The 144179-nt window shown below is 43.8% G+C and overlaps 1 pseudogene; it reads left to right on the forward strand.

Annotated features, from left to right (window-relative positions):
- Positions 1 to 12534: 12534 nt before the first annotated feature.
- On the forward strand, positions 12535 to 109630 carry LOC144256019 (autism susceptibility gene 2 protein-like; annotated as a pseudogene).
- Positions 109631 to 144179: the final 34549 nt, after the last annotated feature.

Here is a 144179-nt window from a genome sequence, read left to right on the forward strand (position 1 = left end):
AAGACACCCCACTCTCCCCAACCCCGTGCTCAATGGGTCCACGCCCCAGTCCGCTCTGGGCTCACTGTAGGCTGGGCTCCTCTAGAGGGGCCTCCGCTGAGGACACACTGCAGTGATGGGGGGCGGGGCTCCCACACTGAGAAGCGAGTCATACCGCTGTGAACTCTTTGGAGGCCCTGAAGCAAGGTGACCCCAGGAGACTGCTGGGGTGGGTCAGGGTGAAGGTGACCAGGGCTTCGGGCATGAAACACTTAATAGATGACTCTTTCTAGGAGGGAAGGTGTGTCTGCTTCCATCTCTCCATGGTCCCTGAGACAGTAGACACATGAAGACACAGGGTTGGCCAGAGATAACAGGACCCACCCACTCTGTTTCAGGTCCCCTACCCACAAGTCAGGTGGTGTGCCAGCCAGGGACCTGCTTTGTTGGGGTTGATCCAGAAACCTCTCAGTGATAGTCGGCCAGGAAATGCAAGTGGGAAATCACCAGGAAGCACAAAACCCAGGTTCCCGGGACTGGAGTTCTGACCAGGGCTGGGGTGAATCCTGGGCCGCTGGGTTTAAAAACCTCAGCAACGAGGCCATCTCACCTGGTTTGAAGGGAACTTATGGAGGTAGGTTTTCACCTGGGGCCCCACTGTTGGATCATCCCTTCTGTTCTTTTAATCTTAAAGCAGAAAGGATTTTGTTACAAGTGAGTCATATTTTTAAAATCTTTTTGTTTGGTTTATTTATTTATTTATTTATTTTTAGTTGTTGATAGATATTTATTTTGTTTATTTACACGCTGTTCTGAGAATCAAACCCAATACCTCACACATGCCTGGCAAGTGCACTACCACTGAGCCCCAGCCCTGTTTTATTTATTTTTTATGTAGTTCTGGGGATTGAACTCAGGGCTTCATGCAGGCTAGGCAAGTGCTTTACCACTGAGCCACCTCCCCAGCCTGACACATGTAAGTGTGACTAGAGTTTTTATAATCAATTGTGGGGTGACTTTCACATCTTTCCCTGTTCCCCAAGCTTATGAGACATAAGATGCAGGAGCACCAGTACTTTGTAGAAGGAAAGTGGAGATGAGAGAATGGAGAGAAAGATGGCCCAGCCTGGGGCTCAGGCTCAGCTTCCCCAATCCTGCACCCATGAAAGGAAGGAATTTCAAGGGTTGCTTCTGAAGGGTAGGCCACCTAGCTTCTGTGAAGCATCTTGTGTAGAAGAGAATGCCCACACCATGTCAGCTGGCTCCACTGGAATCAAGACTGGGGATGGCCTCACCTCTTACCCCACTTCAGTGGAAGCTGGATGTGGCTGCACTGTGGCTGTGCTACTCCCCGTCTTCCTGGTGGCAGGAACATCCCTGGAGGTGCAGCCACAGTCATGGGAGAGGGACACCTGCCCTCGTCCTTGGAGGTTTGAATGTCCCTAGCTGACCACAGACTTCAGGGTTTCGTTGGATGAGCAGGAGCCTCCTGCACTTCCTCACTTGGCCAGGGCCTGGTAAGACTAACCCAGCTTCCATTACGGCTTCAGGAACCCCTGTGCGCTTCCTCAGATATCAGCCAGCAAGATTCAGAACTAAGGAAAAAAGTGGGACTTGGGTTCTTCTTACTTATGTCCTGAGGATTTGTTACTTATCTAAAAGTTTATCCCCCTGTGCATGACCAAATGAGGTATCAGAAGTGTTGGCCAGTGCTGGAGACGCTACTGACATATCCCCCAAAAGGACCAGATGAGACCCAGAAATTGGCCCAAGGTCAGAAGTCTTCTGGATTTTTTTTTTTTGGTTGTAAATAAACAGAGCACCTTTCTTCCTTCCTCTCTCTCTCTCTCTCCACTGAGTTGTTTAGCACATCGATTTTGCTGAGGCTGGCTTGGAACACATGATCCTCCTGCCTCAGCCTCCCCAGCCACTGGAATTACAGGTGTGTGCCACCGAGCCCGCTACATTTATTTATTTATTTATTTATTTATTTATTTATGGTGCTGAAGTTTGAACTCAATGCATCACACATGTTAGGCAAGCAGTCCACCACTGAGCCACAGCCCAGTGCATCTTCTGACTTCTTCCTCTTTTTTTGTTTTGTTGTTGTAGATGAACAAGTTCATTCGTTCGTTCGTTCCTTCCTTCCTTCCTTCCTTCCTTCCTTCCTTCCTTCCTTCCTTCCTTCCTTCCTTTCTCTTTCTTTCTTTCTTTCTTTCTTTCTCTTTCTCTCTCTCTCTCTCTCTCTCTCTCTCTCTCTCTCTGTCTTTCTTTCTTGTACGGGGGATTGAACTCAGGGGCACTCAACCACTGACTGCATCCCCAGCCCTGTTTTGTATTTTATTTGAGACAGAGTCTCCCTGAGTTGCTTAGTGCCTGGCTAAATTGCTGAGGCTGGCTTTCAACTAGTGATCCTCCTGCCTCTGCCTCCTGAGCTGCTGGGATTACAGACGTGTGCTACCACATCTGGCCTGTCTTCTGACTTCTTAATTGTGGGTTTGCACCAAGAAATATTTCAATCTTGTAGAGTGGGAGGCTGAGAGTGACTTTTTTTCTTTGTGGTACTGAGGATTGAACCCAAGTTCTTGTGCATGCTAGGCAAGGGCTCTACCCCTGAGCTACATCCCTATTTTTGTTTTTTATTTTGAGATGGGGTCTTGATAAATTGCCCAGGCTTGTCTTAAACTTGTGATCCTCCTTCCTTAGCCTCCTGAGTGGCCACCATGCTCAGCTCTGAGAGTGACTTTTAAGCCGATGATCAGAACTGAAGAGTAAATCTACTGAAAACCAGAGTAATTGGCCCATGGCTCCAACAACTAGATGCAACTGTTATGTCCTGTGGTGAGCTCTCGATACCTTGATGAGTTCCACAGTTAGTCTCTGAAGTCAAAGTTAGCCATTTTCTCCAGCTGGGAGAAGCACTAGAGCTAAAATATTCATTTTTGCCCATCAAGAAAGAAACACAGGATCTCAGAATCAAAGAAATATCAGTTCTTCCATAACTTTTACTTGCCATCTGGATTTTAGAAATAAATCAGTTTATTTCCAGCTATTAAATAGAGATTGGGGATGGGCACATGGCACATGCCTGTAATCCCGGCAGCTCAGGAGGCTGAAGCAGGAGGATCATGAGTTCAAAGCCAGCCTCAACAAATTAGCAAGGCCCTAAGTGCCCCTGAATTCACTCCCCAGTACTGAGAGAGAGAGAGAGAGAGAGAGAGAGAGAGAGAGAGAGAGAGAGAGAGAGACTGGGGCTGGGGCTCCGTGGTAGAGTGCTTGCCTAGGCACTGGGTTCGATCCTCAGCACCACATAAAAATAAATAAATAAGTAAAATGAAGCGTTGTGCCTTTTTTTTTTCCGAGAGAGAGAATTTTAATATTTATTTTTTATTTATTGGCAGACACAGCATCTTTGTTTTGTATGTGGTGCTGAGGATCGAACCCGGGCCACACACATGCCAAGTGAGCGCGCTAATGCTTGAGCCACATCCCCAGCCCACGTTGTGTCTTTCTACAACTAAAAATATATTTAAAAAAAAGTCAGGACTGAGCTGGGTGCACTGGCACATAGATGGAATCCTAGCACCCCCAGTGACTGAAGCAAGAGGGTTGCAAGCAAGGCCAGCCTGGGCAACTTGTGAGACTTTGTCTCAAAATCAAAACTAACAAGAGTTGGTGTGTGGGGCTGGGACTGTGGCTCAGCGGTAACCCACTTGCCTGGCATGTGTGAGCCACTGGGTTCAATTCTCAGCACCACATATAAACAAATAAAATAAAGATCTATCGACAACTAAGGGAAAAAATTAAAAAATAAAAATAAAAAGAGTTAAAGAGTTGGTATGTAGCTCAGTAGTAAAGCTCCCTGCTCAAGCCCCAGTACAAAAAAAAAAAAAAAAAAAAAAGGTTAACTGAGAGTATAATAAAAATTGGTGTAGGTCAATCATTAACCCAACTTGGAAAGCTATTCCTATATTTATAGGGTCACTTGTAGCTTACTTCATTTCCAGTAAATTAGAAAATAGGGTGGTATCCATGACTCTGCCTGGGGACACACTAGAATCCCTTAGTGCTTGGAACTGGATCATCACTTTGCTGAGTTTCTTATTTGCAAATACACTCCCAAAATAGTCACCTTTGGTGTGAGCTGTTCTGCTCACACTGTTCACAGCACCAGGTACCCCGGAAAGCCTGGAGAAAGAGCTGTGAAAGGCCCACCTCTGTTCCTGGGGGGGGGGCACCATGGGAAGCAGACCCAGTGCTGGACACGAGCTTGGAGCACCCCGTTGGTTGCCTTTTTTGCATGCTCTACACAGAGCTTCGAGAAGATACTACACGTCTTCTCCAAGGAAACTGTCAATCTTGGCCCCTGGGGGGCATTGCCAGGGGAGGGCTATGAGCTGACCACTGTGCCAGCACAGGTTGGAAAGCTCTGGGGATTTTCCTATAAGCATCTTCACAGATGTAGAGGCTGGAGGCCAAAAGGTGATGTGGGGACTGGGTCCCCAGGTGTTCTGTGGCTACAAGTAGAGACAGTTCTGGGGCACTGAATTCAGGAGTGTAAGACTCCTGGTGTAGCAAGAACACCCGAAGTGCCTGGGCACAAATGTCAGAGTGAGCCAGGCAGACCACAATTCCAGAGCAAAGACCTTATGCACCAGCCCAGGGATTCTGTGTACACCATGCAGTGAACAGCCAAGCTTTTGCCAGGGCTCAGAGGACCTGAATGCATTCTTTGTCATGCTCCCTGCAGCCAGGCAGGGCCAGAGTTCAGGGGTCTGAGAGGAAAAGCTGAAATGTGAGAAGCTGCGGTTTTGTGCTGTAGGTTTATTTTGGGATAATGATAAAAGCTGCGAATCCCAAGGGAGGCCAGGTAGAGCCAGGCTGTGCTTGGTTTCTGGAAGGAAACCCAGGACAGCTGGGAGGAAGGGCTGTGGGAGCCAGGACTGCAGGGTTTCTGCGCTGAGCAGAGGGAAGAGCCAGATAAGAGGACGAACTGTTGCCACTAAGAGGGTCCAGGGCAGAGCCAAGATGAAGGTGGAACAGTGGACACACTTCGGATGGGGGTGGAGGGTCTTCTGCCTCCATTCCTGGCATCTCCACCCTCCCTGCAGCTCAGGATCAAAACTCTCAGCTTGGGATCCTGGCAACTCTGGGGGTTGAGGCAGGTGGATCTCAAGTTCAAGGCCAGCCTGGAATACTTAGTGAGACACTGTCTCAGTGTAAAATAAAATAAAAATGGCAAAAGAAAAAAACTCCCAGACTCTCTCATCTAGTAAGATCAACCTCCAAAACAAACAGCTTCTGAGAATTGGCAGACCCTGGTTGTCCCCTGCTCCTGCTGGTCGCCCTCAGCCAGTGGTTGACATGCGAGCCTAGAGAAATGCAGGGCACCTGGGATCCCAGGTGGCCCCTGCCCTCCACCCCAGCTCTCAGCACCTGCAGTTCTCAGTCCCCCATGGCACTGGCCGCCTACTGCACATGGCACACGTCCTACTTGTGTGTCTGCTCCCAGGAGCCTGGTCACTTCAGGAGGGCAGAGCTGTGGCCTGTTTTGCTTTTATTGCGGCAGCATCCTCAGGCCTGGAACATGCTGGTGCTGGGAAGGGTCCAGGGGAGGTGTGGATGGGATGCCAGGGAGGGGCGTGCCAACTGGAGCAAAGGGAGCGTCTCTCCTGCCCGGGTGCGTGTGCGCAGCCCTCTACTGCCTGGTGAGCACTCTGCTGCTCTCACTTTATTCATCCTCACAGAATCCCACCAGGGAGGTAGAACAGGCACCATGATCTTTCTTCCCAGATGAGAAATGAGGTATAGATTGACCTTTTGGCTACCTGTGAGTTCACAGGCGAGGCCAGCTTTCCTCATTCTCAATACAGGGATCTCTCTGGAGGCTATGCCCACAGGCCACACTGGCCCACTCTGTTTTGGTAAATAAAGTGTGATGGTCACAAAGGCCTCTCCAGCTGTGACCTGTCATCTGTGGTTGCTGACATGCTGCTGTGCTGGAGCTGAGAGGCTGTGATGGAGACTATGTGCCTCAGAGCTGAAGTACTTGCTCTCTCTGCCCTTTGCACGGGAGTACACAGACTGTACGGGCGGCAGTGGACCTCCAAATTGCTGCTCAGGTGCTCAGAGGTCCCAGGCGCCCTCTGTCAAGGTTCCTATGGTGACACCGGGTGCATTCTCCCCTTCATACCATGCTAACACAACAAGGGTGCAGAAACAGTGGGGGTTATGTGGGTTCCTGGGGCTCCCAGCACAGACAAGCAGCAGTGTCGCAGTTTCCTGCAGTTCTGGGGGCCGAGGCCAGTGTCTGCAGAGCCAGCTCCTCAGGGGATCTGGGGTGCTCTGTGCCTGGGGCTGTCTTCACCTCTCACTGCTTCTTCTCTGTGTCACCTTTTATTCTGGCCCTTATTTGGACATTGTCACTAGACTTGGCTGGTTGTTGTTGTTGTTGTTTTAGGGTTTTTTGGGACTGGGGACTGAGCCCTCCTGCACAAGCTCTAAGCCTATTTAAAAAAAACCTTAGAGGCAGGGTCTCAAACTGTCCAGGCTGTCCTCAGACTAGTGGTCCTCCTGCCTCTCCCTCATGAGTAGCTGGGATGACGGTCATGGCCACCACCACTCCTGGCAGGAGACAGGATCCTGCTGCAAGCACCGGAGGCTAGGCCCCTGAACTTCCACAGAGGGAGAGGCGCATGGCCAAGCAGTCAAGGCCAGGAGGGTGTGCGTGGTCTTGACCCAGGCATGGGATACTTGGAACACATCGCCTGCTGAGAAGAGCCTTCAGACCTCCAGTAGTGCCTGCACTCTAAGATTGCCTTGCTAAAAGAAGATGAGGGAATGACGCTCAGCAGTAGGGTTGTTAGACAACTGCGGATGCTGCATAGGCCAGGAGCCATCAGAGTGAACTGAAGGAAAGGCTGCTTGTGGGGAAAACACAAAGGTTATTTATTTGAAGCAGGATCACAAACTCCTGGACTCAAGTAATTCTCCTGCCTCAGCCTCCTGAGGAGCTGGGTCCACGGCTTGGTGAAAGTGCTGATTATAAAGCTGCAATTAAAACTAATTGTGCTAGGGATGGTGGTGCACCCCTGTAATCCCAGAGACTCAGAGGCTAAATCAGGAGGACTGTAAGCTGGACCCTGGCTGGGCAACCTAGCAAGACTGTAGAAAGAAAGAAGGAAGGAAGGAAGGAAGGAAGGAAGGAAGGAAGGAAGGAAGGAAGGAAGGAAGGAAGGAAGGAGAAAAAGAAAAAAAGTATTTGCAAAAAAGAAAGCCTGGGCTGAGTGCTTTCTGTAATCCCAACAGCTCAGGAAGCTGAGGCAGGAGGATCAAAAGTTCAAGGCCAGCCTCAGCAACTTAATGAGGCCCTAATCAAATTAGGAAGACCCTGTCTCAAAAAATAAAAAGGTCTGGGGATGTGGCTCAGTGGCAAAGTGCCTCAGAGTTCAATTCCCAGTAGAAAAAAAAAAAAAGAAAGAAAGAAAGAAAAAAGAAAAAAAAAGAAAGTCTGAAAGAGAGACACACAATGAAACATTAGTCTCTATTGTGATTTTATTTTATTTTATTTTCTGGTATTAATGCTGGTAAATATGGCACTTCTCTTCTGGGACCTGAGGTCCATGATGCACTGAATGGCACGAAGAACCATCTCCTCCAATCCCTGTAAATGGTGCAAACTTTAAATGGCGCACCTCCAATCCCTGAAGTGGCTCCATCTCTCAGCCATTGAAGAAGTAACAGCCCACTGGCCCTGCTCCTCCTCATCCTGTGTTGAGCCCATAAATATCAACACCCTGTTCACTCTCTTACTCTCTTGCTCTCCTCCCTCCCTCCCCCCTCCCCTCCCCCTCCCCCTCCCCCACTTCTCTTCTCTGACTGCCTGCTACAGTCCCACCAATAAAATCTCCGACAGGTAAACAGTTGTTTTGGCTCCTTGAGTTTATGGAGCTTTTCCTCCGCCATTCCTACATTAGGGATTGAACTCAGAGGTGCTTTACCACTGGGCCACATCCCCAGACCTTTTTAGTTTTATTTGTTTTATTCAGAGACAGGGTCTCACTAAGTTGATGAGGCTGGCCCCGAGCTTGTGATCTCCTGCCTCAGCCTCCAGAGTCACTGGGATCATAGACATGTGCCACTGTGCCCAGCTTCTTTTGTGATTTGAGTGGATTAATATTTTGTGTACCTTTAGATTTATTTGTCAATAAACACATATTGACACTTTACTACTGAGCTGTATCCCAGCCCTTTTTATTTTTTATTTTGCTAAGTTGCCCAGTCTGGGCTGGAACCTGCACCTTCCTGCCTTAGCCTCTGGATTCTCTGGGATTGTAGACCCAATATATATCAACTCTTCCATAATGGAGGAAAAGTCATTTTCAAAATGGAAGAAAAGAGGGTTGTGGCTCAGCAGTAGAGCACTCGCCTAACAGGAGGTAGGCACTGGCTTCAATCCTCAGCACCACATATAAATAAATAAGTAAATAAAATAAAGTTATTTAAAAAAATGGAAAAGTTTTCACTTCTCATTCTGAGATGATGAACACAAAGCAGAAAAAGGATATAGAGGTGTGGACTTGTGTTGAGTGGGTAGTGTCCCAACCAGGCAGTGACTGAGGCCAGACTTTCCTGTCACCTGAGTTTCCTGTGGCATTTGAGATGATGGGCAGCGGAAACCTTCACCCCCACTGAACCCACAACACACGGTGCCTGGCCACAGTGCTGGGTTTTATTGAATGTTCTCTTCTGCTGCCCTGGGACCCTTAGGGGTCAGGCTTTCCAGTGTTCTTTTTGAGGTGCAAGCTGTGCTTCAGCCCTCTGCCTGGCTGTGCTGCCTCCTGGCAGGTCCTGTCCGGCTCTGGCTCCTCCTCCCGGCTGCTGCACTCTGAGCTGCTGCTCTGTGTGCTGGCTTCCTCCTGGGCGAGCTTTAGCAGAGCAAGGCAGCGATGGCCGTCTCAAGCCTGTCCTGAGGGCTTGCTCATGTAGACACTGTCCACACCTCTGCCTCTCAGATGGCTCAATTCTGGGAACCCACCGATTTTATGTTACTGGGTGGCTGAGAGTCCCCCCCCCGCCCCCCGCATCCTCTTTCCTACTATTGATAAATAGTGTTGCTGAGAAGGAAGCAAGTTATAGAATTTAGTTGAAATGCTGTGTGTGCACACATGTACCATGTCTGCCCATTCACATGGGGTGTGTGTGCATGTCTGAAGTGTGCACATGGTGTGTTTGTGGGGGGGGCACTGTGTGCCCCAGTGGGGGTGAGTGGCAGCTACAACAGGTTTCCCCACAGACTCTCCTCACCCCTGCCTTCTCTTACCTGCCTCCACTTCCCTCATCACCTGCTGTCCTTTTTCCCTCTTAGAATCTCAGGACCAATTAACAAAACCAAGCATTGGTAAAGCAACCAAGAGGTTTTATTCTAGCCCAAAGAATAGGCGACATGGGACGCATTACCCTCAGATCCCCTCCTTGGATTCTCCATTCTCCATCAAGGCTGAGAAGGGCACACACAGGTCAGCAGAGTAGTGGAGGGCAGCTGAGGGAGGGGCGGAGGGTCATGTGGTTTCCAGGGAGAGGTAAAGTTTCTAAGAATTTGTGGGCTGCTCTTTTAGCTCCTTTGATGGTCTCTTTTGGTCATCCTGGTGACGTTAACTGTCACAGCAGGAGAAGACAGGAGGCTGTAATCAGCCTAAAAGTGAGTGTAGGTCAATGCTCTTTATACCCCTTTCAGAGCCTGGAATGAAGGACCTGGACAGTAGGCCTCAGGGAACTTCCCTTATCCACGACTGTCTCCACCCATCCCCCCCTCCCCACCCATCACTGTCTAGGCCCACCCGGCGCCGAGCGTGGAGACATCTGCGGTGGTACCCACAATGTCCCCAGTGCAGGTGGAGATTTGTCATTGCAGCCCAGAGGGAAGGCAGGAAGGGAAAATGGGGAGAGCACGGAAGGAACCTGGCCCCACCCACAGCACACGCAACCCCCCCCCCCCCCCGCTGTCCAGTGGCCCCAAGGAGCTTCCCTTATCTATAGCTGTTCCCTACCCACCCTCCTGCCCCCCCCCCCCAATGAGGCCACCTCCAAATTTCCTCCCATGACCTAACCATGCTAAACCTATAAAACCTTGATGCCTTGAAAATGGGCCCCTCTGTTGTTAATAAAGCAGTGCTGATCTGCCGAGTCTGTCTTCATTTCTTTTATTTGGTGCTGGAGATTGAACTCAGGATCACTCGACCACTAAGCCACATCCCAGCCCTGATTTGTATTTTATTTAGAGACAGACGGGGTCTCGATAACTTGCTTCGTGCCTTGCTTTTTGCTGAGGTTGACGTTGAACTTGTGTTCCTCCTGCCTCAGACTCCCAAGCGGCTGGGATTACAGGTGTGGCCACTATTTCTTTTTGTATTCTCTTTCATTTGCTTTCAAACATGGCTGCTCTTGCTGCTGAAGCTGGCCAGGTCCAGATTTTTCTGTGCTATTGTAGTGGCATCCCCTCCTCCACAGAAAATCTTGATTGTCACGTTCCTCATGACTAAAACACCCAGGGTCACTGCAGGGGGACTGTGCTGCATGAAATAACCAGAGACAGAGATACCTTTTTCTTTGGGTCCGGTGATGGCTCCTCTGACCTTCGTGGTCCATGGGAAAGAAGAAAGAGCAGATGCTGAACCCTTTTTACCGGAGAGAAGCCATCAAATGAGGCCAGGGGTCAGGTTTCAGGGGCTGAGTCTAGCTTGTGATGTCTGCTGTCAGGTTGACTGACATCTAGGAAGGCCACACCCAAAGGCAGAGCAAGAGAAGGGGACACACAAAGGGAGCTTCCATGGAACATTCTATCCCAAACAGAGCAAAGGGGTGGGATTACAAAGGAACAGGTGAGCATAGCTCTACCCCAGGGTGTGCCTATCAGAAGACTGGCTTTGCTATCTGGGTGGGGTGGGGTGGGGGACTGAGTCACAAGTCCTGCACTCAGTGTCAGACTACAGTGGTCTTTCAGATCCCCGGGTTGCATCAGGACTGGAAGGCATGGTACCTCAATGTGGCGCCCCACAATTAAGCTTCTCCAGAAATCTTCGCCATAATCGATCTTCGGACTATCAGCAAAAGAACCTCTACGAAGGACTTCAGAGTGGTTAAGCCTCCTGTTTCCTGTTGCTCTGACTTGTTTGGTCTTAGACCTGAAAGAGATGGGCACTCCAGTGCTGAACACCCCTTTGCTAGTTTTTCATCAACATTATGGACTCTCTAGTGTAGTAATGATGTAGATAATACTTTGTAGAAGTGTGATTGCAAATGCAAAGTGTGAGAGGAAAGACAGATCCTTTCACAAGACCTCCCCAGCGCTGAGCTCCACAGAGGTGTTTACATTTCAAAGAGAAGAGGTTACCATCTGGGCTCCCTGGTAACAGCTGGCTGGGAGCGAAGGGGAGGAGCAGCTCTCCACTTCTCAGGTGCTGTCCTTAAGGGCTAACCTGCCCAGAACAGTGAAAGGAAAAGAAGGAAGCTGCTTTTGTGTGAACTTCTTCAGAGTGAGAGCTTCTGAGCCCCTCCCCTGACACGCTGGGTATCAAGTTCTGGAACTGCCGGAACGTGGGGTTCAGGGGCGCTAGAAAGCTGCTCTGAGTGTGGACAGCCGCTGCTCTCCACGGGGGGACAGCCTGGTCAGTTACCTCATGTTACTGACAGTAAGTCTCTTGCATGAGATTCGGGGCGTGGCGTGGTTTTTGGACTTTGCGTGGACTCTGCAAGTGTCCTTTCACTGAAGCCAGTGACTCATATTAGGCTCTCCCATTGACCTTGATCTCTCTTTGGGGATCTGAGCTGCTCTGGGATCCTATACTCCGTCCTAGACCATCCTCACCTTGAACTCACCTTCCATCTCACTAAGTGCCGGCTAATTCAGATAAGTTCCCCTGCCTTTGATCAACTCAAATGACCTGCCAGTTCTGGAAGTGACCGTTGAACGTCCAGCACTCCTAGGGTTCCCATTCACAGGCACCCCCAACCATTGATTGAGTCCATGGGCCCAGAAGCCCCCCCCCCAGCAAAAGATCTCTCTCTGGGTCTCAGTTCTGTAAAGGATGATGGAAAAGCTCAACAAGCCAAAACAACCATTTACCTGTCTGAGATTTTATTAGCAGGATCATAGCAGTCAGTCGCAGAAGAGGAGGAAGGAGAGAGAGAGGGAGGAGAGAGAGAGAGAGAGAGAGAGAGAGAGAGAGAGAGAGAAAGAGAGAGAGAGTAAGGGAGGCAGAGGAGAGGGGAGAGGGAAGAGAGGGGAGAGGTAGCAGAGGGGAGGGGGGAGGGGGGGAGAGAGGGGAGAATAAGAGAGAGAGGGAGAGTAAGACTGTAAGAGTAAGAGAGCGAACACGAACAGGGTGTTGATATTTATGGGCTTAACGCAGGATGAGGAGGAGCAGGGCGAGTGGGCTGTTACTTCTTCATTGGCTGAGAGTTCACACCAATTCAGGGATTGGAGGTGCACCATTCAAAGTTTGCAGCGCCATTTACAGGGATTGGAGGTGATGGTTCACGCACCTTCAGTGCGTCATGGACCTGAGCTCCCGGAAGAGAAGCACTCTGGGCGCCATCTTTACCAACAAGTTCCTCCTTTGGCTCAAAGCCCTGGTGCTGAGAACCTCTTGGGCCTTAGCCCCAGCTGAAGCCCTGAGGCAGTGAGGACTCCCAGAGTGGTTAGCTCTTCCTCCTTCAGTGTGAGAAGACACAGAGGGATGCCTGCACTGCTCCCTACCAACTCTCTCTTGCCATGGGCGCAGCCTCCTCTGCCATCCCTTTGGACACCCCTTGGGTTGCCTTTTAGCAAATTTAGACTCACTCCGCTTTACCCCTGACTTAAAGGTGTGAAAACTAATTCACTCTGCAACCTGATTGGGCCTCTAGACCTTAGACAATGGTTCCAAATGGTCACTTAAGGCACTCTAGATCCCAACATTTTGAGGGACCTTTTTAACTTTTGTGAGGGCTTGGGAGATGAAAAGAAATACCCCTCTACTCCTCTTGTTCTCCAGCCCAGGTTCGGCTGACTCTGGATACTCTCCCTTCTCAACCTCAGGACCCTCCCGAAACCCCAGATTTTGACCCCGCTGACGAGCCCCTCCCTACCACCCTCCACCTTCTCTGACCCCTCCCAGCCTCCCTCACCTACTTTCAGTCACCCTTTCCTTGCTCTGGCTCTGGCACGGACCCCTCTACCCAGCTCACCCCTCTGCTTCCCCTCTGTGAAGTAGCAGGGTCACAGGGAGTTGTTCAGGTACCCGTCCATTCTCCCTTAGTGAACTCTCCCAAGTCAAAAGAAGGCTAGGGTCCTTCACCTCTCACCCTTCAGGGTACATTCAGGAATTCCAAGACCTAACCCAGTCACATGCTTTCCTTTCCACGATGTTCCTAGGATCCCATCCGACACTCTCCTCCCTGAAGAACACAGGCGCATTCAGGAGCAGGCCAGAAACTATGCCAGGAAAGTCCACCAAACCTCCCCGTCTCACCCAATTGGCACTGAGGTAGTCCCTGATCGTGACTCCAACTGGGACTATAATTTGGCTGGAGGGATCACTGGTAGGAACCAATTCATTACCTGCCTCATGGCAGGACTAAGAAAATCAGCCCATAAAGCTATGAGGAACTCCAAGAGGTTATTCAGGTCAAAAATGAATACCCCTCAGTATTCTTGGTCTGCATTACAAAGGCCCTTTTACAGTTCACCTACCCAACCCTGAAACCCCAGACAAGAGACAACTACTAATGACCCATTTATTCTCCCAGAACTTCCCTGACATGAAGGCTAAACTCAAACACCTAGAGAGGGCACCCCTAACTCCTCAAGCAGAGCTTCTGGAAGTGGCTTTTAAGGTCTATAATGGGAGAGATGAGAAGAAATACCAGATGCTGGCCAAGGCCTTTCAAACTGCCCCAACCACTGGCACTTTGGCATCCCCACTCCCTAAAAGGCAGCCAGGGGGACCCCCTGACCCCTCCTTCAAATGTGGTCAAATGGGTCATTGGGTCAGATTATGTCTGGATCTCCGAAAGCCTCCTGGGGCATGTTCCAAATGCCATCAGGAAGGCCACTTGCACCAAGAGGTGCAAGGCCACCCGGCTCTGATATCTTTCCAGTGGATCTTCTAGGTCTGGCAATGGATGACTGAGGAGGCCCAGGTCCCCTCACCCAACCACCACTTCTCAGGAGCCCAGGGTAACCATGGTGGGGGCAGGTAGTCCCGTCTGTTTCCTTTTGGACACTGGAGCCACATAAGTCCTAAAGGAGTTTTGGGGACCTACTTATGTGGGGAGCCACTCCAAATGCACACCCCTTTAAGTCCTGATGCACCACGGGGATCTGAAAAAACCCTGTAGTCTGGCACGGTAGAGCCCTGACTTGTGACTCTTCCCTTGGTCAGATAACAAGGCATGGCCCTAGGAGTAGGCAGCACCCAGAGGTGTGGAGCTATACTCTCCTAATCCTTTGTAATCCTATCCCTTGCCTCATTTAAATGGCTTCTTCCCAATAAAAGTATTCAGCACGTCCTCCTCCTCACTCTTTTTCCACAGACCCTAAGTTCAGAGGAACCATCACAAGACCCAAATAAAAAGATATTTCTCTGTCTCTGTGTGATTATTTTGGGCCGCCCAGTTCACTTGGAGTGATCCTGAGTGTTTAGTCGTGCGGTGTGACATACTTCTCTTTCTTGTTCTTCTATTGTCGTGCTGAATGACTAGCATTTTCTTCCCATGATTGGTAGAGGCTCTGTCGGTCACTTTTGTAGTGATTTGGTCACTTTCGTAGTGGCCCTAGATGCTGCCCCAATCCTCAAAGTAGCAGAATGTGTCTTCATGCTAGGTGTGCCTTCCTACAGCCCCATGGATCAACTATGCTCACCTGTTCCGTTGTGCTATTACCCCTTTGCCCTGTTTGGGATGGAAGGTTTCATAGAAATGCCCTTTGTGTGCTGTGTGCCCACTTCTCTTGCTCTGCCTTTGGGCATGGCCTTCCTAGATGTCAATCAACCTGCTGGCAGCAGACATTACAAGCTAGACTCAGCCCCCTGAAACCTGACCCCTGGCCTCATTTGAATGGCTTCTCCTCAATAAAAGGGTCAGCATGTGCTCCTCTCTATTTTCTGTGGACTCTTAAAGTCAGAGGAGTTGTCAAAGAACCCCCCCCAAAAAAGGCATCTCTGTCTCCTGTGTGGTTATTTCGTGCAGCCCAGATCACCTGGAATGACCCTGAGTGTTTTTGTCATGAGGAACTCGACAGAGGACCATTGACCAGCCCCTACAAAGACCTTGGCTTCTCTGCATGCTCCAGGGCATTGCCCTCTCCCACTCCTTCCTGATTCATTTAACTGACTCAGCCTGGGATTCTCCAAGACTCCTAAATATTCTTTTAGATTTTCATTTCTCCCCAATTTATATAAAAACATATATTTCTTATTTAACATTTATTGAGCACTTCTGTATACTACATGCTACAAACTGGGGCAAGATTAGCAAATAAGCCAGAGTTTATACCCCTGTGGGTTTTTATAGACTGTTGGATCAATGTATTTTGATAGTGACAAATCAGATGAGAACAAATGAGTTAGTTATTTTATCCTGTGCTTGCTTTGGTAGGCAATTTTACATGTGAGTTTTAATTAATAAAGACATATTTGTAATTTTAAGTTCTGATTAAAAGTACTGGTAGCTCTTATTCATTTTTTCCTACTGCTGAAGGTCAATATAAAAATCTATATTTTAATTGGGTCCTGGAGACTGACTTTTAGTTTTAGGACTTTGTCAATGTTTTCCTGCCAATCTCTCCTATGAAGTAGAATTTGCTATGACTAGAAGCAGTGTTCTTGGGGAAGACCATTTCCCAATTCAGTTTTGAGTAAACTGCTAAGTACATTTGGGGCTGACATTCTCAGGCATATTTGGGCATTTCACATGGTCAGTGATATCATTAGGAGTCACTCCAGCTTCTGATAGTGATCAGAGAAATATATATACACAATGGAAGTTAGGCTTAATTTTGGGAAGATGCCAATTCAAGAGTGCAATTCCATTCTGCTAATCAGTCAGGTTACACCCAGGTCTCCCTAAGGCTGACAATAGCTACTGCTGTTACTCCAGAACAGTTTCCCCCTTCCAGCTATATTGATATCTTGCCTACTTATCTTCACTATCAAACTCATTTTCCTTCTCCTTTAAATCCTGTATCTGGGAAAAGCATTATCATGCCTCAAGGAATTGCTGATTCCTTGATCTACTTTTCCTCTTTCATCTAAGCAGTTACCAATCTCAGTGTCCAAGCCCATCTTTTCTGTATTCCCACAGCTTCTGTCTGAGTTCTTCCCAGTTCAGGAAACAAATTCTGATTTCCATTTCCCCTGCCTCTATACATGTTGCTGTGTGTCTGGAATAGCTTTAAAACTGTAAATGTGAGAAATTTCCTCTTCTGCACCTGATTAAATTAATGGTTTTGTCCTTCAATTCTTACCCTAGTTGTTAGGTTCTTCTTGGAAGCCTTCCCTGATCACCTGTGGGCTGAGATTTGACTCACAGTCCCTCAGTTGTGAATCTACAACACTCTGCTTGTCATATTGGATCTTAATTCTCTTTACTTGTTTCTCTTTATCCTTCAAATCCTTGCACAGGATCTGGCCAATGGTAAATATTTACTGGTTGATGGGTTGGTTGGGCTTGTTAATATCTCTTAGTCTTTTCTGGTCCCAATTTCTTCCCTTGGTTTTCAGTTCCTTTTTTGTGTTTTGTTTCTTTATTGATTTATATTTATATCTTGCTTCAAAACATATCTTTCAAAGCACTTGCTCAGTCCCATCCTTCTTCCATTCACAACATTTACTCTATTCCTCTTATTCTTGCCAGAACATATACAGTGAGTTTAACATTACAACAAATTCAACAAAAGCTATATTGGACGTAATAGTTACTTTCTTTTAAACAGCCACCAGGGAACTACACATCTATTTTAATAATGTTGTTAGACATATAGTAATTTTTGGAGCTGCTCTTCAGGGATAAGTACCCTTACCTTTTTCTCAATGTATTTTGATAGTGACAAATCTGATCTTTGCAGGAGAATTTTAAAATTTGAATATAGCAAACTCACTGTGAAATATCTGTAGTGAGTAAAGAGGATGATCAGACTGTGAGGGTCAAGAACTAAATAGTAATGTTATTATCTTTTTAAAAACATATGCATAAGAGAAATTTCAAAAGTATTTTGACAAATGTTATTTTTGAAATAATATGTTTCTAGCATCCAAGGTAACTACTTTCAGTAATAGTACTTGCTTATCTGTTCTAAAATACTTAGTAAAGTACAGTTTTTGTAACATCATGGGAGTACCCTCATACTGAGGTGACTTACACTTGTTTAGTACTGTTTCATATTCTAGTTCAACATCTATAATGTGATAGACACTGTGGGTGAATAAGGCCATGGTCATTGCTCATGAAGACTTCCTAATCTAGTTGAGAAGATAGAAATACAAAACTCCTGTGTGAAAAATAGATATCAGTGTAAGATAAAGGAAGCAGTACAGTGGAGAGACTGTCTGTTAGAGGTAGAAACTCGTTACAGTGTCGGCAAACCCTCTTAGGAGTGAAGGATGAATGATGATTAGAAGTTCTTCAAGAGGAGGAGGGAAGGGGACCATAAGACTCACTCCAAGCCAAAGGAACAGAGGGTACAGAGTCTGAAACAGCAAGATATATTTGGGGAATCTGAAGTCATTCTATACTGTTACTGTGTAAAGTTCACAATGGGGGCAGGGATATCAGGAGATGGGACCAATGAGAAAAAGCAATTGTATGTACCATTATTAGAAGTTTGACTTTGTTCTGTAGGAGTCAGGGAGAGGTTCTATGGGGAGACTTTCCCATCCCATAGAATTATAAACTCCCACATCCAATTAACTACAAAAGTCTTGTCCCATCACACCCCGCCATTTTTTTTCAAGATTCTTTCAGAACCAACAATTCCTTTCCACTCTGCCATGTATCTCATTAGTTCAGGGCTTCACTTCCCTATGCTTGGACTGTTTCACAAACTCCTGACTGGTCCTGGAGCTCCAGTTCCACTCTTGCTCTTGACAATCAATAATCACAGCAACCTTCCTTTTCCAAGTCTCAAAAACCTTCAATGTTCTTCTATGATCTGAGAGATAACACTCTTGTTTCCACTTTCCAGTTGTCATTCAAAGTCTGTATGATCTGATCCCAACCCCATATTCTTCTTTGTCTCCCTTAACTACTAAAAGTGCCAGAAGTTATTTATTATTCCCCTCCTTTACTTTTTCTTTTATGTGGGTTCTTCCTTGAAATGACAGGCCCACACAATTTGTTGTCTGTTGTTAATTTCAGTTCTTACAAACCCTCATGTACCCAGGCCAGATCACATCTCCCATTGTCCTGCCAGGAAGCATTCAGTATTCTGGTTATTTTCTTTTACTGTATACATATGCATCCACAAATAACATACAGAATCATTTTGAAAAAAATTAGATATTCATAAATGGCACATTTTATGTTTCCCTCTGCAATGTTTTTTTCACTATCATTTAGTTTTCAAGGTTTATCCCTATCTTCATATATGAAGATAATATTTTCAATTGCATTTCAATTTGTAAATATATTATACATTATTCATCTGGCACCCTGTGAATGGGCATTTAGGTTGTTCCCAATTTTTGGCTTTTACAATATCCTCAGCTGGTCTACTCATACACATTTTACTGACCTTTTAATATCTTGCTCTCACCCCAGATACTTTATGAAAATCTTCTCTGAATCCCCTAGCCCACAGTAGCAGAGTCTTAGGTATCATTACTAATGCATCTTAGGTATCATTACTCTGTCTCAGGCACACTCCTACGCAAAGCAAGCTGTTTAAGAAATATCTAACCTGAACTAAAGAAACAGCCCAGGGGATGATCCTGTTCCTTCTAAATGGACTTTGGCGCCTTAGCCCCCATTTCCTTATTTGTTGTCCCTTCACTGCCAGACTTCGTTTTGCCAAAGGGAAGCACGCAGTCTGGGGTGTGTGGGTTTGGTTGGGATGAGGACAGGGTTTTGTGGCACGCCGGAGTTTTGACGCTCTGACCAGATTGGCGGTCTGGATGAGTTGGGTGTGTTGATGAGTTGGGCGTGTAGCTCTGTCTTTGAAAGGTGGAGGCAGGAGCAGCGGAGAAACTGGTGTGGCTGCATGCTGAGCCACATGATTTAAAAATTTCAACTGCTGTTATTTTTTCACAGGAGCGGAGTTCTGCTGCTGTTTCAGACTGTGTCCAGGAATGTGGTGTGAGGATCATCAACTCCTCCAACCTGGCAGCCGCTTTTGCTGTTCTTTTGGCACGGTTGGGGGTGGGGCGGGGCGAGCGAGGAAAAGTGGATAGTTGATTCAAAGTGATTCGGTAGAAAAAGCCTCTTTATGGTTGGATATTCCCAACAGTCTAACAGGGTTGGAGCAAGGAAAGAATCGTATTTTACCCATCCCACCCACTCTTTAAATTCTGAATTTCTTTAGATTTTTTTTTTTTTTTTTTTAGTGGAAAGAGCTTGGATTTGAGGGGCTCTGCTTTGTAATTCTGGATTCAAAACTGCTATATTAACTCACCAATAGAACAGGAATGAAATTATCCAGCTAATAGGATTAATTAAAAGGATGTATTTTAAACTCATGGCTCTTAATAGGTGTTCAGAAAGTCCTTTCAGGACAGGAGCTGAGTTTATTCTTTCATAATCCTGTGCTTCTAGTGGGGTGGTGGTGTCTTGTGCATGTTTGTTGAATTGAAAGTGCTCCTTCTTTTCCTGAGCCTAATCTGAAGGAAGATTTTACTTTTACCAAAAAACTAGTGCTTGAACAATGTCTCTTTTCAAAGAAAAGGAGAAGATGAACTTCAGAAAAATATGGTCTTTGTTCATTGTTAACAGGCTGCCAACATGCCAATCACAGATGTTCAAAAGAGAACAAGGTTATTTATCACCTGAAAACAGTACTGGGTTGTTCAGCACCAAACAGATACTTCTTGGAAAGTTCAAATTTCATACACTATTAGGTCCCTAAGAATTTCCGAAGTGGATCTGGAGGCTATGTGATGATGAGGCAAAACTGTTGTTTCTGATATATGTAATAAAAATGATGTAATGTTATTTTTACCTTTCCTTTTTCTTTGAGTGGAAGATTTAGTATAAGTGTAGATTTAGGATAAAGAAGCATATAATCAATGGAATATTCTGAGGGTTCCAGTCCTTGGCCTCCCATTAACTTATTTTGTTTAGTAAATAATGTAGTCTTCATGATCTATAGTCTCTCCACCTATGAAATGGGACTAAAGACATAACCTTTTGAGGTTGTAGGAAATAATCAATACAACTGTAAGGTTATTACAAACAAGTATTAAGTGATAAGACTGATGTCATAAAGAGAATTACTCTGCCACATAGTGCTTCTTTCATTCTAGGACCCTAGTGCACAGATCTATATCCCCTTTTATGCTTCTGATCTGGTGAGGTACTGCTATAACTACTTAGTTTATAGAGAGTCAACTTGAAAGTATTACTCAAGTTGGCTCAAAGGGTAGGATTTAGTCATTTTGGTTTTTAGACAGGTGTTCTTTAGGTGCTAAACTACTATAATAGAAGAGATTAAAAACCTTGTTTCTTAGTACAAATCTTAAATCTCACAGTCTAGCAGTAAAGGCTTCTTGAATCCTATTATGATTGTGTTTTGTCAAGGTACCAATTAAATATAAGACACCCTTCCAAACTTTTGAGTGTTCCTGTGTTTGGCTTATGGCCAGTAGTTAATTTAAACATCACCAAATTCCTAAAGCAAGGAGCTGTCTGCCCATCTGTCTGATTGTCTAAATACAAATCTAGGACCACCCTTTGTTCCTTGTTTTATTTTGTTTTGCATTGGGAAGTGACTCCCTGGTTTTGCTGCTTGCTAGATAATTTCTCAGCTGAATTCTATTGCTTTTAAAAACATTTCAGGGGCTGGGGTTGTGGCTTAGCGGCAGAGCACTTGCCTAGCATGAATGAGGCACTGGGTTCAATCCTCAGCACCACATAAAAATAAAATAAAATTATTATGTCCACCTACAACTAAAACAAATATTTAAAAAATCCCAACATTACAAAGAGCAATTGTTTTTTTTTTCATGTAGAGATGAAATTTACCCTAAAACTATTTCTCTTTGTCTTTCTATATTATTTATCCTCTTTTTTGAGGTGTGAATCTATTGGGGAGAGAGTGGTTATTTGTAGTGTGTCTTCTTTTCCTTATGTTTTGATTTTTTAAAAAGTTGATACATGTTGACAAATCTCCACTCCCTTCCCACTCTACTGCCTTTTTTTGGTAGGCTTCTCTTGGCATAAAGGAACAACTTTTGGTTCACCTGGATTGTAGTTGCTGACTTCAGGATGTTTAAAGAATGTCTAAATTCAGTGGGATATGCTTGGATGCTTCAGAGCAGTCTTACAATACATTTTAAAAATATTACACCCACAAAAAATCTATTTTGCCCACAAAATTTGCATTGATCTAGTTCCCACTCTCTGATGCCATTCATAGTGATCCTCCTCCGTGACCCTTCCATTGTGCTTGAACAAAGCTTTGTGTCCTGGCAGCATCAGAGTCAGCTGGAGTGATTCTTGGACTCAATGCTCAGGAATTCCCATACAGTATGTTTAATAATCTCCATGTTTTTTAAAGTTTATAAAATGAGTTTGACACAGGAACCTGGTTGAAACTCATTGATCAACTCCACTTTTTCTGCCTTTAGGTGGTGTATGGGATCTTTATAAATTTAATAATTCCTACAATGAACCTAATCTTAGCCAGCCAATCTAGTGTTTAACCCTTCTGACTCCCGAATTCAGAAATTGCTAACATTAGAGCTATAGAATATAATGTAATTACTTCTTGTTCATCTGGGTGCAAAGTATCTCCATTGTTTCTGTAGAAGTTTTCTTATATTTGAATGATATTATAAATTCTTCTTCCTCCTTCTTTGTTGTCTCTTTTTCCTTGAGGATCATTTACATATTTAATTTTTGGAGTCTTTATCTTTTTGTCCAAAATGATTTAGAGTAAAAAATTCCAACATGGTTTGAATGAGATTTTATTTCGTTATCTTTATGTTGTGTTGATGGTTCATATTTAAGTGTTTCATTTCCTTTCTGGATATCTTTAGTGGATGTCTCAACTTGACTCATTCATTTTCCTTCCATCCTTTCCTGATTCTTCTTTTGTCTTCTACCCTTTCTCTGCAAATGATTTGAAACCAAAAGGTTTTCTGCTCTATGTGTAGCATTTTGGAAGGCTCACGGAACTAGGAGCCAGAAGAAGAATTTTCCATTGGTCTATTGCTAATTGGTCTATTCCTAACTTTGTAGGAAAGGTACTGTTTTGCTCCTTAATTTTCTCATATACTTTGTCTGTGGTCACAGAGCCATTATAGAGTGTAGAATAGAATTCCTTTCTTCTAGTCCACAGGTCCTGGGTCTTTCTGACTCTCCATACTGCATGCGTTTTGTGTACAAATGGGTTTACATACACAAAAATACCTAATACATCTTCAAGTGCTTTATTTGGTGGGGGGGGGGTACTGGGGATTGAACTCAGGGGCATAACCACTGAGTCATATCCCCAGCTCTATTTTGTATTTTATTTAGAGACAGAGTCTCACTGAGTTGCTTAGTGCCTCACTTTTGCTGAGACTGGCTTTGAACTCGTGATCCTCCTGTCTCAGCCTCCCAAGCCTCTGTGATTACAGCATGTGCTTGGCTTCAAGTACTTATTTTAATGTGTGCTGGAGGAAAAGAATTGTGTCTTTTATGTGTTTCTTCTAATACTCATATCCGTATTCCTCTACCTCGCATGGTGCCTTGGCAACTAATAGGCACTCAGTAAGTAAATATTTGTTCAGTTGAACAATTATTTTTAGTCATTTTCTTATTTTGGACTACTGTGGTACTCCGGGACAAATTTTAAGTAGCATTTGCAAGAGTCACTGCTTACTTTATACTTAGGGAAGAGCCAAATTTCCCCCTTCCCCATGTGTTTTATTTAAACTTGCCATTTTGAGTGTGTGTGTGAGTGCGTTTTCTTTCTCTCTTTTTTTCTGATCACTTCTGGTATTTATAAAGGTCACTTTGACTTTGGAATCTTAACTTCAAAGGCACTGGCATCCGCCCCCTGCCTCTCTCTGTCTCTCTACTGCTTCCTGTATTACTACTATAGGTCAGCAGTTTTCTATTATTTTTTTCAGAATTGTCATTCCATATTGTAATTTTGTCGTCTTGAGGACCAGTCATTTTCTAAAATAGTATTTTTTACACATTACAGCTAATGTTTTAATGACATTTTGATTTCTTTTTCATCTTAAGTTGGTTATTATAAACTTCTATTAGACTAGGAGGATATGTGCATATTTCCTGAACACCACTGGAGGGAGGACCTCTAAAGGTGAGACATGATAAATAAATATTTGTGAGAACCACATGATAAGTGAGTTTTCTCTGGAACAAGATTTTGTTCCTTGAGGGCAGGGACTCTACTACACATATCCCTTCTCTGTCCTACAGAAGAGGAGAACTTGTCTGGCACACACCCAACATGCAGAGTCACTTGAGCAGCAGGTGATGGTTGAGCACCTGTGGCTCCTGCTTTGCCACTTTGGGGCACACTTGAGATAGATGGTGAGTCAGTGGCTTGTCCCTCTTGCTTCCTCTTTTGAAGACAGCATCAGTTGAGATTTGACCCTACCTAGACTTTTGTGCCATCCCTTTTTTGTTACTTAGCAATGACTGAAATTTTCATATTTGTAAGCTTATGTGTTGACAGGAGCTTCACAATTCATCTAGTCCTTCTATCAACTCCATGCTTGATAAGATTCTCTCATAACATCCTGGACAAGTGGTAGCATACCTTCTTTCTGTTTGACCACCTCTGGTGAAAGTCTGCTCCCTGTCTCCTGAGGCAGTTTAGTCAATCTTTGACCAGCTATAAGTCTTAGATCTCATATTCAGCTGTAATCTGCCTCTTTATGATTTGCACCCATTGGCATTGTCTCAGGAATTTTTCTCAGGGTCTTGAGCACTGACTGGGTACAGGGATCCAAATGGGGTGGTTATATAACCTTTGCTGAACCCACCTGTCAGTAAAAGGAATGAAACCCAATGAGGAACATGAAGTTGATCTTATCTGAGATGGGTGCTTACATGTTGCATACCTTCTATCCTGGTGGGCCCTGGTGGGAGAAAAAAAATTGTCTAGCAATGTTTCACTGACCCCTCTTTTGATCATAATACTAAGTGTTCTGGAGATTCTGATTCAGTGGGTCCGGAGTGGTATTTGGGAATTTGTGTGTTCAAGAAATAGCCAAATTGATTCTAATGTTACAGAAAATTGGAATCAAGACAGAGTGAATCTGGAAAATCAAGGTTTTGTTTTGCTTTGTACTTTTGTTTGCTTTTTTGGAGAATGCCATAGAGAGGTTGCCTTGTCTGGGTCCCATGGTCATTTTTTTTCCCTTTGACTATGCCTGTGTATTCCTGAATGCCTAATTTACTAGGGAAAAGAAAGCTCCTTTGATTCTCCCTTAAGGCAAATAAAGTTGTTTGTTTTATCTTTAAAACATAATAATCTGGGGCTGCGGATGAGGCTCAAGTGGTAGCGCGCTCACCTGGCATGCATGCGGCCCGGGTTAGATCCTTAGCACCACATACCAACAAAGATGTTGTGTCTGCCGAGAACTAAAAAATAAATATTAAAAATTCTCTCTCTCTCTCTCTCTCTCTCTCTCTCTCTCTCTCTCTCTCCTCTCTCACTCTCTCTTAAAAAAAAAAACATAATAATCTGCTAACTCTCCCTGTCTTAAGACATGCTTGTATATGGATAACTTTGGAGGAAGACCTCTTTTCCCTTCACCAGAATGGTACTTGAGGTGTCAGAATGCATAGGGGTTCCATGGCCTGTTTGGTGTCCATTAAGGAATTCTGTCTTCAAATCTTGTGAAGGATGTCTCCTTTGAGAGTGCAGTTTTGTGAACCTGTAAATGCATACCCAATGATAGGTACTTCTCTCAGATGGATTATTGTGAAGACATATCAGGTCACTCATTTCAGGCAGTCTCGATTTTGAAGTGTCTAGGTTATACCGGCAAATAGAGTGAGAAAAGGAGAATAAAGGGGACTCTAGGGGCGTGAGCAGAACTGAACAGTCTGCAAGGGGCCCAAAATTTTCTCTCTTATAAAGACGTTTGATGCCACTGTCCTTGATGGGGAGAAGGAAGTGGTTTCTGATTGGAAAGGATGTCCTCACGGGCTCTGGCTGGGATAAACCATGGAGTATCCCTTGGTAGTGGTGGAAGGCTTGCTTGCTGTCTTTTTTTCTTCTCTCCTTTTTGAGGGGGAATATTAGTTATGTGATAGAAAACACATCATGGCCTTAAAAATAAGAGTGAAAACAAGAAATAACCTAAGAAAGAGGGTTAATTGAGTCATGGGGAGTAAAGCAATTATTGTATTAGTTTGTTATGTAAATATGTACATTTCTTTGTATTTTCTGATAGGATCCTTAACTATTAGTTTTAAGATTTTTAATTTTTGCAACTCTGCTGAGTTAGTGGTATGTGAGGGGGGGATTTTAGTGTGTTGCCACATTAATTTGTATGTGTTCCTTTGGCATCACGTGGTGCAGAGTTCAGGGTATTCTAGTTTTTAGATGTGTGGGAATCATTGACCAAGTAAGAGTTATGATCCTTCCTCCAAGAGCTGACATCATCATTGGAGACAAGATGGTTGGGCATAGAAATATTAAATATAACCATTTATTCACTTATCTACACCCTCCTATAGTTTGGGTAACTGACTAAGAGCTGTAGAACCTGGGGAAGTAAAGCCAAATCCTGATACCATTAGCAGTCCCAGCTCACCTTCTGGACTTCTATGCTATTGCATACTTTCTGCCATTTTTCTGTTTCCCTATTGTAATTTAAAAGTATAAAAATTTAACTTGGGGAAAAGATAAGGACCCTTTTGTTGGCATGGGTATACATATAAATTTACCACATGTTGTGGTGTCTATTATGTCTGTTAATGGATTTGTTGTGAGAGAGAATGAGCGAGCTATGTCCTCAGTCTTGGATGCCAGGCCTGATCTAGGACAGGTTAAAGTTAAATATCTTCTTTGAACGATCCAGTTCTTTTTTTTTTTTAATTGTACTTGTTAGTTATACAAGATAATAGAATTAATTCTGACATACATATATGGAGTATAATTTCTTATTCTTCTGGTTGTCATGATGTAGAATTACATAGGCCATATAACCATATATGCTCATAGGACAGTAATGTCCAATTCATTCTACTCTTTATTGATTCTTGATTTTACTTCTTGTGCTTTAGGAGTCTTGTTAAGGAAATCAGTTCCTAAGCCAACATGATGTAGATTTGGGCCTACTTTATCTTCTATTAGGGTTAGGGTCTCTGGTCTAAAGCCTAAGTCCTTGTGGAAGATCCTGAAGAAATTTCTCATCATAGTCAGGCAATGACTGAGGTGCGGTGTGGGCACACCCAGAGCTGCTGCTGCAGGTGGCATTGATGAATCACACCAAGATCTCCCTTACCCTTTTGTACTTGTCTTGGCAAAACCCTGTTCTACCAGCTTCTCAAACGTGTGTATTAGTAGATGTGATTGAACAAGCTCTTGGGGGATCATTTTGCTGTCTCTTACCCCTCTTGAACTGCAGGCCAGTGACCTTGACTCAGCTGTGCTGCCTTTGCTATTCTGGCAAGGCAGTGTGGGGCCTGAGTCTCTCTTCCCATTGGATGGGGGCACCTTTCCCCAGAAGCCTGCCTGGGGCAGTTTCTGGTCTTCAAGTCAGTTCCTTGTCTTCAAGTCAGTTCTTTCTTCAGGTTATTGGCAGCTGTACAGTAACTTTGGGTTTTTTGAATGCATCAGCCAATCATCATGCCAAGATGGACTCATCCTCGCAGAAAGACAGGTTGGGTCTGTGGTGTTGCAGAACCTGTTTCTGGGTTAAGAGTTGCTCTCCCACCCATACACATGTTTATTCATATTAAGTGTGTGTGTGTGTGTGTGTGTGTGTGTGTGTGTGCTTTCTGAGGTCAGGGAAACATGATGATAATATTTTGATTGGAGTCAGATGTTGTCTCCTTAATAATGTGTTTCCATTAAACAAATAGCCTCCCCTCAAAATACTATTTTAATTGCTGAATAAGGTTTTGAATCAGGAGCTGTGGTTATATTCTAAAGTATACTGCCTTGTTTGGAGGCAGGTGCATTTTTAAATTGTGTGATTTGTTTTTTTTGTTCATCTCTTTTTATCTCATCCTCCCCCCACCCCGCCCTTATGGAAGGCTTTTAAGTCAGAAACATTTTCAGTAGTCTATTTTACCTGGTACATAGCAGGGAAAGATTTCTATGTTGGCATACTTATCCAACATTAAATAAGAATAATTGAATACTGCCTTTTAATAATCTATTCTGTTGCATTTCTTATATGAATAGCCTCAAAGGTAGATAGTGCTAGTTGTTTACTTTCTCAAAATGGTAAGTATAATAAGTTGAACAGATACTTTTGCTTAATTCTTGGTTTTCATATGCATTTGTGCAGAAAGTGTCACAACTCATTGAAGTTTTGAGGAGATGTGTGTGTGTGTGTGTGCGTGTGTGTGTGTCTGTGTGTGTTTATTTCTTTTTTGAATTGAGGATTGAAACCAGGGGCCCTTTACCACCGAACTACATTCCCTTCTCTTTTTATTTTTTGAGACAGGGTCTTGCTAAGTTGCTGAGGCTGGCCTCAGACTTGTAATCCTCCTGCCTTACCCTCCTGAGTAGCTGGGATTACAAGCATGTGTCATCATGCCTGGAAAAGGACATGTATATTTTGATTATTAATTAGTTTTTATATGTTTTTCTTTGCTATTAATAAGACTTTTAATTTGCTAGCTCTTCTTTAATTGGAAGCATTAAGCATATTTACTTTATTATATTATTTAAAGCACTTCCTAATTTTTATGAGGATTTTTAGGAAAAAGAACATATCCTAAGACATGCATGTCATTGCTATTATTTCAAGTAAGTGACAATTTGACTCCCAGTGACACATATTTTCTAAGAGATTTAAAGAAAATAGTTATAACTAAAGCAATAATTGTAACAATTTCAGGTAGGTTTACATAGCAACAAAATTAGCCCTTGTATTTATACATAATGAACTCATATTTATACTTTGATTTTCTCTGGCACCTGTACAAAATTTTGTGTGTGTGTGTGTGTGTGTGTGTGTGTGTATTTGTTGGGGGAGAGATATGGAAGTAGATACATTTAGAAGTAGTTGAGGATGTCTGGAAAATCTAGAAAAGTATTAAAAAAATCTATAGTCACACCACTGTTAGTATTTTAGTATACATATTTGGTCTTTTATTCCCTATGCTTAAATTTGAAAAATTCATTGATTGACAATACATTTTTAATGCATAAGGCAATTTTCTGTTCTGCTTTTTTTGGTAATTACAAATATTTTAATATTTGAAAGCATTTTTAATAAATTTAATGCTAATGATTAGATACACTAATGATGAATTTATTGTGTTTACCCTCCTTTGGTTGCATATTTGATTTATTTCCATTCTTCTGTTTTTAGATTTTCATATATACATATGAAAATCTATATATAAATATAAATATAAATAGATTTTCATGTGTGTGTATGTGTGTGTACATATATATATATATATATATATATATATATATATAAATTGATCTTCTTCATACAGAAAGTTACCTTTCTAAGATTTTTTTTCCAATAAGCTAGGTTTCCAAAAGACAGATTACTAAATTTACCCAAGAGAGTGAAGTTTAAAAATAAGGAATAAGGGTTTTTGAGAAATAAGATTTCCTATCACTTCTAACCCAATATCATGGTTAACATTTCAATGCATTCCTAATAGTTTTTATTTTTGGTGTCTGTTATTATAATTGGGATTTTAATGTAGATTCTTTTATCCTCTGCTTCTGTACCACTTAAAATAATATAAACATTTTTCAAATATGTAAATATTATTTGAGAGTATGATTCCACGGTTGGGGATGTGGCTCAAGCGGTAGCGCGCTCTCCTGGCATGCATGCGGCCCGGGTTTGATCCTCAGCACCACATACAAACAAAGATGTTGTGTCCGCCGAGAACTAAAAAATAAATATTAAAATTCTCTCTCCCTCTCTCTCTCTCACTCTCTCTTTAAAAAAAAAAAAAAAGTATGATTCCAAAGGCTGCTTACTGTTTTCTTAAGTCTAGTATACTTCATTTAAAATGAAATTCATTCTTAGTTTCCAGTATTTCTAACTGTAAATAATGCTATGGTGAATAATTTTTTGTTCATAAATCTTAGTGGAAACATTTATTTCCTAATATAGACACCCAGAAGTGAAATTATTTTATCTAAGAATCTAAATCTTTTTGTGGCTTTTAATACACAGTGCCACATTCCTTTTTATATAGTTTGATCAAATTATACTTTTATTGGCAGAATATGAAACTGTAAATGTTCTCAGCCATTGTCAATACTAGATTCTATTTTTAAAATTTCACCATTTGATAAGAGGTAAATGCTACTACCACGTTTTAGTTTGCCTCTCAGATTACAGTAATGCTGCCTATTTTTTTAAGGTGATTTGTGGCCATTTGTATTGCCTTTTGTTTTTTTGTGTATTTATTTGGCAAATTGTGTCCTTTACCCATTGAAGTGTTCATTTTTCTTGTTCTTTTCTTTTCTTTTCTTTTTCTTTCTTTCTTTCTTTTTTTTTTTTTTTTTTGGTACCAGGGATTGAACTAAGGGGCACTCAACCATTGAGCAATATCCCCAACCCTTTTTCTTTTTTTGTATTTTATTTAGAGACAGGATCTTACTGAGTTGCTTAGGACTCAGTTTAAGTTGCTGAGGCTGGCTTTGAACTCAGGATCCTCCTGCCTCAGCCTCCTGAGGTGCTGGGATTATAGGTTTGCTCCAGTGTGCCCGGCCATGTTCAATTTTTCTGATTTGAAAAAACTCCTTAAATATTAAAAGTATTAGTCATTTATCTTAAATATGTCACAATATACATGACAGCAGTTAACAGTATATAATATTACATAATATTAAATTGCTATCAACTTCGATACAAAAGTTATTCATTTGAGAGGCTGATCGTTTTTATTCTTTGATTTCTAGTGGACATGATAAATTTTTTTATGTATTTGTTAACTGGAACTTTCTGTAGCTATTTTAAAATTCTAATCTGACTGTATCATAAAACAATATACTGCTGGGCATGGTGGTGCATGCCTGTAATCCCAGCACCTTTCGGGGCTGAGGCAGGATGATTATGAGTTCAAAGCCAGCCTCAACAATTTAGTGAGGCTCTCTCTATGTATGGCTGGGACTATGGCTCAGTGGTTGAATGCCCCTGGGTTTAATCCCCAGTACCAAAAAATACCCCCAAACCCAATATACTATTGCTTATATATGCCTAAGAAATACATATTTATTTCAGTTCCAAATAAAAAAGATGTTGTCGGGAAGCAGCATATTCTGGAACCAAGTTTGTGATTTCCATGGGTTGGGGGTAATCTAATGTCCTGTCTTCCCAGACATCCATGAGCTTTGAGGTTTATAACACCCCTGAAAAGCATGACTGTACGATGTCTACCACACAATGCTAATTCTGACACTTTGACCTGATTGATAACCCTGTACGGTGGTCTAGCCAGTCAGTTTGGTCAGTCAACAGATGACTAAGATTCCCCCTTACCCTCCCCAAATTGATTAGTTGTGGGACAGAACTGACTGAAGCAGCTTGTTGTTTTGGCACCCCAGGGATACCACCTGTTTCTCCCTCTAGCCTCCGACTATCCTGGTGCAGTGCTGTGTGCACAGTGGGTAGGAGATCAATGTTGTTGCTAAAGAATGTTGCAATAAAGAAGAGTAGATTGCGTTTTTCCAAGCTTGTGTGTTCTTAGTGCACCCCACTGCTTTTGACATTCAGTGATCTAGCTGAAAACTGCTGTATGTAGAAGCCCTGCAGATCAAGTGTTTGGTTCAGAGTAATTTCAGGCAATATGAATGCTGTCTTAAGTATCACTGGAATTTACTGGGCTGGTCATTTGCCAGCTATTCCCATATTTAGTGTGAGGAGACCTGGGGAATGAGGACATTTCTGACCAACCAAAGAAGGAAACTTTTCTCAAGGATGGCATTTATTTGTTTTTATTAAATTAAGTAGTTAAGAGAATGCCAGTTAGACTTAGCCGGTTAGACTAGTTTGTGTCCATTGGTCCTTCTTTCTGTGATCCTTCCATATAATTAATCTGTGAATGGAGAAAGAGATTCAATAGTGAAGTTCTTTCTCACCCTGAAGTCTAATACTGTTTCTGGGAGGAAGTTAGAGAATCATTATGCTCAATTGTGCACTGAAAGGCTTAACCAGCAGGTGAAACTGCTGATTAAAAATGTAGGTTGATAAGTATTTGTTTTCATTTTTCTCTTGACAGTTTCTGTTCTGTCATGGTCTGAATGTATTTTGACTCTGTCGTTATCTTCACCCTACTTTTGGGATCATCTGTCTTCCTGCTATGACTTAATATCTATCTGCCTGTGTTCTTCCATGTTACAGATGAAGATTCTAAATACTTGGAAGGACCAGTAAATACAGTTAGCATAAAAGATATTTTATAAAGTAGCCCCCAAAATTTATATAGCAATTTATAGTTTACAGAAGGCACTCACATAGTGCCTCCTTTAAAACTTTGGTGGAAACTGAACCTCAGAGGGGTAGGGGTCTTGTTTACTCCTAGATTTACACCTAGACCGTAAGTGACGGAGCTGGGACTTAAACTTGTGACTTGAATTTTTAAAAATATGGCAGATTTTTTCCTTTAATAAAAAACATTGAAGTTTTATTGCGTCTATCATTCTGCTAGGGGCTTTATGTGTGTGCCTCATATCATTCACATGGTTATCCTTTGGGGTAGATAGTATTCATCTATAGTACTGATAAGGAATTTGGAGCTTGGTTTATAGTTAGGATGTTGGAGTGAGTCACTGTGAGGGAAGCAGCTCAGATTCAAACCCCTGTTCAGCTCCTAGGCCTCTGTAGTTAGTCATAATTTCACTTGTCAATAACCCTATGAGAAAGAGGTAGGGAAGTGTGGAAACAGGTTTGTCACATGCTCAGGCTAATGCAGGTAGTAAGTGGCTTAGTTGAAATTTAGAGCTGGTTCTGTCCTCATAACTGTTACTTACTCTCCTACCTTGCAGTTGCATACTTTAATGATTTGAATAACTAAAAATTAATTCACCAAACTACCTTCTTTGAAGAGCCAACCTGTTAGGAATCTTTTGTATCTTCTGAATAAGAGAGAAATGAATGTATGTTAGTTGACTGCCTTCTCAGTTGATTTCTAGTCCCAAGACAAGCAAACAGAATTCAGAGGGAGAAGGAGGGGACTTGACATTAAGAATGAGTCTTTAGGCCAAAATGGACCACAGCAATGAAGCAGCACTTTGGAGGACCGCTCTCCAGAGCACTGGCCTAGACTCCTGTGGGCTCTGCTTGGGGACACTACTTTTTGTGTTTAGGAAAACTTCTCTTTGAGAAGGAGTTGTCAGCTTTTGGGAATAGAAAGGTGGGGATACTTACAAGTCTGCCTCTACACTTACTAGTGCTGTATCATTGGGCAAGTTTCTTAAGCACCCTGTGCCTTGGTTTTGTTATTCATAAAAAGAGGACAATAGTAGTATATGAGTGTTGTGTTTGCTCTGAGGATTAAATAAGTTAATAGGTATTAGATCCATAGGATAGGGTCTGCAGGGTCTGGCACGTAGTATGTACTTATTGTTGTTAGTGGCGTTTTTTTTTTTTCCAGTACTGGGATTGTACTGTATTGTACTGGGATTGATCTGTATCTATATCTCCAGCTCTTTTTTATTTTGATACAAGGTCTTGCTAAGTTACTAAGGATGATGGTCTTGAGCTTGTGAACTTCTTGCCTCCGCTCCCCCAGTAGCTGGGATTATAGGCGTCTACCACTGTGCTTGGCTGTTAGTGGTGTTCTTTTATAATAGATAGAATGTCATCTTTGCAGCATGCAGATTGTTCACTGGTTTCCTGTGACCTTATAAAGTTCCCTTAATGGGGTATACTTCCCATTTTAAGAATTTTTTCTTTTGTGCAAATTGCATTGATAGATGTTAAATCATTCCCCTATTTCTTATTAACCATAAAGTGTGTCTAGATGTCACATTTAGTGATATTTCTGAGGTTAAACTTAAAGAACACTATTAGGTCCAATACTTTCATTCTCAAATTTCCTATGACCTAGCAAAGTTTATCACATGCCATTCAGTGCCACCATGAGGAATACTACTCTAAGGCTACAAACTTGATGTTTCTATTAGCTTAAAAGCAGCCATTGAATGATCTCTGTTAGACATTTGAAACACTACAAATACCTCATCTCTCATTATAACCTCAGAGGGATCTGGAGATTTGGGATCTTAGGCTGAGAATCACCCATCCTAATATATTGCTCTTTTAAAAATAAGGAAACAAAAGTCCACAGAAGTGGAGTGACTGGCCAAAGGGATTGGTGCCAGGTCAGGGTTGGGGTGAGAACCCATGCTCTTGATTTCTGGTCATATGTTTTTTCTTCTGTGCTCACTACTCAGATGATATATTAGTATGTTGACTTTCTGGTTTTTGAGGCCTGGAAAACAACAGTGAAGGAGTAGGAGGGGTGGGAGAGGGCAAAGGTGTGGCTATATTGAAAATGTCAATGATAGCAGAGAAAACATTTGCTTGTGAGCCCCCACCTGTCCCTTTGGACTTTGTTGTAGTGTTATGACAACCCAGCAGGTCTGATGTCACTAGTGATTCAGAATTGGATTAGCCAGGACTGGTGTAGTTACTTTCTCAGAAAAGGGTTTCATATTTTAACATTTGTTTCCCATGACAGTTTGCTTATCTTAAGTTTTGGCAGCCTTGAACAAATGGTTGTCGAGGTTTTTGTTTTGTTTTGTTTTAAGACAACATTCCAAATTTCATTTTGCTGAATTTTGTAAACTGTCTTCTACCTGCCACTCCCTTTTTCTCCCTCTATAATTATTTCTAATATTTTGTTTTTCCATTGTGGGAGTACTGTGAAAGGTTTTCTTTTATAGTCTGAGATATTTATAATTATGTGTAAGCACAGTTTACAGAAAAGTAAGTGGTGCACAAGTTATCTCAAATACCCTTGAAACACTTAAAATATTTTCCTATAATTTAAATCTTTCTGAAAAAGCAGCTTAAGCTGCTTATGGTAAAAAAAAAATAGTTATACACTAAGGATACCTGAATTTGGATGTGATGTAGATAAATGTGAATGTCACTTTGGAGGAACTGAGAGTGTTTGCGTGAAAGCTGATCCTTGTATTAGAGTGAACCAAACAGACACAACTCTGTATTCATGGAGCTTCTTCAAGTATCAGTAGGTTCCATATACTGAGGGTTTGTTATGTGACAGATGATTGGAAGGACAGAATTTTACCTGTTTCTTTTAGTCCTCATAGTTGGTATTATGATTCCTACTTACAGAAACATTAAGGAATGATCATACAAGTCACCCTCCTAGTTAGTGGAAGAGGGTAGTTAGTGAAACTCCCCTTGCCTAACTAACTACAAAGCTAACATACTTAACCATAGTAAATAATGCCATTGTCTATCTTGTAGAATCCTCTAGTTCCACAGATAATGCAGTTTTGGTTTAATGATATCTTGTGTTCTAAATTGACTTTTAGTTTACTTTTCTGAATAATAACTTTGAATGAGCACTTACATAATATGGGAATTATTTAAACTGCAACCTCCCATATTAAGGAATTATAGTTCCTTCTAAATCTTTTTATAATTAGGAAGAAAGGATTTATAATGGATTTATGTTGTAATACAGGTAACTTTTTTAGAAATTCTTTTTCTGTTACTTCTTGATCCACCCCGCGCCAAAGAATTCTTTAGTAGATTAAGACCAGGGATGAATACATAGTTTTTTTTTTCCTTTAAAGTAATTTCAGAAAGATTGAAAATAGTAGTCTAGAGTCATATTTGTGCTTGGAAATATTTTATGCCAGCCTTTTTAATTACAAATAGCTTTCTCTGGATGGTGCAGCTATAGTCTTAACTGTACCATTCTAAAAGGGATGTGAGAGACCACATAAATGATTGGATTATCTCCACATCTGAACAATGGGCTTAATCAATTACTAAAACTACCTAGTGCTAACATATCTTGATCAAGAATTTTGGAATTAACTGTGTGTAATGTTTCTGCACATATTCATTACAGAACAAGAATGAGGACAGCTTTACTTTTTCTTCTTTTCTGTGAATTTTTTTTTTGTAGTTGTAGATGAACAGCATGCCTTTATTTTATTTGTTTATATGTGGTGCTAAGGATCGAACCTAGTGCTGCACACTTGCCAGGCAAGTACTCTGCCACTAAGCTACAGCCCCAGCCCTGAACATTTTTTTAAATTTTTTATTACTGTGTTCTTCATTACTGAAAACTGGTGGTCATCTGTACTAATATATAAGAGAAGTATGCTTGACACCAGTGGAAAATCCCAGAGTGCCCCTGCTCTTTCAAAATGTAGTCTTTTTCTGCATGCTCAAACATGTGGGTCCTTTCAAATATTCCTAACTTTCTCCTTAGATTTTGGTTGTTTATCATCAGTTGAATGATGAAACAGAGACTTCCCAGAGATACTAAGGATAAAAAAGATAAATGACTATCAGTGTTTATTGAACATTTTAAAATATCTTTCAGAACAACTTTATATACCCTCCCTCATTAGGTTTTGATTTTGACTTTAACATAGATGATGAGTTTGGAATCAGATAGACTTGGCTTTGATTCTTACTAGCCAAGAATATTGGATAAACCATTAAACTTCTCTAAGTCTCAATTTCCTCATTTATATAAATGTGAATAATGTTAATATATAACTTGCAGGATTGTTTGTAAAGACTGGAAACAGCATATTTAATTGTGCTTGCATAGTTCTGGGCACAAAATAGGTACCCAAGTGTGGGGCCCTGAACTTTAAACTTCATTAGTTTCATGGTAATTCCCCCTTTGGAAGAAAGAGTCTGGGAATACATGTCTCTGGACCTCTTTGTTTCCATTTCTTTTAATAACTCCCTTTAAGCTCTGCTTCATTGCCAAGGCAAGATTATGGATTACCTAAAGAACAGACTAAAAGCACTATTGTCTAGTAATTTCAAGTTTGTAGATTAACCCAGTATGAATTAAAAGCCGTTCTAACTCCTTTGTCTGTTCATAGTTTGCAGCCTCCTTCACCTCTCACCTCAGAAGCAGTTGATTCACAGAAAAACATTATTTAGGATTTCTAATCCTAAGGACTGCAGGACTCTTTTAATAAGGAGGAACCTAGTTGGTTGGATTATTTGTTTCCATCTTTCACACCCCCCAAGTCTTCATGGAAATCAGGTTTGAAATGTTAGAAGCAGTTGGTTTTCAGCATTGGGAAAGCTTATCTAATCAGGCATGTGAAGTGGCCTATGTTGGATTTTTGTGCCAGAGAAGGCCAGGGGAGGTGGAGGAGATTATTGCTTTTGCTTGTACATTTCTGACATTGGTTGAGGCACTAGGAGAACAGTGGGGAAATTGTTCTAAAAGAGTTGTTGAAGTTATTTTCACTAGTCTAACCTATGTATACTTGCCATCCATATGGGCTAGAGGAATGGGTCTATAATCACAGATAAGTGTATGTGACCTAACTTGAACTATATAATCATTTATTATTTTAGGCTAGATGCTGAGAGTTTTCTGTTTCACAGGATTTTGGACTAGGAATTTTACTGTTATAAAACAATATTTTATATTAAACAATGCCCTCCAGTTTATAATAACTTTTATAGACTGTTCTTATTTGAGCCCCAAATGAACTCTGTTAAGGATAGAAGGCTAATTATATTATTAGTTTTATAGATGAGAATAGCAAGTCTCAAATAAGCTTAAGGGAGTTCTTCCAGATCATGTGGTTAGTATCAGGGCTAGAACCCAAGTTCTGATATGTAGGATAGTTTTGTTTTATGATATCCTACCACCTTGCCGTTCCATAATACCCCTAAATCTGTGTTCTGTTTCCCATGACATGGAATAATTCTTTTCTGATTAACTGTGTCAGAACATGACAATAGTGAACTAGAATTTAAGGATTCTTTTCCCAGATGGGTCAGTTAGCCATTCTTTCCTTTTTTTTCTGTTTCTTTGGTACTGGATATGGAACCCAGGACCTTGTGCACATTAGGCAAGTGCTGTACCAGTGAGCTATAACTCCCAACCCAAGTCAGGTTTTCTTAAAACTATTCTGTGCCTGGAATGTTAACCACTTGTCCCCATTATCTAATTAGGATTTTGAACTGAAGTGAAATAGCTAGGGGAACGTGGCAAACTCAGTTCAACACAGCCCAACTTACATATGCTTTTCTATTTGGCCCAGGATGTCATGTTCACTTAGTGGCATTTTGTATTCTGTGATGTCTGTTTCTGAGTATTGTTACTCAGCCATTTGTAACCGTTCCAAGCCTTGTCTCTTCCTGCGTGGCCTTGAGTGAATTTGCTGTTCCTTAAAGTTTCTTAAGTTTCTCAAGAGCGTACATCTTTAATGTAATTTTATGTCACAGCTCTTGGCATTTCTCTCCTTAATCAGTGTAACTTTAAATTTAAACAGAGTACCCATTGCGTATGCAGAAGGATGTGTCAGTATTGCAAGCACACTGCAGCATTTCTTCTTTTAATCAAAATGAGGAAACAGAAAATATGTTGTTATGGTAATTTTACACATAAACCAACAAGGAAGTATGTATCTAGGCTCTGTGGGAACTGTAACTGATACATTTCAGGAAAGAAAATGCAGACTAGCTAAAATTTTAACTGCTAAGTGTTCATGGGGAAAGAAAAAAAAATTAGCAACCTCTCATATTATACTTCAGGTCGGCCAATGAATTCTAAGGTTAATGGCACATATGAGAGCTCCTGCCTTGTTTACATCCCTTAGCATATGGAACTGTGCTTGCCTTACCACAACAACATATTTTACCAGTATTTGACAGCTGACCACAAGAAACTAGTTCAAGATTTGACTCCTCAATATCATTAAGATGCCACATGGAACATTTTGACTCCCACAGTGATCCAGCTGGACATTTCTCCTCACCCTGAAGTCAGCTGAGAGTTTCCTCTATAAAGACCTCTGTTATATAGCTACACTAGGACCATGCATCTCACTAGGAAGAATTTGGCACTGGTATATTGTGAAAGGTGAAATTCCCTATTCCCCATCCTCTCAAGAAGGGGCTGCTCCCGAGGCATGAAGGCTATCCACAATGCATTTAAATTTTCATCAAAGTTTGATGATTAGTTGTATTTTTCATTCAAGTCAGGTTGAAGTTATTAGACTTTTACATTCCCCACTGTAAAGGAATATTTGTGATTTGGGTAAAGTTTTAATTTCAAATCTGAAAATTTGAATATCTGAATGATAAATTAAACTTTTATGATGGGAGAGGGAGAGAGAGAGAGAGAGAGAGAGAGTGTGTGTGTGTATGTGTAGGGAGGAAGAGTAGACCTTGGGCTGTTTCTTCAACACATTTTTTTTTATAGTAGTACCTATTTTCAGTTGGTAGAGAAAAGCTATCCAGAATGTTGCTCAGGTCTAGTGAAAAGATTTAGGGAAGTTGTAACTAGTTTAATAACCATTTGTGGAGTGACATAGATTGACACACCCAATTACACAAGACCAGAGTCTGAGAACTATTGATGTGCAATCATCCCATCAGCATCTGCTCATCATTATCAACAACAATAATGGCTCAAATATTTCTTTGGGACCCACATGAAAAGACAGTGTACCCATAAACATAAGTCAGACCTGATGAAAACATAGTCCTTCCTCACTCCCTTGTTCCCAAACTTCTCTTTTTCTGTGAGGTTTTGAAAGAATTCATTTAATTTTTTTAAAATTAATTTTCTTCTTAAAAACCATGTTCTAGCAGGCTCAATTTTTTGCCAAAACCAGGAAGGGCCAGGATACTGTGGGTCATTTTTTTAAAAAACTAACTTCTTTGTCATTGGGAGCCTTTACTTAAATAGTGTCATGTTGCTTTATATGTATGAAAATATTTAGAATCTTTTCTACTTTACACTTTTGTCACAACTGTAATTAAATCACTTATTGGCACTTTTTAATAATAACATTTGAGCCACTGGGAATGGGAGGAAATGAATCTGTTCACAGGGATAAATCTGAATGTTGAGAATATGTGATAGTTTGCAAATTACTTAATATGTTTTTATAGAAACAGGGCCATGTGTTCATTTGTAGATACTGGACAGAGACCCCAGGAGGGTCATGAAGGGTTGCTCTACAGGTACCAGAGCATGTTAGGAGAGCAAAGCCAGGTCCTCTGTCTGTTTCTCCGTGTATAACTGGATAATTATTTCATTGACAGAAATATGGAATCTTCTGGTTTTTAAAAGGCACCCTTTGCCCTTGGACAGTATATGAGAATTTCTTTCCAGAATGAAAGGAAGATACATCTTTCTGCCTCTTGATAAGAATCATTGTATTTTCTCTAAAGCTGTTGTTGCTGACATGAAGCTGATACTACTTCAGGGCTTCTGAGTAAGGTGCCTTTGAAAAATTAGGATTTCATAGAAATTACTTGAGTTTTCTATGGCTTTATGCAGGAGTAGACACAATCGAATGATACAGATGTGTTCTTTGATTTATCAGAATATTATAAACCTTGACTTTTGAGTTTCAATATTTGGTTGCTTTCTTTATGAAGGATCTTATCAGGGCACAAAATGGTTGCTTAATGAAATCTCATCATTTTCTCATCATTTGTATAAAAAGAGTGAGTTTTGGCAGAGCAATGCAATTGTAACTTTGGTGCCAAGAGCACTGTGTGTAGATTAGCTGTGGGACCTTGTTTGGTTTTTGAGAATTGATGAAGAGTTTGAGGAAGCACTCTGAACCTGCATCCCAGAAATCCTGGTGGTGGACAGTGTGAGCCCGGGGGGGGGGGGATATAATTTAACAAATATATTTTACATTCCTTGTAGGAGTCAGCCAGGGTGCTGACTGTTTTAGAGTAGTTGGTTGGTATCTCTTTTCAGTGCTTCCAGTAATTGAGTTGAGCTTTCAGATATATTCATTCATTTAGCAACAAGTATGTGAGTCCGCACCACATATTTTTAGTTGGTAGGGAATACTGTGAAGAAAGCATCCAAGAACTCCTTCAATTGTGGGACTTCCTTGAGCATAGGGCAAGATTAACCTGGTAGCAGTCCTTCTGTATTGGTGCATACAGGTGAGCCTGTTCTTTTTGCTTGCCTCCTTCTACTCGTTTTATTTCCTTTTAGAATCCTTGCATTTACTAATAATGATGTTGATATTATTAGTCATCACCAAAACTTGACCTTGAGTGCCTATTCTGTGTCAGACAGTGTGGCTAATGCTTCATATGCATTAGCTCATTTAATCCTTAGGAAAACTCCAGTGTTTTAATTTCAGTTTAAAAGATAATAAACTTTGAAAAGGTTGGTGATTTACCCAAGATTACATAGTTAGTTAGTGGTGGTGCTAGTCTAACTGTAAGGCCACATTCTTAACTACCAAGCTCCTGGCCAGTGTTTTTAAACTGCAGATCATGTCAGTTCATGGGTTATGAAATCAAATAGCATTTTGGGAAAAAATGTAATAAGATGTAGAACAGAGTAAGGATAAGTACTATTTCTTGAAGTTTTTGTTCTTCAGTGTGTACACATTGTATATGAATATTGAGTTTTGATGTACATTTACATCTTAGTGTAGATCACTATAAAAATGTTTTTAAGCTATTGCTTTGTTGGCTACCAGACCATAGGTCATCCAACTTTTTTTTAACAGGTTAGAAAATTTAGGGCTTGGAAAAGTAATTGACTTTTTTTTTAATACCTTTGTTTTGATTATTTATTTTTATGTGGTGCTGAGGATCGAACCCAGGGCCTTGAACATGCTAGGTGAGTGCTCTACCACTGAGCCAATTGACTAAGAACACAAAAATAGTGACTGTCTTGTTAGCCGTGGGCTATGACTTCACCACTTATATCATGCTGCTTACTTAAAAGGAGCACTCCCATAATGCCTAGGAATTGAACCTTCTCTCTTACATGATGGGAAATATGCCATGGAACCTTCAGGAATGTTGACAAAATCTGAAAAGGAAAGTTGAATCTCAGCTTGCTCTTGGTAGCTGAAAATTCTGCCACAGAGCCTCAGAATCTACAGATAAAGATATCACATTTCTCCTAGGATTTCTGGTGTACTTGATAGAATGAATGTGATGATATTAATAAATGGCACTGGGTGTATGTGTATTTCATATGTAAACTTAAACATTGTTCTGCTAGAGGGACAGGGCTGGGATATGAACTTAGCTGTTTTGAGTGTATGTTTGGGTGTGTGTTGGGGGGGGTTATCTTATCAGTGAGTTAACATTTCTCTATCCCTAGTTCCTCATTTTGTTCCTGCTGAGTTCAGAGCTGTTTTGCTCATAGCCTGGCTTACCTAGGGATGGTCTCAGCCCCAGTTTTCTTTTGCTATATCACATGTCCTCATTATGTGGGTACTTTTGGTTCCTTTCACTTTCCCCCTTAAAATTAGTAACTGCTGATTTGAATCAGGGACAAAGCTGTGGATTGTTGGCTAGATCAGGTGATAATATGTGTTAGCTCCCCATGCATAATGTTACCTCAAGCACTGTATACAAAAGGAGCTTATGGTCTGCCCAGAAGTAATGAAGGCACTGGAAAAAAATTGAGAATATTTATAAACCCTTCCAGCAAGTATCCTTTAGCATCATAGTCATGGAAGCTAAGGGAATGTAAAGTCAAGCTTCATCAAAGTAGGAGGCAGGGTGGTGGTGAGGAATGGCTAATGCATTCTAGTTAAAAAACAACATGTGCTAGGGCTTTAAGCAAGTAAGGATGGGAAGGAAAACTCATGAATCATAAAACAACAGAATTGAGAAGGAACCTAAGGGACCTGGAAGAATTAAGTGATTGGCTTTTGGTCAGATGGCTTGGCATTGGAGAGCCAGGCATAGAACCTCGGTCTTCATTGCATGAGTTCCTTCATCCTAAGACATGTTCATCAGAGCTATCTTAAGAGAACACCTGATAGTAGATAAAAGTGAATATAACTTTCTCTAGACTGAGTGAAATAGAGATGCCAGAAAGATGTACCAGTTTTATCTAGTTTCTTTGCATTTTCCTAGTGTGCCATGTACTCTTAGGGGTTTGCACATCCTAGTTTGTGAAAAGTGTGGGTAAATCAGAAAAATATTATTTTTAACATGTACTGAGGTAAATAAGTATTTATAAGTAAATAAGTATTTATAAATTATATAAATGTACAGCCATAAACTGTGTGTGTGAATAAACTACTAGTCAAGCTTAGGTATACATTTTTAAAGCTGTAAATTTGTAAGCTAAAATTTCTTCTAGAACCCAAGTGGAAGGTCTTGCACCTATCCCATTTCTGGGATACATGCACCTCATTTTGCAGACCACTGATCCAGAGTATAAATTGAAGAGTTTAATGCCAAAGCTTTTGGTTCTTTCATTAAATAGATTATCTTTTACTCCCAGTGTTTCAAATGTCCCTTTACAAAACAGTGTTAGAATTAATGTTTTGACTTAAAAAGCTGTCTTTTTTGGGGTGCAAAAGATAAGAATAGAATATGTATGTGAATTAGGTTAAATTTCTCCTTGAGAAAGAATACTATTTTAAATTTTGCATAAGGAGAATTAGCAACCTTCCCATTCATGGTCTGAGTTGGTGTACGTGAAACCCTTGCTTAATATCATTAAGCGTTCCCTTCCCACCATTATAGTCAGTAGCCTGGTTGTAATTCAGAGTTAGGGCTTAGTAAATGTTTACTCATTTAAAAAACATTCTTTCAGCCTTAACTAGAGAGCAAGCTCAAAGTGACAGAGCAATAGAATAAAGAATTTACCAAGAGTCCTTTGGAACCCTTTTTAGTGATACTTGTAGCATGTAAGGGTTTTAATTTTGTCATGGGTCTAGCTGAGCAGAACATGTAACCAAAAACAAGGGAAACAAATTAGACAGTTCATTTCATTTCAGCCTTTGGAAGCCTAGAATAATGAAGTTTAGCTAAGATAACAGTATACTGAGCAAATGCAATGAAAGATTATTTTTATTATTAGAAGAATTTTCATTTTTATAACAAAATCGGAAGGGAGAACTCTGGCCATCAATTGTGGCAAGACTCTGGAGAGCAAATTAGAAAAAGGAGTAAAACTTTTTTTCTACAAGGTAGACTCAGACAAGCTCAGGGGCATATATGCTATATATGTAGGTATTTCCATGTATTTTCTTAGTTGTGGGAATGCAAATTATTTCAATATTAGAGAGCTCAGCTCACTACTTTACTGGAAAAACAAGTTAAACCAAATGCATGTCCCACTGAGGGTGAGTCAACAATGTCATTTTAACATAAGGAGGGACAGTACATTAAGTGAGTTATTCCAAGTCCTGTGGTTTTTCTCCAGCTGAGCAAAGACAGCTGTTGTTTTAGAAGTGGGTCTTAGATGCACAAAAAAGGTTGCCCATTTCCTTTCCTTCTTGATTGTAGCATTTTATTTTTTTGCTTGAGTCTTTTCAAAATCTATTTTTTTCTTGGATTTCTATCCTTAGATTTCTTGACTTTTGATAGGGTTCTTATTTATAAATTATATTACTTATTATAGACCTATTGTAGTTTAGAACTTCATTTTAATTCAGCTACCAATTTGAAGTCCAGGTATATGGTGCCAGATAGCCTTTAAAAAAATATAGTAAGGAGGGCTGGGGTTGTGGCTCAGTGGTAAAGCACTCGCCCAGCACATGCGAGGCCCTGGGTTCGATCCTCAGCACCACATAAAAATAAATAAATAAAATAAAGCTATTAAAAAAAGGAAAACACTAAAGTGATCTATTTTTAATGTATCACTGTTTTTGACAGTCCTTTAGTGGTGTAGACAGGAAGTAAAGTGGTATTTTATGGGACAACATATCAAACTATATTGATAAAATTTACAATTTTTAGCTTTGGAAGACAAGAATGTTGTTCTGGGCCTTGTGGGAAGACAGTACTATGGGCACCTTAAGGTTTGTTGGCTTGGGATCCAGCATCATTAGGGGTATGTGTTAGAATAGTTTATTTCTTGGTTTGGGAAGGCAAGTTTTGTCTTTTTTTCTGTCTCAGTTGATTCTTTTAATTGGAGAGAAGTAGACCAGATGAAGAAAATATTCTATCTTTTATGGCATTTTTGGTTTACCATATTAGTCATTACTTGCCTCTCTGAGTAGTAGGCCACACTTTTCCTGTTTAGTGGTTGAATTTTCATTACCTTAACTGCACATGTGTTCTTTGGAAGGATTTATTTCTAATCACTCAAATTATGGGTACTTCAATCAAATGATGATAGATTGCCTACTTTTAGTAGACTCAGGATTTTAAATTTTTTATATGTATTTTTAGTTGTTGATGGGCCTTTATTTTATTCATTTAGGTATATGCTGTGCTAAGAATCGAACCCAGTGCCTCACACATGCTAGGTAAGCACTCTACTACAGAGCCACAACTCATCCCCTAGAGTCAGGATTTTTAATAGTAAACTCTTGTCAAGATAAGTTACGACCATTCTTATGATCTAGTTCTATCTCTGACCCCATAATTTCTGCTTGTTTTATGCTACTCTATTATGGGGAAGAAATGGTATCTAGTCAGTTTTATTAAAAAAGAGAGCCCTGTATAATTTCAGCCATTCTTTTTTTAAAATATTTATTTTTTAGGTGTAAATGGACACAACACAATGCCTTTATTTTTATGTGGTGCTGAGGATCAAACCTGGGTCCCGCCCATGCTAGGAGAGCGCTCTACCACTGAGCCACAATCCCAGCCCTTCAGCCATTCTTTTACCTCGTGTTTTTTTTGGTCTTGTTTTCTTGAGAAGTAATACGTAGCAGTGCATTGAATTCTAGAGTTTCCATGTTTTCAAAGTGGGATTCTTTTATTTTGGAGGTCATGGTAACACTAACGAATAGGTGTCTGTCATTAGCATGTGTATCAGGGTGGTTCCAGAGTACATCATTGGCAGGCCCTCTTGTCCTAGGCATTCATTGTTTTGACAAATATAAGGTCATTAGCTGGTCTTTGGTATAAATGTTCTTTATTTGCATGGCCAATTTGTGGATGGTTATCTGAGACTGTTACAGTCACAGATGTGTATTATGGAAATTTAAGGTTATGGTTTTCATGACCATGTCAGTACAGATGTGGTAAGTTGAAGGAATATAGGACCTATACATTAAAAAAAAAATGTGTTCTAGTCCTGGCTTGGATACCTTGATTTTTTATGACTTTGGGCGAGTCCCTTATTTTTTGAGTAGCATGTTCCTCTTCTGTAAAATTATGCTAATACCAATTTGCATGCCTCATAGGGTTGTTGTGGGGACCAAAAAGATATTTTATATGAAAATGTTTGGTAAACTGTGAATGTACTTTTAGTATAGCATTGTCTTTGGCCAGTTCATCTGTGTATGGCCAGCCTTCTAGGGCAACCCTCATAGACTGAGGGTCATGAACTGACTTTCTGATGTATGTGGTCTTGGTGTTCACAAAGGCCATCAAATGCTTGTGGATTTGGCTAGAGAAGGATAGATGCAAATCAGCAGAAAATCTCTGCCCTTTAGAGGCCAGGATGTTAGTTCTAGCCCTAAATATGTCCATGGCCTTGCTCTCCATAACAATGCTTAGTCAATACCAGCTCCATCTTTGGGTATAGTAGATGCCTGTTGGTCTTATTTTACTAGGTGGATGCTGACCATTCAAGTGTCTTAAGATGTGGCATGCCAATTTCTGAAATTCATATCCTTAGAGTTACCTCCTGAGAGTATTGTCTTCTGAAAGGTTGCTGATTTGGGGTGGGGTGGGAGGTGGGTGGGCACTTCTGAAACTCACTGCACTCAAATTTATAAACTTGTTCTAGTTAACATTTCTAAAATCAGATTAAATTAGGTGGGGTGAGGGAGTGGATATTTTATTTGCTTAATGCTTTTTATATAAAACTTAAAAGAGTTTTTTTGTGTGTGACTTTCTGTGATAACTTACATTCCGGCTCATAGCCAAAATGATTATAATGCCTTGGTTTTAATATTTTCAGTGAGGTAATGTGTGCTTTAGTGGGAGAGGAGGAGAAATGTTATTTAAGCACAACACTGCATTAATAACCACATTCACTGAATCTTTTGTCCCTTTGCTTGAACTGAGAGTTACTTGCTTTCATACTGGTTTTCCAAAGGACTTAATTCTGTAATGTGAAGAGGTGATGGTGGGAAGCACTTTCCCACTAGGCCTGGAGTGGTGAAACTGGTAAAACTCCCTCTGTAAATCCTTAGTGTTCATCATGAGTGTCACTCTCATGTCCCCCAAATGGGATGAATTTTTATGGAGGAGAAAATTTTAAGAGTGATAAACAAAAGAAATAGAAATATCTCTTCTGTCAAGTCATTGTGACCTTAAAAGGCTAGAATAAACTATCATTTTTCAGGTTTTCTTTTTGTCTTAGGGGAAATTAAAATCTTGTTTATCATTCTCTCGGAGGGAGTGAGAGGACTACAGGTCTGCCCCTTCAACAGTTCAGCATGGCAAGCATTTTCCAAGTCCTGACCTTGTGTCAGGCCTCATATTTGGGTTGATACTAGGTAGAGCAGACATGGCTCAGTGACATGTGCAGGATTGGGTAATATAAACAGGTGAGCAGGGTTTGTTTTGGGCTGTAGGTATAGAGCTTCTGTGGCCCATATAAAAATGTAAGAATAGCCCCTTGTTGGGACTCTAGCTTCTCCAAACCTGCACTGCAGAACAATCAGCCATGTACAGTTGGACCTTATATGAGACTGCCCTATCTACCATCATTTACACAGTACATTGGTTTTGGCCTTCTAGGGACTCCCCTCTCAACCTCAGTTCTTGAGAATTAACTTCATTGCCAGCACAAGGGTTTTTGTTGTGTGTGTGTGTGGGGGTCAGGGAGGGGTGGAAAGAGAGGGAGAAGGGATTTTTTTTAGTTGAGATTTTTGTTTTAGTTGTAGATGGACACAATACCTTTATTTTATTTGTTTATTTTTATTTTATTTTTTTAGTGTGGTGTGGGGGGTTGAACCCAGTGCTTTACACATGCCAGGCAAGGGCTCTACCACTGAGCCACAACCCCATCCTGAGGGAGAGAGTTTTTAAAGTCTATGGGGAAGGATGCACATGGTGGAAATCTGAGACTGTTCTCTGGATTTTCCCTATTTGGTTTTGGGAAGTCTTCATGATTTTGTATAACAATATGAAACAATCATAGCTTTTTCCATTTCCATTTTATAATTTGCCCTATTTGGGAGTCTACTTCTAAATGAACAAACACTAGAAATTGTCTCCTACGTTTATAAAGTGTTCTGTACAATTTAAGCTAAATGAACACTTTATTTTTTTTTGGTGGATAGCAAGAAGATTATATATATTTATACATTTTTTTCCAGCAAGGGTACTTAACAACATCTATTTAAAATTAATGGCTTTTAAAAAGATTAAGTTGTACTTAACAATTGTCTTTAGAAAATTTCTTAAAAAGGGAGGGTTTGCAAGAAACACAGGATATTGGTGACAGGCAAAATTTGTCTTGATAAGAGAGAGAGAGATAATAGAATTGAACAGAGAATACATAATAGATAAATAAAGTGAAAACACTTTGGATTGACATTTTTTGATTTTGAACACTAATAAGAACACAAGTATACAGCCTTTTTGTATAAAAAATAATTGAACTTTTCAATATTATTATACAGCTTCTTCTGTTTTGTTGGGTTTTCTAACACCAAGATCCTGAACCTTCTGGACATGTACACCCTGTGTTTATTTTGGTAAGTGTCATTTTACCAAGGGTTGGATACTTACTCTGAGGCGGTATGTTGGGGCTTCTTTGGATCTCATTGGTACTTGTTCTGTGGTTGTGTATCAGTGCTATTTAGGGAAAATGGTTCCATACAATGAAAACAGACTATTTTACCATTCACTTGGAATTATTATTATTATTTTACATTTAAATGTAAATTATTTTGGCTTTTGTTCAAACTATTTCAGGCAGTTTTTACTGCAATGCACATAGCTTAAGAGTCACAGAGGGACCAGGTTGGAGGGGGTAACTTCATTCATGCAAATTTTAAGATAGGAACTTTCAAAGTTGTTTTAGTTTTGTGAAGATTAAAAAAGTGCAGTTCTACTTTCTCAACTTTTCATCTTTGTAAAAGGACAGGAAGTTTGCACTATTTTTTCCTTCAATTTTACTTTTTCTACTTCTTAAACACAGTGAAGTAAGAATTCGACAGTCACATTTTAAGTATTCCTATAGTTAATAACATTGGAATCTTATAACATGTTGAACACACAAACTGGTTGCTGGGTTTGTTAATATATTTTTGTCTTAGTTACAGATATTAGTTCATTGAATGTCTTGTTGAATGTTGAGTACTTGTTATGGCCCAGATAGAAAAAGTATGGAGGTGATCATCAGTAAAATCAGCCACATCCTGATTTATGTGTGGAGTTTTAAACCTTGTATTTCCTAAGAAGAGTTTCAGCTCCAAATGCATTAGTTTCATCTGCAAAGCCCAGGAATTGGAATTTTACTCATAAATTTATTTTTTCCCTGTAGTCTTTATAAGGACAGAAAAACAAAAGTAAAAAGGAAAAAAAAAACAGTGCATAGTAAATTTCCATATGATGCAGAAAATCGATGACTTTTAGTTTTTGTAATAAATCTAATGTTATAAAAAGGACAATTGGAATTTTTAGAATTCCAGGATTATTGTAGATTTATTAATTCACTGGAATGGACTTTTTAATTATTTTATTGGTGCATTATAATACATATTAGGGGCTTTTTTGTTGTTTTGATGCTGTGGATGCAACCCAGGGCCTTATGTAAGGCAAACACTCTACCAACTGAGCTATATCTCCAGCCCTATAGGGGATTCTTTAGGTTGTATTCTCTTTTTTTAAGAGAGAGAGAGAGAGAGAGAGAGAGAGAGAGAGAGAGAGAGAGAGAGAATTTTTTAAAATTATTTATTTCTTAGTTTTCGGTGGACACAACATCTTTATTTTATTTTTATGTGGTGCTGAGGATCAAATCCAGCCCCCTGCCCATGCCAGGCAAGTGCTCTACCGCTTGAGACACATCCCCAGCCCTAGGTTGTATTCTTACATGCACATCATATAATACAATCAACCTCATTCTGGAATGAATTCCTTTATAAAATGAAAATTCTACTAGTCATGCTAAATATACTCTGTCTTGTAAGTTCAATTTATATTGATTACATATCCCTAAATCAAGGCATATTTCCAGATTTGAAAATCAATACTGTTTTGCTGTGAAATGTGGGTAGCCTAACCCTTAATCTATGGATCTGGTATTGGTTTCTTTCAGGTAGGAAACACGTTTTCTGATAGATGATATGACATCTGTGAAGAGCAAGAGTTTGTGTTGTTTCACAGTGTAAAAAAAAATAAAATTGGTGTCTCTCATTACAGTGTTTTTTTTTTTGCCTTTTAATCAAGACTAATTTAAAGGAGGAAGACAGATGTTTCTCCACTTCATTTTTATTTAAATGTACCACTTGGGATTTGAAGCTTCCACACTTATTCTGTTTGTTTGGACTATTTTCTTTTCTTTCTTGCTTTTTTTTTTTAAATGGCTTGATCCCAAAAAAAATGGAATGAAAAAATTTAGTAAAAGCTTTGTTGTTTGAAATTGCAGGGTGCTGTGAGAATTATTGCAAATCCCCAGTGTCTCCTTGTCTGCCCTCAGTTCTCCTATTTTTGGTAATAATACACACAGTCATTTTAGAAAACTTTGCTGTGTTCATTTTTTACTGTGCCTTTTCCAGAGGCCATGTGCCAGAAGCAATAGCAGCCAAACACCGCCAAGTCCTAGGAGTAAACTCAGACTTCTTCTCTCAAATACTGCTACTTGAAATTTGCATAAACATTGTGGGGGGAGGGGGGACCCTGTATAATTCTTCTTCACATATTTTAGAAACCCCAATCATTCAAGTCTTCTGAGTGAGCTATGGATCTGCAACAGAGAATCATGTGAGATAGACAACAGAAGCTTATTTGAAGAGCCTACAAAGCAACAAGTAATACCAATTTAAAACTATTACATGTCAATGCAACAAGTGAAAAACATTGAAGGTTACTCAGATTACACTGTCTTGGGTACCAGAATTAATTACTCATGTTAGAGATTCCTAAAACAAAGGGAGTCTTTTAAGCCAGTAATATGTAGCTGGCATGGTACTGGAAAACCTAAGGAATATCAAGGAGGAGGATTTTGTGGAGTTTGGACACTTCTAGCCTATCCCTAAAAGAGATAAATTCCTGAGGCACTGGAACCGGTAAAAATCAATGACAGCTTATTTTGTTGTTTGCAGTATTGTACATAGTTGAGTCTGATAGGCTTGAATAAACACACTAGAGGCTTGTCTAGATTGAGTTAAGATTTTTGTTAAACAGCAAGAGTTTGTGTTGTTTCTTAAAGGCTCTTTGTGGGTGATTCTGAGATGGATATTAGTAGTAATAAGAGCAGTTTTTATTTCATTCATATTTTTCTTACATTTATTTGGGTCATAGATTCTCAGCCCCTACTCCTCTAACTTCCCACCATTACATTGTAAGGACCATATGACCAGGGATTGTTTTATTCATGTTTGATTTCCATGCATTGCCTAATAAAGGGCCATGCTCATAATAGTTCTTCAACAAATATTAGTGGAATTCTTTTTATTAAAGATGAACAACATTTTTGCTTATGTAGTGTTTGTTTTACCTTTAGTCAATCTTAGTCAATCACTTCTCTTTATTCCTGCAATGCTATAATTATTTTTTTTTGGTACTGGGAATTGAACACAGGGGTACACAAACATTGAGCCACATACCTAGTCCTTTTTTATATTTCATTTACAGACAGGGTCTCACTGAATTGCTTAGGGCCTTGCCAAGTTGCTGAGGCTGTCTTTGAACTCGTAATCTTTTGCCTTAGCCTCCTGAGGCTCTGGGATTAGAGGTGTGTGCCACTGCGCCTGTCCACTATACCTTTTTAAAAGAAGAAGAATGAGTTCTGTTTTGTCTTGTTTGTGGCAATTTGTTATGTCTTTTATTAGACTGCTAGTGATGGCAGTTGGGAAGAATTTATTCCATTTATTTATATAATATCCTATGTTAAATTATGCTATTTCCTTGTAAGTTCCCTTGCTTAACACAATCCAGGATTTTAACCTCCCACCGAGAGTAGAAGCTGCAACTCTGACCATATCCATCCAAGTTCTAACCCTTGCCTTCCTCCCTTGCTTGTCTTCTTTTTCTATCCTTTTGTTTAGTAACTTCTGGCTGTGCAGGCCTGGAATGCCAGTCTCATTACCACGTAAGGGCTTTCCACTTGTCCTCTCCTCTTCTTGGAGTGATCTTCCTCCTATCTTCATGACTTTTGTCCACTTCATTCTCAGCCCAAAGGATACCTCCTCAGGCAGGCCTTTTCTGCACACATTAGAAAGTATTCCCCAGCTCCCTCAGCCATCATGACTGCTTTGTATCCCATTGCTGGGTTTTGTTTCTAACAGGATATATCACTGTCTGAAATGGCTTTATGTAGTTTTTTATTTGTTATCCATTTTTCCCCCTAAAACAAATAAGGATCACCAGGGTGATCTGTTAGCCATGGTATTCCTGAAATCAGGGCACACACCTGCTCATAGCAGATGCTCTGTGAGTCTGTTGTGAACTAGTGTGCTAGTCTTGAAGCACACTATGTTGAAAAATTTTCAAATTGGAAATTGGCCTCTATATTTTGTTTTACTTTGCCAAGTGATAGAGCAATGACATTGAAATCCACTACTTCTGTTTTCTTGTTTGTTTATTTTTTTGAGTTGGGGAGGAGCATGCACAAGCACACACAGATACAGTAAGATTGATCTCACTCAGCCAGTATTTATTTTTTAATTTAAATTTTTAAAAATTATTTGTAGTTATATACAACACCAGGATACACTCTGACATAGTTATACTGTCATGGAGTACAACCTGCTCCCTGTCTCTCCACTCCATTATCCTCTTCAATCCATGTACAGTTGATTTATTTTTAAAAAATAAGCTAGTGTCCCCTGTGGATACACCCAATGTGGAATGGACTATGCCACATCCATGTATACACATACAAAAGTTCAGTCAGATTCATGCCATTATTCTTCCATTTTTCTGTCCCTTCTTCCTTCTCCTCAACCTGAGGAGGCTGCCTAGGTTGTCTCTATTGCTTAGCTATTGTGAATTGTGCTGCTGTAAATATTGATGTGGCTATATCACTGTAGAATGCTGATTTTAGATCCTTTGAATATATTCTGAGGAGTGGGGTAACAGGGCCAAATGGTGGTTCCATTCCTAGTTTTTTAAAGAATCTCCATACTGCTTTCCATTGGTTGTTAATTTTTATTCCCACCAACAATGTATGAGTGTACCTTTTTCCCCTGCATCCTCATCAATATTTATTACTTGTATTCTTTAAAAAAATTTTGTTTTGAAGTTGTAGATGGACAGAATGCCTTTATTTTATTTGTTGTTTTTATGTAGTGCTGAGGATTGAACCTAGTGTCTCATTCATGCTAGGCAAGCACTCTGCCACTGAGCTACAGCCCCAGTCCCTATTTCTATAATTGTCATTCTGACTGGAGTGAGGTAAATTCTCAATGCAGTTTTGATTTGCCTCTACCTAATCGCTAGAGATGTTGAACATTTTTCCATAATATTTGTTGACCATTTGTGTTTTTTAAGAAGTGTCTGTTTAATTCTTTCAGCTAGTATTTATTAAGTATCTACTGTGTGTGATGTAAGAAGAAAATTTGAGGAAAACACTCTGAGTGGCTTCTGTCTTGAAACCATTGAAGCATCAGCCTAAGCATCTGTTCTCTGTGATTTGATATAGTATTTTGTTTTCATTCTACAAATATTAAGATGCCTTCAGTTTCATTGTTAAAATTAAATGTATGTTGGAAAAAAGAAAATTAAAGTTTGAGATGAGATCTTTCCCAGTCTCATCTTAATCATTTTGGATTATCAAAGTTTTCAGTTCTACAAATAATTACAGTATTCATTTAGAAAGAGCCCCAGGTAAAGTCATGAGTCTCGAAGTTTACTTTATTTTTATTTTTATTATTCAGACAGTATATCTAGATATTTTAAGACCTGTGGAGGAGTGTATGGTTTTAGGAGACACTTACATCTTCTCAGTGCCTGTATTCTTAGCATGTGGTTTCCTCAGACCTGTATTATTAGCATCTCCTGGGATCTTGTTACGCATGTAGATTCTCAGGCTCCCCCTAGACCTACTCAATCAGAAACTGTGGGGGTTGGGTCTGGCACTGTGTTTTAACAAGCCCTTCAGGTGATTCTGATGCATACTAGAGTTTGGTATAATAAATGTTAAAGGTTCAAAGTAGCATAATCCCACAAATCAAACAGCATTAATTATTAGCCTTGTAAGCCTGCCTCCTTTTCAGTCACGAATTGGATTGGTTCACTAAGGCTAGGCTATAAAGTTATTTGCTCGGTTGATTGCCACATATTTACTTTGGGTTTTTTGTATTTCTCTGAACCTGTCACAACTATAATGATTTGCCAGGACACTTAATAGGAACAGACTGTGATTCGCCCCCCACCCTCCCAACCACAGTTTTCTGAGTCATGGATGACTGGGTCCTGGATAGGTTTCTCCAAGTATGGGGCATGTTGTTTATGTTCTTTTAACACAGGAGAGTCATTTTTGGATCACAAGGACCTTCAGGGGCATTTAGTCCGCCTCCAGATTGGTTTACCTATAGGGAATTGAGCCCTTTGAGATTGTGCCTTGTTTGCAATGGCGTAGGAAGGTATAGTTGAGGCAGGAATTTAGGTCTCCTGCCTTCCTCCACTGCATGGGGATTCTCACAGGAACCAGCACCTTGCTTTGTGCCTGCAGGACTTTTCCTTTCCTATGAGAGTTTTACTTTTTATTTAAAGGAGAAGGGCAAATAGAGAAAAGCCAGGAAGTTCTCACTGAAACTAATAAAAGTGTCTAAAGAGAATAAAAAATCAGTTTGAGAACTTTGGTATGGAGGAAATAACCTGACATTAACTGATTTAATTATAGTTCTTGCTTTGGGCTTATCAGTGTGGGAAGAGGGAGCACTTGAGCCTTACAGGAAAATGGGACATGGGCAAGAAGATGACCCTCTTTCTGAATCTGCCTGTTCCACCCACGGCCCAGTGACTGCTTATGTGATCCCAGCAGCTGTTATGGAAATGGTTTTGGGACTTAGGAAGAGACATGGGTCTTAGGCTCAGCACTGCCATCAGCTAGTGGGGTGATGTCTATGAGGGGACTTCTTAATGTCCCTGGCCTCCACTTTCTGGTAAATGGGTGTGATAATGCCTACCCTGCCCTTCCTGTGAGGACCAGTGTCAGGCAGTGGGAAGCAGAGTAGTAAAGAGCACAGTAGTTAAGAGCACAGTTTCTAGATTCAGACTCCTTAGGTTCATTAGTGTAGTAGTAATCAAGTCAGGTGCCCTCTGTGGAATACATAAAGTTATATTAACAACTTTTTATAGTTGTTGTGAGGATAGAATTAATGATGTATATTAGGATAGTAACTGGTATTTAGCAAGTGCTACATTGTGTTTGCTACTATCATTGTCATTACTATTTTTTAAACAGCATTATTTTAAAGGATGAGATAAGGTTTCTGCAAACATGTTCTCAGATTATTCCACTTCTTTGTGCAGTACTGGGCTAATGAAGGGTCCTTATGTAGTATGTCAGAGGACTTGCTCTGACATCTGGCTTGTACCTAGGCTCTCTGGGAAAAGAAGTTGATTTTGCTGTTGGGATGGGCAAGCTTATAGTCTCTGATACTGCACAGTTTATATATAGAACTTTGTGGCTAGAGAAACTCAAATGTGGGGACTTCCCAGTTTTGCTTTCAAGTATTTGTATATGTACATCTTAGGAGATGGACATCTTCATGGTCTCCAAGAATGGAGTTTTTGAACTTTGATTTCAATTGTTAGACTAAGTTTATTTCTGTCTTTCCTGTCTAATTGTCTTTAGGATTAATGATATGCATTTTGGTGATGAAAATTCTGACTCTTAAAGCTAAAACAATTAAGAAACTGTAAGTTTCTGACAAGTGCATGGCAGATTGGGATGGACTTTCCTGGCTGAAATCAGTGAAAGTTTCTACTACTGCAGTTTCTTTTCTGAGTAGTCTGATTTATTTTATTTTATTATTATTTTTATTATTTTTTAAGATATACAACAACAGTGGAATGCATTACAATCCTTATTATACATATAGAGCACAATTTTTCGTATCTATGTATATAAAGTATGTTCACGTCAATTTATGCCATTATACATGTACTTTTTTTTTTGTAAGATAGTAGAGTGTATTTTGACATATTATGGATACATGGAGTATAACTTCCCATTCTTGTGGTTGTACATGATGTGGAGTTACATTGGTCATGTATTCATGTATGAACATAGGAAAGTTATGTCCAATTCATTCTACTGCCTTCCTGTTCTCATCCCCACTTCCTTCCCTTCATTCCCCTTTGTCTAATCCAATGAACTTCTTCTATTCTTCTCCCCACTCCTTATTATGTGTTAGCATTTACACATAAAATCCATACATCATTTGGCTTTTTTTTTTTTTTGGATTGGCTTATTTCACTTAGCATGATAATCTCTAGTTTCATCCATTTACCTGCAAATACCATAATTTCATTTCTTTTTATGGCTGAATAATATTCCATTGTGTGTGTGTATACACACACACACACACACACACACACACACACACACCACTTTTTCTTTATCCATTCATCGGTTGAAGGGCACCTAGGTTCGTTCCAGAGCTTTCCTATTGTGAATTGAGCTACTATAAACATTGATGTGGCTGTGTCACAGTAGTATACATCCTTTGGATATATACCGAGAAGTGGGATGACTGGATCCAATAGTGGTTCCATTCCAAGTTTTCTAGGAATCTCCGTACTGCTTTCCAGAGTAGATGCATCAATTTGCAGTCCTCATTTTGTTAACTTCTGTTCTCCCTTCCTCTACAATCTCTATTCATGATTTACTCCCTTTTTGTGAGCCCTTATAATTAGAGATTATGTTTTATTCATTAATATATATTCAAAAATTTCTCCTTTTTCCCCCTGGGTCCTAGGAGAGTGTATACTAGGCTTTCAATTTCTGTTTGTTGAATGGATATTATTGATTTTTCTGATTTTTTTTTTTTTGTGTGTGTGTGAAGTGTTTTAAACTTTCAGCTTAAGGCTAAATAACTCCTAATATGGTGACCTAGTATCTACCTAGGTCTTCTAAACATTCATTTATAAATTCTAATATTACTCTATATGAAGTATCCAAATCTCAAGATGGTTATGACATGCCATGGATGTTATAGATTAAAGTGTCTTACTGTCTATCTCTGGGAGAGAAATCTAATGGCCAAAGATACAGAAACACAGAGAAATAAAAGCATATAAGACCACAAAAGCAGTTCATGTGGGAAGACACTTGTGGAATGAAATTTTCTGCTTTTATGAATTTAGAAGCTAAAAGATATACTGATTAAACCTTGAGGGGAAACCCAGATCAGAGTAGATGTGGGGATCAGTGTTGATGAGGATCTCATTTGGTGTTGAGGGTTATGATTAGTGACTAATTTCTGTTATATGTATGTTTCTTGTTTTCAGCATTGCAGTGTCGAGATGGCTATGAGCCCTGTGTTAATGAAGGTATTTGTGTTATTTATCACAATGGCACTGGCTACTGCAAGTAAGTTTTTCTCTTCACATATTTTCTTTTTATACAGTAGGATACTGGACAATATTTGTATTTTATTTTTAATATTTCTATGAAATGTTATTGGTTTTTAGACTTTGCTGATAGTTTTAGTGGATGATGAATATAGAAGGATGTGGATGTCAGATAAATGGTCAATAAGAATTTTTTGCTATCTTACCATTATATTTTGCCTTATGAAAAAAGACTTCATAGAATGGAGACTATTAGAGAAAAGAAAGGGGATCAGGTGGAGAGGCAGGGAAGAAGAAGGGGAAAATGAGGCTTGAAATGATAAAAATATGTTTATGAATGTATAGATTGTTCTATGTAATTAATATGCATTAATAAAAAATTTAAAAAGGAATTTTTAGTGAGTGGCTAATTAATACATATTGAGTGTGTTCTCTTATATTTTTCAGTTTAAAACATAGCCTTAGAATCTCTTCTCATCTATGATCTTATTTTTAAGATAAACTCTAAATAGATAGTAACTTTAATTCTGTCCAGTGTAATATTATAATCATATGAAATTTTCCTCCCGGTATAAAAAAATCCAGTTCTGAAAGTGAGACTGTGAAGGAGGAAGATGTATAAGATGTATATGCTGTGACCCTTCATTAGCCCAGTATATGCATATGTAAGGTTGGGGCAGGGCTGTGAATGGGCATCCTATGGGGTTAAATCACTGTTGAGGAAGGAGGAGGGATAAGGAAGACTGTGCCATCTAGTTTTTGACTCAAGAGCATTTCTTTTCTTTTTCTCCAGCCTTGTAGTCTCGCCAGACTTCCTCCCTACCTACCTACCTCCTTCCTTCCTTCCTTCACGACAACAGTGGAATGCATTACAATTCGCCAGACTTCTTGTTTGAGGAAAGCTGTGAGATAATTTCATAAACAGCTTCTTTATATTTTCTATAGATCTTTTTTTTTAACCTTAACTGAAAAGTTTTGATAATAAAGTATCATTCTATTTATTTCAGGGAAAATGTTGGAAAAATAAGATTTGATAATATTTGTCTTCGTTTTCTTCATATAATTGTAAAAATTTTGCCAATTGAGTCCATTCTGACACCAGGATCTAACTTTTTTAATGTCACATTTATTTTTTTCCCAAGTCAGAAACAGTTTTCTTTAACAAAGTGAAAATATTTTAAGCTGTGATGACAGTAAAGCTTAACAATAGTTTGTTTGGATTGAAATAAAGATAACATTGGAAATGAAAGATTTTATGTAACTGATTATGGACTGCTCACTTGTTTTTTCTAGCTGACAAAGAAAACATGTGGTGTATTCTCCTCTAAGAATGGAACTACAATTGGAGATAATAAAGGAGGGAACTTAATACCTTAGAATTGGTCACTGAAATCTTGTTTAGTCTCTTAGAGGCATCTGGTGCCTTAGTTGCTTGCTTGCTTTTTTATTCAGTTCTGTTATTCAGTTGTCTTGTGCAGTTAACCCATTACATTGTGATTACTTGTTGATATTTTTTTCCTCTCACTAGATTATGAGGTCCTGATCTTAGGCATATTTCATGGTTAATAACTTGCACAGGACCGGCCATGTAGCTATTGCTTAACAGTGTGCTTCCTGAACTAAAAGCTCTTCAATTTATAAGCTCTTAACTGTTTTCAAAAATTAGATACTAGGGGCTGGGGTTGTGGCTTAGAGATAGAGCGCTTGCCTTCCATGTATGTGGCATTGGGTTTGGTCTTCAGCACCACATAAAAATACAGCTCAGTTGGTAGAGTGCTTGACTTGCATGTATAAGGCCCTGGGATCAATCCCCAGCACCACACACACACACACACACACACACACACACACACACACAAAATTGTGTCTGCCTATAACTAAAAAATAAACATTAAAAAAAGGATACAGGTTCTCTCCTTTTATTTATTTTATTTGCTTTAGGCAGCATCCTGAATCGTAGTACCATACAGAGAGCCAAGTTATTTGGATATAATTTGATGTGGTGATTTATGTGGGGAGAATTTCACATAGGTTCTTTTTAAAAAATATTTTTTTAGTTGTAGATGAACACAATACCTTTATTTTTTAATTTTTTTATAGGGTGCTAAGGATCTCAGTGCCTCACACATGCTAGGCAAGTGCTCTATCACTGAGCTACAACCCCAGCCCTCACATAGGTTCTTAATGTTGGTCTATAGATTATGATCTGCCATGGGGAGAGAAAATTTCTAGGGGAGAAAGCTCTGAGCACTTACCTGGAGAGGACAGTAAGGGTCACTTTTGTGAGGAAGCAGGTATGTGAGTTCTAGTCTCAGACTTCATAAGCATGACCAGAGAGGCAAGGTACCTGGTATTTGCTATTGCTCAACAACGTGTTTCTTTCTTTTAAATATTTTTTAGTTGTCAATGGACCTTTATTTTAGTTATATATATGCGGTGCTGATTGAACCTAGTGCCTCACACACTCTACCACTGAGCCACAACCCCAGTCCCAACAATGTGTTTCTTGAAGTAAAAGATGTTCAATACATTTTCTGTGAGAAACACTACTTGGAAGCAGGGAAATTCCTTTGTGGCTAACAAAAATAGAGCTACCTAAATTCTGTCACTGGGCCTGTGTTAATTGTTGATAGAATGGAATATTTATGGATATAAAGTTCTGGATGGGTCAGTCAGTCCCTCTGGTATCTTCCAATCCTGCTCTGAGGGAAACAAGGTCCTTGATTGAGAAAGGGAGAATAAGAAAAAAAAATTGGTAAAGCCATCCTTCTCATCTGGAGAAATAAATATGAAGAACTGAACTTGTAAAAAGAGTGTTTACTTCAGAAAAGGTAAGATTAGCCTTTTCAGGAATGGCAAGGTCACCATCTGTACTCATAGGGAAAGCAAGAACTCACCACAGAGGCTGAGTTGGTGATTCCTTCACAGAGTCTTAAGCAAAAGTAATGTGTACTTGGTATACTTTTCAATATATCTTAATCAACCTTGCTTTTTCTTTCTTTTCTTTCCTTCCCAGGGGAAAGAAGGTAAGCTGGCTTGTTCAGTAAATATTTTCACAAAATAGTAAATAAATATTAAAATATTTCGAAAGTTTATGAAAATTATATCAGGCATGCAGGGTATGTGATTATATTTTTATTCATGAGATTGCTCAGTGGATTAGGAAAATAAATTTGAAGCCAAATTCTTTTTTTGGAGGGTGGGAATTGGTAGAAAGTGATTTTTAAAACAGAAGATGTCTGACTACCTCTGAAGAGGGCATTGTGTTACTGACTCAGCTAAAACATAATGATTGTTTATAGAAATTACAGAAACCCTTGATAATATCACATTAACAGATGAGGATAAGTACTTTTAATATTGGTTTTATGCAAAGCTCTACTGTTTTTTCTCACTGTTAGAAACTTAGCTACCCTGTCAGTGTGTGATCAGATTGTGATGCCAGACAAGGGGAATCTGTGTAATCTTGCATAAAACTCAATTATTACTGCTAAATAGTTGCTGTCAGGTTCTAATAAAGCCCTCTCACTACACAGAGAGAAGGCATTTTATTCTCTCCCTTGTCCTACTGGGAGGTGTAAATATATAATTAAGCTTGGATGTCATTAATCACTTTCAAGTTGTTTGCTCCAGGCTTTCAAAAATAACCCATTCCAAATCCTATTTTGATTAAAAATCATGGGCAACTCAAGTTTGCTGAGATGCTGGGGGTAGGTGAGGTTATGAATTATACAGTTTATAAAATGTGTATTATAAAAACATTTATCAATTATTATTTAAAGTTTTTTTTTTTCTGTCAGTCCTTAACATCTAGGTTGTCTGTGACTATGTTTCTATCAACTTCTTCTCTTGACTATGGGTTCAGTTGCTCTTTACTTTGAGTGTGCTTTAGTTTTTAATTATTGACTGGACATTGTGGTTGATGCATTTAAAAGGTTTTTCTACTAAAGAATGTTGAATTTTGTTTTAGTATGCAGTTCCATTCCTGAGAGATAACCTTGATCTAATGGAGGCTTAGTTTGAGAATAGGTTTGCTTCTCTTTCTAACAGGTGAAATCTTAGTCTTGAGATGTGGTCCTTATTTCTAAGGACCCTTCAGAGAATTCTGTGGAAAGTATGAGGGCTTGACCAAACCCTGGAGTGTTTATCCAGGCCCACTAATTTGGCAAGGCCCTAACCAGGAGCCTTCTGCCTGCTCTTTCACTCTTGAGTTTCTTGCTTCCTCTTGGTTTCCTGCATAGTGAATTGTTAAAGGATTTGAACAGAGTTCTATGCATACTTTGAGCTGCTTCTTCTATGGTTGTATTTCTAGGACTTCTCTTCAAATTACAGCTGTTTTGACAGCTCCAGATGCCTCTGGCTCCCCATCCAGTAAAACTTTCATTGTCTGCTTTCACTGTCTGTCTCCCTCTTGTGCTGTGTGGACCTGGAAGTTGCCTTCACGGGAAGGCTACATGGGTGTGGATTTCCTGTGGTTTGCTTCTTTTTTGCATCCCACCCCCCAGCTCACAACCCATCCAATTTTCTGCCTACTTTTGGTTGCTCTCTGGTGTCATTAATGTTTTGACCAGTGTTTATAATTGTTATGAGCAAGAATGTTAGTTTGATTGGAGTTACTTTCCCATTATTTTTAATGATGAAACTTGAAATTATAAAGAGGTCTTTTGGAATTTCCTACACATCACTTAGGAGGTATTTAGCACAGTGTTTGTGGAACAATAAAGAGACACTTGAGTTACCCAGCTTTTGTGGATGGGTGCTTGCCGTCAAGAATCTCTACTTTTTATCTACCTAAAATGACATTTTGAAGTGCATCATTATAAATATGAAATGTTATACAAGTTTGCATCACATTTTATCTAAATATCTGCTGTCTATAATAAACACTAAACACTGACAGTCCTTGCCAGGATTAGGGATTAATGTCGGTAGTCTGGGCATCCTAAATCCATCCAAGAAAACTGGAGCCATTGCCTTTGCTATTCTCTTGACAAATTCAGCTATAGTAGTAGAGAGTAGAGACACTGGGGTCTCAGAACCCAGCATGCAGTGGAGGATACATCATTGACATTTGGGTGGTGAAGGTGCTTCCCCAGAAAGGCATTTTCAGAAGTCATAGCTGACTCAGTGTTTGCCCCTCTCAACAGATTCTCATTATCACACTCAGTGCTAAGCAAGCAGTATCATATCAAAGAAATCCACAGGGAGAACATCAACTGTTAAACCACTTTCTCTTTCTTCTCTACTGACACTGATCCTGCCAGCCTGGGTCCTTCATTAGCTTACCCCTAGTTAGCATAAAAAAGAAAAGAATACGTATATACCTACACATACATACACACACACACACACACACACGCATATGTGTATATTTTATATAAATAAATAAATAAGTATATAAATAAATAAATGTAAAATATTTCTCTAAGGTGGGTTGACACACTATGGCATATATATATATATATATATATATATATATATATATATATATATGGTTGGTGGTGGTGGTGATGAGGAGACAGTTGCCTCAGGTGTGAAATTTAGAGGTCTGTTAAAGAGCTCAGTAATCAATATCAATAATATTTTAATGTCATGGTTCAAAAAATCAAAATGAATGAAAAAACATGTTTTTTTTCACCAAGAAAATGGTGAAAAAACACCAACATTTTGAATAAGAGATGATCAGCATGACTGATTTTCTTCTTTTGCCCCAGGCTTGAGTGTAGTTCCTTTTGCATGGGTGAGTGATTAAGGCACCTGGTGACAAGCAGAGGACATAGGATTTTATGCCAGGTAGATTTGAATTTGTGTCCTCATTCCTGCCAGCAATCAAATCTTTGGCAAGTTAATGACTATAATGATCAGCTAACATTTATTGAATACTCATTATATGCCAGGACCCATCCTCAGTTAGGCTCTTTAATGTACTACTTTAGTCCTTCTATGAGGCATAGTGTGTAAATCTCTGTTTTACCAATGAACATGTAGAAGCTCAGAGAGGTTAAATAGTTTACCCAAAAACGACGTCCAAAAGAAATAAGTCTTTTTACTGATCTGAGATGTGCTCTGGGAAAATGTGCTATCATTTTGAGTCTTAGTTTGCCTGTCAATAAAATGGGAACAAATTACATATTAAAGTAATAGTTCAAATAGTCTGAAAAGGAATTTTAAAACATTTGAAAATATATGAAAGATATATTTTTTAAAAATCAGGAATATGATTAAAACTCTGCTTTGTGTAGTTCTGATTTTGGGCAGAAAGTGTAGCACTAACTGGGCCTGAGTACTCACTCATATAACACTGGGACCTTGCACCTACTTGTGGTTGCATGAGTGTACTTGGACCAGGCTTGGCTAGTTCTATTTCTGAGAAGTGGCCTTTGATTGGAAAGCTCTGTGCAGTCACTAAAGATGAAAAGAAGAAGGCAGTGAAGGGGCAGATAGAGGACATTGTCTGTGAAAGTATTCTTCAGTAGAGAAAACAGAATTAAAAAACTTGAAATTTCTCCTTTTTTCCTGATTAAGGGTGAACAAGTCCAGACCAATTTTATGCAGCTATGATATTAAGACAGAACAAATTCAACAACTTGATATGTTCCTGTCAGCACAGAAGTTACAAGTTGGTAAACATGGCACCTCAGTTTGCTAGTGAGTTACAAATGTACATGTGTATGTTCTGTGAGGCCTTTTCTTTAGGACTTGAGAACAGTTGCGTTCCCAAGTGAGTCTTATTAACATGATGTCCCTTAAAAATCCCTCCACAAGACACCACCACCCCACTAGAAGCACAGAGTTATGAAAGCCTGTCTCAACAATTAAAAAAAAAAAATTCTGGCTATGTAGCTCAGGGATAAAGAGCCCCTGGGTTCTATCTCTAGTACTGCCAAAAATAAAAAAAAAAAAGAAAAGAAAAAAAAAAACATGACAATTTTAACTTTTAAAATTTCCAATAGACCAGTGGTTCTCAACCTCCAGGGCATGTCTGACAATATCTGGGGGCATTTTTGGTTATCACAATTGATAAAAAGAAAGCTACTTATATTTAATGGGCAGAGGCCAGGAATACTATTAAAGATCCTATGAAGCTCTGGACAGCTCCAGAACATGGGATTATCTAGCCCAAAGTGTCCACAGTCCTGAGCTAAGAGACTGTGCAACAGAGAGGGTGCATATGGTCTGTACTTCTAGGACAGAATATAAGCAGAGTTCAGTTTGGGGGCATATTAAAAATTAGGTGTTTATGCTGAAGTATTTGCAGGTGAATTTGTAGGATATCCAGGTTTGCTTTAAAATATGTCAACAACAACATAGTTTGGAGAGATGGTAATGTGATCAGGTTAGAAGAATGTTGATAAAAATTATGAAGGCTGGAGATGGGTGCATGGGTCTTCTGCCATTTCTGTGTGTGTTTAAAAAAATGTTTGTTTTTTTTTTTTGTATTGGGGATTGAACCCCGAGGTGTCTTACCACTGAGCTACATCTCAAGCCCCTCTTTTAAATTTTGAGACTGAGTCTCCCTATAACGCCCAGGTTAACCTGGAACTTGCTTCAGCCTCCTGAGTTGCTGGGATTATAGATGTTCACTACTGTGCCTGGCTGTTTGAAATTTTCTATAATAAAAGTCTAAAATAAAATGAAATACAAATGAAATAATTGTATATCCAGTTTGAAACACACAGTTATACTGATGCAGCTCATGCATTACAACTTGCAGCATTTTCAGCAAATCAAAAATCTGGGAGTCCCAGCAGCACCCATGATTGCAGGCCTGGGATATGGTAAAGTGATCCTTGCAGGGAACACAGTAGGGTGTGACTCTCAACCCCAGCTGCACACTAGGATCAGCTGGAGAGCCTGTAAAAATGCAAATGCTGGGCCTCTCCCTAGCACAGGTGCATCAGCATGTGGGGAGCCATCCAAGCAACTGGATTTTCAAAAACTTTTCCAGGGATTCTATGAGGATTGAAAACCATGGATGTAAAGGACACTTACAATTCTATGAGGATTGAAAACCAGAGATGTAAAGGACACTTAGAAACCTTCCTTCTGTGCCACCATGCCCACTGAGAAGGAATGTTTCTAAGTGTCCTTTACATCCTGTAATCCTAGTGGCTATAATTAGCGGCCTGTAATCCTAGCAGCTCAGGAGGCTGAGGCAGGAGGATCATGATTTCAAACAAAGCCTTAGCAAAAGTGAGGCGCTAAACAACTCAGTGAGACCCTGTCTCTAAATAAAATACAAAATAGGGCTGGGGATGTGGCTCTGAGTTCAATCCCTGGTACTTCCCCCTCAAAGGAAACATTTTCTCTTCTAAAACCACACTAACCAGTCTGATGGGCTCTCAGGTTCATCTCTAGAAAAGAGTGTCTTTGGGTCATATTGAAGTTTTCCAGCCTTCCAGGGTAACTGGGGCAAAAGCACCCTGAGGATGGCTGGAAGAATAGGGTTGGTCTTCTCTGATGAAGGAAGTGAGAGATGGAGAGAGAAAGGCTAAGAGAGGAAGAGAGAGACAGATAGATAAAAATCCAGAACATGAGCCACTTGCCTAAAAATGAATGAAATGTAAGTGGGAAACAGCCAGGACCAGGACCAGGAACAGACAACCAAGAGCTACTGGAAGAAAATGCTCTCACATGCACACCCAGTACCCAGTATCTGCCCCCATATGCAATGCACACATTTTGAAGATCTACTTTGCACTAGACAATATATTAGCTTATATACCAGGAGAGAAATAAAATGTATTTCAACGTCTATGCAAATAACTACCTATGCATATATAATTCATATATAATTAAATTTAATGCAAAGCATAATATGTGACAGGAAGCATAAAGAACAGAGAGAGGTAAATTCTGCCTTGCAAATGAAGCAATAAGTCAATGAATGAATATGTGAATAGATTCCAGAAATCTAACAAAATATCCTTGAGATTCCTTGAATAAGAAAACTAAATAATATTGGAGAATATATTGAATTCCTTTCTACTTCTTTGGAGTGTACACAGTTAAAGATACTAATGTGTATTAATGCTTATGTTAAAAGAAAATGATACATTTCTTACTGTGAAGTCTATATTACCTGACAGGATGCTAAAACCTAAAGGCCCCTTTCGATCTCCAAGTCTGTTGTTTCTCCCCAGGCTCACACCATTGAAGTTTTTAAAGAAAAATAGAGGTAGTCTGCTGTCAGTACCAATTTCAAACATCTTAGCAATATCAGATAGTTTCTTCTACCACAATGTCCCAGGCATTGTAAGGGCTTCTAACGATGGAGAATACAGACTCAGGATCTTAGCACAGATGTTTTGCAATCTAATGGAGAAAAATACATGTGTATACAAATAACTATGGTATAGCGCAAACCACTGAAACACATTCCTGATTCAACACAGGGAAAGGGACCAGATAAGGGCTCTGTGGCCTAGCAGGGATATCCTTGGCACATGGGTGAGAATTTTGAGACACTCCTTGCAGAGTGGAGCATCATAGTCAGAGAGACAGGAAGATAGAGGACTCAGATGGGAGAGCGCTGTGTGAAATGAATGAGACATTTGTGATTGTCACAGGGGTCTGATGCGAGGCTGAGTCCTGATCCTAGACTCTTTTAAAACCCACTATTAACTTTGGGTTTGTTCCTGCAGACTGATTTTTTGAGCTGGGGAGCACAACAATCAAATTTGTATTTTAAGGATAATGATGGCCACTGAAAGCTGTGCATGGGATGGTTTGAAGTAAGGGCATGGAGGAGATGGTAAAGATTTGAACAGAAGTTAACAGCCAGGGGGAGGGAGGGAAAGCCGACTGGAGAACACCACAGGCCCTCAGCACTATGCAAAGGGCCTGTGATCACCTGCATATCAGAAACTGCAGAGAGGGAAGCTCATCTGAGACAAGGCAACTAAGGACAATGTTAATGAACAACAGACATACAGAGAGCCAGGCAAGTCCATGCTGACTGCTGACCAGGAAGTGACGTGATGGTCCACTCTGCCCATCCGGGGTGGCACCCCTTCTAACCAAACTCCTGATGGTGCTGGACCCAAGTGGATTTGCCCTGACACATAGCCAGGTTATCCAAAGGTCTAAAGGGCCAGGAGTCACCATGTGATCTCAGGTCTCTGAAAGCTTAGTCATTTTTGAAAAGTGGGATGTGAGGCATTCTTGGATGGACCAGTCTGGGATGATTTGAAAATGGGCTGAAGAGTGGTAAATCAGAAACCCCAAGTTTTTGGACTCCAAAAATATCAGTGATAATCGGATTAGGAATGGGACAAAACTGCTCTGGCATTGCAAAGAAGGACTTTGAGGATTTTGAAACTGTCAATTTTCATGCCATTCCTTCCTGTGGAACCTTGGTGTGTGTGTGTGTGTGTGTGTGTGTGTGTGTGTGTGTGTGTGTGTATACATATGTGAGGAAACTGGCCTGCTGGATACCTCTGAAGACATTACAGCTTATCCAGTCATATTTTTATAATAAACTGTGATTAGCTGAGGGAAGAAAAGTAAAGCTTTGTGGAATAAAATCTTATGCATGCTTTGGAGGCTGCAGGAAATTACTTCTGTGTTAGGCTGTGTGGTGATTATAAATTATACCTAATCAACCAGGCACACCCTTCCACTACAAGCAATCCTGTCCTGCTGAGCAAAACTCCATGCCCTGGGATGAGACAGGGTACACACAACAATGCAACTTGGATGCACAGTGGAAAGCATTCCAGATAGCTCCCTTAAAAAATCTGATTCTGATTAGACTCTGAAATGTACAATGTACCTACATAAAATTTAAGAACTGTGCCCCACAAACATACACAGCTTTTAAAATACTAGTGTTAAAATATTCTGATTATTTTCCAAAAGATTTCATTCAAGATCCTTTCTCACTGAGGGAAGAGACTCAATATTCACATGTTGATAATTAATGGGAACAGAAATGTACACAAGTTAAACAGTGTGTTTAAGGTATGGGTGTTTTCTGAAAATCTAGACAGTGGATTCCAGCAGAGACTTTTGGATAGTGACATGAGCCTCCAACCAGCTAAAGCCAAGTATGGCGAGCCTGGAAGATAGGACCCTTTCAAGGAACCATCTCTGACGTTTCCCAGAAATCACCTCCCGGGCAGTGTGGGCAAGTCGCCAGGAAGGAAAAGCAATAGAGGTCAAGAAGGGATTAGCTGGGGATGCTGGCGCAGCCCAGTGTAAAGCACCTGCTTAGCATATGGAAGGCCCCGGATCCCATCCCAGCACCAAAAACATTTTTAAACACTTAGACTGTCTTTCACTGTCTACATGGTCCGGAGGTAGGAGCCCTACGGCCACCACATGAGGAAAACTCCACTGCCGAAGGCACAAGTCCTTGAGGCCTTCCTGCAAATCCAGATTTTATTCTAATGTGGATCTCCATGCGGGCAGCTCGGCCTTAGATCACCTGGCCTCACCCCAGGCTCCTGACCCCTTCCACTCCCAGATATACTAAACAGGGCCCAGAGCCCAGGAGTTCTCCTGCGTTGTCGGGAGAGGAGCCATTGACAAGAACTGTTCCCCTAGCTCCCCGAAGGGCCCCTCAGATGAGCAGCGGGTACCCTGAGCCTAGGTCTCAGTGGGTCCTGATGTTCTGTCAGTCCTTTCTGCTCCTCAACAATAGAGATCTGCAAAGGGCTGAGTGAGGGTGGTGGGGGTGGGGGTGGGGGTGGGGGAACTTTGTAGCCGGCAAAGTCTACAGCCCAAGGAACTTCTTCCACCTCCATCCAGATCCAAGGACAAACTGCTTCATCCAGTGTGACAGTCAACTAGAGTTGCTGCGGCTGAACATTTCTCTGCAAGGTAGTCTTTACTTTCATCACAAAGAGGAGGGGGACCTACTGCCATTAGGCAATGTGCTACAGTATTTTTAAAAAATTAATTTTACCTTTTTTGGTACGGGAGATTGAACCCAGTTGCGTTTTACTACTGACCTATGTTTCCAGTCCTTTTTTTTTTTTTATTTTAAGACAGAGTATCGAAAAATTACTGAGGCTGGCCTTGAACTTGCAATCCTCCTGCCTCAGCCTCCTGAGTTGGGAGGATTGCTGGGATTACAGGCGTGAGCCACTACATCCTGTGTGCTATTATATTTTTATTTTATTCTTGCAAACATATATATTTCATTTAAAAGGAAATTGAATGTAATTATAAACATATTTTCTCTCCTTTAAAATACTACTTTAAAAAACTTGTTTGAAGGCAAAAGAAGGAACTATTTTCCATTATTAGATATTGCATTTATGAATAATTTAGTAATCCTCAGCACCACATAAAAATAAATAAATAAAAATAGAGGTATTGGGTCCATCTACAACTAAAAATAATATATTTTTTTTTAAAAAAAGAGAATAATTTAGGCTAGCTGGGTGTAGTGGCTCCCACCTGTAATCCCAGCAAGTCAGGAGGCTGGGGCAGGCAGATAGTGAGTTCAAAGTTAGTCTCAGCAACTTAGTGAGGCCCTGTGTCAAAATACAAATAAAATAAAATAAATGGCTGGAAGATGTGGCTCCGTGGTTAATTCTCAGTATTTAAAAAATAGGCTTAAAAATTATACCACTTATTAATTTGTTATAGATTCTATTTGCTTGATTCTTTAATTAATAATAACTGAATTAAAACTTCTAGTATTCAGATTAGTTAAATAAAGTAGACTAAATATTAAAATATGGTGAAGGTCTGTTTTCTCACACCCAAGTTTTCTTACCAGACTACAGATAACTAAATATTAAGCCATATATCACATACGTTATGGAAATCAAATACACAGTTCCTCCTAGCCAGATTAACTCTTACAATGTTTTAAAAGCCATCGAATTAGGGCCCAGTGTGTGGCATAGAGAGTGCTCATTTAGCAAGCACAAGCACAAGGCCCTGGGTTGAATCCTCAGCACCAAAAATAAATAAATAAATAAATAAGCAAATCATCAAGTTACATTTTAAAATATAGCAAATGAAAGGAAGTCATTACTTCAATAAGAATAAAAGCAATTTAGTTACCAGGCTAACAAAAAAAATAGTAGTGGCAATTAATCTTTGTTCACAAAGCCCCTCTGTTGAGTGTATTTGCTCTGACAACATGAATTATCCCAGGAGTGCTTGTAGACTGGGTGGAAAGTACTTCAGAAAGGTGGGGGCTTTTAGCTGCACCTTCTGGACACTCCATTTGAAGCTCTGTCCTTATTTGCTCTGTGGCAAATAATGCATTAATGGTATGACACTCAATTTTTCTCTATGGTGGCAGCCTTCTCCCCTCCCCTTCCTACCTCCAGATTTGCAGAAACCCAAACATGGAAGAAATACCTTTTAATTCCCAAGAAACTGATGTGCCATAAGGGCTTTGCTTTTCAAGAAAGGATAAGCAACCAGGAGCCCTATCTGTATGTAACTCAGGTCTGGTTAACACCTGACTCACACAGACTCCAATTCCCAGCCCTTGAGGCATCTCGAGGTTAGATGACCAAGGGAGGGGCAGAGGAGGAGACCGTTCGAGGTCCTTTCATTTTAGAGAAGGTGCCACTTTCTGCCTGGACTGATTACTTAGAACATCCACACTTAACCTTACCAGGCTTCCAGTTCTGGTCAGTTCTGCATCTGCTGGAGTCAGTGTCAAGGGTCTCCATGGTGTTGGGCTAGAACTGGAAAGCAGGTACAAGGAGAGAATGAATCCCAGGCTCCCCGGCCCCCAGTGCTGGGGATTCGGCTGTCCTTTAAATACCATGAGAGTTATTATCTAGTGTCTGGGTCAGCCTAGGGTTGGATCATTGCTACTTATGTGTTTCTCTCCTGTGTATTTCTCAGTTTTCTGCCTTCAGTTAGACTCTGGGAAAGTAAAGGAAACACATGAGTTGAAGTATTTCTGACTCAGTTAATCCTGGCTGGATTCTTTAGCTCAGGATTTTCCCACTATAGCTGGCTACTTTGTCACTAGTTTCGACTGCACCTCCTCATTGAAGGATCTTGATTCTCAGAGTTGGTTCTACAGAGTCCTAGAATGACACAAAGGAGATCTGTTTCTCCACTCAGGCTGCATGGCCTACCCAACCCCATTCCTACTTCCCCAGCTGATCTGATTTCCTTAAATTTTATTACTTTAAAAAGGGATGGTGCCCAAGGATGGCCAATGCTAAGCCCTGGGCACAGGGAAAACAAAGACTATCACCTTGTGACAGCCAAAGTGCAGGGGATCCCTTTGCAAAGTTCGTTTAGGGGCCCAAGACGTCAGTATTTTCCAGCTCAGTGACTTATAGATCTTCTAGGAACCCAAACGTAGGGCCATTTCCTGGCCAGGTACCTTCTGGGCCTCTGTACTTCAGAATTGTGCCTTGGGACCCACAGAGCATTGTAGCCCTCTAGGTCTCCGACTAAAGATCTTGCTCAGCGTCACCCTCGAGCTTGGGGACTCCGCCCAGGCAGGGGGTTGGGGGGCTCAGCGACGCCAGAGCATTCAGCTTGCTGCTCTCAGAGTTTAAATGAGGCGCGTGCTTCTCCACGCGTCCACCCGGGTCGCGGGACACTCTCACCTCTCGGGCCCATGTGGCGACGACGGCCTCCAGGAATCGTTCCCAGGACAGTGACAGACGTGCCCCGGCCCCTCCCAGGCTCCGGCAGCCGGCTCAGGTCTCATGGTGCAGGCGGAGCTCGCGCCCTCCAGGGGCGCCAGCGACAGGACCGCGTTGATCCGCCTGGACGAGCGCACTCACTTACTCGCGCTCTTCGCGCCAGGTTTAAAAACGGGGGCGGGGCGGGGACAGGACAAGGGAAATCTCAGAGAGGGGAGAAAGGAGACCCAGAAGTCCCGCGAAGGGACAGAGGAAGCAAGGACGGGGTGGGGCCAAGAAAAGCTCAAGGGAGGATGCCTAGTGGTCAAGTGGTGGCGGCAGGGTGTGGGTCGAGCAGGGAATTCGGGAAGCCCAGAGCAAAGGTGGGGAGGGGACAAAGGAAACCTGGGGAGGGGGTTCTAGGGGCGGGGCGGGGGCAAGGAAGCTCAGGAAGGGGACCGTGCGGCGGGAAGTGACACGGGAAGCCGGGAGAGGGAGGGCAAGGCTAACGCTTCCACCGGGCGCGCCCCCTCCGGGACTGGGGGTGATAGGCGCTTGCCGGGCTGGGGGTTCCTGCCAGGTGCGAGAAGAGAAGGGCCACTGCTTCGCCTTTCAGGGGTCCCCAGAGCCCCTTGGGTTCTAACCCTCGAGCATCTAGCCCCTAGATTTCCGGAGAATCTCAGTTCCACCCTTTGAAGGCGGCCGCGGGGTTGGGGGACAGCTGTAGAACCCTGGGGACCCGCGTGAACCTGCCCTGTCCTCAGTGCTGAATCGTGGATGTCTAGGACGCCCAGAAGTAGGTGCTCGAACCTGCGGCCAAGGGAGGGCGCGCCAAGCTCCCAGAAGACCGAGAGCCGCAGAGGAGACCCAGCAAGATGAGCATGTCCCATCAGAGCAGCCTTCCTAACGTTGGGAGCCTTGGAAAATAAAGTGGCTTTCCTATGGGACATGTTGGGGAGGTCAGAGGGATTTTTCTCCTGTGAGCCCCGGGCTGGGTCCAGAGGTGCCTCTGCGTGCGGACACAGCGCCAGCTCTGGACCCCGGGGAGCGAACCTGGGGACATTCCCAGGGGCGCGCGCGCGCGCCACAGTGACAGGCACCGCGGCCCTCGCAGGGTGAAGGTTGGAGGACCGCTCCTTCCTACGTGCCTTGCCACTCCACACTGTCGGCGCCGGAGAGCGCGAGCGCGGGACTCCCGGGCTCCTTGCTGCACCGGGAACCGCTCTGCAGTGCGCCCATGAGGCTGCGTGGGAGAACTGGAACCTAGTTGGCATAATTTAAATTTATGGATTAAAAAAGTCTCCTTAACGGATTAAAATGTTTCCACAATTTTTCTTTAAGATTTCGACAATGATGATCCTAAAGGCAAACAGTAGTGGGAGGGGGTGTTGATGAGTAACTTCATACAAATGATTAAAAAGACCTCGATCATAAACGAGAAGGGTGGAAGAAGGCAAAGAACCTTAAGCCACATTGCACTGAAGGGGCTGTTTTTACGGGACAGCTAGGTCTTGCAGGCAGCTGGGGATAGGGTAAACAGCTTTCTGAGAAAGTTTGATAACATATTTTGTGTGTCTTACAAATGTCCATCTGTGTCCAATGTCAATATTAAAATTGTATTTTGAAATAGGAATGAGATGGATCTAATCACAATGAAAAAATAGGGAGAATAGACAAATTTTCTTAGAACAGTTCCAAATAATTTCTGTAGATAATCTGTTCTCAAGGATGTAGAATGTAACTACCGAAGTCATAATTAAAATCTAAAATTATGTTTTCATGAAAAAATAAATTTATTGTAAGATAAAATGAGTTTTTTGGAAACACAACCCACAGTTGTGTCTAAGATGGTTCCCAAGTTTATCACTACAATGAGATCACTCTTCTGATTGGGCCTACAGGAAAATGGAAGAAACTCCTATTAGTAACCTAGTGTCTGATCATATACAGTGTTGTGTGAAAGAAAAATGGACCAAGTGATATCAGAAAAACCAGAAATCATAGCCAGAGGAGATCTCCTCCGACCCCATAGTCAGGAGATCTTGAATATTGTTCTTAGTTCATTTTATTTCATAGATCAGATAATGGGAGACGGTGAATAACTTGCCTATTGCACCAATAATACCTATTCTAATAACAATAACTTTAATATTTATGGAGCATTTATTTATTGTGTGACAGGGACTGTGGTTTAGAGATATTAATTCACTCAGTCCTCACAATAAACATAGAAGGGAGGCAGTAGTATTACCCATGTATTACAGGCAAGAAAATCTATTTGAAAAGTTAAATCTTTATTACAAGGTTACCCAGAAAAATCAGGGTGGGCAATAAACCCAGGCAGGATTACTCCAGAGTCTGGGACTGAGCAAGTATGTGCCATAGACTTCCCTTCCATCTGGGTCTTGGGGTGCATTCCTATAATTCTAGCAACTCGGGAAGCTAAGGCAGGAGAATCACAAGTTCAAAGCCAGCCTCAGCAATTTAAGGAGGCTCTAAGTAACCCTGACTCAAAATAAAAACAAAAAGGGCTGGGGATGTAGCTCAGTGGTTAAGCACCCCTGGGTTCAATCCCCAGTACCAAAACAAACACACAAACAAACAAAAATCCTTCACTCCCTCTGTGACCTGTTAAAGAGTTGATCTCATGTCATAGTCATGCTGGCTTTCAAGGAGCGCCCGTGTGAAAGGTGAGTTGGAGATGGCTGACCAACATGTTGGAGCTGGCCACTGGTTGCCCCTCTGGAGATTGCAAGTTCATGGTTAAAAAGCGAAACCTGGGCTGGGGTTGTAACTCAGTAGTAGAGCACACACCTTGCATGAGTGAGGCACTGGGTTCAATCCTCAGAACCACATAGAAATAAATAAAGGCATTGTGTCCATCTACAACTACATATTTTTAAAAAAGCCAAACCTATGGTAGTTTCTGGGCTGCCTCCTTGTTCTTATCATTGGAAACAGGTAATGAGCAAGACCTCCATCCCATTCTGATCCTCCCCAAATGAAAACTGAGGCTCTGGGCCATGCTGAAATTCAAGTTCTAATAATTCAACTCTGATAAGTTGAATTCAGATTCTCTGTTTCCTCTGCCTTCCTGGGTTTTTTTTTTAGTATTGAAAGGGAAAATAATTCCATGTACAGTTGATCCTCCCTCTGTATCTGCAGGATCTATACCTGCAGATTCAACCAAAGTCAGGTGGAAGATATTTGAAAGAAATTATGCCTGGACTGAACACATACAGACTTTTTTCTTGCCATTATTCCCTACATAATTCAGTACAACAACTATTTACATAACACTTACATTGTGTTAGATGGTACAAGTAATCTAAAGATGATTTAAAGTAGATTGGGCATAGTCATGTGTTTAATGGAAATGTATATCATTTTTACTGTGTGTGTGTGTGTGTGTGTGTGTGTGTGTGTGTGTGTGTAGTGCTAGGGATGGAACCTAGGACCTCACACATGCTAAGCATACACTCTGCCACCGAGCTACACCCCCGGCCCAGTACCAGACCATGTTCTATGACTGATTTGAGTGTCTGTGGACTTGGGAATCAGAGAGGAGTTGGGTGAGGGGCCAGTCCTGGAATCAATCCCTCGTGGATGCAGAGGGACGACTGTATACATATTTTAAAAGCCCTTGAGATGCAAGAGCACATGAGGAGGAAAAAGCAGTGATGCCTTAGGCCTCTGTGGCTCCTAGAAAGGTACAGAGATTTTTTTTCTAAACTTTGAAATAAAGGCTAGTCAACTTGCGCAGCCCACTACCCATTCCCTATTGGAGAATTCTAGCCCATGGCCTTATGCCACTCTGAGCTGTAACAGTCTAGGATTTCCACAATCACTTGCTAGTCAATATGTCCAACTTGCCCCCATTACAGAAACCTGTTTTCTCCACGTTCTCCTTCTTCATTTTTTAGTTTCATTTTACTGGTAGATTATGTGCTTATAAAAAGCAATGCTGTGAAAAGTTCCTTTTTCTCCCCTGCTTCCACACACCCCATTCCTCAAAGTATCCCTATTCTTAAAAGCTTCATGTGGGCTGGGGTGTGGCTCAGTGAAGAGCACTTGCCTAGCACGATGTGAGGCGCTGGGTTTGATCCTCAACAACATGTAAAAATAAAAAAATAAAACAAAGCTATTGTGTCCATCTACAACTAAAAATTAAAAAAAAATTAAAAAGCTTCATGTGACACTTTAAATTATTAATTAAAATGTATTAATATTTTGGTATCAGCCTTCTTGCCTACTTTTTTTTAATCCACCCCCCCCCAGTACTGGGGACTGAACTCAGTGTCTTAGCAGAAGAACTTGACCACTGGGCTCCATTCCCAGCCCAGCCTCCATCCCTTTTACACCAAGGGGGTCCTGTCATAGTCCACACAATTTCACACAGCTTCCTTATTTTCTTCTTGTTCCCCCTCCTTTTTAAGAGCTGTAGTGTTCTAGTGCATGTAGCACCACCATTTATTTACTGTCCCTACCTGAAATCCAGGTAGTTTCCAGTTTTCTGTGTTACAAACTAGGCCTCACTGAATAACCTTAAATATACATGCACCGTTTGGCACATGGGTTGCTGTCTATGTGGGCGTGTTCCTAGAAGGTGTGCCTAAGTTTTTTGCCACTCGGCTAGGTCCCCCATGCTTTGGTACCATCTACAGACCTACGCCTTCTTCTCAGGGACCTGTCACATTCCCTGGGTCCCTTGGAGAGATTTACTTCACAGCAGTTGAAGTAACTGGTGTATCGTATGCATAACTCACACTACACAGTGAACACAAATTTATCTTTTATATTCTCTTTAAAATTCATCCTGTAGAGCTAGACACGAAGGTGCACACCTGTGATCCCAGTAGCTGAGGAGGCTGAAGCAGGAGGATCACAAGTTCAAAGTGTGAATGCAGCTCACCATTCCACCAAACATAGAGACTGAGCCCAGGGACAGTGATATGGGGCCATGTTCTCCAGACAGCTCAGTGCAACCCTTTCTGACCAATAAGTAGAGGACCCAATGTCTGTATGAGTGAACTGGAAAACCACAGGGGAGAAGCTAAACTCTTATAACTTTATAAGACCTCTTTTGTATGTATCTACACATTTTAAGAGTTGTAAGAAGAAATCAGTGTGTCCAATTGATTCTTTTTTGTGGATACTAGGGATTGAACTCAGGGGCACTTGACCACTGAGCCACATTCCTAGCCCTACTTTGTATTTTATTAGAGACAGGGTCTCACTGAGTTGCTTAGCGCCTCACTAAATTGCTGAGGCTGGCTTTGAACTCGTGATCCTGCTTCCTGGGATCACAGGTGTGCACACCCAGCTGGTTGATTAATTTTTAACTTTGAAACCTGGCCAAATGGGACTTCCAGGTGACTAGTTCCATGCATTTGGTTAATGCAGTTGGCATAGGAAATACCCAAGGACATGTGGAATTAGAAAACCATACTACTGAATAGAAATACTTTGGTGTGTTTGTGAATTCAATTCAGTTAATCTTCACTGATATACTAATAGACATTCTTTAACCTTTAATCTTTTCATTCATCTTTCCTACTAGAACTTAATGTGAGCTATACTTTGTCCTTCTTGTCCCTGAAATTTTTGAACCTAAAAGAGAGCTTGTCAAATTGTACTTCCCAGACCAGCAGGATCAGCATCAACAGGGAAATTGTTAGGAACTTGTTAGGATTAGAAGTACAAATGGGTCCCTCCCTACACCTAATGAATCAGACACTCAGAAATGGGGTCCAAGGCTCGAGTCTTATAATTATCCTCAGGGGGATTCTTATGTAAGATATTTCTGACACAGTAGATACAAAATCAAGACTTGCTAAAAAAATGAAATAAAGTTAATGAGTATGGTAGGATTACAAAAGTAAGGATCATATTTCTTGGAGGAGGAAGTTATTTGCTTTGTATATGTTTATTTGCAAACTACTGAGTAAAAGCATTTCTTTTATAGCAAGAATTTTTATCATGTACACCATGATTGGTTCAATTTAATAAGAAACAGTTTGTACTAATTGAAAAAATGTTACTTAGAACTTCAGACCAATCAAGAGGTAACTCTAAGCCTCTGTTAACAATAAAGATCTGCTTTCAGGACAAGAATACACTTGGTTTGTACCTGTAGATGCTTTTCTAGAATGTATCTCATTTATTTGTTTACCACAGAGTATTGCAAATGAGGCAAATTTTATTTTTACTTTGGCATGTGTGTTTTTAAACTTATTTTTAAAAAGTAATTATGTAGTATTTGACATTACATCTGGTGATGATAGCAGAGAAAATTTGTACTACTTGCTCAACAAGAAAGTGGGCCCACTCTTCAGAAGTGGCTGGGTGGTCTATGTTGATTTTTTTTGGTCAGTTTTGTAAACAGCTTATTAACTACCTTCAGGATATAGTCTCCTTTTTTACTAATGAAATTTCCCTAGACAATGAATTTGCCATATCTGAAATTTGCCAATTCCTCTTTACTGTCAAAATTCCCTTTTCCATATAAAAATTTGCCTGAACAAAATAATTTTGATGGCATAAATCTTTTAGGGATGTAATTCTTAAGTCATACCAAAGTAGCATATGGTATTCTACATATAATGGAAAGTCTAAACATATAATTGACAGAAATTGTAAAATGAATAATAGTTGATATGATACCACCTATTTTTTATAACTTTTTCTAACAGAGTTAAAGAATCCAATTTATTGAAACTATTTAGGTATTCCTTAATTATTCTGCTCAGTGAACAGAGTGGAGCAAATAGTACCAAACATAATCTGTTAGCTAAATCAGGATTTGGACAATTGAAAATAGGTTATATTTACATTACAAATCAAAATCACATATTTATTCAGGGTACACAGTGTACAGATAACCATGTTGGAGTGCAATTGAGAAGATAGAGTGTCAGAAACTTCTTCTGAACCCCAGGATCTGCACAAAATGTGAACTCCAATAACACAGAGGATATACTGTTCTGTACTTTGCAAATCTGAGATTATTCTGTTTTCATTGATTTGTTTTGAAAGAAAGGATTTATTTATGTGTAAGTTCAGTGTATCCACCATGATTAGAATTTAGTAAGCAATACAAAATATATTGAGTTGAGCTACATGAACTGCTTTTTGTAGGTCAAATCATCAAATATTTGCAATTTTATATGGCTCAACTTCACATTTTGTTTCAAAAGCCTCCTTTGAATTTTGTGAAATATTGTGCCCTATTTTTGGCTAATTTGTTATCGATTCTTTCAATTGCTGACTTTGGGGGTCTGCAAAACTCAATTCTATTTAGTGCTGTTACTGACCTGGTAAAACAATTTAGAAATTTCTTAGTAAAAATTTTAGGCACATTTTTAGTGCCTTGTTGCAATGAAAATTAAATAGTGTTCTTGCAGCTTTGAACAGCTGTTTCAACTTTGAAAAATATATAATTCTCTAAGAGAATAGTTTATAAAATAATAATAGCTTGCATAAGGAATAAATTTTATAGTGCTTAACATTTAAATTTCATATGTTATAAAATTGCTATAAGCAATTTAGAAATATGGCCTTATTTTCATAATAAAATAATTTATATCATATTTGACCTTCAATTTCACATACTGTTCATTTTACTTTAGTGCCTCCTCTCTTACTGCTTTGTGAATTGGGTAAATACAAATGTATTTCAAGTTCAGTTTTAGAAATACTAGCAATCTATTTCAATATCCTTTACATTTTTCACCCTTACACACTGATTGGCACAACTTGCTTCTAGAATCCCTGCACCCCGGCACAAGCCTTTGACATTGCAAACTGTGACTCAGAGAGCTGCACATCTATCTACACTCAATCACTACACATGAGACTGTTCAAATGTCGGGTTCCTTTTGTTCATCTGGCTGTTTTGAATTCAAGTAATTGTTTCAACATGTATTCAGCCTGAAACATTGAAGGCCGTGTCAGCTCCCCAAGAAGTTCAAATGGGGATGCTCTCCTAGTGCATCCAGCAGAGAACTTGCATTAACCATTTCTCTACAATGTATGTTATGTCTCAGAGTGTTTCAAAACATCATCCAGTATCCAAAAGAATTCTGTCTGCCTTAGTGCCAACTGATTCAGGATGCTGCAAACCCTGACAGGAAGTAAGTGCAATTCCAATGTTTAAGCATTTTTTTACCCTTTCCCTCAAATGTGAAATTGAGTTCTTTGACTCCCTGCCCTAATTCATACAAGTACATCAATGCTGTCGTCATTTGATGAGTTAACTGATCAAAGCTGTACTGTATTACAATTGTAAGCATTTTCAAACTTTAACCTAAATAAAGCTCCTATTTACTTAAAATAAAATGCCAATGATCAAAGGGATGGCTAACTGAAATTAGTTTGGTGGCTGTAAAGTACGACTAGCACATTTAGGTCTTGGTTTTCATTCCATGCAGACACTTCCATTTCAGTCTGAATTTATTTTAAGAACAGTAGTATGTAAATAGTATGTAATCTGTAGGAAACTTGATTGGGATTTGATTCCCGATTGCAAACCAGATGGCTTCCAACTTTGATTTTAGTGCTTTTATGAAATGTTCACAAAATCACTCAGATGATACAACTATTTCCCAAATTTGCTGTAAAAGATGACATCATTGAATCGATGTGTGATTGCCATTGAAATTACTAAAACTTTTAGGGATTGCTTTTGTTTTTCTGTTTGTTTGTGTGTTTCAATGAATGTAGAGGAATTTCTGCCTCATCAGTCTTTATTAAGAAGAACTACAGAGGGATAGTTGGTTTTGATTTTTTTAAATAGTACTGAAAATCAAATTCAAGCTATAAGATAGTAAGCATGACTTGTAATAGAAAACATGATTTCAAAAAAATCTAGGACTTTCCTCTTAAATGGTGGCTTAATTTTAACCAGAATTGCTCTGCTTTCTACGTAACCCAAGACAACATGATGATTCTGAATTGCCAGTGGAGTTTAACAATCAGGAATGGTGGCTTACTATTGCAAAATGAGCATGATTTCAGTTGATGTTTTTTCTTCTACAGACTCTGCTCAGTATAAATTATGCATATTCTTGAACATACAGAAATGCTGCCTTCCCTCAGAATTCCAAGTTAGACATACTCAAATATTGTATGGTATTATAATATATAAAGTCTTAACATTTTGAATCCTTCAGAAACCTATAATTTATATAACATTTTTATGAAGAAGGAAATTTAGTAAAATTTTCAATAAGTTTCATATCCATGAATAGTATTGTTTGTAAAAAATAAGTCTCTATATTTGTTTTAACTTCTATCAAATGACCTATGAACTAGTCAATGAAAAGCAATTAGCTTGAAAAAGAAACACCTGTCTTACTATCTCCATCATATTTAGATGAAATTAGCAGTACAAGAAGACACATAAAACTTTTATATGAATGAAAATTTGCTTCCCCACTTCGTTTTCTGATTTTTCTCTATATGATCTATTTATGACACTGAGATATGCCTGTGTTCATACCAGTGCCATGGTGATTTGGGTATTATAGCTTTGTAGTATATTTTGAAGTCAGGGAATATGGCATTTCCATATTGAGATATTTTGCACTTTCACATGAAAATTTTAGGATTTTTTTTTATTTCTGGGAATAATATCTTTGACTTTTTCATAGGAATTGCATTGAATGTGCAGATTGTTTTAGGTAATGTGGACAGTTTAGCAACATTAATTCTTCCACTGGGTAAATGGAAGACATCTCCTCATTTATTACCTGACTTCCTCAATTACTTTCATTAATATTCTGTGGTTTCAGGGTAAAGGTGTTTTGATCTCAATGTTAAATTCATTCCTATATGTTACTGTTTATAGCTATTATAAACAGGATTTTTGTTTCCTTTCTTTCTTTGATAGTTCACCATTAACTTATAGAAATATTACTAAATTTTGTAGGTTGATTTTTGTATCCTGCATCTTTACTCAATTTATCTTGGTGAGTCTCTCCTCTCTCTCTCTCTCTCTCTCTCTCTCTCTCTCTATATATATATATATATATATATATATATATATATATATATGTAAATAGATAGAGATATGGAGATAGATATAGATATATTTATAAATTTTAACTGCAAACAAGGGCATTTGACTTTTTTCTCTCCAATTTGAATATCTTTTCTATTTTCTTTTCTCTTGCCTAATTGCTCTGTTAATAGACTTGGTGACAATGAGCATGTTCCCTTGTCTCAGATCTTAGAGGAAAGGCTTTCAGCTCTTACCCCTTTGTTATAATGTTAACTGTGGTAAGCTATATATGGCTTTTACTGTATTTAAATATGTACCTTCTATACCTGATAAAGAAAGTGTGAAATAGACATAAATTTAATATTATTTATCCATCAAAAGGATAAAATTCTGTCAATTGTAATGGTATGGATTAACCTGAAAAACATTATGCTAAGTGAAATAAGACAGGCAACAAAAAACTGATGTCACATGATATCACTCAAATGTATAATTCAAAAAAGTTGTTCTTATAGAAATAGAGTATAGAATAGTGGTTACTAGAAACTAAGGAGGGGAGGTGGGGGAAGAATGAAGTTGGTAAGAAGTCACTCAGTAGGCATAGAGATAAAATTAGGAAGACTAAGTTCTGGTGTTCTATTTCACTATAGGATGACTAATGTTAAAACTATTGTTTAAAAATAGCCAGAAGTAAGGATTTTGCATTTTCTCAACACAAAGAAATCATAAATGTTTGAAATAGTGGTTGTGCTAATTAACATGAACTGATTATCCTCAGTGTATGCATATATGGGAACATTATCTTGTATCCCATAAATATGTATAATAATTATGTATCAATTATAAGTAAAAAAGAAATCATTTCCATATCTTTTCAGTTATTAAATTAATTCTCAACATGTATTTTCTCCTAAAGTAAAAGAAACATATGTGATGATAAGTTTTGTCATGAAAAAAATATTTAACATAAATTAAGGCCATAATTAGATTTGTATATTTTCTTTGTAGAATGAAAAGTTATCCAGGAGTTATAAAGTGTTTCCTGCTGAAGTTATATGTGTCAGTATCCTTTCTTATATTAATAATCATATAGTAAAGTGAAAGAATATTTAATATATTTATGCTCCAAATTACAAATATACATTTTTATTAATGTCTGATTTTAATATTCAGAAATTATAAAATAGCCACAGTGTATTCTTACCTGTGATATCACCTATATTAATAAATTATTTAATGATGCTATAGTTTTACTGAATAAGATAGTCTGGGAATAAAATTTTATATTTCTTTAAAATAATTCTTTAAGATTATAATAGATTCAATAATGGTGTGTATGAGTTTTCATAGTACATTATACCAATTAAGAAGTCTCTTACCTTTGATTATGACAAATGCATTTTATTTTATCTCAATAAACCAAGCATCAACAAACAGAACACCAAAAGCAAACATAGACAAAACTCCCTGGATAACAATTTTAAATGTATATTGAGCACAGGAAATAAAATGAAAATTTCCATTATATACATCAGAATTCTCCAGAAAAATAGAACGAACTGTAAATGTATTTATACAGAGAGAAAGAAATACACACACACACACACACACACACACACACACACACATTTTATGTATTGACTCATGTTATTATGTTATTGTGGGGACTTGGGAAGTCAAAAACCTCAAAATCTCCATGGTAGATCAGCAGGTGGGGACCCAGGGAATATGTGTAGTTTAAGTCCAAAGGCAGTCTGCTTGCAAAATTCTTCTTTCTTCCTTGGATATGAGGTGTTTTTTTGTTTTGTTTTTGTAAACGTCATGAACAGATTGGATGAGGCCTACCAATATTATGGAGGATAATCACCTTACTCAAAGTTTATTGGTATAAAACTATTAATCTCTTCTTTAAAAATACCCTCATAGAAACATATAAAATTATATTTGACCAAGTATCTGAGTACAATGACTTAGTTAATTTGACACATAGAATTAACTCTTACATACTTTGTATGCTAAGAACACAGATTATCTTCTTTTTCCAGTCACTGCAAAATATGCCACAAAGTAGGCACATTACTCACTATTTATAAATGAAAAAAAAATACAAGTTAAATAGGGAATATTTAATGCACTCTTCTGGGCACATTGTCTATTTACTTAGGAGGTGGAGAAAAGAAACACTTTTACATCATGAATTAATACAACACTATGTAAATCAGTATGGAGGTTCTTCAAAAATCTAGGATGACTATATGACCCACCTATACCATTCCTTGGTATTTATACTGAAATATTAAAATCAGCAAACTATAGGTATACATGCATACCTGTGTTTATAGCAGCACATTTCACAATAGCCAAACTGTGGAACCAGCCTAGATGTCTGTCAGTGGAGGAACAGATAAATAACACATGGTATAGATGCACAGTGGAGTTTTATTCAACTACAAAGAAGAATGAAATTGTGTAATTTGCAGGAAAATTGATGGAACTTGAGAATATTATGTTATCAAAAAGTCAATATTCACATGTTTTATATGTTGGAGCTAAGGAGGAAAAAGGAAAAGAAAGGAGTGTGAGTGTGTGTGTGTGTGTGTGTGTGTGTGTGTGTGTGTGTAGGAATCTCATGAAAATCAAAGGGAGGTCAGTAAAGTAAGGAAAAAGACCAAGGGGAAGGAGGAGGGGAGGGAAAATGGAAACACTGTTGATATTGGCTAAATACAGTGTTACATTGTATGCATATAGGGATATGTAAGAATGAATCCCACTGTCATATACAACTATAATGCACCAGTAAAAATATGTGGACAAAGTTAATTTGACACAGTAAAACTTTGACAAAGCCTAGAAATTCTGGAATAATTTGTTTCTAATCCTGGTTCACAAATTTTCTTTTTAAACCTTAAATTTTTCTCTGAAAAACCAGATGGGAAAGGAGGAGAGTAAACTGAAATTTAGGAAGCGACGAAGTCCATGTTTTTCAAATCAATGGCTTTTACTGAATTCAATATGTATAATAAGTAATTAATATTTACTTATGATTTTTTATCACTGTAAAGAATGAATTAATAAAAGTAGCTAACTTGTGGAATTTAAACTTTAATCTTAAAAGTTATGTAATGTTTTAGGTTTTGATCAAAGGTTTATCATATAAAATGATAAATTTATTGAATTAACCAAACTCCCAGTTTACTTCCCTTACATAGATATGACATGAGATAAGAAAGACTTAGATTTATGTGTAAATTTAGAAAGGAAGAAAAGAGAATTTGGTTCACTAGCAGAAAAAAAAATCTTTCTTAAACTTGAACTCTTAATTCTCTCTTCAACCACTCTCTTCTGCCCTATTGCCAATGGTCTGACCTAGTGCCAGTGGAATGACAAATTATAATTGATATACAAGACGTGTTTTGCTATCTTTTTCTGTCATAGAAACAAAGCCATGAAGAGTCTATCGAACAGTTTATTATACTAAGAGGTTGGTCTCCTTGCCTAAAATTGAATCCAGATTTCAAAATGAAGTTCCACTTTATACACATGCAGCAGGAAAGATCAAGCTTCAATGTTCCTAAAGCCAGACACCGAAAGAAACAGATAACCTACCTAAATTTAAATATTTTTTTCCAATTGTAACGTAGGGCTTATTGATTTGCTTGTTGATTTCATTACTTTTTCGAAATAAAACATATTTACTTCTTTTTTCACTGTTTTAAGGTAAATCCTAGTTTGTTAGTTATTTAGAACTTCCATCCTTTGTATGACTTTGGAAATAGCTGTGGGCACTGACTGACAGAGACTCAGCCCATCTCTTCCTCTTAATGCTGAAGCAACTAGAGACACTGAAACTATTCTTCTCTAACTTTCTTTGCATAAGAATCACAGCAAATCTGGCTAAAATGAAAACTGATATGGGGTCTGGAGAAGAGCCTCGGATTCTTTACATATTTAACAAGCTCCCAATCACAACAAATAATTATCCTTGTCATCATCTTTGTTAGCACTAATTTTTTTTCTCCCCAGGAATAAACTTCTACTCTTCTCCAAGTCAGCTGGATGGTATGAAAACCAAAGCCCTCAACCAAGTGTAGGTTTTTCCGTACTAGAGACATATTTTACATAACAAACGTAGTACCAGTAACATACATTTCAAATGTGTTTTAGATTTTTATTGTTTCCTAGTGACTTTTCCTAAGCAGTCAGATTCACACCCTGATGGATTTTATCAAACACAGATCAGCAATCCAAGGCTAATTCACTTCACAGAAGCATAACCATGACTTGTGGAGCAAGAAAAAGGCACAAGGCCAGATGATAAAAGAAAAAAAAAAAAACAGTTCTGGAGTACAGAAACCCATTTTATTTATCGTTACCTTTTCTAAACCAATCGCTTCAGAATAGCTTGGCAGTTCTGAATACACCATAAATTGCTTCAAGAGAAAACCAATTGCCATGATAAAGCCCTTTAAACCTTTAAAACTTGATATTATCAACAGAAAAATACATTAGAATTTTTCATCTATCCCATTGTTTAAAATGCATATTTTCTTCTTTATATTGCACACATTTGAAGGTTTCCATAATTCACCTCTAATTAAATCTAAGTGTTCTATTTCTATGTGCACCAATATTTTACTTATGCACTAGAATAGCTTGCTGGAACATGGAAATTTATATTATATTGCATTTAGAATTCACATTATAATATAATATAGATTTGATATTTAAATGCAAAGAGATATTTGAAATACACATTCCACTTTGGAATTTTTTCCTTTATAACTGGTATTTTCTATGTATTTTACATCCAAAAAAAATTACAGAAAAAATGTTTTGAAAGTATGAGCCATCATTTATTTGGCCCTTTTAATACAGTGATTTGAGGTTAGTGAGATCAGAACTAAGAGCAATATGGGAAACCAGTTATATGGTACAATACTAGGGAAATATTCAAGAGCAATTAGAATATTTACTATCTGGAATTCTTCTTGGATTCCTGTGGTCAAAAGGGGGGTTGGGACTAACCAATAGGCCAAAATTAAATGTCAGGAAGAACAATTTTCAAACTTCATGGAAAACCACAGACTTTTTCCCCTCCTCTTTCTCCTAAAGGTCATTTGCCTTCAATGTACTATAAAAATTTCAAGAGTCCAAGACCAAGAGAGAGTGTGTGCTTTTGTTGTAGAATACACTTTATAGAATAATATATGGTGAGAAAAAGCAATCTAAGCTTGTGACTTCCTATACCTCACTTTAAAAGATGTCTATTGCAACCATTTCCTGATTACCCAGTGATTATTAGCCATTCAATCCTGAAGTTGGGGTCCAGGGATCAGCTTTAAGGAGGTTTCAAGTTTATGGTTTTTGAGAAACTGAATGCCAAAATATGTATAAGTTTGTAAATAGTGGGATCACATGTTTTTCTGGGGAGAGATTTACAGTAGATTGTCCAATAGAATCACATAATGTAAAGACTATTGGTCTTTAAAAAAGGTAAAGTCTTTTAGTACACTGCAGGGAAAATACTTGCAAACTTATATTTTCAAGAGAATGAATATACTTACTTGAATTAACACTAAAATATCTGATAGATAGTTATTACTTGCAAGTATTACATAAAAGGAAAGACAGGATCTCCTCAGGTACTACCTACAGAGAAATTCCCAGAATACCCTCTTCCCCAGTCCACCGAGTTAGGCATCTCCACTGCTCCTGTCCTGATGGTACTTTGGTCAATTACAGGCCAACTCACCAGATTTCATGATGATGTTTTCATTCTGTGATTCCTCAATCTTATTTTGAAAATACTAATCACAACACAAAGTGTGTATTTCTCACCTTAATTTCTTTTTCTAATAAGCTAAACTTATATTAACCAATACATAAAAGCATGGTTCATATTAACTGAGTAGCCGTCGATATTTCGATATATGTAGACATTGTATAATGTTTAAATCAGACTAAACATCTCTATCTTCATATTGTCATTCTTTGATGGTAAATACTTCCAAAATCTTTTCTTCTAGCCTTTTAAAATGTATAGTATACTATTGTCATCTATAGTCTCCCTATTGTGCAATAGCACCTTAAATCCCTCAATGCCAGAGTACCTAAAAATAAATAGATCTTCAATATATATTTTGGGTTAAACAGTATGGATTGGAATTATACCATGGATAGGGGTACAAGTTGAGACTTGGTGTACTACATATTTGACAAATTTGCCTTAAACCAAAATAATAGACATTTAACCATTTTAAAGAATGGTTACTTCAAAGCTCTTCTATCCAAAATGAATTAATCCTATAGTTTTTTAAAAAAAAACAATTTAAAAGCAGCTTTCCTTCTTTTTTTCATTCTAGTAATACATATTATTAAGTGTAGTAATGAGAAATGTGTTCCTTTTTCTCTAAACACCACACTTTGAAGATCAAGAAATATATTACTGAGCTAGAAAACCAGTTGTCTTAAGATTTATGGGATTTGGAAAGATAGCTCAAAGACTCAACAATCACCCAAAGCACTTGCTCCTCACATGTTCCCATCTTCGGTTTAAACTTTCAGCTTTTATTGATATTGGATTGAGGGAAGAAGACTGGTGTCATGTGAAGGTCTGACAAGATTGCCTTGACTCACAAGGAAAGCATAAAGAAAATTTTCTCAAAGGCAACAGTGAAGGCTCAAAAGCCAACTATTTTTGCATGATTGACAACCACTAAGCAAACTCCCTAGGAAAGTAAGATTTGGCAAAATTTCTAATGTATACATTTTAGAGATAATGTTACACTAGTGAAAAGAGAAAATAATTTCCTGTTGGCATTTCATATGCACAGAATAAGTTTTCCCCTCAAAATGATACACATGGAAATGAATATAAATTCCAAGTTTGAGAAACAATTATTGAAAATTTTAAAAGCTCTTGATACAATACATAAATAAATTAAAATGTATTTTATATAAACTCTCAGAAATACTCCTAAGGATAAGAACATTTTCATGTAGTATATAGGTTTCTTAAATTTATATTAATAAAAAGGAAACTACATTCCAATTATTTTAGTGGTTATTCATAAAACATTCCATGGGATGTTTTATTGAAAATATTTTATAGATTTTTGTTCAAAAATCTACATTTCAACTTTTACTGTACACTACCATATACATGCATCAAAATTATCTAATCTACATTTTTTAAAAAAGTGTACTTATAGTGAAATACTGACACTGAGCTAAATAAAATTGTTTCCCTATGTTTTATAAACTGGATTTTGGAACGTGCATCTAGGAACATGACTTACCTGGACATTTCAAAACAAGATATTTTTATCTACCAATTATAGGTATTTTGAGCATTGTGGAGGTATAAAAGAGACTGGATCATTGATTATGGAAGAAAAATAAAAGAAACTATCCAAATATACTCCAAATTCAAAAGTGGCTTTAAAGAACACAAAAGTGCTACTCTAAATGGGATTCTTCAATTATTTATTAACTCAGGATATAAAATACTACTCAATAGAAAATCAGATGTTCAGTCTGAAATGAAAAATAAATATATATATATATATATATATATATATATATATATATATATATATACCCTGTTAGCAAGGATTATCCTCCAGAATGTGGGGACATTTGACATTAAAGTCATTTTTTTTCTATTTCTTTGTTTCAAGATAAATTTAGATTGAGCCTTCTATTCTGGACATAGAACACAAAGCTGCAAGTTGTCTTTTCCAAATTTGCTTCTTCTGTTTTAATATCAGTTTACATTATACATTATAGATATAATTAAACGCTACATTTTCAAATAAACATATCTTTCCTAAGTCAGAAAACAAAATTTTTTCCCATAACAAATGATCCATTGAAACATCATATCAATCTGTATTTATTGCCCACAATGCCTGTGGATAGGATTTCTCAGGAAATTTTAGAAATATCACCCATACCACAAACATTCATTTGGAACGCTTTGTCTCAAAACAAAAAAACATTAACCAAAATTACTTTGATCAAGAAACATAAAAATAAATATTGAAACTTCTCTGTGTGTATGGTCTAATATTTTCTCTCATGTACTTTAAGAAAATAAATTATTGTGCTTCACAAGTTTTTAGAAAACTGCCATTCTTACATGACTCAAATATTGAGTGTATAACCAACCACTAGGAAGATTTGGTTTATATAGATTTCCCACCTCAGACATCTTGTAAGGACAGAGCAAACACTTGTTTTTTAAATTCCCTTAAGTCCATAATTGTTTATACATTCGTGGCCAGAGCAGGAGTCAACTCTGATACTTCTTTTTTTTAATTAAGTTTGTTTATTTTCTAAATATTGACACTGGCTCTTGGAGAAAATCTTGATCTCTTCCTGTAAGTATGACTGTTTATGCAAATTGACTATGTGCTATATTCTAGCTTTGTTTTACCCTCTGGCTGGTCACCTCTTCACACAAGCCGAAGAATCTACTTTCCCACTTTTCTCCCTTTTCAAGTAGCCTAGTTTTATGTTATGATAGGTTGAGAGAAACAGTTACATTCCAACCTTTCTGGTTATTATTACCTTGTAAAAGAGTTCCTTTGGGCACACGTAAAATGCTCAGTTTTCTTTGGTTAATATCTCACATTGCACAGTCAGGAAGCTACATGTGCTCAGGGAAAGAAACTTTCTGAAATTTAAAATCTCATTGACATCCTGAAAAGTTGACTCCACACACTAATTTCTATTTGTTCTCTTTGTAGAATTATGACACTTTAAACAATTATAAGGTAACTAAAGAGTCTTTTATCTACATTGAAACAAGCAAAACAGAAAGAAAAGAAAGGATGTATTTCTAGATATTTTCCCAATGGTTCAAAGCTTTACTTTAAATGTTCCAAGAAGGGCTATTAATTTGTTACTATTCAATGTATGGTGTTTCATAAGTACCCTCATCCTGACATTTGTGACCTTTGAATCTTATAATATTCTATGATGTACAATAATTAGATTAAGCCCTTACTGCAGCAGAGCCCGAGGCCACAGGACCTCAGTCACAGGTGGAAAGCCAGCCACAGAGGGACCTCAGCCTGACTGTTCCCTCTGAACAAAGTCCCTCATTCTTTTGACTCATAACTCTTCAAAAAGTACATTTTTATTTACTTGAGACTAAATACAGAACCCTCTTCCACATGGCTGATACTGTTCTCCTGAGTGTATTTTCATTTCACAATTAAAATATTGTTTAATTAAAGAAAGCCTTAACATTAAAACAAATGCACCTTTTCTCCTTAAGCTCAATTCTTCATTGCTTAAAAGATGCAGTTTTATGAAATCTTAAGTATACATTCCAGAACTTAAATTGGTACCAACCCGTTATATGATCATTGATGTAGAAGACAAGAGCTTCTCTATACAAAGACCTTGAATACTTGATTGTGATATTTTGATTATGGGGTGAATACTGCATCATTTTTATCTGAAAATTTGCAAGTTTATTTGCTCAATGGTTTTTCTTTTCTTTTCTTTTTAATTTGTAAGTGAATCCAAATAAAGGAAAAGTCATAATTGCTTGTAGCCATGTTGATTCATCATTTACAGCTATTCCCATTTTGATTCTTAGATTGTCTTCTCATTTTGGTGGAAATGTTGCTCAGCAGATCAGCCAAGACTGAATTCATTCATACTTTAAATAGATAATTAGGCACTTTATTAGTCAAGAGCTTAGCTGAGAAATCAAGACTAGGAAATATTAGAAATCAATTAAGAATCACTTACTCTGGAGCCACTCAGAAGTGACGTGAGGCCTCTTCAGTAAGGAAAGGTGCATATGAGGGCCTTGCACCCATCACGTGGGCCACCTGTGTTGCTCAACACTGATGCAGAAAAATGTTCATGTGGACATTCAGGACCCAATAGGCCTGGGTCCCTCTTGGGACCTGCCCATGAGTGGTGCCACTTTGCCTTGCTCTGTGTCTTGCTGATTTAACGAGGGACCAGCTCACAGAATGGTTTCTGTGGAGCTCAGTGTGCCCAGGAGGTGGCTCAGGTTGGCAGCCTGAAGCCACGCTCTGTGCTCCATGGGCACACTCCACGGAGATGCCTAGGCTGGGGCTGGTGAGGCAGCCTAGGGGTCTGGACTTTGGAAAGTGTCCATGACCTCTGGTTCTCCAGCAGGGACAGTCTTCAGCTATATTCATTTTCTAGTGGTCAGCAGTGGGACAGAGCAAAGGAAATGGGAAGAGCATTGGGTTTCAGTGTGAATGTGAAGGGAACTGCCCACCTGGACAAGTTTCTGGTGGAGGGTGTTGGTCACTCCACTTCCTTCCTACAGGGCCCTGGGGGGTCCTCACACAGCCAGTTACAGGGTGATATAGGAAGTGCTTAGTCCCTCTTGCCTTGGGATCAGGACGCTACAGGCAGACGGCAGAGGCCGTGCTCAAGAATCTAAAACCCAGTCTTGGACTTGAAAGGAGTTCTGAAGGGGGCACCCTTGCACAGTCCCTGTGTAAGTGGGTTCAGTTCAGGACCAATGAGTCTGAAACCTCTGGGCACCACTGGAGAGAGCAACTGGAGTCAGCCTGAAAGAGACGTGTGGGTCTCAGTCCCTGCCAGAGCAGCTGGTGTGAGGGCCTTATTGGGAAGGTGCATTGTCATACTGTGACATGTGACACAACTGTGAGTTGGTGTGTCACTTAAATATCCACATGATGGTTTGGTCAAAGTGAACGGACCCAGAGGTGTAGAACCTCAGAGGTTTCCAAAGGCAGGAAAGATGTGTTCACATCATCTCCCAGTATTGCTGTACATTTTTCCTCCAGTTATGTCCTTTGTATGCTAATGAGTCAAGAAAATTTATATTTTTCACTCAAAATCATGTTTTTCCTGTCATCAGGTGGTCAGACTCACACATCAACAGCTTGGCTTGCATGACCTCCAGTGAGCTTGTCTATTGAGCAGGAGACATGATTCAAAGCTGGCCCTAAGAATCAGGGCCTTGTGTTAATCCCAAAGAGCTCCAAGTTCCAGGAGAGCTGAGAGCGAGAATGGCTCTGAGCTCTGCGTGCAGGCCCAGCAGTCCTGGGGGAGCCACACATGTTATTTGTTACATGGGATAATATTCCCAGACTTCTGTAATCTACCTTTTAGGAGAACTGGCAGCTCTATTTAAAGATTAAACTGAGTCATTTTATTTTACCCTTCCACAAATATTTGTCATCATTTTAGATGAGAGAATTAAATTGTCCTCTGGAACTGCCACTTCTAGAACAACCTAATGAAGCACAGATTGTGAATATGTTCTCATTTCGTCAAACTATTAAAAATCTAAAAGCACTGATTGAGTTTTAATGGTATAAAATCCTGGCACTCATGAGGAATTGCTTCTTTTTCTTTCCTTTTTCTTTTTTCTAATTAACTTGTGATTTTCTGGGCATTTTATCAGCCTAGCATCCCTCCTATTTTGGATATGCATGAAACCTCTACCCATTTAGGACTCAATTGTGATTCACCAATTAATAATTAGAAACCTCCCTTTCTAATGGCGTTCTCATCTGGGACACCATTTGTTGGCTGACTGATTCTGAACTACTTTTAAATCAGACATTCGTGCGCATCTGTGTGATCACCCTCCCCATCCTGGTTCTTCACTAGTGGCACCTGGCTGAGTTGCCTGGCTCGCTCCTGTTGGTGTCTTTCTGTGGGAGGGGAATATGAACATGTCACCTGCCTTCGACTAAATCTGGCCGCAGCTCTTCCACTCCGACCCTCCTGCAGTGTCGGGCATCCCCCACATGATCCCACCCACAGGCCCTTTTGGTTCACTACAAGGAGCATTTCAGCCCAAGGTAAGGAGGGCACAGGGAAGACCCAGGGGTGTGTCTTGCTGGGCACGAGGGGGTCTGCCCCTTCTTCCTGCACAGTGACTGACTTCTCAGATCCTAAGTGACCTCGGGGATTAGAGTGAGAGGATTTTCTTCTAGTCCATTTAGTTTTAATCCTCCGCAAAAATTGAGGCTTCAGTTGGTACTCCCACGTGATCTCAGCTGAGCTTCTCTGTCCCCTGTGGAAGATGCCACCACGAGCATGGGCTTCTGTCAGGGAGCCATGACCTCTGAGCCCAGCTGACTTTTGAGGCAGAGATGGGAGGCTGGGCCTTACAGTTTTCCAAGGAAGAGGCTGGACTGAAGTCCCAGGGGTGCAGCAGTCTGTGTTGTTGTATCGGGGAGATTCCCCTCCTGGCCCGCCCTGTCCTCCACAGCCCCAGCTGGGCAGGCGGGTCTGCTGGAGCGGAGGCCGAACGTCTGGCCCCCTGGTTCTGTGCTTCTCCTACCACTGGCTCTCAGCGTTCAAACTGCCAAAGTCACAAACATTTTTGAGAGGGACTTTCAGGACATGCATGTTTAAAATCAACTGCAGCCCATTTTACTCTCTTACCAAAGTGACGCATCTTCTAGTTGCAAAACATTCTCACATTTTTCAGGCGAGGTTTTCTATGGTATGCAGTTTTCTTTTTCTCTCCATCCCATTTCTGAGGTGAGCACCAGGGTGGGGCCAGCCTCCCAGGATGGGCACCTGCTGTTTTGCCCAAGACTATTACACCTGGAGAGGAGGACAGACGCCCTGGGGTGGGGTGGCTGCCATCCAGGCCTCGTCCCCTTGCAATGAGTGCCCCTGACATGCGAGGTCACACGTGCAGAGGGCTCTACAGTGGCTCAGCCAAGTGCCTCCTATCTGGAGATCGAAGAAGGCGGTCTTCAACTCCTTCCCCGAGCCTGCTCTTTACTGCTCCCTCAGACCCTGGTTCGTCTCTTCTAGGTTGGTACAAAACTCTAGTGCATCCCCAAACAGACTGGTAGGTCATTTAATAAATTAGACTATTTCCTTCACTCACAATTATCCAATCACACAGAAAACTGCATCTGGGCAGGAGAGAGCCTCTGCTGGTGTGGAAATAGGCCTTTCCAGGCCACCTTCCTGATTGAATATGTAGATTGCAGTTCATTAGTGGAGTTCTTCATATGTATGCAAATCAGGATGTTAACAACTCAAGCTTAATTGTTGGTTGTGCCGCAGCAATAAGTAGGCTTTTGGTTGTTGTTCATTCAAAGGACAAAAGCCTACAGATAGGTTAATATTATGAGTGGTGTGTAAGAAGGGAGGTAGGATAGGGGAGACACAGGCAGAATTTGATACTGCATCTGTGTGGTCCCTATGTTGGGTTCTCTTGTCCCATTTCCACCACCGCTAATGAGTCATTACTGAGTGTAATTTCTTGTTATTGTCTGCCAGTTAAAACGTGGAGCGTTGGCTTAATGTCTGTGCAGTGCTGTCAGCTCTTCTGATGAGAAGCACCTGACACTGCAAACGATGGCAGTGTTCACTAGAACATCTCCTGGAACGTCTGGAGGGGGCAGAGAGGCAGCCAGCCAGAGCTGGGCCACCTGGGAAGGAGGCTTCCGGGCCAGCCTCTCCATGTGTGGCTGCCCTGTTTGGTCCCTGTGGCTTCCACTGTGGTGACGGGTGCTGGAGGCCACCTCTCTGCTTTAGATGGCATGGGAGAGAGCTGCCTCTGGTCAGAGCGCTGGAGAAAACAGGGAGCAGCCCTGTACAAGCTCACGTGCTCACTGAGAAAAATGAGTCTGTGATTTAGAATGAAACAGATGAAGTCTCACTTCTTCATTTAGAAGGAGGAAAGGTTTTGCTTCATGTCCCGTGTTTTGTGCTTCCTAAGCTGTGGTCTAATTAATTTGTAGACATCCAACCCTATCGATGTTGCTGCTCAGCCCAGGACAGTCCCACACACTTTACTTCAGAAGGACCCGCGGGTACATGCCAAGTCAGGCTTGGTCTCAGGACACCCGGGTGTGTGCAGGGGACAGATCCTGTGCACGACCCTCCTATTTCCTTTGAGAGAGCTGCTCTCAGGGAAGGGACTCTTCCCACCTGTGCAAGAGAGTGCCAGTTCCTCCTGGAAGACACTCTCTCCTGCCCTGTGAGTGACACTGGAAGGCTGACTTCCCAGCAAAAGGAGGGGGACGGGCTTGTGATCTGAGCCTAGAAAGTGGACACTGTGGCTTCTCCAGTTCCTACTTGACCAAGCCTTTCTGTCTGCAAGTCCTTATGTTGCTGTGGGTGCTCTGGATAGACAAGCACTGAGTGCTTCTCCTGCTGGACATCAGCACCCGCCACCCGCTACCCGAGGTCAGGACATCCCAGACCCCATGGCTCCCCTGGCCCTCTGCTTTTAATATGGCTGGGATCCCCTGTGCTCTAGAGCTGAGTAAAATATCCATGATGTTTTGGTTATGTCATTTATTGATGGTCTACACTGCACCTACTCCCAAAGAAGAACTTGAAGTTCCACAGGAGGTACAATCTTGTCTCGACAATGGTCATTTATCTTTATAGTAAATGTGAGAGAACGATTGCCATCCCAGTGCTGTCTCCTCCCTGGGTAAGGGCAGCTGGAGCTGATGGCAGGAGCTAGGTAGATGGGCTGAAGCTTTTCGGGCTGAAGGTCCCGAGAGCCGCCACCCCCGAAGTGACTCTTGGTGCAGAAAGGCTGGCCCATGCGTCCCCTCAGCATTGATCCTGAGTCTGCCTCTTCAGCCTGCTCTCCCCCACACCCTCGGTGTGGTGTGGAAGGGCTGCCCCCCGGGAACCTCAGGCTGGGCAGCACCAGGGCCAGGCTGCCCAGGGCACGCTGCTATTGATTAAACTTATAGGGGGCTTGTCGACGGTGATGTCAGTGGGGGAGGGGACACTTGGCACTTTTGATAGTGTGAAAATGGGTTAATTATTCTCCAAAAGGGCTTCATTTAAAAGTAAAATTCTAACATTTTAATTTCCCCTCCTAATGAAGCACTACAAATTTGTTAATTAGAGCAATTGTTTGAGTGACAGGCATGTAACCAAGTTGTCATTTTCTCTTCACAGTTGACAGATCCTTTCAGACCTATGTTAAGGGTAAGAAAGCCTCTTCTAGCACTGTTTTGCAACCTCTGTTTGACTCCCTGTGGGTTGGAAACGCAAGTCTGTAGCCAGCCTACCCAGCAGGCTGTGGCACGGTGGTTGGGTTTTCAGCTCCTGTGTGATGCAAGTGACCGAGTTGTTTTGCTTCGGGCAGTGGAGGAAGCCATGCCACGGGCTTCTTATTTATGTAACTGGTAGAGCTGAGTCCGATTCCGGTGTGAGCAGGTCTGGTAGAAAGTCTGATTGGATCTCAGGGAGGAAGACTTGAGCGACAGGCTGCAGTCAGTGTCTTTCAGGAAACGCATACTTACCTGGATGGGTGTGCTCTGCTGTGGCTCCCTGGTTCAGCACGAGGTGCTATTGACTTTCGTAGCCACTTGACCTGTTTCTGTGGTGTGGGAAAGGATACTGTGAGCATTGGTTGTTAATGTCTTGTTTAAAGCAGAATGGCCTGAGGTCTGGTGCCTGGCCAGCAGATGGCCCCTCAGTGAATGCCAACTTCCCCATGCCTGTCTGAGTGGTAGATAATGGGCAGTAGAATTCCTGCGGTCCCCACCCATTTCTGGTGCATATTCTCAGATAATCCACCTTCTCCAAAGGGAACAGGAGGTCTGTGTCCTCACTTAGGTGAGGCAGTGTGGTACTTGTGATGTCAAACAACCTGTCAGTCCATGACAGGAGAAAAGTCCTGAGTCTATATTTCAAGAACAGCTCCCTACTACAGAAACCTGAAGCTTCTGTCCTTTGCCAGTGCAGAATGGAGTTCTTTCCTTCTGTCCAGTAGTTACCGCAAATGCACTCTAGGCTTAAGAGGATATTGCTTGGCAGGAGGCAGAAAGAGGTGGTCCCTGCCCCGAGTGGCAGAAGAGAGGCACTTGCCGTCACCCCACTGCTCAGAAACCAAGGAATGATTTGGGAGATGCAATTTTTTTTAATATTTATTTATTTATTAGTTATTGGCAGACACAACATCTTTGTTTGTATGTGGTGCTGGAGGATCGAACCCGGGCCGCACGCATGCCAGGCCAGCGCGCTACTGTTTGAGCCACATCCCCAGCCCCATTGGGAGATGCAAATTGATCTGCACTCCTCCAGGGGTGGAGGAGGGACTTGGTATTGCAGAAGCCTGGAGAGTAGGGAGGAAGGAATGCCTTCCCCTCCCCTCCCCTCCCCTCCCCTTCTCTTAGACATGAACAGTGTCCCAGCATGAATGAGTGGTCAGCTCTTAATGAAGCATATGGGGGTCACTGGACTTCAACAGAAGTGGGATGGATTCCATTGCCCCGCTTTGGGGGTTAAAGAAGCAACAGCCATGGGGAGGTTATGACAGGTCCTGTGCCCTTTCTTGTTTTGATTTGATTCTGATGCTCCCTAATTATCCCTTGTGAACAGCTGATTTGCATTATAGCATAGCCACATTTGTTAAGTAGGACTTCCTACTTCACCAGGTCTGCCAGCTGGCACCAGAAAAGAAAGAAGAGCCACAAAGTGGGATTCAGGCTTTTCCCATCTTGTCCTTGGTAACCAGGGGTCCTTGTCAAGTATGGCTTCCTGAGTGGTGGCCGATGTCTGGACCCCAGGAAGAGGGGGAGAGCGCTTATGGCTCCCTGATGGTTGGGCCCGGCAGGGTTGCTGACGGGAGGCTCTTGGAGGCACAAAGCTCTCTTGTTTCATGAAAAAAGTCTCTGCAGCCAGAATCTGCTGAGAGCTGGGGGATTTGCAGGTGGTTTCCCTGAAACGTCTCCTTCTGACCACTTTGCTCTTCCTTGTTCCAGAAACCAGGGAAGTGGTGTGCTATGCATGTTCACATCGCCTGGCAGATTTACCACCACCAACAGAAAGTCAAGGTCAGTCCGACCTTCCTGGTTGGGGGGGGAGCGGCGGGGGAGCTGGGTGTGAGCATGTGATATGCCCAGGAGCACCTGAGTAAGAGTATTCAAAACAAGGTCTGAAGACCAGAGGCAAGGAGAGGTCCCTCGGGAAGCCCATCTGAGAACCTTAATGAGGGAAACCTCCAGCAGCAGAGTCACAGAACAAAAGCAAACTGGTAGCTCCCTGGTGCATCTTTCCTTTTGATAAATTTGTCATCTTACTTAAATAGTAAGATCCAAAGGGTTTAAATATGGTTTAAATCCTGAAATAAATGTTTTAATTATAGTGAGCAAGAACTAGAATATGGAGAACACTTAAGAGGCTGAGAAAGCCAACAGAAGATGGTTTTGTTTTGTTTTTCAGTAGCAACCCATGTGTTCTCTTCCTCTTTGGGTTTGGGGAAATGATATTTATGCCCCATGTGGAGATGGTGATGCTGAACCTCCATCGGCAGCGTGCATGATCACATTAGCCCTTCTGGAGGTCACGCTGGGCCTGCTCTTACCATCTGTCAGTCTTCCTGGTGACTTATCCAAGTGTTAAGAGACAGTCAGTACCTGCCAGGACCACCTGAGGCAGGTCCTTTTTATTTGCACCATACAGATGAAGATGGTCCGTGCTTGACCAGAGCCTTTGTGGCACAGGAGGGAGGAGAGAGAGCATGCGGGTGGTAACGTGACAAGGTTCTGGGGCTTGGCTCAGGCACATGGAACCTGACGTCCACACTTAGGCCTGGGTCTTTGCAGCCTGGAAAAATGATGGGAAACATCCAAGCAGGTCATTCTAGCATAGGTTTCTCCATCCACTTCTTCATGTGTGACTAGGTCCTGGCAGCATTTAGGGTCAGCCTGAGGCCCTTAGGCAAGGAGGACACGCCAGTCACATGGCAGGATTCAGTGGTTCAGAAGCAAAGATGGAACCTAGTTAGAAGGGAGGAACAAACCTCTGCGAGACCTTTGGCTTTGGACACCTGCCCCTGGTGCTGACCGCATATCAGTGAGTGCCGCTCACTTTTCCCTCCTTTTGCGCTCAGTGTAATTGGGACCTCGTGGTGTTGCTGATTAGTTCATGCTTTCTGGTTCCGGGTGACATGGTCAGCAGAACTATAGGCACAAGATGTCTTCCTTTTGTCCTTTGGTTGAACATGATGAAGGATGTTGTGTATAGCAGCTTCTACATAGAAACGCCCCTGGCAACTCCAGCTCTCATTATCCCCATTCAATCAGCAAGACCCTTGAACAGGAGATGGCTCTGTTCACCTTCCCCTCCCACAAACTGCTGGCAATCCCAGCCTCCGTTTGGCTTCATGGACCTGAGTTGGTTTAATGAATCTGTGCTGTACACCATGCGATGTTAGCACCGAATAATTTGGCAACCAAATTAAAGGAGGTACTCAGGAGATTTTTATAGATTGATAGTGAATCAGGCTTGGTTTGGGCTCCGCTGCTCCTTTAGGGAGGGACTCCATTATGGCAGTCCCTGTGGGTCTGAGCAGATGTCCCCTCCCCTTGCTCAGCAGTGCTCATTTACTCAGCTCTTTAGTAAGCTGCCTAGTAGGCTCGGGGCTGCTCACTGCGGGGCTCAGAGGGCCCCTCTCTCCCTGTCTCACTCCTCAGGCGTTTGCAATAAGGATCTGTGGTGCCCAAGGCCGCAAGTTCCATTTGTTTTCCCAGGTGTTGCTCCTAAGCACGAGCTCCCAGCAGGTGTCAGTCACTCTCCAGGACCAGGGGGCTCTGACTGCGGTGCTGAGGGACAGCCCACTTCCTGGGCCCCTGCTCTGTTGCAGAGACCCTCTCCCACAACTTCTCTGTTGTGCAGCAGGCAGGAGGAAGAGGAGGAGGGCTGGGGTGGGGCAAGAGCAGCCGGGCCGTGAAGGAGCCCTCAACAAGGGGAAGGCAGCTCAGCTCAGGTCTCAGAGTCCCAGGCCATGGGAGGTGAGGGACATGGAGGGCAGTGCTTGTCTGGGAGATGTGGAATTGACTCAGAAGGAAGGCTGTCAAGAAATAAGAAGGCCGGTAGACTTGAATCCATGCAGGCGAGAGGGCTACCTGGCTCCAGAGAGAGGCCAGAGCCTAGAGGAAGCCTCTGGCCAGTGCCCACAGCCTCAGAGGAAGGTAAGCTGGAAGGCCAGCAACAGGGTGGGCAGGTGAAAAGAAATGAAGCTAGGACTTCATAGTAGGAGAGAGTCTCCATGGGCCACTGCCTGGACTAGCTGCCACCTCCTCCTCCCCCCCTAGTCCTCCCCCCCTCCCCTCCCCCCTTGTCCTCCCCCCCTCCCCTCCCCCCTCCTCCTCCCCCTCCCCTCCCCCCTCCTCCTCCCCCCTCCTCCTCCCCCCCTCCCCTCCCCCCTCCTCCTCCCCCTCCCCTCCCCCCTCCTCCTCCCCCCTCCTCCTCCCCCTTCCCCCTCCCCCTCCTCCTCCCCCCTCCTCCTCCCCCCTCCTCCTCCCCCCCTCCTCCTCCCCCTCCTCCTCCTCCCCCTCCTCTTCCTCTTCCTCCTCCTCCTCCACTTCCTCCTCCTTCTCCTCCTCCTCCCCTTCCTCCTCCTCCCCCTTCCTCCTCCTCCTCCTCCCCCTCCCCTTCCTCCTCATCCTCCTCCTCTCCTCCCCCTTCCTCCTCCGCCTCCCCTCCTCCTCCCTACCTCCTCCTCCCCCACCTCCCCTTCCTCCCCCTCCCCTTCCTCCCCCTCCCCTTCCTCCTCCTCCCCTCCTCCCCCTTCCTCCTGCTCCCCTCCTCCCCCTCCCCTTCCTCCTCCTCCCCCACCTCCCCTTCCTCCTCCTCCTCCTCCTCCCCTTCCTCCTCCTCCTCCTCCCCTTCCTCCTCCTCCTCCTCCCCTTCCTCCTCCTCCCCTTCCTCCTCCTCCTCCTCCTCCTCCCCCCTCCCCTTCCTCCTCCTCCCCCCTCCCCTTCCTCCTCCTCCCCCCTCCCCTTCCTCCTCCTCCTCCTCCTTCCCCCCCTTCCTCCTCCTCCTCCTCCTCCTCCTCCTCCTCCTCCTCCTCCAGAGATTGGAGTAGTCCTAAGAAGAAACACCCCCCATTAGTTAAACTGATACGTGTACTTTGCTTTCATCTTGTTTTTTGTTTTATGTTTTTTATATGTAACAGTGATCATTAGAAAATTAGCTTGTAGGCATGCAAATATTTCTTCATAATGTTCAGTTACTAATGTGCTGTAATCTATTAGAGTATGGCTAAGAGGCATTAAACAATTAATTTACACAGCAGATTATTCACACAGAATTCCTAATAAAATGAGCTTTAAAATGCTATTATTTTAAAACTTTCTAAAATGGACCTTTACAGCAATATAGTAAACCACTCAGGGGCACCAGGTGAGTGAACAGGACGTGGCTGCCCTCCCTGATCGAATAGCCACAGGCCAGCCTCCAGCCAGGCTCCATGACTGCCCTTTGTGCTTCTTCTTCTGTGAGAACCAGGCACTCCCATACAGCAGTCCCTGCTGACCCCTCCTAGGTGGACCCGCTTCTGGTCATGAGGGTCACCTGGTTCTCCCAGCATTCCTAAACTTGACCCTCACCAGGGCCAGTGCCCAGGTGTGGACCGTTCCAAGAGCCCACTCCCATGGTCTCAGGCTCTGAGTGAATCTCTCCTACTACTCACTTGGAATGTCATCTTCTGTTGTCCCCTTGCCACTGCAGAAGCAGATGCAGTCAGACCCACACAAGCTGGACTTCGGACTGAAGCCTGAGTTCCTGAGCCACCACCAGGCCTCAGTCTCTTTGGAGCCATCCACCACCCCCATGACCTGGCTCGACCTTCAACTTTGTTCTCTGCCTCTGGTGAGTTCAGGGGGCAATGGAGTGAAAAATGTGGTCCTCAGGTAGCCAAACAGATAGGTCTGGGCCCTGTGCTCTCACTCACTCACCACCTAAATGGCATCCTGGTACACCTGGAAGGGAAAGAGACTGTCCTCCCCTGCAGGGACTCTGGAGCTGTGTGTACCAAACCAGTGCAACCCACAGCATGTCAGATTGTCAGATGCCACCGAGAAAGACGGGAAGATCCAAGAGCCAGTCAGAAGTAAAGGGGGTGCTGGGAACCGTGGGGACATGCACGGGCAAGGGGTGGCTTTGCACTGTGACAGTTGGCTGTGTTTCAGGATCTAATGGTAAAGAAACCCAACTGAGCCGGTTGTCAGGGTTGGGCTGTGATAGAGAAGGTGGGCCACCTGGCTTCTGTAAATACTTAAAAATGGCAGCACTAGGCTGACTCTGGTGACAAGTGGCTTCATGCCCACTGTGGACTTGAGTGTTGATGGGCTCCCTGCTTCACTGGCCGGCCTGCTGCCACCCATGGCTCATCTTGGGGGCACATGGTCTCCCACGGAGGCAGAGAAAGTTGCAAGAATCCTCATCCTAGGCCTTGTTGCCAGAGCAAGGGGACCACTCTTGAGGGTCAGAGGAATCTGCTGAGGTCTCAGGCTTTCCTGTTGGTTCTGTCACATTTGAAGGCTCTGTTGCCATGGAATCTGGCTCTGAGACATGGCCACACTAAGAGCAGTTTTTGGAGAGAAATAGATTTCTCTCTGGCTTTCATTTGAGCCAAAGTAGATGAATTGCATCTTTTGCTTTGATAATTCTGGAACTGTAGGCATCCCTGGGGCCTGGGTGGAATGAAGCATGGTTTCCACTGAAGCTCTCAGGAGCTTGCACTGCAGACAGCATGTGGCCAAAAGTCCATTGAGGTGGCAAGTGGTGGGCCCTCGGAACATCCCAGAGCATGCACATGCTGTGGAGCTGGGGGAACCTCTCTGCACTCCCAGGTGGAAAACAAGCCACCAGGTGGACCACAGCCCAGGTCCCTTCAGATGCTGAGAGGCAGTGCCTGATCCACACTTCTCCTTTGCTGGTGGCCCTGACAGCCCAGGGACAGTCCTCCTTCACTGTCTTTTCTTGAGGGAATTTGCACTTATTTATAGGAACTTAGACAAAATGCCAGGCATTATGGAACCTTGTTGGTAGATGGGTAAATATAGGTCCTGATTACGCTTGAATTTTGCCCCAAAATAGTTATATGATAAAACTTTAACCTGGTATTTATTACTAGTTAATGTTAGTTAAATTCACCATTTTTATCTCACTGTCAGAGACTAATGCCTGATATACACGGCAGGGTGGAGCTCCCTCGGTGCCACGCCCCTCCAGGCCACGCCCCCTGGCAATGAGCTGTGAGTGGCCCCTCCCCATGGCCTGAGCTATGGAAGCATTGTCCTTCCCTAACTCATGCACATCTGGTCCTCCCTTTCCTTCTTTCCTTCCTTTCCCAGCCGCTACAGGAGAAGGATTTGAGGTGCCTTACAAGCATGCATATCAGGTGTGATAAAGAGTTGAGAAGCAAATGTAGATAAGGGGAACCTGTGAGGAAGGCAGCCTCAGCATGGACCAGGATGCCCTGAAGGCACGGGGTTTGCTACTGAGTCCACGAGGAACCTGGCTCTTCCTGGCACCCAAGGCGAGGCTCTGCCCTGCTGGGAAAGAGGAGAGGGGCCAGGCAGGCATGGGCCTCACCCCAGCAGACTTCCTGGGGTCCCCAGGCCTGCTGAAGCAGGCTGCTCCTCGAAGCTGCTTTCTGTAAGCCCTGACCTTGGTGGTGTTTGACTTACTAGGTGCTGCACACCCCACCGGGACCCCTTTTGGGCCACCTCATCATCACAGCAACTTCCACAACCCTGCTGCTCACCTGGGTGAGTTCACGGGGGCAAGGTGGCTCCTGCTGCGCCTACCAGCACATGGGTAACCGTCCTCCGTAAGTCACTTGCCACTGGGGCCCACTCAGCATGTGGCACCACCTCAGGACTCACTGCTGCCTAAACCACCTCCCTCACCAGTATGTCTGTGCTAGTCCTACTCTGCCCTGAGTTAATGGTGGGGGACAGCTGGGGACAGCTTGTCCTGGGTGCCTCAGGGACTTGGAGTCCAGGGCATTCTGTCCCTCCCTGGGAGGAAACATCGACACCTTCTACAGCCAAGGCACCTTCTGCAGGTGGAAGAAAGACAAGCTGATATTACAGAGGCCCCTGGTTTTGTGGCCTTTATTTACTGATATTTTCTGCATGTGGCCAAGCAGACGCAGGGGATGGTAGGACTTCACCCCTGGGAACGTAAGGAGTGGTCTTAATTCTGTCCAGTGAGAGGCTGCAGAGCACCCTCCTGGGAGAGGTGCGGGAAGACACCTTGAAGCACGGGGCTCCTGTGTCCCTAGGCAGGGCAGGGACACAGTCCTCACAGGTATTTACCAACCCCACTAGGAAGGCAAGCCAGGTGTGGGTGGGACAGGGATTGGCTTTGCTTCGCCCACCCACCCCCACCCCGCTGCTCCCATCCCACTGGGGAATCTGAGCCCTACCTTCCTCCTGCCTTTGTTTGCAGAGCCTTTCAATCAGCCGTCCACCTTCACAGGCCCAGCAGCAGTTGGTGGCAATGCCTCTGGGGGACTTGGAAACCCCTCAGTTAGTGAGTACCTCTAGCTTTCCATACCTGCCTGGACTCTCCTCTGACGCCAGACCTTCCAAGATGAAGGAAACTATATTCTTGGGAATGAACTTGAGTCATATAATTGCAATGGCAGGCTTACACAGTGGAGTTGGTGGACATGTGCAAAGCCACTGGTTTAAGGAGGCCACTGTCCCGTCAATCCCTAGGGCCAGAGACAGTGATGTAGCTGATGGCTGCAAACAGTTGACTCCCATCTCCTCCACCCAAGGGCTGGCCATAGCCTCTACTAGAAGAAAAAGCACTTGTGGCTCTCGTGGGGTTGAAACAGTGCAGTGAAGAACTGCAGGACCAGGCCCAGAGCCATCAAGACGTGTGGCATGTCCTTGTGGCCTGTAGAGCCCTACAGCTTTCTGCTACTAGTCTCTAGTAGGAGGGGCTGCCAGCCCTGCGTGTCCTGGACGCCTCGCAGTCTCTGGATGTGCAGCTGGTGGTCTTGCAGACATGTCTGTTCCTATTTGGGGAGCAGAGGAGACCTAAAGTGTAGCTCTAGGTCACCTTCACAGTGAATGAGGGCTCTTTAAGGGACAGCCTGGAGGGCTTCTGCGTGTGTTCAGGTCGAGGTCCTGAGTGGTCTCGGGGGCTCACTGTAGTTTGCCCATGTTGAGAAGACAAGAAGCAGGGTCTGGCAGGGAGAGGAGACGGGATTCCCAGTCGATGACATACACCGTCACAGCCGCCCTTCTGCATGCTCAGAGCCTCTGCAGGAGCTAGATATGTGTGATCAGGTGATCCTGACACCTGTTTGGTCCCTTTCATTTTTAATGCCCCCCTGCCCACCTGCACTTTTGCTTTTGGGTTGGACTTTTAGACAGCTGTGCACTGCCTCTCCAGGGGCAGTACAGAGCTCCTCTAATGACTGTTGATCTCCTTTCCTTCCAGCTCCCAATAACATGTATTCATTTTTACTCTGGGTGCTGTTGAAGGCTTTGGTAAGTACCCCGTCACAGCAGGTCGTATAATCTCTCTCCAAACTTTTTGTTCCCCACTTCGCCATTTCAGCACCCAACTCAATGTTTGGCCACAAGGATGGCCCCAGTGTGCAGAGCTTTAGCCACCCTCACGAGCCCTGTAACGGGCTGCAACGGACGCCTCCGTCGTTCCCGACCCCTCCGCCCTGGCTGAAGCCAGGGGAGCTGCAGCTCATGACAGAGATAGAGATGTAGATACACGGGACTCATCTGTAGTAAAGATGACAAAGAAAGGTATGCAAAGAAACCACTCCGGAGTCCCAATGGGGGAGCCCGCTCTGTGCCAGTGGAACCGGCCACCCGCCCTCCCGTCCCAGCCTTGAGATCCAGCCACCCCGTAGCCCCAGGTCCCTCCCAGCCAGCTATTGCCAGCGGCCCTCAGTCCCAGTGCCCTGTGGCACAGTGACTATGACAGCACTACCACAGCCAAGGGAGGGCGCCTGCCCTGTGGCAGCAGTACCCAGAGAGCTCCCGAGCCCCTGAGAGTTAGCAGTCCCCACACAAGCCCGACTCTGTGACACAGCGAGCCAGCGCTCCAGGCCAGACACACACAGCATGAATCAATGCCATGTTTCTTTCAAGTTCACGCAGCCCATGACCCATCCATAGGCTTCTCTCTTCCTCTCTCTTTTTGTTTGCTTTTAGAAAATCATCTTTGCATTTCCTCATCATATTTTTCTCAAGTTTTGTTCAAACTCAAAGTCTGGGGCTCATAGATGACTAATAAAATTTTACTAACCCAAATGTAGAGATGCGTCCAAAAGAAGCTTTGTTGTTGGTTTGGTTTTCCTGGTGGACAAGAAGCTTTAAATAACCACTGTTGTCTCTGCACTTGGGAACTTGTGCCTAAAAAGGAAGCTCTCTTGAAGAGGAAAGTCTTGTGTTGTCTCTGAAGAATGTCAGTAGCCTTCTTAACCTCCTCCCCACCTTTCCCTCCCTCTTCAGGCTGCCTTCATTTTAAATGCACTGATAAGGGATGCACAAGATATGCTTGACAGAAATGTCTAACAATGTCCTTTTGGCACTTAGGATTGAAATTTGATCCTGATCTTGACTTTCTCTTTACTGTGTGTCTTGTGTGCGATGTGTACTGGTGACCGAGTTTGCCTTTGCAGGCTGTGTGGTAGATCACGGGATACTCGTCATAGGCTGTCACGGTAGAGTGGTTGATTTCTTTTGTAAAAAAAAAAAAAAAAAAAAAAAAAAAATTCTCCTCCTCCTGAGCAGTATGATAACAATCTCTGAACCCATGGCCAACGTGGACAGCATTCAGCTCAACCTATACATGGCTGAAGTGGGGTGTGGCCACAGCAGACCAGCTCTAGACCCCAGGCTGTCCAGCTCACCTGTCACTGAGTAGGACACACCTTTCAGGGTGCTCTTGGCAGATTCACATGGCCTCTTGATGGAAGTCAGGAAGCTTAATAAAATTTGCTCCTCTTCTGTCTTCCCCTTGAGGTCACTCTTCTTGGCCTTTCCACATAAGCTTAGGAACCCAGAGGTGCAGGGGCACGTCCATTTCTCACCCACGTGGCCGCCTGGTCTTCTGCCTCTCTTTTTAGCCCTGGAGACAGCTTGCATCTCTCCTCTCCTCACCTTGGCCAGGCATGCTCTGGGCATCCTGAGCCTTGAGTGATTCCCTATCTCAGCTGGGCTTGATCTTCTTGCCACTCTGCTCTGTGTTTTCTGCCTACTCCTCAGAAGTTCCCATCCACCCTAGGTCTCTGGTGTTCTCCTTTCACATTCTCATTACTGAAGGAGCTCTAAAGTTATCCTCAGTATCCCCAAGATGTTCTGTGTCCCCAGCCTGCTATTCTACTGCTGGCCTCCAAGTGCCCTTGGGACTTTGGCTCTTACTGACCTAATGCCCAGTGTTGGGTATGGCCCCAGATTCCTGGGTCCCTGGATACCTTTCCCACTCCTTGTTTGGTCCCCTGGTGCTGGTTCTGTCCCCGGCCTTTTGGCTGACACTGGCCTTTGTTGTGAGGGTCAGGAGGCAGAGACTCCTTTAATGTTTACATCCACTCTCCACTGGAAATGCAGCCAGTTGGGAGTCACTTTGCTCTGGGCTTTTAGAATGTACCTTTAACATGAAAGGACCCTGAGAAGTTGGGCAGCAGGCTCTGTGGCCGCAGCTCTGGCTTAGAGACCTGCGGGCCCCCTCTGGCTCTGGGACAGTGCTTCCTCCCGGTCTTGGCCTTGATTGAGGCCCATGGCTCTTACACAGCTAGGATGAGCCCCTCCACTCTCCACTCACCCTCATCCCCAGTACTTTGTCCCTGTTAAGCTTCTGAAATTCAGGCAGGTAGGTCAGGTGGCCAGCTTTGCACCACTCGGGGCAGTCCACTGTACCGGCCAACGGGGGCCATACCCCAGCCTGTCCTCTTCACACCGCCATTTCATCGCAGCCCCTCTCCAGCCACAGGCCGTTTCACCTGCGTGCTTTTCTCCCCTTCCTTGCTCAGAGAAAGCGTGGAGCAGAGACACTCCAGCCACCCCTCACCAGCACCTATCCTCCCGGCCAACGCCCTGGGACACAGCTGCAATGCCACCGAGCAGATCAGGGGTCATTTGAACACAGAGGCTCGGGAGAAGGACAAACCCAAAGAGAGGGAGAGAGACCACCCGGAGTCGCAGAAAGACCTGGCCGCAGAAGAGCACAAGGCCAAGGAGGGCCCAGCGCCCGAGAAAGACGGGCACGGCTACGAGGGCCGCGCCCCGGGCGAGGAGGCCAAGCAGCTGGCACGCGGCCCCATCGCCCTATGTGCGGACCCCCGCGCTGGACAGTGCCCAGCCGGGCAGCACCTCGGGCCGCGAGGCCGAGCCATGCAAGGGCGAACCTGCCTATGAGAACCCGCGGAAGAACACTGAGGTCAAAGTCAAGGAGGAGCACAGGGAGGAGCATGAGCTGCCTGTGGAGCCCGCGCAGCCGCCGGGCGCAGCCTCGGGTACCCACGCAGGCCCGCTGGCCTCAGTGCCCATGGCGGTGGGCGTGGCGGGCCTGCACCCCATGGGTGGCATCCGCAGCCTGGACTGGACCCGCATAATGACCCCCTTCATGGGCCTCAGCCCGCTCCCGGGAGGGGAGCGATTACCCTACCCCTCCTTCCAATGGGACCCCATGCAGGACCCGCTGAGGGACCCTTACCAGGAGCTCAACGTGCACCGCAGGGACCCTCTGGCCAGGGACTTCCTGCTGCGCGGCGACCCGCTGCACCGGCTATTGGCTCCTCAGCTGTACGAGGCCGACAGATCCTTCAGGGACCTCGAGCCACACGACTACAGCCACCACCATCACCACCACCCGCTGCTGGCTGTGGACCAGCGGCGGGAGCACGAGCGGGCCGGCCACCTGGACGAGTGTGAGCGCCTGCACGTGATGCGCGAGGACTACTAGCACCTGCAGCTGCACGCTGTGCACCCCGCCTCCCTTGACGGCCACCTGCTGCACCCCAGCCTCCTCACGCTGGGCCTCCCCAGCATGCACTACCAGCGCATCAGCCCCACAGCGGCCACCAGAATGGACTGCTCAACAAGACGCCCCCCACAGCAGCGCTAAGTGCGCCGCCCCCGCTCATCTCCACGCTAGGGGGCCGCCCCGTGTCTGCGGAGAAAAGGGAGCGGCCGCCCTTCCACACTCTGAAGGACATTGAGGCACGGTAAGGTGACTAGCGGAGGGAGCCCTGAGATCAGGGAGGACTCCTGCACCCCACGCAGACGCGGTGGCCAGCCCCACCGCTCCCCTTGTAAAACATGTACAGATTCCATGCAGATTTGGAAATGTTTTTGTATATTCTATGTTGGAATTTTTCAGATCCTTTAGCTAAGTCATATGTTCTCATGTCTCTTACTCTTTGTTCCTTGTATGAAACTTCTTGATTTCAGCCAAATCAGTAAAGATAACAACACACCAGTTTGAGGAGGACGGGGGAGCCCACACCATCCATCACGCAGAGCTCTTTTAGATGGGAAGGGAAGGCCGTGTACATAGTCCTGTAAAGAGATTGCTTCATGAGCTGGTGGTTCATATATGCAAAGGGTGAGATGAAAGCTTTACTTTGTACAAATGGAAATAGATAAAGATTAAGTAACATAATACATTACTACTTCTTGAAATGTGCTATTTGCAAACCTGATATCAGTGAGCACGGTCTGCTAAGGCTGTGTTCCCCTTATTGTTAGAGACAGCTAAACCCTTCAACTATGCAATGAACATTAGGGCTTCTCACAAAAGCCCGCCTAACTCAAAGGAGCCTTTTCAAATCCATTTACAACATACTTAAGGTCATATTTTCCCTGAACAAACGCTTAAGTGATATGACTCTGTTTTCCTTGCTTGTTTTTTTTTTTTTTTTTCAAATGGAGAAACATCCTATTTTGCAGAGGGGACCCCAGGCTGGAACTTTGCATCTGAAGTTGCTGCTTGTGGGCTTCAGGGGCAGGTGCGCCCCAGGAAGGCAAACCAGTGCCAGGGAGGGTGGGATTGGTCAGATGCCAAAATCAGGGGCCGGCAGCCATGTCTGGCAGACAGAGCAGGCTGTCAGAATCGGTCACCGCCAGTCACGAGACCTCACACGCCTCTGGTGGGAACCATGCCTTTTTTTAAGTGTGTCCTATTTCATATGTATACACACATCCTCATTTTGCAGTGTGATTTAATTACACCCAAACAGATCCTGAAAGAAAGCTTTGCGTTTTCTGAGATGATGGATATGTTTTCACTGTATTCAGAAACCGCTGAGTGTGAGGCAGGTTCCCAGCGCGACGCACTGTACTCTAGTCAGTAACAAGGTCTGGCATAGCCGGGACAGGTCGACCTCGCAGAGCCATTGAGATTCACAGAGGTGACAGGTGGCAGAGGAGAAGTCGTGTGTGTTTTTGAGTTTGCATCAATTTTAATGTCTCTTCATGATACTTTTATAATACATTAAACTTCTTGTCTACATATTTGGAGGAATATGACTTTACTAGCAGAGAAATACAATATATCTTGTCTACTGGACTATAAAATACATGTATGAAATAAAATTAATTCCATTTGGTCTTCTAGTGTATTAAAGTGCTATCTGACGTTGTTATCCTGTTTTTGCAAAAAAAAAAAAGTGAACTATAGACCATTGTTTCTAATAAGCAGAGAGATCTATTTTAGTAGTAAACTGAAGGTTTAGTTGTGAGCTTCAGATTTGTGAACACCAGATTTTGTGCAGTGTTTTGTTTTGTTTTTTGGGGGGTTTTTTGGCTTTTTTTTTCTGTTTTGTTTTCTTTTTTTAAAAAGATAACAACTTAAAAAATCCAAGGAATATGTACACTGGAACTGTAGTGGTAGCTTTCAGTATTGTAAAGAGATTGTTCTATACAGACCTTTTGCTGTTTATCCTGTATGTAACAAAGTCCTTTCTAGACCCTGTGTGAAAAGCAAAGTGAAGCAACTGAATCTTCAGCATGTTCTCATTGGCAGAGCCTCTTGTGGAATGTAAACTGTGCCATGTTATTAAAAAAATGTGAACCAAGCTTCCAACTGCTTGTTTGTGTGCAGTGGCCATCGGTTCTTAGGGAAGAAGCCACACTTGTGCAAGACCAGGCTCTCGGACAGAAGCACCTCGAACCCGAGACCAAACCCGGCCCGCGCGAGACCAAGAGGTTCTCCCACGGTGGCTGGCGCCCTCCCCGGCTCAGTTAGCCTCCCACCAGTTAGTGTCTATAGCCATCTGCGCCCCCCCCAACATGGGTAATGGATTTTTTTTTTTCATTTGTGTGTTTTAAACAAAAATGCTATAAAACTCACAGGAAGGGACTTCTGGATGTTGCCGAGGACGTATGTGGCCCAGGTAGCCAGTGCTGTGTGTCCCCACCCTACTTCCACACTCAGAGCGGAAGGTTGTGCTTGTGGCCATCGGCGAGGAGCCTGGGGGGGCGGGCCGTGAGGACAGTGACCTCTGTTTGTTCCTGTGACCTCACCTGGACTCGTCGTGTGCTGCTCCCCGGCATTTTCCCTGTGTCTCGTTGACATCATGGTCTGCAGGCTCCTCTGTCCTCTAAACCTGTTTTGTTTTTTCACGATGTAAAATGTTGTTAAATTTTCTGGTATCAACCTGATGACATTGGTCTTTGGATTGGTGTTTGTGTCTTACTGGGAAAGAAGCCCAACGGCAGTCATGGTTAGCGGTAGGGCCAGGTGGCTGCTGGGCAGGCATTGAACATGGGGGTGGATGGCATTGAACTTGGGGACTTTGAATCCGTGGTGACGGGGTGCTAGGGGACATCCTTGGACCCTTGACAAGACTCCTGGTGGGCCCCCAGGTGTTAGTAGCCAGAGGTGAGCAGAAGCCCACTTCCCACTGTCCCACGCCTTAACAGCCAGCCCCGAGGCTGGAGAAACGGGAGGAAAACCCAGCAGATTGGAAAACCCGGTAGAGCGTGTTCTCCAAATTGTGCCCTGCTCAGGGCCTCACAGGCAGCCAGTGGCGTCTGGATGCGCTGCTCCCAGCAGAACTGCCTGTCTTCTGTCACATACCTAGCTTGAGGCCTCCATCTGCAGTGCCAGGATGTGGAAGAGTCACTCTCAAATCAGTCACGGTATTTAATCCCCAGGGCTTCACTCATCTCAACCTTTGCATATTTTCTCTCTAATTACGTTCAGCACCTTGGCGTTGATGGGTACCAGCACAATCTGATTCCCCGCTAACCTATAGATGCTGTAATTATCTCCACAATCTTTGACTGACAATGATCTTGTTACCTTCTAATGGTACATGACAAGTAAAATAGGGAATATAATGATGCAATAATTACCACTTTGGATGGATATTTGCAACAGCACTTGCTGTTTATCCTTTTTCTGCCTCAATCAAGGTGGATGAGAGGAAATAAGATGCAATTGTTGGTGTTCTGTACGTACGTAGCATGAAAAAAGGGAGCAGGCAGTTCCGCAGTACAATTAGCCATGAACATTGTGGAATGTTCAAGGCCTCCCATGAGTCAGCACCCGGGATGAAAAGAGAATTAGGTTTCAGCTTAGGAAAGAGGTGGGCAAAAGTGACACGGACTTTTGCAATACACTGTCTTCTAAATTCTGCCGCCATTTCTGTTTCTGTGCGTTTCTGAAAATTTCTTAAATGTGAAATTTTCTTAAATGAAAATTGCTTTAATTTCTTAAGATCTCTTAAATTTCTAAAGTTTCCTTTAGATAGAATAGAAAACTTACATATTCAAAGGTGGGGCCACAGTGCAAGACTGCTCTCTGCTTGGCCGCCATGTTTTCAGTGTCTGGACTCCGAAATGCTGGAAGCTTCTGATAATGAGCTCATGGAAGGAGCCATTGATCCAGCAGTCTGGGGCCCTCAGTGTCCCCAAGCAGACAGAGCTATACCTGCTTCTTAATGTGTGAACTGAGACAATCAGAGCGTAACAAGGCCTCAACATGGACACGATATTGAGTTGCTCTGTGGGAAACAATGGCCTCCATGAGAGGGAAAATAATTCCCCACCAAAATTCCCAGTGACAGCATCTTGAAGACTGTAATTAAAGAGGAGCTGGCATTGTGGCCAGACTGACAGACCAAGCTGGTGATTCCAGGGTCTCTAACTTTCGGGTGCCTCTTACTTGGTTAGAGATGGAGGCGCTGGGTGAGCCACCAAGTGTTGTCATACCCAAGGTCTCCAGCTGCTGTCCCACTCAAACACTTATGGCACCCTGATGTACCGAAGATGAAGCCAACCCTTGAGTTGGTGTCCGAGCTCTCTGTGGCCTTCCGTGCTCCCTGACAGCTCCCATCACCCATGACTGTGGGAGCTCTCCCCTCTTCTCAAATGCTCTGGGGATTTGGAGGCCTTATGCCCCCCATATTAGGGTCAGCATCTCACTCAGGCTGTGATAGCTGCTGTGGCAGGAAGAGTCCAGCCCTCTGGGTCTGTGAGCCGAGCCTTCAGGCTGTGACCCACGCAGAGCATGACCCAGCACAGGGACACACACAGGCCCAGAACCAATCGAGGAGACCATGGCTGTTTTGGGTGTGATGAACTCTTCCATTCTGTTTCAATTCGGTTTTTAAAATTGCTGTTCATCACACGGTACTTGACTTGTGAGTTTCAGTCCATATTTTGGGAAATGTTTCATGGAGGAAGTCCCCCCGGGTTTTAGAGGCAGGACAGGCTGAGGACCTGGCCTTCAGGCCTGCCTCTGGACTAACCCTCCTGTTCTCTCTAGTCGGCCCCACAGACTTGACCTGTCCCCCTACCTGACCCTTCACGCTGCTGCCTGCTCTGACCTCATCTCCCCCAGGTCCCTACACCAACTGGACGAAAGTGCCCAAGGAGAACCCAGATTTGGTCTCCCAAGTGCCAGTCCCAGGGCATACTCCCCCAGGCCCCTCTTCTCCACTGGGCAAAGACTGATGCTCTACCTTCACCTCCATGAACCCCCAACACCGACTGACCGTTGTCATAATTTCTTAGACTGTTGGTTCTCCAGGTGTGATCCTTGGACAACCGGCAGCGGCCGCAGCTGTGACCTTATTAGAAGTGCACATTCTCGGCTCCCCCTCCCCCCTCCTGAATTCAAATTCTGAGGGCAGGACCCAGCACCCTATTTTAACAAACCCTTCAGGTCATTCAGTGGGTTTCAGAACCACTGGCTTAGGCCATGTAGAGAGGCCCAGGTAAAGTTCTGGCTAGATGCTGCAGGAAGAATCACCAGGACACAGAGAGTGCTCCCGGGAGAGGACTGTGTTCTTGACCCTCCAGCCTGACCCTTGATCCTGCTGGTCCATTCCCTGGCACTGCCTCTTCCAGGTCTGCCTGGTCCTTTCCTGGCACGCAGTGGCTAGTTCCTGCACCACCAGGAGCCGAGATGGGCAGCGAGGTTCGCCTCCCCAGACCAAGAGTGGCAGGTGGCAGCCGGGCCTGAGGGTGCTTTGCTGCCAGGAACAGTTCTAAGTGCTTTGAGCTGGACTGTCTCCCTTGATGATCTCGATGCCATTACAAGGTAGGGACAGATGTCACCCCAACTGGACACGTGAGAAGAGGAGGCGCAGCTTGTGAAGTGATCTGCCCACATTTGAGTCCATAACCCAAAGTCCAAATCCTCTGGGGCCTGCACCATCACCAAGGCCTTGTCCTACTGCAGGGAAGATGCTTGCTGAGTTAATCAGCCTCAGAAACTGCAGTTGCAGGGACACCATTTACCCACTTAGCGCAAACTTGTAATAACCCCATGGACGCCCCGGGCTGCCAGGAATGAATGAGCTCCCCAGGTGGCCATGCCGGCCCCATGGTGGGATCACATCCGAACCAGACACCACGTGTGTCCAAGTCTGAACTGCTCAGGTCCATTTTAAAAAATGAAAGCGGGGGCTTGTGTGGCCCATAGCAGCCTACCAACAGATTAACTTGGCCCAGGGTGCTTTTAAAATACAGGAAGTTTTTTGTAGGCAAACCAAAAGAGGGGACCCTGTAGTCTGCATTCCCAGGGAGCCACTTGCCCTGAGCTGCTGCAGTCCGTCACTCCCAGTGTCCCCTGGCACCTCCACACAGCTCCCTTTCACGGCGGGGCCGTCATCGGTGAGCAGGTGAGCTCCGTGGTGGATACCTGCTGAGGGTTGAGACTAAAGTTCTTGAAAACAAAGTTCCAGACTTGACGTCCCTGAAGCAGTAATGCTCCCCCACAGGGTGACAGAAGGTGCCGCATTCTGTGTGTCACACCCCCAGCAGCAGAAGCAGCAGTGTGCTGACACTTTAGTGGTCGGGACATGAAGGGACATTTGTCCACTTGGCAGAGAGCAGAGGTGTCCCATGGGCCAGCCTCATGCTGGGCGCTGGATCTTGGCAGGAACTAGCTGGGCAAGGCCCCAAGCAGCTCTAGACTTGGGTACCCTGGGTGAGGGTTCCTGGAATTGACCTTTTGAGGAGGTGGAAAGAATAAGGAGCATCCGGGGGTGGGGGGAAGCACCAAGAAACAGACATGGAAAAGCCCCTGGGGCCCCCTGACAGGCGCCGCGCTGGCAGCACTCTGCAATCATCCTGCAAGCCAGTGAAGCTTCTGTCCATAACATCCGTGGACACCACAGAGTCCACCAGGAAGCCAGGCTGCTGCAGGTGTGGCCCCTCCGAGGTCCCCTGTGAAAGCCACTCACTTTTTACTTAGCGCTGTTTTCAGTCCCTGCCCACTTAGATGCCCTGGGACTCAACGCAGAGCAGCACCTGAACTGCGATCCCTGTCACTTCCCAGGGCATTGGAAGAGGACCTGGGTTGTCTGTTCCTGTCTCTGTGTGGAGATCGGGGGACTGAACCCGGCCCAGCGGGGCACTCCAGCCCCAGCCCCAGCCCCACTCCAGCCCCAGCCCCACTCCAGCCCCAGCCCCATCACCTCCTGCCTCCTGAGCCTTCCCCAGGCCTCTGCGCCCAGGGAGCTCCCACACTGTCCCCTCCCTAACCTCCTTCCTCCACCTGCTGGGGTCAAAAGGTGGCCCCAAACTTGGCAGCTCCATCCCCCTTCCCCTTCAGCACCATCCCCGGAATTCCCCCCTCTGTCCTGCTCTGTGCCAGTGGCCTGCGCCTTCTGCAGCCTCCCAGCACAAGGCCTTTCGCCCATGTCCTGTCGGGTTCCTTGCCTGCTCTGGGTGCTGCTCTCGTAGCGTCCCTGTGTCGCACCCCAGGTTACCTGGTGGCCATGACCGCAGCCTTGCTCTGCCACACCCTGCCACCCTCTCCAGCCTCCATCACTCTGCCCCATCTCAGGGATCTCGGTCACTCCAGTGGTAGCACCTTGGCTCTGGTGCTGGCAGCCACTGCCGCTCCTCCTGACTCATTTCTAGCACTGCCCACTCCCTGGAGCCTCCCCAGGAGGACCACCATGCCACTCTGGGCAGTACCCCCGACAGTCTCACTTGAAGCCCCACTCTCTGAGCCCACTCCATGCTGAGGTGAGAGAAAAGCACAAACTGCTTGGCTGCTCTTGTCCAATGAGATGCTGGTGCTGCCTAGAAATCATGTGACTGACTCTCCTGAGTGGCCCTGGGTGGCCCTGGGTGGCCGTGGAGCCCATCACCTTGGTAAGTCTGAGGCCCTGCAGGTTGGCCTTCTAGAAGAACCTCCCCATGGAAATCACCATGGCCAGTGCTCAGAGCCACCAAGGCCAGAAAACTGGAGGGCTTGGACCCCAACACCTGTCCCACCTGGAGGAGGACCCAGACCCTCCCCATGCAGAACACTCAGCCAAGGTCCTGAGGCATCACACGGCTCTGAGGTCCAGGCTTCTGCTGGCCCCACGGAGCCACAGTCACCTGAGTATGTGCAGCCCAAAGCCCACTGCCCAGGGCCAGGGCATCTCTCCTGGAGTCCGGTCCATACCATCATGAGACTCAGGAACCTGGACACATACATATTTGTTTATTAAAGATCACAGGGACACCCCTGTCACTTGGGACTTAGTATGCAGAATGTCCCACTAACAGCTGGCTCTCCCCTGCACACTGTCCAGGTCCCAGGGACCTGTACATCTCTTGCTCTGTGTCCCCAAGTCAAAAGGTAGATGCTGTCAGGGTTTAAAATCAACACATAAAAATCAGTAGCCTTTCCATACAGTAGCAGCATCTGTCCCCTGTCCCCAAACTGAGAAAACGATCCCATATATGAGTGTCATAAAATATATATAAGACTGGCTTCTTATGTGTCACTTATGATTAATACTACACAACTGCATATATGGGATGATGTGTGTATACGTATTCACAAACTCACATCCGGTGAGAGGTTAACACCAAATTAAAAAGACTCATGCAACTCAATAGCAAAAGGCAGTGCAGGTTGAAAATGGGCCAAGGACCTAAATAGACACTTCTCAAAAGAAGTCACACCAATGGCCAAGGAACACGTGAAAAGTACACAGTGGTGTTCAGCATTGCTGGTCACTGGGGGGCGGGACTTAACCACAGGGAGATGGCACTCCTGGCTGTCAGGGCTGCTGATACCGGAAAGCCAAGAAGACCAGAGACACTGCTCAGCATGTGGAGAAAGGGGACCCTGCCAGGCCACTGTGGGGACGCCAACTCACACAGCCAGCAAGAGAAACAGCCTGTCCGTCCCCCAGATCTACAGACAGCGCACGAGATCCGGCGGTCTCACTCTTGGGTGCACGGCCAAAGGAAATGAAACCAGGATTTCCAAGGGACATGGGCACTCCTGTGCTCGTCGCACTGTTCAGGACAGCCAGGATACGTGGTCAGCCCAGGCAGCCGTCCATGGATGACCACACAAGGCAATGGCTCATCTGCACAGTAGAATGTTATTCAGGCTTGAAAAAGATGGTGCCTGTCACTATGACACACAGAGGAACCTGGCAGCTGTGACACCAAGAGAGCAAGGCCAAGGCACCACGCACCGCACTCACTCCCAGGCGAGTCTGAGAAAGCAGTGCTCGCAGAAGCAGAGTAGAGTGGCGGGTGCACACGGGGTAAGGGAGGGGACATGGGACAGGGGGGGGAGCAGGTTTCTTCTGAAACAGAAGGGGAGAGAGGCCGCCACTGTAAAGGCCACATAAAGGGTGAGGGCAGGGCCACACCAGCACCAAGAATCCCAGAGCCCTGGCAAGGTCTGAAAGTGGGAGCCTGTGGACAGACACTGAGAAGTGACCACATGGCGTCCTCCCTACGGTGGCAGTGACACCCCAGGCACTTCCAGGTCCTCGCTCCTCCTGCTGTCCTCCCGGGTTCTGCCGGTGCTCACACGACAGCCCCACAAGCAGACGCTGGGCGCGGCCCCGGGGGACAGTTCACAATGACCGATTGTCGCCACTTCTGAATCTCTGCACACATAAGACCAGACGTGACCAGAGGAGGCGAAATATGGACCCTGCTGACAATGGACCCAGAGGAGAATACTGAACACTTAACATCTCAGAACAGTGGCGCTGAATAAAACAGTCACTTAAATACTCTTTCCATAAAATGCTGGCATTGGCTAATTAAAACCTCCATCTTGACCTCTGGTTCTAAGAGATAATCTTGAACATTCAAAAACAACTGAAAAGATGCAAGCTGATTTTTAAGTGATAGTAGTTGAAAGTGTACAAGACACAGTGGAGGCATGTTCAGATCTTGGGTCCTCTGAGCAGCCCTGGAGCCGGGGGCTCAGCCTGCTCTTCTGGAAAGGGTGGGACAGTTTATCTTAGCTGAGTGGGCCTGGCTTTGTCATGGCTACTGTTCAGGGATAGCTGCCGATGGCAGGCAGGCCAGTCCACCCTCTGAGCCACCATAAGACCGCAAGGGCAGGCAGTGAGCCAGATTGGCCCACAGGCCACCGTTTCCTGGTGGATTGTGTTACCTTCCCCTGATGAAGGAGGTTGGTGAGCGTCTTGGGCGCCCCACGGCCGTGTTCTAGCCGGGGAACCATCTGTGGGGTCTTCCGCCCTCCCTCTGCATGGTTTGGTCTCTTCCTCTGGAGGTTCTGATGGCTGGTGCTGCAGCCTGGACTCGGTTCCTGTCCCACGCGTGGTTTGTGACGACCTCCCCCAGGCTGCAGCCTCTCTCTCTGCCGTCTTCAGGAACCCTCCACCTAGCAAGTTCTCAGTGCTCATGAGGCCCGACTGGTCTCTCTCGCCTCATGCATCCTGCTGCTAGAGTCAGGCCCAGGAACTATTTCGCAGCCCGAAACGCAGAGACTGCTCTCCCTCTCTCTGATTTTCGTAGTCTCTCTTTCATGCTTAAGCCTATGATCCCTTTGGATGGCAGGGGTGAGGCTTAGGCAGCAGTCCATTTGTTGGCTCAGGGATGTCCATCCTTGTCCTCTTGGAACATTTGTTGAAAGACTGTCCTACGCCACTTAATGGCTTTTTCACGTTTGTCAAAAATCAATTAAGCAGGGCTGGGAATACAGCTCAGTGGTAGGGAGCTTGCCTACTATGCCTGAGGTCCTGCGTTCAATATCCAGCACCACAAGAAACAACAACTACAAAAAAATTTAAAATAAAGCAGAAAGGTTGAGGGACCCAGAGAACATTTGGTGCCATCAGTAATGCTGAGTGCATTTTTAAAGAAATCAATTAAGTGTGTTAACATGGAACTCTTTCTGGGTCTTCTGTTCCATTGATCCCTGTTTATCCTTCTGCCAATACCACACTTTCCTGCATACTATAATGATAGAAAAAGGCAATATGGGGTAGAGTAAATCCTCCCACTTTATTCTTCTTTGTTTATTGTAGCTATTTGAGGGCCAGAGCTTTTCCATATAAATTTTAGAATACACCTCTGTCTACAAAATATACTCAGAATTTTGATAGAAATTGCATTGAATCAAGGATAGGAGCATAGCCCAGGGGTGGAGCACTTATTTAGCATGCACGAAGCTCTGGGTTCAATCCCTACACTGAAAAAGAAAAGGCATTACTATAGATTAAATCAGGGGAAAATTGACATCTTTATTATGCTAAATATTCTGATCCATGAATTTGGGATGCCTTTCCATTAATTCAGGTCTTTTAAAAAATGTCTTTCATTAATATTTTGTAGTCTTCCATATATAGATTCTGCTCATTTTTATTAATTATGTACTTAAGTATGTCATTATCTTTTTAATGATTATAAATGATATTGTATTTTAAAATGGGTTATGTGTATGCATCGTTAGTATATGGAAATGTGGTTTTTATGAATTGATCTTGTATCCTGTGATCTTACTGAGCTCACTTATTGATTCTAGAAGTTTTTGTGGATCCTTGAGACTTCCTACATAGACAATCATATTATCTGACAAGATGGGGTATTTTAATTTCTTCCTTTACTGTGTATATGCCTTTTATTTCTTTTCCTCGCCTTATTGCAATGGCTAAAGTTTCTAATACTATGCTGAATAAGAGTGGTGAGAGCAGACACCCTTGTATTATTCCTAATCCTTGGCAAAAAAAAAAAAGCAAAAAGGCCAATTGGTCTAGTCTTAAAACCTTCAAAACTGTGAGCCAAAATAAATCTTTCCTCTTTTAAAGTATTTTGTTACAGCAGTGGAAAATTATTTTTACCAAATTTTCAATGTGAAGAGGTCAGATCAACTGTATGCTATTTGTATGTGTGTATGTGTGTGCTTTTTTTGGCCAAGTCAAGATTTAAGTATTGATCAAAACAATGAGAGTGTATGGGGTCACCATTTTACTCTGGCTGCAGAAATATTTGGGGCAGTATTGGGCTGCTCAATCACTGTGCACCATCCTAGGTTGAATGGGTGTCAAGAACCCACACCAACTGCTTGTTTTTTCTCCTTGAGTAAGTTCCTGATTAAATACCTATTCTAGCAGTTTGGATGTGTAAACCTTTAACAACGACTGGAAATATGTAATTTTCAAGTATATACAGAACATTTACAGCAAAGACCATAGCTTTGGGTCATCAAGCAAATGTCCACACATTTCAAAGGATCAAAAACAGAATAAGTGTTTTGACCACAATGCATTTAACAATGTTTTAAAAGTAATTAGAAAAACTCCATGCACCTGAGAACTAAGACATATACTTTTAAATAAACCAGGAAACAAAGAAATAATCATAGAGTGTATTTGACCTAAATGTATGACAGTAATGCCACATGTCAAAACTCATGACCATCCTAAAACTCCTATGGAAATTCAGGGGACTCTACATAACCAAAATAATGTTGAAAAACAATAAAGCTGGAGACCTCAGATTTCTCACATGCAAACTTAGCTTTATAAAGCTGCAGAAGGAAAACAGTGGTTGACACAAAGACACACAGGTGGACCAATGGCTGGATGGACAGCCCAGAAATGAGCCCAAACAAGACCCGACACTTGACAGGGGTGGAGACGGCGAGTTCACACTATGTACATCTCACCACCATTTTGAGAAAGCACCTCTGGGCCACAGTGTTGAGTCATGTTTTCTGGGAGAAGACCCTGGACTAGCCCTGGGCACCTGTGGAAGCGCAGGCCCAGAGCAGGACCGGGCACAGGGAGCAGCTGCCTGTGACCCCTGTGACACAGGCCAGCAGGGCCTCCGGCGTCGCTGTAAGGAGCTGGGCGGCTGCTGCCTTGGGAGGGTCGTCCTGGTCTGGGGCAGCCCTCCGTGGCCACGGCAGGTCGTGAAGAGGCCTGTCACCGTGGCCTGCTTCCTGGGAGCCATGTCGGTAAATTCTCCCTGAGAAGGATCCAGGCATAGCATCTCTGTGTCCCCCACAGTCCACCTCCTGATCCCCTGATGCTCACTGTGTCCCTTCCCCTCATCCATTCCAGAGCCTGCCCCTCCTCAGCCACCCTCCTGAGGGCCTGGTGGCCACCTGGGGAAATGGACAGCCCATGACCACTTCACAGTTCAGGCTGGATTCCTCTTGGTCAACAGTCACAGTGGAGCCAGAGGGCAGCAGAAGTCACTCATGTGAGTCACCGGGTGCCCCATGTTACCTCCGTCCCCTGGAGAAGCAGGGTCAGTTGGCCACGCCAGGATGCCTGGGTCCAAAGCATCCAGGGAGCAGCTTAAGTCAGGGCTCAGTAGGATGCTGCTGGACCCCCGTGACAGTGGCTGCAGGGCCTGCATGGTGGAGTCGTGGCAGTCAGGGATCACAGGGTCTCCCAAAGCCCGAGTGTCCATCCACAGGGACACTGTCTCGCAGGCCTTTGATTCCCCACGTGTGTGGCGTTCTGGCGCACGGTGCCCTGCCTGCCTCCCACGGTGCTGGCATATCTTCCCACCCCCAGAGACTCCTCAAGCCCACGCAGCTGGTGGCCCCCAGTGCAGCTGGTGCTGGACGCCCAGCAGCCCTCACGTCAAGGGGCCTCCTGGTGACAAGGTGGGCGCCTCGCTCTGCTGTCCTAAGGGTTGTGTGTGATCCCCTGTGTCACCTCCTATTCAGAGTGTGTCTGCCTCTGAGAACCACCTCTGGCCCCTCCAGGGCAGAGTGGCATCGCCATCCATGGGTGCCAAGTGGCCTACCAGAGGGGCAAGGCCCAGCAGGGCCTGGCTTTAAGCTCTGTTGAGGGTGTCCAGCCCTGAGGAATCGAGCTGCTCCCTAAGGCCCCTGCGTGCTCTCACTGAGGCCACTCTGGTCACACACCTGCTGTGCCAGGCCAGGGTCATCAACCATCAAGGCTGGCTGGTGTCACTCGGCCAAGGGATTTTGTCCCCTTGGACATTTGGTGAGTTATAAGATCCTCATGCCTTGTGCCCTCAAAGGAGATTGTCCCCAGGCCCCTCCCCAGGCCACCTGGTCCTCCACCTTCCAAGCCTCAGCCCTTTCAGGCCCCTGAACAGGGGGCCAGCCAGGTCACTTGCCAGGCCCACGGGTCACATGTGTCCTAACTTGGGCCACTTTTCCCCACTGCAAACCATGAGGACCATTGTCCAAAGCTCCGTCCACCAGGAGGACTGTCTTCTCCTGAGGCTGCGGCTCCTCTGCCACTCCAAGCTCAGGGTCCCTGCATGTGGACCCTGGTGTGCTGCATTTGGCGGCTGGATTCTGAGAGCCCTAATCTGAACAGCAGGAGGTAGAAGCCATGTTTCATGAACTCACCTCAGAAGAATAAAAACTTGCTTGTGTTCTGTTATTCACATCTACCCTGCATTTCAGTTTAAATCTCTCTTTCTCAGGAAGGTTGTGCTCACCTACAGAATCAAATCACCTTGTTATCTGATATCTCAGTGCCCTCTACTCTGTTTATCACAGACCACACTCTCTCAATGTTAGTGTTCCCCACCAGACTGCCTACACAGATGGGTTCTTTTCCTTTCCTCTCACTGTTTACAAAAGGAAATCCAATTTTGAAAAATCTCCCTGTGTCAAGCTTTGTGCTAAAGTCTTTGGATACATTTTATCTAATCCTTAGACTAGCCCCTAGGGTATTAATTATTTCCATTGTTTTATTTGTGTTCAGAGACAGAAAGGTTACAGAGAATTGACAAAGATACACAGCTAGTAAATTGAAAAGCTGGAATTCAAACTTGGGCTCTCTAATTGAGAGGGGATGGAGACCATTCACTCCACGCCATCCTCCGGATTACTGTACACATTGGGACATTACTAAGTGGGGTTGGATACTTTCCCCATAGACTTGTATTTCCTTTTATATGATTTATTTGCCTTTCCTCCATTTATCTTTCTATCAATAAGAATCCATATAGAGTAAACTACTTTCATTGCTGCATTTAACTTTTGATTTCATGTAGTTTTAGACATGTGAAAGTTTTGTTTTCATGTGGTCAAGCACAAATCTTTCCTTTTGTGATTTCTTTCATCACTTCTCAGTTTTTTTTTTTTCTTTCCTGAGGACACAAATGATACATGCTCATTATAGAAAATGCGAAAAATCAGTATAAGGACGAAAAAAAAATGACCCATCAACTTTCCACTCCATTGTAACTACCGTCACCAACATTATGAAATATTTCCTTTAAAAAAAGACACCATATATAAAAGAGAAGGTATGGAATATTTAAAGCACATGGATCAAACAGTCATCTTTCCATCATGAACAATGCCTCTCTGAGCTTTCTTACACCTCTCCCCACCACGTGTGTGAAAGTTCCCTCAGCTGAGCATATCACCCCCCTAGTTAAAGAATGGATTATCACCTATACCTTAAAAGCCCCCAAGCTGCCTTCTGCTGTGACACCCCCAATTCCTACCTCACTTCTGGAGAAAATTGTGATTCTCAATTTGTGTTTTCAAGTTCCTTGATTTTCTTAAGAGTCTCCTATTAAGATAGCCATTGTGAAATGATGCATTGTTTAGCTTTGGCTATTTTGATTTTTATTTCTGACATTGGCTTCTTCCACTTGACATTATGTGTGTGTGTGTGTGTGTGTGTGTATGTATGTGTGTGTGTGTGTATATATATATATATATATATATATATATATATATATATATAGAGAGAGAGAGAGAGAGAGAGAGAGAGACTGGCTCACATAAACCAGGAAGGAAAGGGTGCTTATTTTCTGTTCCTTGTTTCAGAGTCTGGTGATGGATGGCTGCACCCTGGTGTATCCACTCTTCTGCTGATGAACACCGGGTTGCTTCTGCTTTTGGCTTTTAGGAATGAGGCTGCCAGGAGCTTGCTTCCTCTCTCCTGATGTGCGTGTGTGGAAGTGTCCCCAAGGTGTGTGCACTAGGAAATGTACTCCTGGGTCACACGAAGTACACACATGCCTAGCTTTCTAACAAACACCAAGCTCTTCAAAATAGCTGTAGCAGTCTCTGTTCCAGCTAGTGAATGACTTGTCATCCCTACACACTCACTCTAAACTAGTTAAAACATGGTGCACTCTGGGTGGTATGGAGCAGTATGCTCATCAGTCAAAAGTTAACAACGTTTAAATTTTCTATTGATGATTGATGTTTTATCTACTCCTTTGAGCAAAATACTCCCCTATGATGATGGATTTGTCAATCAATTTATTCTTACAGAGCTTTGTTTTTTCTTGAAGTATTTTGAGGCTGCTAGGTGCATGCAGGTTTAAAATTGCAACATCTTCTTGGTGATTTGAACCCCTCATCATTATGGATTGACCTTTAGCTCCATGATGCATTTTGCCTCAGTGCGGTTTGTTGTTTTTCCCAGAGATAGGGATCATGCCCAAGGCCTCATGCATGCTAGGGGAGCTCTACCACTGAGCAATATCCTGACCTTTTTCATTTTGAGACGGGGTCTCTGTAAGTTGCTGAGGCTAACCTCAAACTTGCAATCCTCCTGCCTCTGCACCCTGAGTAGCTGGGATCACAGGTGTGAACCACCATGCCTGGCTTCAAATTCTGTTTTAAATGATATCAATATGGTTACTTTTAGCTTCCTTTTAGTTTCCCCATATGTCTTTTTTTTTTTTAAAGAGAGAGTGAGAGAGGAGAGAGAGAGAGAGAGAATTTTTAATATTTATTTCTTAGTTCTCGGCAGACACAACATCTTTGTTGGTATGTGGTGCTGAGGATCGAACCCGGGCCGCACGCATGCCAGACGAGCGCGTTACCGCCTGAGCCACATTCCCAGCTCCTCCCCATATGTCTTTTTTAAAAAATCTTTTGAATTCTCTCTGGGTACTTTCTTTTTCAGTGGGTTTCTTGTGAGCAATAATGTCACAGCCAACCTCCAGTCACAACCCCTCTTACCCGGGCTAGTCCCCTCCCAAGTCTTAGGGTGGTAGTAGACACAGTGACCTCTGGGTCCCTTGCACCCTTCACCCTTGTGCTGGGCTCAAAGGTGTTTGATGAATGAATGAGCGAGTGGAAAAGCTCGCCCCTGGACGGAGGAGCTCTGTGGCAAAAACTGTTTTTTTCCCTCAAAGTAATGGATCCATGTTCAGGATTTTTCTTAAAAGATTTTTTTTTTTTTAATTATGCCTCCAGCTTCGTAAATGAAACTGGACCTTTCTGTGACCATACCCAGGGAGGAGCAAGCACTGGCCCTGTCAGGGGGCAGGGCCGTGGGAGCCACTCCCACTTCTCCTGGGCAGCAAGTGCTGGCTCTTCCCATGCTGGCCTCCAAGTGCCCGGGATGCGGGGCATTTGTCGGGCACATTGCTGGGCACACGTGAGGAGCCCGGAGCCGACGAGTGAGAGGACTTACTCAGACCTGGCCTGCCAGGTGGCTCTGAAGGCCAGACCAGAGGGTCGCGGGCCCCTGGACTGGGCATCCGCTCTAGAATGGGCCTTCTCCTTTACGAGCGCCCGAGGGAAGGGCGCTTAGCTCTGGACAAGAGGGTGAGGCTTGAAGCACTGGCTCGGAAAGGCCCTGCTGTCCAGGCCCCCGGGGTTTCCGAGTATGGCTCTGGGACAGGACCAAGGAGAACTCCAAGAGGCCAGCCGTTCCGTCCCCCTGGCAGGGTCGATGCACCCTGCGCAGAAGCCCTTGGCTGCCAGCCGGGAGGCTGCTCTCTGGTCACTCGGTAACGGGAGTCATCTCGTGGGAAGGGCGAGGACTCCTGTGACAGCTGCAGAGTTACTTCTCCACCCAGAGGTCACGGGCTCCCGTCCTTCCTAAGTAGGTGGACTTCAACAGCTGCAAAGAAATATGTTGGTCTCTCTAAAGTGAAGGCACTTTTCGTCTTAAATTTTAAAATTAAGCTACCAGAGCCACTCGGAGGGTCAGCCAAGACAAAATGCTATTTCTTGGCCCCAATTTCTTGTTACCACCCTGCTGCAGCCGGACTGCTGAGATCAGCGGTCTTCCTTGAGCCAAAGACCTCTGGACCTCTGCTTGCTGCCCCGCAGCCTGTGCCTGGTGCGTGTGCCTGGTGCATGCTCTGTGTGGAAGGAGGCCAGCACTGCCCCACACCCGCAGGCCCTCAGAGGGTGCAGGGGGGCGAGCTTTAAGTGGCATGACCCCTTCCTGCCCAGAGCACCCCGCAGACAGCACACTTATTTTGCCCATGTGCTGGATCCCCCACCTAGAGGAGCCTGTGAGGAGGGGCCAAATAAAAGAGCAGCTCTTCATGCATCTCCTTCTGCAACTGTTTCTGGATCAGTATCATTCCCAAAGTAACAGAAGACAGGACTACTCTGTTTAAATAACAAAGGCACTCTAAATGATCCCTCCCAACAAAAGTCTGGGCCCTTGTGGAGCGAGAGAGGCATCTCCAACAGCCAGGATGCTAAATTTGACTTTCTTCGATTCTCAAATAGGTTTCTGTGATAGCAAGATGTTAGCTGTAGCTCTGAGCATCACTCACCAAAGATAGCAAGAAAGGGGTGATAGCCAAGATGCTGGAAGATGTGTTCTCATGAGTCTCCTCCTGCTTCCCAGAAAGCGGAAATCTTCCCCAGAACCTTCCTGGGCTTGTTTCCACCATTGCCTAGAGCTGGGTGAATGTGGCCTCTGTCAGCTCCCAGGACAGCTGGGAGTACAAGGTGGCTTGCCCTGATTGCCAAGACTCTCCTAAGCCCCACTGTGATTCATTCCTGAGGCTTCACAAAGCTGCAGGAACCAGCCACAGTTAGCAAAGGAGGAAGCAGGGGCTGGCTGTGTCCACCACAGTGGTCAAACCCAATTCTTGGCTTTATGGCCAGGGAGTTGAGAGATACCATCACCTCCTTCTAAAACTCAATATCGAGTGGGTGGAGGTCTTTCCAAAGACCAGTGTGAATGTCTGGCTATTCTAAGCTGGAGAACTATATCCTTGCCATGACTGACCCAGGGAAGGACGAACGTGCCTAAGCCTCCTGTTGTCCAGTACCTCACAGTGGAGGAACTGAGGCCAACTGCATTCTCCAAAGAGGAGAGATGTGACCTCAGCTGACACCGCTGTGGGGGGAACTTCAAACAGAGAAATAAATAACGACACTTGTCCCGAGTAGTGACAGTCCTGGGGACCTGGTGGAAGCAAATGTAAAACTACTTTTCATAGACTCGGGAGCAGTTCAACAGGCCCAGACTCCCCTAGAAAGGCCAGCTGCAGCAGCAAAGAGGAAATAACAACAGAGATTTCAGCTCACGTGGGAAACAATGGAATTGTATCAGCTTTCCAGAAACTGGAAATAAAACTGATCTGGAAAATATTATTTCATAGTATATTTAAGGTCACTAAGATGGGTAAAGAGAGTGAGGGGGAAGGGAAATCCCCGTGCTGCTTCAGATACATAGATATCCACATTCCCCAGAACTTCTGGATAGAGAGTCCCCTGGACTTGATCGTCACTTTCCCACAGTGATCTTTACACATAGAATGATGTTTCCACCCACCTGTGCCAGAGGGAAGCCACACAGGCCCCTTGGTGTGGACTGCCGTGTGGGAGAGATGGAGAGGGGCCTCACGTGTGCGGTGGGTGCCCTGTGCAGGAATCACATTCTATCCTGGCCTTAGAGCTCTGCACTGTGCTTATTGAAGGGAAATGAGTCTTACTATTTCAACGTTCCCAGCTTTGCCCCTGCCTTCCCCAGGTTGAAGGCTCTTCTTGCACGTCTCAAGAGATGCTGGCTGAAGACCCAAGTTGCTTCCTACTTTGAGCTGAGTTGTTAAAATTCTGGGCAATGTGGATGAGCCTCTGGGGGTGGTTCTAAGCAGAGCCTGGTGTGGCGGGTCCCCGCTGTCCAGGCGGGAGGTCCTGTGAGCCCTGCACTGCACGTGTCCGTGCTGACTTGGAAGTTACCAGAACCCTGTGCGGGAGACCTGCCCCAGTCCCTCAGTCAGGGTGGGCCGGGTTCCTCTCACAGAAGCCTTCCTTGGTAGGGGTGCAGGGGAAAGCAGGACCAGGAGCTGACTGGGACTGTTATTTTTGGAGTACTTTTAAAATTCCATTTTTAAAATGAACACAGTCAAATTGAGCTTCCCCCTCCCCCAGTGTACACGTCTGAGTCTTAACACGTGGTAGGTGGGTGCACCCCCCAAGGCACTTAGGACACAGAGCAGGGCCATCAGTCCAAGACATCTTCAAGCTGCTCCTCTGTCGTCACGTCCTCTCCTGACCACTGTCCTCAGTCACCTCTGACCTGCTCTCCATCACTGTCCTGTAAAGAGAATGACAGCACCATCTGTTGACTTCCGCTGCTCGCTGTGGGAGAGAAGTTTTGAAGACTGGCTTCCGGCTCAGCCTTTGAGATTTATCTAAGGTTTGTGTGTGTCAACAGCACTTCACTGCTTTTTATTGCTGTCTCATATTTTATTGTGTGAAAGTGCCACAGTGTATCAATTTACCTGTAATTCACCTGTTACAGGACTTTAGGGTTGCTTCCAGTTTGAGGTTAAAATGAATAGAGCTGCTACAAATTTTCTTGTGTGTGTGTGTGTGTGTGTGTGTGTGTGTGTGTGTAAGGGGGGGGGGGGGGGGCGTTAAGTTCTCATTTCTCTGGAGAAGCACCCAGAATGCATGGTGTTCTTAGAAGCAACCAACCACCAGACAATTTCCAGAGTGGCTGTACCCGTTCATATCCTCTCCACTTGTTCTGTATTCTTTTTGGCACTTGGTGGCTTTTCTGGTTCTTCATGTCTTGCTTTGTTTTTAGCCATCCTGGGGGAGAGTATCTCATCAGGAGTGTTCTTCCCCAGTGTGACAATGTTGAGGGTCTGATCTTAGATTACTTGACTTCTCTAGGTCCTCTTTGGTGAAGGGTCTGTGGAAGTCCTTTGCTCATTTTTAATTGTGCTGTTAATTCCTTACTACTGGGTTTTGAGAGTACTTTATATAGTTTTTATGTAAGTAAGTTGTTTGTTGGGTATGTGGTTTACAAGTATCTTATTCAAGTACATAGCTTGTCATTTAATTCTCTTAACCATTTTGATGAAGTCCAATTTATTACTATCCTAGTTTTTTTTTTATCCTTTCCCTATACTTCTTTCTTTTGTAGATTGTGCTTTTGGTATTATGCTTGAGAAATCCTTGCCTCACCCCAGGTCATGGAAATTTTCTCATGTTTCTTTTGGTAAGCTTTACATTTTGATATATATATATTTTCAGTGCTAGAGATCAAACACAGGGACTCATGCATACTAAGAAAGCACCCTACCACTGAGATATTCCCCTACAGTTTGATATTTTATGTTTGAATCTGTGTTGGTAGAGCACTTGTGTAGCATGCTCAAGGCCCTAGCTTTATAACACACACACACACACACACACACACACCACAATTATATATGTAATCTGTTTTGAATTAATTTTTTAATAAAGTGTGATGTTCTGGTTGAGGTCTTTTTTTGCATGTGGATATCTAATTGTTCAGTACTATTTGTCTACAAAGCTAACTTTTCCCATTGAATAGTTGTTGTATCATTATAGATCAATTGTTCTATTTCTGGACTTCATTCTGTTTTGTTTATCTATATGTTAACAATACCACACTGTCTATGTTACTGTAGTGGTATAATTAAAATTGGGTAATGAAATCCTTCTAACTTTACTTTTGTTTTTTAAAGAACTTTTAAAAAATTCTATTTATGTATTTTTATGTGGTGCTGAGGATCGAACCCAGTGCCTTTTGTGTGCTAAGCAAGTGCTCTACCACTGAGCCACAACCCAAGCCCCTTACTTTTGTTTTTATAAAACAATTTTTGGCTATTCCAGTTTTTATCTTTTCCCTATAAATTAATATGTAAATTGATATGCTTTTGATTGATTAGAATTGCACTAAATATTAAATTGATTTGGGAAAACTGCAATCTTTATACTATGTTGAGTTTTCCAATCCATGAACATGGTATATCTTTCTTTTACATTTTTGTTGATTTTCCATCAGTTTTCAATAGTATTTAGCAACAGATGCTGTGTTTGATTAGATTTATACCTGAGCATTTTTTTTAAAATATTCTTATCTAAATGATTATTATTTTTTAAGTTCTGGTTCCAATTGTTAATTGCTGACATATAGAAATATAATTGATATTGTAGATTTTGTCTCCTGCAATCTTACAAAACTTACTTATTTGTTCTAGGAGTTCTTGAAATTTTCTTGTGATGTTTTATTTAGGCAATAATACTGTTTATGAATAGGTACAGTTTTATTTTTTCCTTTCTAATCCATATGCCTTTTATTTCTTTTTCATGTCTTATCTTTCTGACTATCATTTCCAGTATGGTATTGAATAAATCTTATTTTAATTGACATGTAGTCAATATTTCCTCATTGAAGTTCCTGTTAGCTGTAGGGTTTTTGTAGACAGCTTTTATTGGATTGAAGAATTTCTAGGTCTGGTTCTATTTCACTGAGAGTGGTTGTTGTTTTCAATTATGAATGACTGATATGAAGTTATGTCAAATGTCTTTTCTGTGCCAGTTCACATAATCATGTGCCTCTTCCCCTTTCAATGGTAATCTGACCTGTGTTTGGATGTATGTGGATGTAGAGAAGGGAACATTAAGGATGACAAGGAGATTTTAAAAATTCAGTGGAGGGGCTGGGGTTGTGGCTCAGCGGTAGAGCACTCGCCTCGCACATGAGAGGCCATGGATTTGATCCTCAGCACCACATAAATAAATAAAATAGAGATATTGTGTTCAATTACAACTAAAAAATAAATATTTAAAAAAATCAGTGGAGGTAGTGAATTGGAGAAAGAATTGGTTAGGACCAGTGTAATTCCCCCATCACCAAGGAATTCTGAAATATTAGAAAGATCCAGGATTCTTCCAATATATGGGATGAGACTCAACTGTTTTTATTGAAATTCTAAATGATAAGACTGAACTCAGCAGTCTAGAGGACTTGGGGACACCAGGGGACGAAGACCTCTGGGGACAAACATGTTTTCTCCACTCTTGCTTGGGTCTCTTGTGTGCAAACTCATCTCTGTGTTTTATGAAGTTCCTAAGTCACCATCCAGACCATGCCTGACCTATGGCAGGTGCTTCACACACACCTGTGTAATGAATGACAGGGCAACATTGTGACTTGGAGTGCAGGCTGGGGAGCCAGATTAGCTGGGTCGGATATTGTCCCCACCATGGTAGAGTATGAATTACAGCAAATTTAAAGCTCTTTTTTGCCTCAGTTTCCTCATCTCTTAAATAAGCCTAGTAGATGCATCTGCTACCTGGCTGTAGTGAGCGCAGAGTATGGCTCTTACTTTGTTATTTGCATGGTTATTTGGGATTGGACTCCCTGTCTTTACTTTTCCCCTACATCTCCATCATCCTCAGTCTCTCTCTTCCTCTCTGTCTGTGGGTAAAGCTTAAAACAGTTTCTCTAGCTCTAGTGACAGAATTGGAGACAACTTTCGGGATGATGTGATTCAAGCTCTTGATTTCTGTGTGAGGAAAGGGAGGCTCAGGTAGCCCAGGGATACCCGCTCCATGGTGGCCTGGGGGGCAATATTGCAAAGCTGGCATTTGGAGCATATCCTGGTAGCCACAGTCAATGGCAGTGGGGACCATTGAAGCAATGCAGATGCCTGCCCTGTGGGAGGCCTCGGTGCAGGAGTCCACTCACGGCTGGGAAATGCGTAGCTGGGTGCCCAGCAGCCTCCTTGGGCCCCACTGCTGTGTTAGAAGGTGGAAGGGCAAAGGGGGAGGAGTCAGCAGCAGCCACTGGCCACACCTCCTCAGGAGAGGCACCTGTTCTGGGACCTGGAGGAACCCAGAGGCTCCTGAAGGCTCCACATACCTAGAGGCTACCTCTGTTGCCCCTGGTTCCTCCTGACTCCCAATCCCTCTTGTTGTCTTTCCAGCCAAGGTCTGAGGCAGCTGCCTTACAAATCTTCACAGCCCACCTTGTGCTGCCCAGATGCACTTGGAACACTCACCTATAAATATTTCAGGCCAACTGCTTAGTTATTAATGGAATGAAATGAAAGAGAATTCTTTAGCCTCTCCCCTTCTCCATAGATTGGAAACCAGGGCCGTGTCTGAGAAGCTGGAGTGTCAGGTATTTGGAGACTTGGAAGGCAGAGGGGGAGCTGCAGATGCACTTGCTCTGTCGTGTCCTTATTGTGAGAAGGACAAGGTCTTGAAGACCCCAGTGCTGCCTTCTTTCCCCTGTTCCCAGTGGGGTGGGTACATATGTTGTCCTGGCATGACTGTCCCCTTTCTTGTGTGGACAGGCCCACTGCAGTGACCATCTTCTGAGGAGTGAGCTTGGCAACGTCCCTGGGGCCCTGATTTGGGTGGGGTTGGTGACCTGTCAGGCACCACCTGACACTCTGGAAGGCTGGTTGCCATCTAGATGTCTATCTTCCCTCCTGCTCTGGCTTTTTTCTCAGACTAAAGGAAGAGCATTTCCGGTGGCCTTGGATGACAAATCTCCATCATTAAACCCTGAGGGTTGGCTACATCCAGGAGGAAGCAGCTCTTTTCTGGGGGGAACAGAGGCAATGATTCTCTCACTGCTCCTTTTCATTTGGAACACAGTGCACCCCAGAAAGCTCAGGCCCCATGCACCCCCAGAAATCTCAGGCCCATGTACCCCAGAAAGCTCAGGCCCCATGCACTCAGAAAGCTCAGGGCCCTTGCAGCCAAGAAAGCTCAGGTCCCATGTACTCGGAAAACTCAGGCCTCCATGCACCCAAAAAGCTCAGGCCCCGGCTGGAGAAACCAATCACACCACTCAGTATCTTTAGGGCTCTGCGTCTCTGATCACAGGAAATAGGTGAGATGGCATTGCCATGGCAGCTAGTTGCAAATGGTCTCTTAAAATAGTATCGGTGCTCTATACGCAGGGCTGATGCTGCAGGGCTGAAGTGGAGACAAGGCTCCCTCTCACCAGGCACTGGCTCTGGCCTGGGGAGGAGTCTCCTTCCAGGATTGGAGCCCCAGCTCCATGCCACCAGAGGGGCCAAGGCTCAGGGGTTCCTGCTTCTGTGTCTTCCAGTCACAAGAGACCCTCACTGAGCTCCTGCCATTTATGAAGCACTAGGGACACAGGCTTAAATGAGACCACAGGCCATGGATCTGATAGAGCTCCTGTTCTGGTCACCAGTGGGTGAAGATGGAGAGTCTGTGTGTGAGTGTGATGTAAGAGTGCATGCATGAGTGAGTGTGAGTGCATGAATGTGTGCGTGAGTGTGTGTGTGTGCATGGGTGTGTGTGAATATGCCTTAAGAGTGCATGCATGAGTGTGTGAGTGTGCATGTGAGTGAGCATGAGTGTGCATGTGAGTGAGCATAAGTGTGCATGGGTATGTGTGAGAATGGATGTATGAGTCTGTGTGTGCATTACATGTGTGAGAGTGCATGGGTGTGAGTGTGCATGGGTGTGTGGGGTCATCTCTTGAGAGTGGGTCAGCAGTGGCCTGAGACCTGAGAATCAAGACTGAAGTGGTGCATGGGGACTTGATCACTGAGAGCTGCTCTTTCTCACTCCCGCTGTGGCTTCTCTCTGCCCCTGCACCCAGGGCATGCAGAGGGACAGATTGATGAGCAGACTTGGGAAGGACCAACTAGTACCTTAACTCTTCCCTACCTGCAAGCTCCCCCTTGGCTCCTCTGGCCTCTTGGAGTCTTCACCCAGAGGTCTTCACTGTACTGTTTGGACCTTCCAGTGCTTATGAAGTACCCAGCCTCCTGTGTTCTGTCATAGCAATGCAGACCAAGACAGCCACCATCACTGCCACTCTCCCCTCAACCTTCCCTTTCCTCCCGGCTCCCAGCCAGCTGTCACTGTACTGACACCACCGCCCTCATCTTGCTGCTTTTGCCCCTTCCTCCTGTGTCCAGTGCAAACCATGGTCTCCTCCCAGGATTCTGACAGCAGCTTGCTGCCCTTGGGGATGCTCCTTTCTGTTCTTCCCTGTTCTCCCCATCCTGTCTTTCAGAGTGTCAGAGTGGTCTTCCCAAGAAATATAGGCTAAGTCATGGGCTCTGTACTCAGAAAATAGCAGCAGTGCTCAGCTTTGTAAAGAACAAAGTAAACTCCACCACATGACGATCAGTCTTCCTTGATCCAGGCTTTTTTGGTTACTATGGATGCAAAACCGACCAGCCTGGAACTTGGTGGCTGAGGACCCTGGCAGCTAGCATGGCATATATTTCACGTGGGGGTTCAGCGACGTCGAGGCAGAGTGGTTCTTGCTTGGTACCTCGTGCTACAGCCAGAGGTCAGCTGGAGTCTGGTGACTGTTAGAATCGTCCCAATGCTGGACTGAGGCTGGAGACCCCTGGTCCAGGTGGCCGCTCATGGATGGGAGTCGTTGCTGGTTGTGGCCAAGGGCCTTGTGACTGCCCACAGATGGTGTGGGTGTGCGAGTGGTGTGGGAAGGGCTTCCTCAGAGCGGGTGACCAGGGCACCCATAAAGCCCTTTGTGACTGAGCCTTGGAGGTCTCATGTCACTACTTCCACCATTTTCTTTGGGTCAAGGCAGTTCCAAGGTTCTTCCCAGGATCAAGGAGAGGGAACCCGAGTCCCACCTCTTGAGAGAGAAGCTAATATGGAACTGTGAGAAGAGCGAGCAGGGGGGACACGCATGTTGAAGCAGGATGTCTGCAAGGTGCGCTCTGCCTCTGCTCAGCCCTGGCTCACCTATCCAGGCCCACCTGCCAGCCACAGGCCTTCACAGTCTCGTCTCTTAACGTCACTGCTCCTTTGAAAGAAGGAACACGTCACCCTTCGAGGCCAGCTTGGACAGCACGTCCTGGGTAAAATGGCCCTCATCCTTCTAGGCAGAGTGAATTCTTCTTCCCTTTTCTTATTTAAGAGTCTGTCTCCCCCAGGAGTCTCCAGATTCACGGTGTCCCTAGCATCTGGCATGTGGCCTACCCAGAGGAAGTTATGAATAGCAATGTTTGTCAGGTCCACGTGGGCCTGAGAAGGCCCAGAGGAGAGACGGCTGTGGCAGGGCAGCTGACCAGGATTCTGAGTGGGCATCATCCCTCAGGCTTGTTCTGAGTCAAAGTCCAGGGCTCTCCGTGGAAGGATCCCATTGCACATTGGAATTAGTGGTGGTGCTGGTGGCCTGGGTCCCCAGACTGTGGTGCTGTGCAGAGTCCTGTCTGTAAAGCGGCAGGGGCTGGGCCAGCTCTGGAGAGCAGGAGCCACAGAGGAGAAGTGCCCACTCAGGAACTGCGACACGCGCTCACCTCTATGGCCTGGAGCTGCGTGTTCGTGGTCTCAGATTTAACATGAGGCTCTGCTTTACCCCTGGCCACCCTGGTCCCCTGCTGCCTCTCCCAGCCCTCCCAGCTCAGGGAGTGGCCCTCCTGGCCCAGTACGAAAGGCCCTGTGCTCCTTCGTCCTTCCTTCTGTTCACACTGAGAATGACATCTGTGGACTTTGGGATGAACCCAAGGCTGACCCCGGTTCTCCCCAACCTTAGCATCCTGGGCTGAGCCCCATGGACTCATGGGACAACTGTGGACACCGCTGACCACTGTCCCTGCTTTTGCATTTGGCCCTCCCGTCCTGACCCTCTGCACAGCCATGAGAGTGCCCTTTCTGAAAGGCACATCAGGTCCCAGCTCTCTCTGCCCCCCTGACCACTGTGTATTAGCCAGGGTTCTCTAGAGGAATAGATCAATGGGAGACGATTAGAAAAGGGGGCTTATTAGGTTGGCTTAGAGGACCAGAAGCTGGACAGTCCACAGTGGCCGTCTGCAGGCAGGAGCTGGAGGAAGCAGTAGCTGCGCAGTACAAGAGGCTGAAGCCCCAGAACAAGGGAGATCAATGGTGCTGCCCCAGTCCAGACTGAAGACTTCTGGAAACTCCCTGAGAATCCTTGGCAGAGCCTGCGTTGGAGGAGTGAGGGAGCAAGAGCCTGACGTCCTCAGGGGATCGCAGCAGCAGGCATCAAGAACCCGCTCAAGAAGATTGACCTGCAACTGCAGCTGCCTTGTTCTTTGGCTTGATTCCAACCAAGCTTCCAGCCTATTGGACAGTGCTGCCTGCACTTCGGGCGGGTCTCCACTTCAGTTGGCTCTCCCATATGCCAATCATTCTGGCACACCCAGAAGCCTCTTGACCTTGGGCATCTCTCAATCCAGCCGAGTTGTCAACTCAAGTTAACCATCCCACACGCCGGCAGCCCCCACCCCTGTTTCTGGGATCAGGGAGCCTCAGGCAGAGCCTGCTGGTCTGCAAGGCAGGAGCCACGCAGCCAGGGCTTGTGATCACGGCTGTCCTGTGGGCAGGTTCCCCTTGTCTGAGCCCAGCCAGGGGTTCACACTCAGGAGTTTCACGTCCTCTGCTCTGGGTGCAAGTGTCCGCTCCAAACTTCCCACTGTGGTGGACTACAAGGTGGGGCCTCGTGGAGCAGCTCCATGCCCTTTTAGGGCTCACAGGGAGCTTCCTGGTGCTCTTTCACCCTTCTGCCCTGGGAGGACATGGCACCCTCCTTTACTCTTGGGACACTTCCCTCCAGAAGGCACCATCCAGGAGGAAAGGGCTCTCCAGGCACCAGGCCCACAGTGCTCGACCTTTGACTTCCCAGCCTCTAGAATGTCAGAAGTAAATTTTTGTTCTTTATCAATTACCTGGTCCTGGGTAGTTTGTTGCAGTAGCACAGACCAAGACACCTGCACCCAAGAGGACAGCAGCCAACTGTACTCATGGGCACTGAGGCCCAGTACTGTCCACACTCGGGCAAGCAGGGCTGGTAGCAAAGCCCAGCAGCGGGGATGGAGGGGTGCAGAGGACACTGCTGGAAGACAAAGCCAGGGCCCCAGAAGACCCAGGAATCACAGGCAACTTCAGGGTTGTGGGTTGGGGTTGGTGTGTGGAGCTGAGCTGCCTCTCGGGGTCTCCCTGTCCTCTGACCACTTCAAGGACAGATGGAGAGGCGTTCTCCAGGTGCCCTGGGGCCCATTAATGAAAATGGAGCATCCCTACAGTGGGGTTCTGGAGTTTTAAATGGGTCCTAGAAGCTTGAGTCTCTAGGGACCTAGAGGAAAGGGTCATGGAAGGGTTGGCAATTGGCTGGCCTACACGGAGACTTTGTGCCTATTAGAAAATGCAGCTCTCATTGGGCAGCTGTATCCTTTGGGGCTTCTGTACCTGGTATCACACAGAACTTTTTTTTTGTTTGTTTTTGGAGAAGAATTTGCACAGGATTTGACAAATGAACCACAGGATAGATTTTGGTGCAGTCTACAACCTGCTCAACCATGTGGGGCAGATTGAATGATGGTTGTCCTAAAACCATCCATGTCTTAATACCCAGAGCCTCAAATATTACAAGTTCTATCACTTCCATGTTAGTCCCCACAGTGCTGTCCTTTATGCCCCAGGGATCTGGGGCCCACAGAGAGGGAGGGGAGGGGAAATGTCTGAGTCTAGATGGATTGGAACCACTGGACTGAGACCTGACCCATGAGAAGCACCTGTTGAGGGAGAACCCTTCAGGTGTGGACCAGGAGCTACCAGGCCCAGAGTAGGGTGAGCCTGGAGTTTCTGTCTGAGAAGGAGACAGGTTCAGGGTTCTGGAGCAGAGAGAATGGAGAGCAGGAACGCCCGAGCAGGCCCCACAGGACCGTGGCCCTTTGGCCTGCAGATGCTGTGGAGTGTGGGTCTTAGGGGACATCCCAGGAAGCCACCAGACGCCCACAGGGAAGGGGTGTCATCACAGGCACGTTTTAAACAGTTCTTGTTTTTTCTTCTGGCCGCTGTGTGAGCAAAGGACCATGAGAGCAGGATCAGAAGCCGAGTTGCAGGGCAGAGGCTCCCTGAAGGGTCCAGGGCAGAGCTGACTGGCTGGAGTGAGGGATGGCTGAGGGCCTGGGGAGGGGAGCCCGCAGACGGTGACGGCTTTGGAGGGGGCTCTGCCCGTGCTGGTGGAGACTGTCCCCTGGATCCTGGCCTGGGTAAGCTGGGCGAGGGTGACACCACTGACCGACAGGGCAGTCAGGGCTCGGGTGGAGCTTGGGGTGGGGCCCGGGGTGCCCTGCTGTGGGGTGAAGACCGTGCGTGTGCATGTGACAGTGTGCGACCCTGCATCAACACAGGGGAGATGGGGACTCTGGGAGTCATGGGGGAGAGGCAGGGGGCCCTGCATGGTGTTGGAGGGCAGCCTCGGGTGCCCAGGGCCAGCAGGAGGGCACTGGGAAAGGCTGCAGGAGGGAAGCAAATGCATCAGAGAAGTGCACCTGGACCTGGTTTTTTTTTCCCCCCCCCTGGTCCTGTTTTGCTAGGGCTCAGCACAGGTTCTTCAGTGTGGAGCTGTCTCAATTGTGCATCATAATTCCCGTAACAGTGTGTCAGCCAAACACGTTTTGCACTGAATGATGTGGTTTTGCTGTAGCTGCAGCAGCCATGGGACCGGAGCTGAGAGGCTTGGAGCCCCTTTGCTGGGGAAGAACGTCAAGTTCAGGTGCAGCAGGAGGCTGGTTCTGTGCACAGGAGCCCGCACCGGACCCTAGAGAGGCCCAGACTCTGCACCCGGCCTCGTCCAGCGCCCCCGCTTTCCGCTGGTTCTCAGGCCTGCAGCCAGTGACACCTTGACAAACAAAGCTGCCCAGCAGAACAAATCACCATTCCAAGCAGACAGCGGCTGGCGGCCTCGGGGGCCCAGCACACTTCCACAAGCTCCCCTCGGACGGGTCCGAAGCTATTTCTCCTACTGTGAGAAATAGCCTTTTATTTCCTTATAACTGAATTTAATTTTTATATGATGTTGGCCTTCCACAAAGTGGCAGAACACTCTGTCACTGTCAGGTCTAAGTTTCTGGTTTCCTTGGGCCTGGGTCCAAGTGCCAGGGCTCCCCCAGCTTGGGGGTGGCGGATGGCCAGGCATCTGGGTCTTGTGCTGTCACATGTAGGCTGTGTCTGCGGGACCTTCTGACCTTCTAGTCAGTCCATTTGGTGGTTCCTCGTCCTCCCTCGGCTCCAAGGCCCCCTTGAGCCACCAGCTGCCACTTCTGGGCCACCCGTGGGTGTGGGAGACGTTTTTTCTGCACCCGTGTTTTGAGCTCTGGAACCTCTGCCTGGTGTGCCCCCTCGTTTGTGGATTCACTGACACTCGTGGGCTCTGCGTGTGGCACAGAACGTGCATGTGAGCTTGTCCTGTCCCACGCGTCCCAGCGCCTCAGCCTGTGGCCATGGCTTCTTTGTACATCACCAGATCTGCCCACTGGGTTGGACAGGAGGAGCCTATCACAGGGCTGCTCTCGGGTCCGCAGGTAATAACAACGGATGTTGACTGGCACCTACTGTGCGCCAGGGCTGAGCTTCTGCCATCAGCACAATGAACCTGCACACTGGCCACTGTCCTTGTCCCCATTCACCAGAGGCTGAGCCGGGACATGAAGAAGATCATGTGCTTCCCTATATGCCCCCTCACCCAGGAAGGTGGCTGCGCCCCAGAGTGCACCCAGTGAACCACGATGATCACTCAGTGACAGCAGATGGTGGCCCTCCCCCTCACTGCTGCTCATAAACACAGGCTTGGCTCACGAACCCTGGGACTCTGGGCCCACTTCTGAGCTCAGGACTGGATGCCACCCAGCAGGAGCTGGAACTGAGGCAGGGGATACCTGGCAGAGCCAGGACACAGAGGGAGGGGCTGTCATGAGAGTGGGCGCCCCCACCCTGGGGACTCTGACCGCTGGAGGCAGAGAGGGAGGGAAAGAGGGAGGCTCTTCTCCAGCCTCCTGCTGGCTGTGCTGCCTGAGCCCTCTGGGGTGTGTGCGTGTGCGTGTGTGTGTGTGTGTGTGTGTGTGTGTGTGTGAGAGAGAGAGAGAGAGAGAGAGAGAGAGAGAGAGAGAGAGGGAGAGAGAGAGGGAGGGAGGGAGAGGGAGACAGACTCAGGTGTGTATTAAGGTGCTTCAGAGAAACTCAAGCAACAGTTAATGAAAATGTTTACTGACCTCCAAATGGAGCCAGAGACTCCTTAATGCCCCTGTGGCCTCTGAGGAGAGGTCCTCTGCTGACTCACCCCGGGTTTTTGAGGTGCGGGCCACCAGGCCTGCCCTGCACCGACTTGGCCTCCCCTGTCCTCCACCCTGGGCTCCTGAGGGAGGCAGGTAAGGAGGGTAAGATGGAGACCAACCCTGCAGTGGCCTGAGGAGACCTTGTCCTCCTCTGGCATGATGGCCTTTCTCTTCAGGCAGGGCTTGGTCAGGGTGCGCAGCCTGCTTTTGCTGAGCAGTGCTTGCTCAGGCTCAGGTTGAACTATTGATTGAAGGCTTTGCTTTGGGAAGGGCTGGGGGTGATTTAAGCGTATCTGTGAGCAGGTCCATGATGTCTGCTTGCCCTGATTCTAGATGGAAAACAATCAGACAAGGACTTTGCTCATACGACTCTGGCTTTTATATTGAGTGTGTTCTAGGTCCACATAAAATACATAGAGCTGTGATGGCTGTGAGCCAGTGTGATGGCCTTCACTGTACAGAGCCTCAGGGATGCATGTACATCCCTACATGCCCCCTGTCCTCACCCGGGAGCAGGAAGGCCCTGAGAGGCAGGCAGGGTGCTTGTTAGCCCATCTCACCAACAGGGGAAGCGCCCCAGGCCTGGGGTCTGGAATCCCCTGCTCTGCTGAGGGACATTGGATCTCTGTGAATACTCTCCCACTGAACTGGCTGATCCTGCATTATGTGCGCTTTGGAAATAGCCATACTGACCCCTAATTTGGACAGTTGTCAACACAGTCTGAGACGCATGTTGGCCCTCGAATTCTGCAGCCATGGGACAGATCCTTGTGCAAATGCTTGTCCCTCTCCGGGAGAGGAGAGAGGGATTCCAGCCACTCAAATGGAGTGTGGATTTCAATGGGCATCGGAATCACTAGGAGCTTTAAAAATAGATCTGCATCTGGGTGCCACCCAGAGGTTTGCTATTAACTGGCCGATCTTTAAAGCCCTCCAAGTGATCCTCACATACAGTGGGGCAGAGTGCCACTGGCTGAGAAGTGACCTGATTTTGCATTTGGCCACCAGTTAAGGAAATGGCCTTTCCAGGTATTGGACAGTGAGAAGCGGGATCTCTCCTCAGTGACGCACCTGGTTCCTCGGGTGAAAGGAAAGAGGATGCCATTTGCTGTCCGCTAAGCAGGACTGAGCTGGGCTAAGACTGGACCTTCACTGGGGGGAAGTTTACCAGAAAACCCCCATGGATATTGCAGGACAGAGAGAGACTCGGTTGCTACCAAGAACACGGGCAAATCCTGCCCACTTCCTTCCCCACCTGAAGTCTCAGAAATCAGGGTGCTCAGGAGTCTAGCCGGCTTGCTGCTGATCCTTGCCAGGGAAGATCAGCCCACTTTCTGGCCCCATGTTTGTGTGTGGGCATGGTTGTCTTTCTTGGCCTGGCTCTTGGCTGATGGATGACCACGGGCCTGGTGTGAGGAGCACAGAGGAAGCAGCACTGCAGGAAGAAGGGCCAGCAAGTCAGAGGACAGAGCACCTGGGCTGGACCTTGGAGCTTGAGCTGCAGGAGGAGGGCCAGGACGGGAGGAGCAGGGACCCTCCCCTTCCCCTTCCCCCTCCTCCCCCTCCCTCCTCCTCCCTCCTCCCCCCTCCTCCCCCTCCCTCCTCCCCATCATTCCCCCTTCCCCCTCCCCCCTCCTTCCCCCTCCCCCCTCCTTCCCCCTCCTCTCTCCTTCCCCCTCCTCTCTCCTTCCCCCTCCTCCCCCCTCCCTCCTCCCCCCTCCTCCTTCCTTCCCCCTTCTCCCTCCTTCCTCCTCCTCTTTCCCCCTCCTCCCTCCTTCCCCCTCCTCCCTCCCCCCTCTTCCTTCCTCCACCTTCCTGTCTTTATCTCCCTCCTCCTCCTGTCCCTCTCCCTCTCCCCCTTCTCCTCCTCCCCCATCACCCCTCCCAGTCAGAACTGCATGCTGTCCAGCTTTCTAAAGTCCCATTGCCTCACAGTCCTGTGTAGCTACAGAAAAGAAGGCTCATAGGGGTTCGGTGACGTGGCTCGTGACGTGGCTCATGACCCACTGTGAATGAGGCTGCAGTAGCCATCAGGACGTTGCCAGGACACCTGGCCCTGGCCCTGTGGTCCGCTTCTCATGGTCGCCCTCAGCACCTGATTTTGTTGATTCCTCTCACCCTCACGAGGTGTCTTCATTTTTCAGTGTGGACACTTGATGCAGAGGTGTTAAGTAGCTCCCTGGGGTGGCCTCTGCTCTTGGCTGTGAAGCTATGGTCCAGGCAGACCAGGGCAGCGCCCCCCCCTGCTGGGGCCTCGTGAAGGTGAGATGTGGTCACCTGGGCAGTGCATCCAGCCCAGAGCTGGGGTCCAGCCCAGGCTCCACCGGCACTAGGTGAACCCAGTGAGCAGATCTGAGGGGGCGGTGCTGGGTCCCAGAAGCCTCGCAGGCTCCCCTGGGCCTGGGCCGTGCCCCAGGGGTGAGCGTCCTCTGGAGACTGCTCTCTCTGCCAAAGTGGGGAACTGGCCAAGTGGCAGTAAAAATGGCCACAGTGTAACCAGCAGGACCAGGGATCAGGCGATGATGAATTAAACTATGCTTCCAGCTCCATGGCTTCCCTGTGACCCCCAGGAACACAGATCAGTATAAATAACTCACCTGGTACAGGAATACTGAGCCTGCATAGGAACTGCAGGGTACTAACAAATCCTTCTGTGAATCAAAGAGGGCACCTCAGTGCCAAGGAAGGGCCTGAACTCGGGGCCCCTGTCATGGCTCAGGCCTCGCAACACCCCCTTCCCATCCCGGGGCCCGTCCTGTCTGCTGAGGCCAGAAAAATCTCAGAAACATTCCTGTCCTCTCCTGGCCTCCTGCTAGTCTCTCCACTCACAGGGAGCATGCACAAACCGGCCTGCTGCAGGGGATCGGGGGCATTTCACCCCCCCCCACGTACACACATGCACAATGACACACACGTACACACACGAACATGCACACACACATGCACACACCCAAATGCACACACACACACACATTCACACACACATGCATGTGCACACACGCATACGCAC

This window comes from Urocitellus parryii, chromosome 7 (assembly GCF_045843805.1).
Source record: "Urocitellus parryii isolate mUroPar1 chromosome 7, mUroPar1.hap1, whole genome shotgun sequence".
In the NCBI taxonomy this organism is placed as follows: Eukaryota; Metazoa; Chordata; class Mammalia; order Rodentia; family Sciuridae; genus Urocitellus; species Urocitellus parryii.